Raw genomic sequence first — 144,179 nt, 5'->3', positions numbered from 1 at the left:
AACAGCCAAGATATGGAAGCAGCCCAAATGTCCACTGATTGATGAATGGATAAAAAAAGATGTGGTATGTATATACAATGAAATATTATTCAGACATAAAAAAGAATGAAATCCTGCCTTTTGCAATGACATAGATAGAGCTCCAGAGTATAATGCTAACTAAATAAGTCAAAGAAAGGCAAATACCATATGATTTTTCTCATATGTGGAATTTAAGAAACAAAACCAATAAGCAAAGGGAAAAATGAGAGAGACAAAACAAGAAATAAACTCTTAACTATCAAGAATATACTGATGGTTACCAGCGACAGATGGAGAAATGGGTTAAATAGGTGAAGAGAATTAAGGAGTGCACTTGTCAAAGTGATGAGCACTGGCTGATGTCTGGAATTATTGAGTCACTATATCATAAACCTGAAACTAATATAACACTATGTTAACTATACTGGAATTAAAATGAAAACTTTAAGAAAAAAAAAACTTTAAGAAAAGAATGATAGTCGTCTTGTGTATATATCTATTGTGTATATATCTATCTCAGCATTTAGTAGATTCATGCAAGGATTGGAGTGAACAGTGGAGGGGTTACTTGAGAACAGAACAGAATGTAAGGTCATTCTGAATGACCAGTCAGAATGTAAGGGCTGACTGTGGCATTAGAAGCAGGTATTTGGCCTCTGCCGAGGTGCTTTCATATATTGTAGAGGGGGCAAAAGTGTTATAAGATCTCATCACTCATATTGTCTGACTCTTTGTGAAAGATGTGTCAATCCTTAAGGAAACTGCCATGAAAACAAAACAAAAAGACTGTAAGTAAGAGTTATTGAAGGGGGAGACATATCACTGAGGCGGCAAGCTCAGTAAGGCTCCATCCTTTATCATACCTTTCTTTTTATCTCAGATATAGAATTTAGAAGTTAAATAGCTATCATAGGAATGCATTATAACATGCTTATTTGAATTGAAAAATAAGTCAGAGTCTTTCTGGCAGAAATTAGATATGACTTGGCTCATTAACTTGACCATGAGCACCGGCTTTGCCAATTTGGATATATGGCAGGCATTTCCCATAAACTGAATGAGCTTAATCTTCAGCTCTACAATTTTGATAAAAGATATTTAAATCACATGGTTAAGATAAAGGTATTTTTACCTTTAAAATGTATTAATAAATGTGTATTGAAATCAAGAATATTTTTTATACTCCTAAACCTTTCTGAATTATGAGGTTAAATATATTTTTTAAAGTGAAAGACAAATGCTATAATTAATGGCCATTTATAGGTTTTCATAAAGCTTTCTTGGTATATTTCCCAGAAATTGAGAAAGTGGATGAATCTGATGACTAGGCAACAATTCTCTTTAAAAATTAGGAGGTTTCCACTTTTTGTTTTAAAAAATTGAAGGAAGACCATTAGAATTTTTCAATGATCATTAAAATAATTTTAAGACCTATTTTGAGAAGTTCAAAGAATTGAATTGTTATGACAAAACTTTACATTCCCATTGACCTGTTGGTATGAACAAAGTTTTTCACTGCTTACGTATGTAAAAATGAAAAATAAGAGCAAACTTGATGTTGAAACTCTCACTCTAGTAAAAAATAACATTCATTTATGTGAATATAATTCAGATGGAAAAAACTAACTGCATCCATCTAATTGAGAGCAGTTTCTATTAGTATCTTACTTATATGTTAAATAATTACCTATTTAATGTGTAATACCTTTATGTTGTTTTGATTAGTTATATACTGCTCATAATTGTAATAGTTCATAAGGAAATTCCTAAACTTGAGGACTTCTATGACCACAGCACACACACAAAAAAATTAAAACTTCATTTTATAAACTTATTTTTTGGCAGAGAAGTGCATTAGGGCTAGCAATAAAAGATGTTTGAGCATAAAATACATCCTATTAAGATATAATTTATAGGAGATGTGAAACAGAAATACAACTTGAACCAAGAACGAAGAAAATGTAAATATTGTAAAATTTCTCCTAAGGAAGAGTGTGTACTTTTAAAAGTGGATAATTGAGGGTAATAAATCACCACAATAGCTAGATTTCACTGGAAATGTTTAACAGAGTGATGTAATTGTTAAATTTTGAAACCTTAATACAGTATTTATAATATGCTAGAAATTATATCCCTTTATTTTATTTATCCTATTCAAATTTATAACAAAAAATGTTTGGACGTCGACTGAAAAATGTGCACCTGGGTCCTCATTGTCTTCAGGTCCAACCAGGTCAGATGGTCAAACCCAGATTCCTACTGCCTTGAAAACGTTTTGCCTGTAGTCATTTCTGGTACTGATCTGGGTTTGGTTGCATGCAACAGCATTAATTTTAGTTGGTGTCACCAGAAAGGAATATGATCGAGGAAATTAGGTGCTTCCCAAATTTGTTGGAAAAACCAAGGGAAAAGGCTCTAGACTAAGCATCCAGGAGTTGCAACTGCAGAACCACTTAGGCCTATTGTGGCAACTGATAGATCAGGAAACATTCTTCCCATTACTCACTGAATGAACACACTGGGAAAGTTATCATCACTGCTGCAGGATCTCAAAATTATGCCACAGTCCCCACCAGAAAAAGACTCTCCAAGTTCTCTCTTCCCAAGTTCCAATTCAAAGTTTTGTACAAGTTTATCTGATTGATGGAGGCTGACCATAGCTGGACCTCTAAGATAGTGTAGAGATTATAGTTTCTGACTTTCTGGCCTTTGTATGATAGGAGGGGTTGTAACAGAGGCCAAGCAAGCCACTATAACATTTATCACACGGTCTTTCTTATGCATGGAAGGAAAGGAGGATGGTTCCCTACATGATGTTATTAAAGGATACCCTAATGCTACAGTATCTCTCTGGATCCTGCAGTGTAGCCTGTTAATAGAGCATCATTACTGATGTTTTCCCTGAGCTCTTTATTAAAATGTAAGGACCCCTATGAGATGAAACACAAGAAGCTGTAATCCATTATTAACACCAACACAGCTGTCACTTAACAATTAAGAGAGTACGACTAAGACCGGTGTTGGGAAGAGGGCAAGAGCTCCAGAAGGTAGTAGGATGTCAAAGCAGGAGGCAAAAGACCTTCAAAGGTAAACTGTACACCTATGCAAACGTGCTCCCAGGACACTCCTGCCTGATTTAAACAGAAAGGCCAATTGTGTTGTGATAGGGATATACATAACAAAAATGCACGAGAACAACCACAATTCAAGTGTCTCCTGTCTTCTGGCAAGTCCTAGCTCTCAACCTCTCTCCCAGAAAATAACTGCAAGGTGGCACTAAGAATACAAATTTCTTCTGATGCATCCTTCTCCAAGGGCAAGAGGACTGTAGAGATTCACATATTGATTAGGAGCATAGTAATGCAATGAAAAATTCGAAGACAAGCCAATTTCTCAGTGTTTGCAAGGACTGGCAAGTCTATCAAGGTTATTGATGAAGAAATTAAGCAGAATGCAATGCAGCCTCCTCCAGCCTCAGCTCCCTCATCAAAAATCTGGACCAGAAGCACTTCTCACATTACAACAGTGTGTTCTGGCAAAGACATATACTCCTGGTGCCTTTTGCTGGAAAGATGCTGATTGTATTCTAAGGGGTGCTGTGGTGACAGAGAATCAGGAAATCCAGGTTCTAGTTCTACTCTGACTCTAGATTACTGAGTGACCGAGGACAGGTCATTTGTCCACTGTGGTTTCCATTTCTTCACTGATAAGGCACAAATAATATTAATCTTGTCTGCCTCCTAGAGAAAATGGTCTTAATTCAAGTGGCTAGAAATCTTTTAGGCATTCTTAAAACCCCTTGAAATTCTATGCAAACTTATACATTTAGGAGCATATGCTTAGGGGTGTTTTTCCACATAACCCTAAATTGAATAATCATACTTAGAAGGAAAGGAATTCAGAGATTTTAAAAAATCAATAGCCAATAGCCAAGAGGACCAACTGAAATAAATTGATCAATAAGAACTGCTCCACAAATTCAGGGTAAAAACAAGAATATTATGTTTGATTTTACAAACTTAAGCCAAAATTCCACCTGCCTTATTAACACAGCATCCATTATCTCCCTCCTGGGTCTTTCTTCCCTTGTTTGTGAGCCAAATCTGCAATTCTAATTTGCTTTTTTCTTTTTAGCTCATATATGCAACCACCTCTCAGATCATCAGATGATTTCAGGAATCAAGACTAGGTTCCCCCACTTCATGGATCCCTCCCATCTCCACGGACCCATACCACTGGTCAGGCAAATTTCCTTCTAAAACTTAAAGTCTATTTTCATTTCCTTTCCTTAGATGTTGCAGTTAGACACCTAGCTCTCTATGGAAGACTAACCTTGGATACTACAGCAGGTCTTTGGAGATTACTCTTGATAATCCAATGGTGACTTTTCCTTTGCAGTAAGATCTGATGCCATTGAGAATTCCTCCCCATTCTGGCCATACCTCAGTATGATTCCTTTATTTATAAGGAAATGGAAATGTGGATACCAAGAAACAGAATAATCAAAAAACCTCACCTGTCTTTTTTTTTTTTAACATTTTATTTATTTATTCATGATAGACAGAGAGAGAGAGAGAGGCAGAGACACAGGCAGAGGGAGAAGCAGGCTCCATGCCGGGAACCCGACGTGGGACTCGATCCCAAGTCTCCAGGATCACGCCCTGGGCCAAAGGCAGGCGCTGAACCGCTGAGCCACCCAGGGATCTCCCCTCACCTGTCTTTGACTCTCAGTTACATGCTGTATCCAAGCAATTTTTAGATGCTGTCCATAATTCTTTCAGCCCTGTCTGTAGGTAGATGACTTAGTCAAGAGCTTGTATTTCCCCTTTGGTAATTATGTATGGGCACTGATGCCAGAGTGATGTAATTGTTAAATTTTGAAACCTTAATACAGTATTTATAGCCAAATCTCTGGGCTATTACGTAGAATATGCTTTTACCCTTTTGTATAACTATTTCTAGGGTAAGACTTTCAGGCTCATGGCAAAATTTACTCAACACCTACTCCTTTACCAAATCTCCATATATCTCTGTTCAGGCTAAGTCCCATAAAAACAGCCATGTAGGGATCCTTGGGTTGCTCAGTGGTTTAGCACCTGCCTTCCCCCCAGGGCGTGATCCTGGAGGCCTGGGATCGGGTCCCGCATCGGGCTCCCTGCGTGGAGCCTGCTTCTCCCTCTGCCTGTGTCTCTGCCTCACTCTGTGTGTGTGTGTGTGTGTGTGTGTGTGTGTCTCAGGAATAAATAAATAAAATCTTAAAAAAAAAAAAACAGCTATGTGATTTATTTGGGACACATAGACAAGTCTCTGCTTAAAAAAATTTTGGTTCCCTACCTCTCTACTAAAGACCCAGAAGTGTTCTTAAATAAAAGATATGTTCTTAAATATATTGGTATATATACACGACTGTAAATTTCCAGATGTGAGTGAGCTTGGTTAGCTTCTAAAGAGGAAGGACATAATTACCCAATAACATCCACCCCCTAACAGTAAGGAAAATAAGTACATGGAAAGTTCTAAGAAGTTTAGGACCTATGCAGAGATTCTTCCCAGAACCCTCCCTTAGTGCTTTTCTAAGAAACAATTCTAAATGATTCCATGTGAGAAGCCTTAGTGGCTCGGTCAGTTAAGCATCCAACTCTTGATTTCGACTCAGGTCATGATCTTAGGGTTGTGAGATAGAGCCCCACATTGGGCTCATGTTGGGTGTGGAGCCTGCTTAAGATTCTCTCTTCTCCTCTCCTTTGCCCCTCTTCCCACACCTCTCACAGGTGTGCACTATCTCTAAAAAAAAAAAAAAAAAAAAAAAAAGGATTCCATAGTGCCCACCCTCTAGGTTGGGGCCTTCTTCAATGATTTTAAGACTTCATGACACCCCTCTTGTTAAAGATTATAAGTATATAATATACATAAAAATTTTATGTGTGTGTTTAGATGTGTATACATCCCTAAACATAAAGAACAAACATTTTTCTTCTCTTCAGATACCCATAGGATGGTCATAAAATAACCCTAAATTAGACTGGTTGACTAAAAGTACTATTAGAGCAGATAACATTTTCTATGCTAATGTAAAGCATTCAGAATTTTAAATTTTTGAATAATTCTTACCTAAAAGAGAAAAATCAAACTGACATATATCTAGACAATGAAAATCACTATACATATGCTACACATAATAACACATGGAACATGACTAAAAGCAGTATTCAGAGGAAAATTTAGCCTTTAATATTTTAAGAGATCAAATAAAAATAAATGAATTAAGGATCCAGGTCAAGAAGAATGAAAACAAAATAAACCTAAAGATTTCAGAATGAAAGAAAAAAGTCAGTACAAAACAGAACCCAATGAGTTAAAAATATAAAAACAACAAATAGAACTAATAAACAAGGCCATTAATAATTGTTTTGGAAAAATACAAGATTAAATAGTTACCTATCTTAGTCCAAAAGGGGGAGGGAGGAATACAAATATAGGAAACATACATAGTATAGAGTGATCACTGTAAAGGGTCTGTTTGATGAACTACATTTCCCAGAAGCACCCCTTTGTATCTAGATGTGGCTAGTTCTAGCCAATGGAATATGAACATAAGTGATGAGTGTGTAAGAAGACTTGCATCAACAATTCACAGAAAAGGAAAGACAAATGGTTTTAAGCAATTGAAATGATGCTTAATCTTACAGTAAGATCAATGCTAATTAAAACTATTACAACAAAATATCATTTTCACCAACCAGATTAACAAATATCAAAAAGCTTGGTTGTGGGATCACTGGGTGGCGCAGTGGTTTAGCGCCTGCCTTTGGCCCAGGGCGCGATCCTGGAGACCCGGGATCGAATCCCACATCAGGCTCCCGGTGCATGGAGCCTGCTTCTCCCTCTGCCTGTGTCTCTGCCTCTCTCTCTCTCTCTCTCTCTCTCTCTCAGTGACTATCATAAAAAAATAAAAATTAAAAAAAAAAAAAAAGCTTGGTTGTGATAACAATAACCACTAATACTCATACACAGCATTAACTTCTCCTGGCACTGTTACAATCACTTTCCGTGTATTAATTCATTTGGGCCTCATGGTAACCCCATCAGGTGGGTCCCATTTTCCCCCCACTTTACAGATAAGAGAACTGAGACACAGAGAATTCAGTGATTTTCCCATGAGTCCACATTGTGTTGGTAAGTGTGTAGAAAACTGGCACTTTATGCAGTAAAGTGAGAATGCACACTGCAAACGGCAATTTGGCTGCATCTACTGAAATTACAAATGTGTTTTTCTTTGACCCAACAATTCCATTTTAGGGAATATACCTTACAGATATAGTTACTGGCTGGGCAATGATCAGTGTACATAATATTAACTGCAGTATTTTTTTAAAGGAAAAGACTCCGAGTAGTTTAGGGAAACTGATAAATCATACAGTGAGTGAACTTTTCAGATTGACTTTTTCACTGAGCATAATTCTCTGGAGATTCATTCAGGGTGTTATAGTGTCTCAATTGACATTATTTTTTATAACTGAATAATATTTCCATGTTATGAATGTACCACAGCTTTTCAAACTCTCACCCACTGAAAGACATCTGGGTAGTTTCCAATAAGGGTGTGACAAAGCTGCTATAAACATCCATGTATAGGTGTCCATGTGAATAAGAATTTCCATTTCTCTGGAATAAATGCTCAGGAATGCAATTACTGGGTTGTATGGTAGTTACATGTTTAGTGTTTAAGGAAATTGCTAACTTTTTTTTATATAGCAACTGTACAATTTCATATTCCCACCAGTAATGTATGAATGATCCAGTTTCTCTGCATCCTCAACTTGGGACAATTAGAGCAACAAAAATAAATACAGTCATAGTGGATTATAATTCACAGTATAAAATAAATATCACTTCATACTGGTAAAAAAAATGATTGAATAAATTAAGAAATGGGGAGAAAAGACAAATCTCCCAAGAAGAAGTACAAATATATTTGTACTTACATACATACTTTGCTCTTCAATGAGGTTAGAATGTAACTCCCTAACCACTTCAGTCTGGGTTGCACATAGTGACTTCCCTCCAAAGAGGACAGGTAGAAATGGGGGTAAAGAGTAACTTTATGGAGGAAATTGACAATTGATATGATTATGTGATCAAATGTGATCATGTGACTATAACCCGTGATAAATCATGTTGATAACCTGTACCCTTGATCTGAAGTGGTGAAAATGGCACTTCACTTCTGTGGTCCTCCTTTCCAAAACCTATAACCTCAGTCTTCTCATGAGGAAACATCACTCACTAACCCCCAACTAGGGAAACTGCAAAATACCTGACTACCCAGGTCATCAGAATCAAGGGAAGTCTGAGAAATTAACAAAAAGAGGAGCCTAAGGAGATATGACAAGTAAACATAACATGGTGTTTTGGATGGGATCCCGGAACAGAAAAGGGACCGTAGGTGAAAACTAAGGAAGTTTAAATAAACTGTGAACTCTAGTTCTTAATGTATCAATATTGTGTCATCATGTGCAACGAATGTATCATACTAATGGAAGATGTTAACAGTTGGAGGCACTGTGTGTGGGGTAAATAGAACTCTCTGTACTATGTTTGCAACTTCTCTATAAATATAAAGCATACTAAAATAAAAGGTTTATTTAAAAAAAGATACTAGAGTTAAAAAGAAATTGGTCTGGTCTGTAACCCATTTTGTTGGAATTACATGAATACTACATACAAGGCTCTTTTCTTTGCAGTGTGGGGGCTCCAGACTTTTCAGGATCTTACCACTATTGTTTATACTCCTTTTTTAGGTGGAGACAGTGAAGAGACTATTGAATTATATTCCCAAGAGTATAAAAGAAAACCACAGGGAAACAAGATGCACCTTGCAGAAACTGAGCCATTTTTACTGGAATTCACCTATCCTGTAAATGGAGTAACACTTACTTACTTGAGCACATTAGACATATGCCTTGCTCCAAATTCATTTTTTAATTTGTGCTTTAGAACGTCTTATTGCGATATATAACATCAGGCTTTTTTTTTTAATTTTTATTTATTTATGATAGTCACAGAGAGAGAGAGAGAGACGCAGAGACACAGGCAGAGGGAGAAGCAGGCTCCATGCACCGGGAGCCCGATGTGGGATTCGATCCCGGGTCTCCAGGATCGCGCCCTGGGCCAAAGGCAGGCGCCAAACCGCTGCGCCACCCAGGGATCCCTAACATCAGGCTTTTAAGGCAAAAGAGAAGATTGGTCACCTTCAACCAGTAGCTTCAAAGAAGCCTTTCTGATCAGATGTGGATAAGCTGTGGCACCCACAAGGAGACATTTATCCTGGAGAGGACTTGTTGTCTCAGTGCTTTGGTTTCTTAAAAGAAGGACCAGGAAGCATAGTCTAGGGACATTCATTTTGCTTTATTTACTTATGCTTACATTCCAAAAGTAACACATTGAGCTATGATTTTTTTTATTGGGCTCACATATTACTATTGTTACTTTTAATTATGTTCACATATTATCCAATTTCCTGGGAAACTCGGGGCTTAATCCCATACATTTTTTTTCCTTAAAAGGTTACAAGGTACTAGATTATATTGTGAAAAACTTATGTCCAAACAGCCAGTGATTTTGGTAAACAGAAGTCAAACAAATTGACATCCTAAAGAGTCACCAATTCTGGACTGAGTTTCTCAGTTTCTATGCTGCACTTTGATGCATGGCACACCTGGCTAAGTAATGGTTTTCCATGAATTCCAATAAAACACCAGAAGACTCTCCCCAGGCCAACCTTCTGTCTGTAAGCCAGGGGCCCATGGGCAGTGGTCCCTGACTCCTCCTCTTCCTCATCACCACAACTGTGCTCTGCTGCCACCAAGCCCTCTCACCACAGCCCTCTCCTCAAATCCCCATTGCTGACTTCTCCCTGGGCCTTGCTCTTTCTGCTTGGAATGCCCTCCTTTGTTGTTCTATCCAAATCCCAACCACTCCTTGAGGCCCTGGTCTGTTTTTGGATCATTCCAGCTAACAAAGTAATCACTCACTTCCCTTGCTTTGTATGGCATTTATCACTTTCAATCTTAATTGTGCACATCTGTACAGTGAACAAAATGTGGGAGGCCCTGAGCCGAAGACACCAGGGGCATAAATACGTGAGAAACAATCCTGGCCTCAAGTGGCCTGTAGTCTAACAGAAGGTTTCCAGTAAGGGAAGTGTAGGACAATACCATACAAATCCAGAGGATAATAAATGTTCAGATAAAAAAAGGCGAAGCTGTAGAAGAGAACACAGTATAGTCATTGGAGCCAGGGAGATAGACAGAATGAGATGTGGATTCAACTAGACCACCTACATGATCTCAGGTGAGTTACATAACCTTTCAGTACTGGAGATTTTCTGTTTGCTGCTCAGACCACTCACTCCCCTTCCCCATCTTGCTCGTTTAGAGGCCAACCAGTGAAGACTACCACAATGAGCTCTTTGACCCTCTGGCTTCCGTGTGGGTCCCGCCAAAAGGCATTAGCAAGAGATCAGAGGAAATGAGGAGAATGAGGTCAGACGTGTGCACCCCAGATTCCCCTCCGCTAGGTCTCTCTGAGTTTGATGTGTCTCTCTACTAAGGCAATAGTGCATCCTGGGTAGTCTCTCCCACAGCTACAGCAAACATCTCTTGTCCCTTCAGTCTAGGGCAGGTACAACACTCTAGTTAGCAATCCTTTTTTGGCTTCTTTGACCCCAGACTACTCCTTTGGAAACAAGTCAAATTCATATCAATTATCTCACTTGAGTGTGCCATCTGTTTTCCGCTGGGACCCTGATTCATAAACTCTCCAAACCTCAACTTTCTCAAAAATAAAAATAAAAGTGTGGGGAGAAATATTATCTGTGTTCATACAGAGTTAATGCTCCTCTGTCTCCCATTTCACAAGGGGCCAGGGCTGGACCTGCTGCTCTGGTTTGAGGATAGGTGATCAGGGGCTGAGGTTGACAAGAGCTACCTGAGACAGTGGCTAAGGCTGGAAACTGCCACGAACAAGAATTCAGGAGGGGATGAAGACAGATTCAAAACTCCAGTAAAAAGTGAAAGCCAACATTTTGACCTGCTTGAATTATCTGCCCCTCATTCTCTATTCTCAGAACTTTTTTTACCTCAATTCTGGAATGTCTCTCCACTGCTCATTTTGCCCCACTCACACCAGCCTCCTTGCTGATCCTCACATTCTCCAAATACACTTATACCTCTGGGCCTCTGCTGTAGCTGTTCCCTTTGCCCAGAGCCATATTCCCCCACATATTTACATGGCTCACTCTCTTACTCCTTTCAGGTGTCTGTTCAAATGCTATATGCTCAGTGAGACTTTTCTATGCCATCTTGTAGAAAATAGCCACTCAAGGGGCACCTGAGTGGCTCAGTCAGTTAGACGTCTGCCTTTGGCTCAGGTCATGATCTTGAGGTCCTGGGATTGAGTCCATTGGACTCCCTGCTCAGTAGAGAGTCTGCTTCTCCCTCTCCTTTGGCCTCTCCCCCTCATTCATGGTCTCTCTCTCTCTCTCTCAAATAAATAAATAAAATCTTTTTTAAATAAGAAAATAACCACTCCACATATCTTTTGATGTGCTAAGCTCCTGGCATACCGAGACATTTGTTATCAGTTTATTAGGTATCTCTCTGGCCAGAATATAAGCTCCATGAAGTCAGGGACTTTGTTGTTGCACTGTTGTATCTCAAATGCCTGATATAATGCCTGGCATGTAGTGAACACTATCAAATATTTGGTGAATGAATGAATTATTAATGAGTGAGTGAGTGAGTTCTAGCCAACTCAAAAGAATCAGAAATGAGCCCAGGGGTCATGCTTGGGTAGGTCAGACACTGCAAAAATGTCAGAAGCTGTTCTAGGTATACCAGGAATCCTCAGGAATGTGATGCCAAATGCAACTTTTGACCTTAAGAAGTTCACAATTTCACAGAAGAGATGAGACACAGGCATAAATATAATCATCTCTGAGGCAGAAAGGAGTCACAGCTACAAGAGAACCATGAGTTCAAAAGCGGGAAATTAGAAAGAAATCATGAAGGAGGCATCAGATGAATAAAACCTTAAATAATCACTAGTCTCTGTCTTGCTTGTGAAGAGGTAAACATGTTTACTTATGGTTTGCTTACAGTAATACTTCCTTAACTCTGCATTAGATTTATACTTGAAAACACTTTCATATACATATACTTTCATAGTCATATTTTATGTATCATTTCATGTAGATAAGGTGTATCAGTCAGGTATTGATGTATAACAAACCACCTACAATGCAATTTTTATCTCAACTCCCTGGAGTTAGGTCAGATTTCACAGATTAAGGGTACAGTTCTCCATAAGACTATATTCACTTTAGACACTAGCCACTAGCTAGTTTCAGGGTTCCTAGTTCACCCACACTTCTGACCAACTATCTATAAATTCAGGATTACCAGTCTTTCAGTTTCAATAATTTGCTAGAAAAATTCATAGAAACTGGGGAAACATTATAATAATAATAATTATTATTATTATTACAGTTTTATTATGAAAGATACAAATCAGACTAGCCAAAAGAAGATACCCACAGGGGTGAGGTCTCAGAGGGCCTAAATATGAAGCTTCTGTGTCTTTATGGTGTATTACCTTCCTGGCATATTGACGTGTATCACCAGACAGAGTAGCTCACAAGAAATTATTTCCAGAATTTCTATTAGAGTTTTGTTATATAGGCATGATTGATTGAATCATCAACCATGTGATTTAACTCAGTCTCTAGCCCCTGTTCCCTCCCAGAAGGTTGAGCTGATATCACAAGGCTCAAAGCTCCAAAATTCTAATCACATGGTTGGTCTTTCTGGCATGACTAGCCTCCATCCTGAGTTGTCTTATTAGCATAAGACAAGGTGGTTCAAGGGGCCCACCATGAATAACAGAGGTTCTCTTATCACTCAGGAAATTTCAAGGATTTAGAAGCTCCCCAGAAATGAAGGGGTGAGGAGGGAATCAGCCAAATTCTCTGTTATATAACACCACTCCAAAATTCAGTAGCTTAAAGTAGTAATTATTTACTCTCACACATCAGTAGCTCTGCTGATCTAGGATAAGATTGGTTGGGCCCAGCTACAAGCAGTGATAAGGTCTAGGTTAGTTAACTTCATGTGTCTCTCACCTTCCTTGGATCAGGGGATGAGCCAGGGCATATTCCTTACATGACTATAGCAGAAGCATCAAAGGGCAAGCCCAAACCTGAAAGCATCATGTTCATTATTTGCATCATTTCATTTGCATCATGTTCATTAGCAAGTTCTCTGGCCAAACTCAATGTCAATGAGGGGCAAGGAGGTATGCTCTTCCTGTAATTGGAGTTGGAAGGAGAGTAAACATTTCCTATTTAACAATATGAACTATCACATAGGAAAAGTATTATTTACTCCTTTTATGACCTTCTGGCCCCTTTGTGGCAGACCTGCCTACTGAAGATGATCCTGAATGTCCAGGACCATCCCATTCTTCTCCTAGCCACTGGTTGTTCATATCTTAAATTTCACCAAAGAATATTATTCTTTGGACCTCAGTCTTTGATTATGTTAAAATGGATCATATTTTAGTTTGTTACCAAATCTTCACAAGTAAGTGTTTACTAATTTAATTAGATTCTCAATTTACCAGCAAATACATAGGCACTGAGAGAAAGAGCTCTGATCCTGAATTCTTGATCCCTCTTTTTCTCCCTTCCTATCCTCACTCTCATTTTCATAGTTTGTCCTTAAAATCCTTCTGATCTTTTGATCTTCAGACATGAATCATGCTATGTAATTTGAATAATAATGAGTAATGGTAATAATTGAAAAGATGGAGAATCTGGATTCATTTCTTATCTAGAAAGATACTAAAACGGCTTCCAGGGAACATTCAGAGCCTTTACAGCCCATTCCATAAATTATGAATGCGTGAATGCTTCCCATGAACAGCCTGGTGAGTCAGACATTTTAATTGGGCTGCCTTAAAATTAGAACCAAAAGAGCTTCACTGCTACTCCTCTGGACAGTCTCATAAAGGGTATTCTAGACAGAGAGGAGCCAGAGTTGACCCTTCATACACATAAGTGGGCAGAATCAAGTACAGCTGTGGTAATATCTGTAAAATACAACATCCTGATTTTTCTCTTTGGTTTTGAGGTGGAGGAATTTTCAGAGAAACCTTATCAGGGAAGACTTCTCTTTGCTTTGAGTGGGAAAGTCAATTGGGATCCACCTTGCTAAGCATTTCTGGAAAGGGATCTTTAAGGTGGCACTCCATAAAAGAGATAAAAAGATTTGTTGAAAAATGACCAAATCCATGCTTGTAAAAGAAAATCTAGGCAGTTTATATACTCATTTCATGGCATAAGGTACAATAGGTTTGTTTACACTGATTCATTTAACAATATTTGTTGAGCATGGGGCATACCTGACACTGTCCTTGGTGCTGATGTTAGAGATGTGAGCAAGAGGAGCTTCTTCCTCATGGGCTACAGGCTTGTAGAGGAGACAGATGTTAATCAAATTAAGTATAACTGGGTATTAAATGAAAGTTCCAACTGAGGTATCACAATACATTCCAAAATGAATTTCCAGGACAACGTGAGTTTTTAAAGTTTCTGTCAAAACCCTTCCCTAAAAGGTTTTGGGAAAGAAAGAAAGAAGAAAGAAAGAAAGAAAGAAAGAAAGAAAGAAAGAAAGAAAGAAAGAAAGAAAGAAAGAAAGAAAGAAAGAAAGAAAGAAAGAAAGAAAGAAAGAAAGAAAGAAAGAAAGAAAGAAACAACAACAAATATATATATAGCACTGGATAATTGAAGAAAGGGGGAGGATTTTTTTGTAAATGAGCGTTTACATAAGCTTCTCCTGGAAGGGAAAAGATAAAGGTGCTTCTCTCTTCAACCAAGCCACATGAAGGGTTCTTCAATGCAATCATTTGGAAAACTGATTTTTATTGCTGTAATTATGAGGAACAGTAGTGTATTTACAGGCCTGTGGACTCTAGAGGTAGCTTAAGCTAGAAGAGAAAAGGAGGGAGAAGGAAAAAAGGGAGAGAGGGAGAGAATTGTTGCTATTTTTTGAATTAACTACTCTCCTTTCCAAGCTAGGTCAGAGGTGCAAGAATCCAAGAGACGAAATGTAAATCCCATGTGTATCAGTTTTCTACTGCACGATAATGCTGCATAACAAAAAACACACAAAACCTCCTTGGTATAGAGCAATTTGTATTTATTTAGCTCACAAGTTAATGGGTCACCTGGGGTGTTCTAGTCTGTGCTGGACTTGACTGATCTTGGGTCAGCTAGCTGGTGGGTTTGTTGTGAGCTGGCTAGTGTATAATGCCCTCAGTTAAACAACTCATGTCTTTAACATGGTCAAATTCTCTAGTAGACTTGCATGAGCTTGTTTATAGGATAAGCTTTCAATAAGGAGGATGGAAGTGTGTGGTAGAGAAATCTTAAACCAAGAGCAAATCAATAGTAGAAATCTTGACTTTAAGAATACTCATGATGAAGGCTGAAAAGGAAATGGAGAAGGTGTTATTGGATATGGGATAAGGGGAGATCCTTGTTAAGTAGCAGCAACATGCTTACCAAAAACTATGTCCTGCAGTCATGCAGAAGACATAACTTGTAAGCAATGAACTTGGATATTTAGTTAAGGAAATTCCCGAGTCAAGTGTTGGAGATGCTGCCTGACTTCTTGTTGCTTATAATAAAGTGCCAAAGGAGAGAGATAAATTGAGGAAAGAGCTGTTATACAAAAAGGAACCAGGATGATTTTGGAAATTCTCAGCCTCTCCAGATGTCAAAACATGTTAAACTCCAAAACGGCTGTTGAAAGCATGACACAGCGAAAAGTCTGAGTGTGTGACTATCCCACCCTTTGTTAAAACCTCAGATTTCATCTAATTCTCATTAGCTTAAAAGGATGAAATCAAAAGGTTGATGTACTCAACCACATACACACACACACACACACAAAAACTATTCCAAGACAGTAAGAGTGTTTTCATAGATCTTTTTTTTTTTTAAGATTTTATTTATTTATTCACAAAAGACACAGAGAGAGAGGGAGAGAGGCAGAGACACAGGCAGAGGGGGAAGCAGGCTCCATGCAGGGAGCCTAATGTGGGACTTGATCCTGGGACTCCAGGATCACACCCTGGGCCAAAGTCAGGCACTAAACCACTAAGCCACCCAGGGATCCCTCATAGATCTTTTCAATCAAACCAGAAGGCTTCTAGGAAACTTAAAACATTGTCCTCAGCCATCTTGATCTCCCATGGCCAGCAAGCCTCTCTCAGCAACTGAAGCAGGGCCATTCACCTCTATACATCCCTCCTGTGCCATAGTGGGAGAAATTTCATCCCTGTACTGGACAGATATAGTATTGGGATTAACCAGGTGCCATAAGATGTACATTACTTTAAGCAGAACAAAGGAGAGCTCACTGAGCCTGAAACAAGGAAAGATATCCCCACACAGGGTGATTTCCCTTGGTAAGGAGATGTTCCAGAGACAAAACCCATTCTTACACAGCTGACTAGGGGTCATGAGACTGCCTTTCACAACAAGTCAGCTTTGAGTTAATCAAAGGAAGATTATTTGTATGTGTCTTATCACATGAACACTCTAAAAGCAGAGCATTTTCTCAAGCTGGTAGCAGAAGAGAAAATCAGATTCAAAGTATCAGAGGACTTGACATGCTACTGCTGACTTGAAGATGGAAAAAGAATATAGGTGACCCCTCAGAGGAGAGAACAGTTCCTGGCTGATGGTCAACAAGGAAATAGGGACCTCAATTCTACAAGCACAAGGAACTGAATTTGGCCAACATCCTGCATGAGCTTGGAAAATAATTTTTTCCAGATGAGCCCAAGTTATTGACACCTTAATTTGAACTTTGCGAGTTCCATAGCAGAGGAACCAGCCAAGCCCACACTTCTGACCTACAGAAGTATGAGATAATGAATGGGTGAGTTTTAAAAAAGATTTTATTTACATATTTGGGAGAGAAAGATAGAGTTCGAGAGAGCGCAAGCAGGAGGAACAGCAGGCAGGGGAAGAAGCAGGCTCCTCACTGAGCAGGGAGCCCTATATGGGGCTCAGTCCCAGGACCCCAGGATCATGACCCAAGCCAAGAGCAGATGTTTAACTAACTGAGCCACCCAGGCACCCCCAAATGGGTATTTTTTTAAGCCACTAAGTGTGTGGTCATTTATTACACAGCAATAGAAGATTAGTCCAGCCCCTTAACGTCTAGGCATAGAATTGACATATCATCACATTCACTATATTTTATTGGCAAAATCAAGTCTCAAAGCCAAGATAGGTTCAAAGAGTATGGACATAGAAGCCACCCTGGGAGCATTGCAAAGGTCATGGATACAGGTAGGCATGAACAATCAAGACCGTTCTTGCCACAAACCTAGGATTATTGGTCTGGGTCATTTTGCAAAGGAACCTGCCTAATAAGAATGTTCCTTCCAGTAAGCAAGGAAACCAGTGGGGTGGAAAACCAGGAGTCAAGGGAGCAGTGGGAGTGACCAGGCAAAGGGTATTTTGAAAGGATAGCATTAGAGGGGCCATCCATGAGAGTCAGCTTCAAACATCTCCCAGACACAGAGAGGGCAAACCCATCATATACCAGTACCAGCACAAGAACTTTCTGACCTCACCCATGCTCCACGGTCATGCCGAAAGGATGAGACAAGTTTTAGGCAGGCCTGCTGGGCTCAGGCCTTCAATAGGTCCCTAATTCCTTGCTCCTTCTCAGACTGGTCATGATTACACAGGAACAGTATGACTGTGCCTGTTTGATTCTTGTCAATACTATATAACCTAGATGACTCCAGTGGCATAGTAAAACATTGTTATCTACCCAGTACTTGGAAATTATAATAAGGTGGTCCAGATTGCTAAACACAGTTTTTGCAACCATCTCAGATAATGAGATGATTATGCTCAAGTTTTGGAATAATGTGACTGAAGGATGAGAGGTTTTGTAAGCCCTACCCTCTTGACTTCAGCTTCTCCCATGACCTGTCAGTCCCCTAAATAGGAGGAGACTACAGTGCCAACCCAACTACATTTTGCAAAAGGAAAAATTCAGAAGCTGAATAAAGTGACCATCTCGCAATCAAATGTCTTTTGCTGATACTATAGCCATAGAGAAAACTGTTACTTTTATAGTATTTTTGTGTCAGAGTGCTGCATTTGTCAAACCTCTAAAACAGTCCTCTGAAGGACAGCCTCAAAAGACTAGAAACAGCATCTAGTTCAAGGGGAAGTGAGATGTTTCCCAAGCACATACCTTGAATCATGCTTATTTAACCCAGCAGTTAGGATAGAGGCATTTTTCTTTATTTCTCAAACTAGCTTAGAACCAGCTTCCCCAGATTGGTAGGAAGACCAGTATCTCACTCTTGGGCCTCCACTTTGACCCAGCTTACAAAAAACACCCAGGTGTACACAATCTAAAATGGTAGAACCACAGATTTCAACTTATAGGTTGGGAGAACTCTGTTGTCCATTGGACTAATGCTATCTTTTCTGCCATTGGTTTCTGCTGCCACCTACTATATCTCCACTATACATCTAGTGCTACTGCTCAGAACTATGGAAACCATTTTTTTTACTTTATTTTATTTTATTGAAGTTTGATTTGCTAACATATAGTATAACATGCAATGCTTATCCCATTAAGTGTCCTCCTCAGTGCCCGTCACCCAGTTACCCCATCCTTCCACCCACCTCCCCTTCCACTACCCCTTGTTTGTTTCCCAGAGTTAGGAGTCTCTCATGTTCTGTCTCCCTCTCTAATTTTTCCCACTCATTTTCCCTCCTTTCCCTTATAATACCTTCCACTATTTCTTATATTCCCCATATGAGTGAAACCATATGATGATTGTCCTTCTCCAATTGACTTACTTTACTCAGCATGATACCCTGCAGTTCCATCCATGTCAAAGCAAATGGTGGGTATTCATCCTTTCTAATGGCTGAGTAATATTCCATTGTATATATACACCACATCTTCTTTATCCATTCATCTGTTGAAGGACATTGAGGCTCCTTCCACAGTCTGGCTATTGTGGACATTGGTGCTATAAACATTTTTTTAAAGGGAAACTCTTTGGACAGCTATACCCATCAATAGTAAGCTCAGCCATAGGTGCTCTTCACTGAGACTCCCAGGCCACTGCTACCATTTCTCATCCTTCACAGACAGCCAGAGAACCATTTTCCAAAACTATGCCAGTACAGACATGTCAGCTGCACCATAGCGGGGCAACCATCTGCCCCTCAAGGAATTTGCCTCAAAGCCTTGATTTTAGTTCTATGCGTGTACACTTGTAGTTTGGGATGGTTTATTTTCTAACTCTAGTCAAGCTGTTGGCCAGGGCAGTAGTCATCTCAAGTCTCAATGGAGCTGTAGAATCTGCTTCCAAACTCACTCACCCAATTATTGCCAGGCCTCAGTAACTCATTAGCAGTTGGCTGGAGGCTTCATCATGTGGGCCTCTCCAAAAGGTTACTCACAGCATAGCACTTACTTCTCACAAAAGGAGAGATCCGAGAGAGAGGGAAAGCAACAGAGCACCCAAAACAGAATGTGTAGTCTTTTATAACCTAACCTTGGAAATGACATACCATCATTTCTACCATATGCTATTGATCACACACATCAACTCCACTACAACGGGGGAGGAAACTGTACACAGATATGAATACCAGAATGTGGGGAATCATTGGCAGTCATCTTGGAAGCTGCCACCAATCCTTTTCTTGATCCTACATCCCTGTCCAGTGGCCACCACATCTCTCTGCTCCCTCTGGAGAAAGAAATTCCTTAAAATTTTGCCTTTCTTAGATAATATGTTAAAATTGTTTTTTAGAAATCACAGTGTATGATTTTCCTTCCTCTGTTCTCATTTCTTTCATTCTGACTGCATTCCATCCAATCAAACCTTTGTCCCCACCAGTTTACTCTTGTTTGTCAAGGTTACCAGTGACTTCTACATTGCCAAATCATTGGTCAATTCTCAGTGTTCATCTCACTTGACCCACTACTAGCATGTAACACAACCAGTCACTCCCTTTTCCTTGAAACACCGTCTATACTTGGCCTCCAGAATATCATACTCTTCCAGTTCGTCTTCTGCCTCACTGGCTGCTTAATAGGCATTTCACAGATTTATGAAGACATGGAGGGGGAAATATTTGGCAGTCATTGTGAAAACTAAGCAAACTTTAAAATGAGGCAATTATTAATTTCAGTGAAAAAAGTTGCACAAGAGAGAAAACATTATTAAGAGTTCATTATTTGGTTGAACAGTGAACGATATCTGAATAGGCAGATTAATCTCTAAACACTTAGTCTAATCTTTTTTTGCATAATTATATTGAGAAGATTGAGAAAGGGAAATTGGAGGAGAAAGTTCTTAGTGACAGTAGATAATTTCTTAAAATGTTAAAAGCAATATAAATATTATTTGGAAACATGGAAGTTCATACTGGAAAAAACAACTAAATAGTTGCAGTGGTTACTTCAGCTATGTGCTAGGAAAACTGGACAAACCACCCCACTGAGAATAGTAAGAAAAACTGGACAAAAACCAACTGATGGAATGCATCTATGAACTAATGAGTTAATGAAGATAGACTTTCCCTCCCACCATGTCTCCCTCTTGCCAGGCTTCATCTCCTATTCCCTGGGATCCTTCCCCAAAACAAAGATCTAAGCCTCTGTTTTCTGGGGGACCACAGTCTACACTCAGTTACAACTAATAAGTTCTTTTAAGGAAAAACCTGAGATGTTAAGATAGCTTCTATGAGAGACCTGACCTCGTCTGGGTGATCAGTGAAGGCTTACTCAAGGAAATGACATTGAAACAGAGATTTGAATAATAAGTAAGATGCGATGCATAGGTGATTAAAGAATGGGAGGACGCTCCAGACAGGAAAAAAAAAAAAAAAAACAGTATTAGCAAAAACCTTGAGTTGGAAAGGATATTGGAGCATTTGAGATGGAAAGGAAGCCAGTGTCACATGTGCCCAGACATAAGGAGAAGGAAGGTGGGAGTGGATGTGGAGGGAAGCCAGATCCATGCAGACACTGGGACTGGAACATGAGTAAGGCTTTGTTCTAAGAATAATGAGAAAGCCCTGAAACCATTTAGGCTTGTGAATTGACATGGTTGGAATTGGTGTTTAAAGATTGCTTCTGCTGCTTTGTGAAAAATGGATTGGAGAGAAGAGAGGCTGGACATGGGAATTATGATTAAGGAGCTTGTGCAATGATCCAAGCAAAAGATGAAGGTAATTGAGCTAGAGTAGTGGTCTTAGAGATGGAAAAGAGTGGACATATTTGAGAGATGGGGAGAAGTGCATTGGAACTTGGTGATGGCTTGGCTCTTAGTACCTTGGAGAAAGAGGGGTCTATATTAATTAACTGAATGCCTCATCCAGAAACTAATTCCTCAGAGCTTCCTTGGGTTAAGCAGTGTGAAGAAAAAAAAAAAACAGGAAGTATAAGACACAACCACAACCCTCAAAAAATGATCCAGTTGGAAAGGTAAGACACATGAAACATATGAAAACTTGGTGCTGGCTTCACTAAAGATTGTTCTGGGTGAATAGAAGATGAAGTAAAAGATCCTCAGAGTCAGAGACATCACCTGGAAAGCTCATGTTCTGATGATGATCATGGTGATGATGATGTACAAAAGCTAGCATTCACCAAATGATTTCTATGTGCCAAGTGCAGTGCTAAAGAATGGAGACTTTATCCTTAGGGAAACAAGAAAGTTTTGTAATGTTTTAAGAAATAAGTAGTTTGATCACAATTGCATTTTAAGACACTCTGAGTTTCTACACAGAGAAGAGATCAGAGGGTCTGAGTGAAAGAACAAAGGGGAGTAGACCAGCTAGAAGGCTACTGCAATAATTCAGATGTGGGATGGAGGTATGTAACAGATGCTGTCAGTAACCTGCCCATAACCATCAGCTCTCATTATTCCTCAAATGCCCAGGATGGCTTATTGCCTAAGAGTTTCTCTTTCTTCATCTGTTGAGCTATGCTAGGCTCGTGTGTGGGACAGACCAGAAGTACTAAGGGGTTGATGTCCTCTAAAGTAGCCCTCAACAAGTGAGAGGCAGAAGATGGGAGACAAATACTCCAGGTCCGTTGTTTCTCAGGTGAGATAAATTTGAAGAGAGTGGCCACACAGTTACCCAGAGTCTCCAGCATGAATGAGTTTCAGCTGCCTACTGATCTATTTATTACCCATACTGTAGGGTTGCCTTCCTTTTCCTCCCTCCCAACCCCACACCACCACCAGAGCTTTCTAAGATCACCTACAAATAAATCACCTACACTCAAATTCTTGTCTCATAGTCTTGGGGGACTCCATCTTAAGACAAGTGTTGTGGGAGTAGGATTACAGAGAAGTTTTGATTTAAGATCAGAGGTTAGTCACTTTCCTTATGGGAAGCCATGAAACCGCTAGAACAAGGCTTCCTGTATCTTTGACTGGCAAAGGGACAACCCATGATCCATGAGGAAGATGTGGTGAGGGATATTCAAGGAAAATAAACCTTGTTTGTTATGACTGAGCTTTAATTCCAAACTCCAGGGTGAACTCTCCAACCCTTTTAAGCTGGGCTGGATCATAGGAGCCATAGGAATGCCTCTTGTTTCTTCACTCAAACACGCATGCTAAAGGCATAGCAGTTAATGTATTGGTTATCTATTTCTGAGTAAGATTACCCCAAACTTGATGGCTTAAAACAACAGTAAGCATGACTACCTTCACAGTTTCTATGGATCTGAATTTTGAAGCAACTTACCTGGACAGTTCTACCTTGAGATCATTAATGAGATTATGTCAAATTTCAGTGGGGGTTTCACTTATCTGAAGGTCTGACTGGGGCTGGAGGATCCATTTCCAGGGTGGCTCACCCCATGGCTAGTTGGTGCTGGCTCTTGGTGGAGATAATCCATTACTCTTTATGTGGGCCTCTCCTGGGGATACTTGAGTACCTTCACAACATGGCAGCTGTTTTCCCTCAGACTGAGTGATGAGAGAGAGAGAGAGAGAGAGAGAACACCAAGTGGAAGCTATCCCTTTGATGGCCTACCCTTGAAGTCACATAGCATCATTTCTATCACATTCCATTAGTCAAAGGCAACTTACTGTGTCTGGCCAACATTTGAAGGAGAAGAGTTAGGTCTCACCTTTTGAAGACAGGAGTGTCAAAGAATTTGTGGACATATTTTAGCACCACAGTTGCTTACCCTAACCTAGATCCCCTAGATCCTCACCCTAATCTTGGCCCTGATGGTCTTCCCAATTCTGCTACAAAAGGAGGTTAGAGGGGCGCCTGGCTGTCTCAGTCAGTAAAGTGTCTGACTTCAGCCCAGGCAGTGATCCCAGGGTCCTGGGATTGAGTCCTGCAACAGGTTCCCTGTTTAGCAGGGAGTCTGCTTCTCCCTTTGCCCCTACCCGCTGACTTGTGCTCTCTCTCTCAAAAATAAATAAATGAAAAAAAAAAAAAAAAAAAAGACAGAGGAGGAGGAGATTAGAAAAGGAAAACCCAAGGAAATGGGTATCAGAGTGAAGAAGCTCCTCTCTCGGCCTATAGCAGAGCTGTCCTCCTCAGCTTCCCCAAGCCCTTCTTACCACACCTCAGAGCCTAGAGAACATGTCATGAGTACTCCCTCCCCCTGGGGCAAGCAGCAGAATGAACCTGAACTTAGGTAATTCAGAAAGACAATGAGTTAGAAAGTTACAGGAGAGTTAATAAAATCAAAAAGAAAGATGCAGAACCAGGTTTAGGAAACAGTCATTACTTCTGAGTAGTGCAAACTGGGTGATTTTAGTTTTCTTTTTGCTTATTATATGTATTTTCAATAGTGAGCATGGATGCATATAACAAGGGGGAAAAACAATAAGGTTTTTAAAGAAGGGCTCTCAAATTATTAGGTTAAAATAGAAACTCTAATTATATGCTGCTTTCAAGAACAAACCTAAAACAAAATTACACTGAAAAGTTAAAAATAAATGTTAAAAAAAATAAGAAGAGCCAAAGTGTATCAGGAAAACACAAAGAGAGCAAGGATAGCAAAATTAATTTCAGACTACATAGAATTCAAGGCATTCAATGGAACAGACAGATTCATTTCACACTGAAGAAAAGTATAATCTACAATGAAGATATAACAGATAAAGCAGGTGGCCCCGATGGCTGCTAAACTTGTTTTGTCTCCACTCTAGGGAGACAGAGTGGTGTCGGACAATCACTGTGGTCCCCTTGAAAGGCTGACTCATCACCGAGTCACAGAAGGTGATGGGGGGAAATAAAACTATAACTACATCTCATAGTCTTTCAGTAAAAAAGCAGATACAAGTGAAAAGTCATGTGGGGAAAAAAAGAGACTGAAAAGTAGAAGCGAAACAAGATTGAAGAAAACAGAGAGGATTGGCCGTGCACTCTGTGGGCAGGAGACCTCCAGCTCCCATGGCATCATGGCCTGGAAATGGAAGGAACCAGAGTGCTATCCGAATAATGCCAGAGTAGACGACACCTAAGATGCCCCGAGGGAATGTCAGACTGTCTATGCCGGGACAGTAAGAAGGAATTGGGGATTGGGATGAATGTGTCCATCCAAATCTGTGTGTTCGAGAACTTCCAGGATTCTGCAGCAATCTGACACTTCTCTTGCTCTTTAGGGTCAGGCCAGGGACGGCATGAGTCACAGCATGGCCAGTCCGCATTGTGTCGTCTTCTCTATCCAGGGGTCACAGACAACTATTTGCACTGTTTCTCAGGGACTGGAAAACAAAAGCAAAAAGAGACTAAGTCGCCTGGTGTCCTGGAGGAGCCAGCATGGGAAACTGGGATCCTGGAGTCGCAAGAGCAAGAGGCGTTGAGTCTGGGGCCCCCAGGTAGAATTCTGAGAATATGTGAACTTGCACAGAAAAATCATTACTCTTGTTTTCATTATTCTCCACCTGAAATTGAGCATCTCCATCACTTGTGAATATTTCTGACAGGGGGGTGATAGCAGAATCCATGACTTTGTCAACCAAGAGAAAACAGGAGCTTTTCAAGTCACACGACAGCCGAGGCATATCCTTCAAAATGTCATTGACATTCAGACAGTCCTGCAAAATCGTAGACACTCGACCGTTGGATCTGGTTGTTTAATATGTTAATAAAGATGTACATGTCTTATTATGTCATCAACTGCGTCTTTGAAAAGTATTCTGATAACTGTGTTTCAACAGAATTGGTCTCCTTTGCAATTCTAAGTATTTTAATTTTTGAAAGATGGAATTCTGAAAAAACTCCATAAAGACTGCCAAGGCTGCCCATGGTCCAAACAAGAGCCCAAGACCCCTGATGCCTACACACCTCCCCCATCCCCGTTGCCCCTTTGGCCACTTGGAAAGGGAGACAGAGCAGGAAGTTGGGCCTGGAGCAGGCACCTCACCCCACCCCACCCCACACCACTCCACCCCACCCCAGGGGGAGTTTTTTCATGGGTCTGTGGAATTTGTTAATAGTGAGTTTTTTTCTCGTTTTTCTTTCCCTCCCCTTCCTGTCTCCCACACCCTGCTCCACTCACCCTGCTCCACTCACATCACAGCCCCCTCCAAAGTGACCCATGTTGAGACCACCCACTAGGTAACGGGCCACATTTGTCTCCATGCTCATATTTTCATATACAAACAAGAATAGGGGTTTTCCAGTCTTTTTCCAAGCATAAAGAAAGCATCATAAATAAATGGAGAAAAGTTGGATTTTCTGAGATACTAGTATTCAAGATATTTATCTTAATACATTGCCAAAAAACTGGGACACAAGATATGTAGTTCACTCTACTGTTTTCTTCTCATTGACATCATCCTGTGTTTTTCCATATTATTCAGTTCTATTTAGAACCATTTCTAATGATTGTATATGTTCCACATAAGACTACAACAAAACATATTTAATCCTCTCCCCCTTGGACATTACCTTTACTGGTTTTTCTTCATGAGAAAAATGCTATGATGAGCCTCATTTATACACGTCTTTGTGGAAAATTCTAGTTATTATGTAAGGATAAATTCCTGGAAGTGAAATTTAGGGATCATAGTATGAACATCTCCAGACTCTTTTTACATGGTGTCCACTTGCTTACTAGAAAGGTCATACCAATTCCTTGCCCACCAGCAGTGAGTGAAAGTGCCTCTCATTTCTCCCTCACTACCAACAAAAACGATTATTTAAAAGAGCTTTGCCAATTTTACAGACAAAATTGTCTCCATTTTGATTTATATTTCTCCGGTTGGTAATGTGGATGAGCTTTTGAAATATGTTTACTGGCCATGTATATTTCTCTTCTGTGATTTGTGTATTCCTGTACTTGCCACTATTTATACTGGAGGATTAATGCTTCATTCTTAGCATGTTAAGGACATTAACTATCTGTCAGATTGGCTTCAAATTATGTTTTCCTCACATCTTTCTGCAAGTTCTGATGGATCCTTGTCCCAGTGGACAACATAGTTCCTATTATTGAGGGACCTCAGTAGAAACTTCCATTTTAATATTTTGCCATTCTAGTTTATCCATTGCATTTAAACGTTGGTTTTGATGATTTTTGTTTGTTTGTTTGTTTTGATGATTCTTGATTGCACAGTTTTATCTTCATGCCTTTCCCTTTTGGTTATTTTATTTTCATGCTAAAGAAGTATTTTCTCACTTTAGCGCAATTTAGTATTCATCTATATTTTTTCCTAATGTTTTTAACACTTTGATATTTAAATTTTACTTTTAATCTAGTTATCATTTGTTTTTGTGGAGTTGTAAATAAGGATCTATCTTGATTGCTTTAATACACAGTAATTATTGGGATGCTGAGTAGCTCAGCGGTTGAGTGACTGCCTTCAGCTCAGGGCATGATCCTAGGGTCTCGGGATCAAGTCCCACATTGGACTCGATCGGACTCCCTGCATGGAGCCTGCTTCTCCCTCTGCCTGTGTCTCTGCCTCTCTCTCTCTCTCTGTGTCTCTCATGAATAAATAAATAAAATCTTTTTTAAAAATACACAGTAATTATTCCCACTGCCATTTTTAAATAGATCCTTTCTTTCCACCAATTCACATCACCTACTATTAGGTCAAGTGTTGAGTTGAGGAGCTCAGTAGAGACAAGCTGCCCAGGATCACCTGGCCCCACCATCCATGGGCTGTGTGATCACTGGAAGGTCATTAAACCTCTCTGTGTCTCAGTTTCCTCTTCTGTAAAATAAGGATATTATAGTACCTATTAAGAGATAGTCCTAGCATTATATATTAGGCTAAGCCCTATGAGATCAATGTTTTTATAGGTCAAGCCATTGAATATCATTACTTTATGTGAGTCAGCTTAATAAATGTTAACTTTATTCCCAGAGTTATATTTTTCCTACCACTGCTCCATAGATTTTTTTCTTAAGATTTTTATTTATTTATTTGACAGAAAGAGTGAGAGAGGACAAGCAGGGGAACAATAGAGGGAGAGAAACAGGCTCCCCACTGAGCAGGAAGCCCGATGTGGGGCTCTATCTCAGGACCCTGAAATCATGACCTGAGCTGAAGGCAAACGCTTAACCAACTGAGGCACATAGGCACCCTGCTCCATCAGTTCTAACACAGATTCATACTGTTCTGTTTACTATAGTTTTTTTAAATAAACAGACTTTATTTCTTTTGGTTGTTTCAGGTTTACAGAAAAAAAAATGAGTTGGAAATATAGATAGTTCCATTATTTATTATAGGATTTTTTTAAAGATTTATTTATTTATTTAGAGAGCAGGAGCAGGAGCGGGGGCGGTGGGGGTAGGGGTAGGGAGGCAGAGAGAGAGAGAGAGAGAAGCAGACTCCAGACTTGATCTCAGGACCCTAACATCACAACCCTGAGATCATGACCTGAGCTGAAATCAAGAGTCAGACATTTAACCGACTGAGCCACCCAGGTGCTCCAATTTATTATAGTTTTATAATATGTTTTAATCCGGTATAGCAAGTTTGTCCTCATTTTAAAGAAAATGTTCTTATCCATTTGTTCCTCCAAGTAACATAGAAGAAGTTTAAAATCATTAATTTCCCAAAGAACTCCCATTGAGACATTTCATTAGAACTATTTTTAAATTACAAATGATTTAGAAAAGAACCTACATTGTTAGATTTTTCAGGTCTTCCCCCCAGGACCATGATTTGATGCTACTTATTAAATTTTCTTCTTAAGTTTCTCAGTGAACTTTTAATTTATCTCCCATGGAGCGCTCACACATTTTCTGTTACTTTTATTTTTAGGCATTTCATACTTTGTTATTTTTGCAAATGGAATTTTTCCCTTTTACTTTCCAGCTCATAATTGTTGGCACACAGAGTAACATTTTTGTAATATATTTCTGTTGTATCCAACCACCTTATTTACTATCTCATTCTTAGCATAGTATTTGCAAGTGATTGTTTTTTTAATTTCTAGTATCAAATCATAACATTTTCAAATAATGACAATTAAAAAAAAACCTTTCCTTCTTTCCAAGTGTTAAAAAAATCTTGTTTCTGAGGCGCCTGGGTGGCGCAGTTGGTTGAGAGCCTGAAGGCCTTGATCTCAGGGTCGTGATCTCAGGGTCATGATCTCAGGGTCGTAGAATTGAGCCCCATGACTAACTCTGCTCAGTGCAGTCAGCTTAAGATTCTCTAAAAAAAAAAAAAAACCCACAAAAACAAAAACAGAGAAACAAACCTCTCCTGCCCCTCCTCCCAAAATAAATAAATCTTTAAAAAAAAATCTTATTCCTAATGTATTTCTTTATTAAAATGTCCAGAACTCCAGGGCACCTGGGTGGCTCAGTGCTTGAGTGTCTGCCTTTAGCTCAGGGTGTGATCTCAGAGTCCTGGGATCCAGTCCTGCATCAGGCTCCCCGCGGGGAGCCTGCATCTCCCTCTACCTATGTCTCTGTTTCTCTGTGTCTCTCATGAATATATAAATAAAATCTTTTTTTAAAAAAATGTCCAGAACTTCAGATTATTAAATTTTTTAAAAGACCCTGCATTCTGGTTTTTACTGATTTTAACGAGAATGCCTTAATTGTCAAAATGAAAAGAATGGTATTGACTTATATTTTTATAGTCTGGACTGTGAATTATTCTGCTCCTGATATACCTTGAATTTCCTTTCAGTAATGATGACTGAATTATAAATGACTGTTCAGAGTCTATTAAGGTAACCATATATTTCCTAAATTTTCCTGTAGATTTCGGCATATAAAACAGTCAAGTTTCTTGGGGCACCCAGTGGCTCAGGTGGTTGAGCATCTGACTCTTGGTTTCGCTCAGGTCATGATCTTGTGGTGATGGGATCAAGCCCCACGTGGGATTCTGTGTGGGGTCTGCCTCAAATTCTCTCTCTCCCCCTCCCTCCTGTTCACTATCTCTCTCTGTCTCAAATAAATAAATAAATAAATAAATAAATAAATAAATAAATCTTTAAAGAAAAAACAACAACAGGCTTCTTGATAGTCCAGGACATTTCCATTCTTGAGATAAATGCTGTTTGGTCCTAGGAATTGTTGCTGTTCCCTATCTGTGTGAGGAAACTGGTGCTTAAAATGACTGCCTGGGCAGAGGCAAAGGCAGAGGCAGGTCTGCAGGCTGTGCCACTGCCCTTTGCACCCCTCACCCTCAGCACCTTATACCACATACCACAGTAACTTGTTGCCATTTTACCAATGGAGAAATAGACGAGGTCGTAGTGTAAAAAAGTTGACCAAAGCAGCAAAGATGCCAGGACCGAAATCTTCGGTCTCTTGATCCAATCGATGGGTGTATATCTGAATTATGTTTGATTACACATGTGATCCTGGCTCTGATGTCTCCCTCTTCCTGAGAACTGGCCCCCTCCTGACCTTTTTTCTTTTCTGTAAACTCTCACTCCCAGGTTCCAGGAGAGTGCCTGCAAGGGACATGAATCCCTTTAGTCTTTTACCACTTCCCTCTTCACCAAATGGCCCAATCTGCTGCAAGCCCCCTACCCCAAAGGCATCCACCTATAGCCAACTCAGACCTGAAGGCTGAGACCAACGTGGCTCTAGGAATTCCAGGTCAGTGACTGGGCTCGCAGTGCTCCAAGCAGACTTCAACCTACATTTCCAAATGGAGGAAAGAAGAACTATCCTTTCTCTGGAAACAGTGAGCTTGAGGCACTAGTTACCTTGGGGAGCAGAGGGGCATGTGACGGTGCCCCCTGCGCTAGGATTTGGGGTTTGGCGCACAGACAGGCCCTGGCCCCTGCCAGTATATGCCCTGGGCATTGCCCTGGGGAAGAACTCGGCCCCATGAGCAGGCCACTGGGAGACCCTGACTGTGTGAACATTCAGAGGGTCCTCCTGCCCCTGGGGGCTTCCTGGAGGCGGTGGCCCTCAGGAGGAGCTCGCCTAGGCGGGCAAGTATTCGAAGCAGAGGGACTGGACTGATCTGTGCGTGAAGGCGGTGCGCCACAAAACTTGCTTTTAATGTATGCGTCTTTACTTCACCATCCCCCTCTTAAGAATAATTGTACTCAATCCAGAGCAAACAAGAGCACAGCCCAGATTTTAAATTTGAGAGACTGCCTCAGATGTTGTTTACTTGTCCCGATTTACATTCTTTCCCGGCCCCAACAAGACTACTTCCTTGCCCCGGCACTGTCAGGCTGCAGAGATAGGGGTTGGGGGTGCTGGGGAGGGAAGGTAAGGGGTGGCAGGGGAGTGGGGACGCCCCATATGCACATTTCCTGGCGGGGGGGAGGCTTTAACGTGAGGCGGAGCCAGCGGGCTCAGAGGAAGCGCCTCCCGGGGCGCCCCTTCTCCGCACCCAGCCCGGAGGGGTCCCCTGGCTCGCCCGGCTTCCCCGATACCGCGGGCTCCTCGGTGCCCGAGGCTGGCGCGCCCCCTGGCGGCCTTGCGGGGCACTGCGCCGGCCGAGCCTCGAGCGTCCTCGGGGGGCCGCGGGCTCCTGGGGACAGCGTCCCCCGCGGAATGTCTGCGGCCCCGAGGAAGACCACCCACCGGGACCCGGCAGAGATCGTCCCTCCCGCCACCCCCTGCAGCTCGCACTGGAGATCGCCCTGGCCAGCCCCGCCCTCCCTCTCCACGCATTTCTCCCGTCCTCTCCCTGCCTGTGTCCCGCTATGCACGTCCCACCCTGAGGACGTGTTAATGACTGGTTATTACTCCCTTTACCTGTAGCTTTACAGGCTATATCACCTCTTTCTTCCAGAGTCCAATTGCTTGGGTCTGAATGCTGGCTCTGAAGCTTCCAAGTCTGAGTTGGGGTCACTGATGACTTAATCCCCTTGTGCCTCGGCTTCCTCATCTGTGGAATGGGGATAATTGTAGCCCCTACGTGAGTTATTACATGTGTAGCAGACCTGTGCCCCCCCATATTCCCTGATGCCTCTCCTTTTCCCGGGTCTCCTGTCTCCACGTCCCCCAGGCGGCACCCGCTTTTCTGTGTTGCAGGGCTGGGCCAGTCTGCTGAAACCTGCCCAACCCACGTGCTGCAGCCTAGAAGTGCCAGCTAATCAGGGGATCTGTTTGCCTGAGTTAATCAAGGTTCTCCAGACAGAGCCAATAGTACGTACATTTATAATGTGTATATACATTATATCTACATATCCACACTAAGGAATTGGATCATATGGCTATGGAGGCTAAGTCCCAAGATCTACAAGTCAGCAAGCTGGGGGCTCAGAAGAGCTGCTGATGGTATAGTTCCAGCCCAGGTCGGCAGGTCTGCGCCCCAGGAAAGCTGCTGCTACAGTTCCAATCTAAAAGTAGGGGGAGAAGATGATGTCACACCTTGAAGGCAGTCTGGCAGGAGGAGCTCCCTCTCGCTCAAAGGCAGGTCAACACTTTTGTTCTACTCATGCCTTCAACTGATCAGATAAAGCCCACTCACATTGGGAGAGCAATCTGCTTTAGTCAGCCATTGATTTAAATATTAATCTCATCCAAAAACATCCCCACAGAAATGCCCAGAATAATGTTTAACCAAATTTCTGAGCACCCTGAGCACCACCCAGTGGACACATATGAACATTCACTGACCCCAAGGGGCAAGTAAGGTACTTAAAGGCCTTGTCCATGGGGTACCAGGGCTCCACTCTGACCCCTGTCTCCTTCTTGAGACCTGACCCTGAACTGGGAGCTCCTTACCACCTCTCTAGGCCTGACATCCATCCTTTGCATGAACTCACACAATTTCAGATCAGCTCATTCATCCTACCCACCCTTCACCCCAGCCCCAGTGCAAGAATTTGCTCTACAATATCCCTAATTCACATGTAGTTTTTCTACTTGGCTAAAACACCTCTTATTGCTGGAAGAGTCCATTCCTTCTCCAGGACTCTCAGAATAAACCATTATAGGGGGAAGAAAAAGGAAAAAAAAAAAAAAAAAGCTTGACAGGAGAGATGCCTTCAAACTCACAAACATAAATTGGAAAAAAAAAAAAAAAGAATTTTCCCAAAAAAAGAAGTCACATATTTTTCTGCTCATGTTCTGGGCACACAGGAACATGCAATGAACTTAGCTCACCACATAGCCTTCAACATAGCACTTCATAACATATCAGCCTGACTGATAACAGGATTGTGTGACCGTAATTAGATAATTATTTGTACATGGAAGTGTTTAGTGAATGGGGCTTGGTGAATAAGGGCTATAAATATATATATTAGGAGAGGATTCCATTAAAAATGAACTTAAGGTAACTGAAAAGCTTCTGATGGATTATTAGCCATTTAAAGAGATTTTATAGCTAAAGTGTTGTTGGCTAGTCCCACCTTTTACTGAAAGGCTTTAAAAATGAAATCAAAACACCTGAAATAATAATGTAAATCAATGGGGGAAAGGCATTACATTTATAAAGATTCAGTTTTTATGCAGCTTCTCCTGTACTCAGCTGTGACATGAATTGAAGTTTATTTTGTGTACATTGATATGAAATGAGGATCATTATAAAGAAGTATTTTAGTAAATTTGCAGTGCTATAGATGCATGTTGAATATAGCTGCCAGTTACTTGTACCATTGGAAAATGGGCTGAATTTTTCAGGAGAAAATCTGAAATGAACACAAGATACTAGTACTCTCCTACAACTAACCAGACACTCCTTCAATAAAAGTTTGCCGAGTTGAATATCATTACTTATTATTTTTTTCATATATCCACCCTGGTAAACCATCCACAAAAATGGAATATCCAAAATTTACTCTTTTTTTTTATGCAATGGACAACCATCAGTTGCATGAAATGGGCATCTGGTCCAAGAATTAGCCAAGAGCAAGACTCCTGAGCAGCTGTGAGTCTTTAAAATATAAGACTTTTTTTTTTTTAAAGACAAATGTGTTATGTACACATATATACATGTAATGTAGGTGTGCTTTACACTCAAGTGTGTCTTACACATTTTATACTATACATATACCGAATGTAACAGAGATGATTTCTGGTGTAATCTTTAAAATGTTAGTTTGTAAAAATAGTTTTAGTTTCACTGCATCAGTTTTGGTAAATAAAGTTGATGTTACTGATTAATTCTAAATATTTCAGATTTTTTCTAGTACATTTTCCTTGTTAACCCCTGAGTTGTTTCTCATTTTATCCCATCATGATCAGAAAAATGTAGTCTGTAAACAAGTTCCTTAGAATCTGTAAAAATTTCTTCTGTAGCCCAATATATGTTCAATTTCGGGAAGGGTTCTATGTGGGCTTGAAAAAAAAGTGTGTGCCCTCCGACACACTGTCTCTGGTATAAAAAGGCTCCCCCTCACCACTTTAGTGCAGATGTTCATTCACTTATTGCTCATCCTGATTCCATTTATTGTCCTTTCAATCTATTTAATCTATCCTTCTAATCTGTTCTGAGAGATAAGCCAAAACTCTGATTCTGTGCCTATTTCTCTTTGTAACTGTATAATTTCTTTATTTCTTTCTACACTTTGAAGCTATACTTCTAGGAACATACCAGTTGATATCTAGTATCTTCTTGGTGGACTCTTCCTCTGACCAGTGTAAAATATCCCTCTTGTCTTTTTTACTGCTTTTCTCATAAAATCCTATTTCATCTGATATACTGCTGCACCATCCTGTTTGTTATTATTAGTATTTGCCTAGCTTTTATTCTTTTCATTTTAACCTTCTAGTGCTCCTTGATTCATGTATATTTCACAAAAACAGCATAGAGCTACACGGTTTATATAATTGTTGCTTTTGCTCTCATCTGAAAATCTCTGTGCCGATAGATTAACTACTGGCTGACCATCACCTATACATTCTTATTACGATGACCATTATACTGGATTTATTCCTACCATTTTATTCCAAGTTTTGTATTTACCTGCTGCCTCTTTGCTTATTTTTTCACCTTCCCTGACTTCTGTAAGGTCGCACATGCTTTCTGGACTCCTTTCTTCATCCCAACTACTTGGAGAACACATATTTTCAATTCATTAAATAGTATCTTTATATTGGCTTCTCACTTTCACATATTTCTCACAAAAATCCATATATGGATCCTCTTCTTAAATGAAATACATAACTTTCAGTTCTTTACATTTCTTTATTAAGCTTCCTCTTACCTACCATGCCTAAATTTTCTTGTCTAAAATTTTAGTTCTGACTTCTCTTAGAACACAAGTAATTATTGGGCCCCCTGGGTGGCTCAGTTGATTGAGTAGCCGACTCTTGATTTGGGCTCAGGTCATGATCTCAGGTCGTGAGATGGAGCCCCACCTCGGGCTCCACACTCAGCATGGAGCCTGCTTGAGATTCTCTCTCTCCCTCTCCTTCTGCCCCTCCCCATCCCATGCATGCTCTTGCTCACTCTCTCTCCCTCACATAAATAAACAAATCTTTTTTAAAAAAGAACACAGATTATTGTCTTGTTCATACAAATCACCATTATGACTGCCTTTTATTATACCATGATAATTATTGTTATTTACAGTGAGTATTTACCATATTTCATCAATTATACATAAGACACATGGCCATAAGCACCCAGTCGGTTACGCAGAGAATCCTTGATGATGTGAGTTTTCCTATCTCAGAACATGGCCCGCCTTTCCATTGGTTGCAGTCTTCTCTGTACAATTCAGAAGCATCGTGAGGTCTTGTTTATAGAGTTCTCTCCTATTTAAATTAAGTCTATATCTTTCATCTTTTTATTGATGTGGTAAATGGGCCTCTTCTCCTGTATCTTCTAATTGCTATTGAGAAGCTATTTTATTTTACATGTTAATTTTCTGCCACTTTAGTGCTTCTATGATATTCTTTCATTTTATTTTCTTGGGTTTTCTGGGAATGCAATGGCATACTGTCTTGAAGATATGGATGGTTTTATCTTCTCCTTTCTGATTTTTAAATTTCTGAAATCATTCTTTTATCTATTGCATCAACCCCCAAAAGAACATTAAATATGATGCCAGGAGGCAGCTGGTCTCCTTTGTGACTTAAACAAGAATGCTTCCAGTATTTTCCCATGGAGCCTGATGCTCAGGTCTGGGTTGAGATGATGTGTGTCCAGCGATTTCTTTTTATTCAATATTAAGTAGCAGGTTGATTCTTGGATTAATATACATACTTTCTATCTGATGGGGAAAGAACTCATCATGCCTTTTTCATCAGAACTTTGGGTTTGAGGCTTGCTAAACCTTAGCTCAATATCCATCTACCAAGTATAAGATCTTCATAATCTCGTTGAATCTCAGGTAACTCTGTGTTAACATGGGGATAATACTTCGCTCAGAGAATACTGAGAAGTTTAATTGAGAATGAATGTATGGGATGCCTGGGTGGCTCAGAGGTTAAATGCCTTCTTTTGGCCCAGGGTGTGATCCTGGAGTCCCAGGATCGAGTCCCGCATCGGGCTCCCTGCATGGAGCCTGCTTCTCCCTCTGCCTGTGTCTGTGCCTCTCTCTGTGTGTCTCTCATGAATAATTTTATTTTTTTAAAGAGAGAGAATGAATGTAAAGCACTAACACAGTGCCTGACACACAGTAAATGCTTAGTAAGTTGTGATAGCTTCAATTCTCCTGAACAAGGCAGACTTCTCTGAGTTTTCTTCTTAATGTGATCGTGATAATTTTCCTTGTCTAAGACATATACTATATTTGGTTAAAACATATTACATAAATATTATTAATACATATAGTAATTATTAATAAAATAGAGTTTGACTTCTATGTTTGCAAATTGGAGTATTTTTTAGGTTATTCTCATCCAGGTTGGATTTGGAAATTTAAAACACATTTGCATCAACATTTACTGTATCGATTTCGGGGGTGACGGGATGACGTGTGGGGGGGCGGGGGGTAGCCGTGGGGTCTTGATGGATTCCAGACCACCTTCAAGTATGTTGACCCTGCACTGCTTTCACTCAGCACAAGGGGGCAGCATTGCAAAAGAAACCAGCCAAGGCTTCCCAGCTCAGGGAATGTTTGTCTGATTGGAGTCTGATCTACGCCACTTACTGCACAATTAGTCCCTACCATTTTTGTCGTTTTTAGAGGTCTGTTTATAAAATGGGTGGGTGTATAAAAAGCACATAGTAATCCCTCAGTAAATGGTAACCCCCCCTCACCTCCTCATGTCTTTACTCAAATCTGCTCCAGACCACCTTATCTGAAAATGCAACTTGCCTGCTCACCTCTGGCTCCCAATCCTCCTTAGCATGCTCTACTTCTTTCCTATACCATTTATCAAGTCCAACATATTATATAATCTTCTTATTTCTTGTGTTTGTTATTTACTCGATTCCTCCTGTTCCCCCCTCTAGAATGTAAACTCTACAGATATATTGTCTGTTTTGTTCAAAGATGTGTTTCAAGTGCCTAGAACAGTGTCTGGTCCAAAGTAGATGCCCAATGAATGTCTGTTGAATGATTGCGTGGTGGTGGTGGTGGTGGTGGTGGTGATGCTGGTGATGATGGGAAGTGATAGCTGCAGTGGTGCTGATGATAGGGGTGGTGGTGATCACGTTGAGAGTGGTGAGGGTGGTGGCAGGGGAGAAGGATTGAAAGTGGTGAGGGGATGTTGCTGGGGATGGCAATGACAGTGATGGCGGTGGCAGTGGTTGAGGTAGGGGCAGTGCAAGTGGGAGGAGAGGCAGGTGACTGTGGTCGAGATGGTGATGGTATAGCAATTGTCATGATGTTACTATGTTCTGATGGGTCAGGGTCTCCTGAGAAGTTAGAATCTAAGCCTGAAGCAGGATGAGGAATTCCAGAGTCCATCACATGAAAATACTTTGTCCCCTGGTGTTAACAAATATACCTTCATGAAGGCCTATAAAACTGGGTTGACCTTCCAGAACTCCACACCAGAACAGGAAGAAATCCCCAGGTGCCTCTCTTCCCTCATCCAACCTTGGAGGGGCCTCTCACACATGCTCCTGGACACCTCAATCCTCACATCTGACCTCTATCCACACCCTCCTCAAAAAGCTGCTCCATAACCCTCCCTCTGGCCCAGCCTATCAGAGGGGCAGTACAGCCCACCCTGGGAAGACAGGCCTGGAAGGCATCCTTAGGGCTTCTGGTTGGGAATATCTAGGGCCCGGTACCCAGAGCATGAGTAGAAGGAAGACCAGAAGCTCTGACAGACAGACACTCTGCCACATGGGCTCTTCCCACTCCGGGCAGGACATGGCTGGGAGAGCAGAGAAGAGCCTCCGAAGCCCACAGCCTGTGGTCAGGGACCCTTCTCCCCCAGCTGTAGGACCACTGGACTGTTGTTGTTCTGCTGGACTCACAAAATGTATCTCTGTTCAAAGAAAGTCAGAAGAATGAAGTCATAGTAGGAGCCAGTACAGTGTGGGGAACAGAGAAGGGCAGACCGTTGGCATGAGCTGACATCTGGGAAAGTCCTATGGATGCATCGGCACCGTCCCCCCCTCCTGCTTCCCTCCCCCACACTCACGCACACACGCACATACACACACACACACACACTATGTTTCTCCAGCTGGCACAAAGGGAAGCAATGCCTGGCCTCCAAGGAGACCTCCTCTGCCCTTGCCTCCTGCCCTGGCACATTTTCCCATAAATGTCAAGGACTCCGTGTGAGGTCCCCTCCTTCTCATGGGTGACTTTCCTTCAGCAATTCCTTCTCATGCAAACCTTAACTGTCCCTGGTCACCACACCTGCGTCTCTCCCCAGCTCCAGACTAAACTTCCCACCATGTCCAACAGATCATCCAAGATCTGCTTCTCACTCCCAATGAGCTCAACCTCTCTCTCTCTCTCTCTCTCTCTCTCTCTCTCTCTCTCTCTCTTCCCAAACACCAGGTGCTGCCCTTGCCCCTACCTCCTGCCCAGAGTGGCAGAGGCTGGGGGCTCTATCTGCCCCTTTACTTAGGTTCAAAACTTATCCTAAATAGAAGTGGTGGTTGCCCAATATTGCAGACGTACTAAGCACTGCTGAATTGTACAAATGGTTCTGTTGTATGAATTTCATTGCAAAAAAAAAAAAAACTTCAATTGTTTTAACTTCTGAGGCCTCCGTTCTGCCCAGCCGGTAGAGCCTCCCAAATCGCACCCCACACCAGGCTTTTCAGCCAGACCCTCCTTCTCATTCACCACATGGCCTCCCTGCTACAGGTCCCCACTGCTGACAGAAAGGCATGGAGGTGGATGTCTTGACCCCACGTTGGAGCTGGGGGGTGGGGGGGCGGAGCCGCGGCCCTGAGTGAACACTGTCTGTGAGCCACTCATGAAGCTTCCATGGCAAGCTCTTTTGACAGTAAGGACCCATCCCAAAGAGGGTGGGTCCTTGGCAAAATGCATTCTGGAATTTCTCCCAGGGACCCCCCTCCCAGCCCTGACGGCCCTACCGGGACAGTGTGGCCCTCTTCCACTGGCTAGAGATTTGTCTCTAAACTTTCCTAAGTGGGCTGTGTGCCCCTTGCTTTAAATGAGCAGGGCTCACGGCATCTGGAGTCTTGGGTCATGTCCCACGAAAACTCCCTCCGACTTTCTCAACATCTCCAGCCCCTGGAGACGGAGCGGCTGTAGCAGATTTATTCTCGACACGGAGGCGTGAACTCAATGTCTTTATTATCAGGTCTTCTCGTTCTTCCAGGTATATACCACTGAGCGAGGGAGGTCTTGAGGACGGGCGCTCCCTGAGAGCTCCTCCTAAAGGCAACATGCATCTTGATTACATCACCCCACTGGGCTGACCTTCCCAGGGCTGTGCCAGTGTTCATTGTTGTCCAGTTCTTTCTGTCCTTCTCAGCCCTGCAAGGAGACCATATCTCAGCTCTAACTCTCTAAGATAAAGGTAGAATGGACACCTTATCTCCGTCCCACTCCCTCCCTCACTGTCCTTCTGGGAACAGGCCCCCAGGGAGCACAATCCATTCACTTGACTGCTTGACAAATTGCAAAACCATCTCTGCTCATGCATTAATGCACAGTGTCAGGGTGCTAGCATGACGTATGGGGTCCCACTAGCCAGGCCTCTCTCTCACTGGGCTCAGAAGTCACCCATCACAGGGCCTGAAGAATTATGCTAAAACCAAGTCCGTGTCCAAGGACCACCTCCAAGGTCCGAAGGTACAACCCTCCTTCTGCCACCTTCTGGGTCTTTGAAGACTTGTCTAACTTAACCAGCTAATGCTGGTTTTTTACTTGTTTGTTTTGTTTGTGTTTAAAAACCACAACATCTGTGATGTCAACCCAGGGCTTCTTAAACCTCAACTAGGCAAAAGAATCTCCTGTGAGGCTTGTTTAAACATAGGTTTCTGGGCTCCATCCCTAGATATTCTGATACAGTTGGTCTAGAGAAGGATTTTGGAGTGTCCATTACTAAAGCTCCTGAGTGATAAGGCAGCCAGTCCTCCATTCACACTTTGAGCAACATGGCACTAGGCTATGCAGAGGCACTGGGCCTCACCATTCCCTGAGCCCTTTCTCACCTGACACCGAGCTAAGCACTGATCACTGATGACCCATTTCATACATGAGATGCAGAGAGGTTAAATGACCCGTCCAAGATTCCAAAGCTAGGAAATAGTAGAACTGGGTAGAAATCTTTTTCTCCTTACTCTAGCATCTGTCACTACCATCACTGATCTCACGTATGGCCAGGCCCCACCACACCACCGTGAGATGTTTGCAGCACCCCTTAGTGATCCCTTTGCCCTGAGCCTCCCCACTCCAATGAACCTGCAGTCAAGATAACATTCTCTCTTTCTTTTAATTGCAGTAAAATATATGTAAAATGTTTGTAATATAAAATGTGTTTCAAAAAAAAAATAAAATGTGTTTGTTTGTTTTTTAAAGATTTTATTTATTTATGAGAGACACAGAGAGAGAAGCAGAGACATAGGCAGAGGGAGAAGCAGGCTGCCTGCAAGGAGCCCGATAAGGGACTCGGTCTTGGATCCTGGGATCATGGCCTGAGCCAAAGGCAGAAACTCAACCACTGAGCCACCCAGGTGTCCCTGTAATATAAAATTTGTAATGTCAGATTTACCATCTTAACCATTTTTAAGTGTAGGTCCAGGAGCATAAAGGACATTGACGCTGTTGTGCAGCCACCACCGTTCATCTCCAGAACTCTTTCCATCTCGCAAAACTGAAAATGTACCCACTAAATGGTAACTTCCCATTCCCCGCTGCCCCCAGGCCCTGGCACCCACCATTCTATCTTCTATCTCTATGGATTTGACTACTCTAGGTCCCTCATCGAAGTGGAATCATATTGTATGTGTCCTTTGGTAACTGGTTTATTTCACTTAGCACTACGTCTTCAAGGTTCACTCATGTTGTAGCTCATGTCAGAATTGGATTCCTTTTTACAGATATGTTGTTGTTTATCCATTAGTCCATCAGCAGACATCTGGGTAGCTTCTACCCTCAGGTTATTGCGAATAATGCTTAATATGAACGTGAGTGTATGAATACCTCTTCCAGACCAACTTTCAATTATTTTGTGTGTTCAGAGCTGGAATTATTACCAGATCATATTGCAATTCCATTTTTAATTTTTTGAGAACCCACCCTACTGTTTTCCATAGCAGCTCTACCATTTCGTGTTCCTAGCAGCAGTTCCCTCCTCCTCAATAACACTTCTTATTTTGTTTGTTTGTTTTTAAATAACTGCCATATTAATTGGGTGCAAAGTCATCCAAGATAACATTCTTATAGCAAACTCTGGTCAGTCATTTGCTGCTTGGGCTCCAGGTGTGTGGACAGCCCAGGGCAGGTGCAGAAGGGCATGTGCAGATGACCTAGGTGAGCTCCCGTATCGCAGAACCTACTAGCAGAGTTCAAGCAGCAACATAAGCAACTGCGATGTGGAGGACGGGGTGTCTGGGGCCATAAGGACAGGGGTAGAGGTGGTGAGTTCAGAGGAGGGAAGGATGCTCTGCCTGCCTGGGAGGGAAATAGAGGAAGTCTTCCTGGAGGCAGTGACATCTGAGGCAGGCCTCAAAGGGTGAGCATGGTTTGGCTGTGACAATGGGGAGATGGGCATTCCAGGCACAGAGATGTTAACAAAAGCTAAAGGTGGGGAACTCTCAGTGAGGGATGTGGGGAGAAGCAAGGAGGCATTTTGGTCAAAGCACGAGAAACAGAAAAGGTGGTAGGAGAAGCTAATGCCAGATGGCTAGATTAAGACTGGCATGCAGGGCCCCCTCAAACAGTTTGGGGGGCACTTTATGGGCAGTAGGGAACCACTATGTGTTCTCAAGCAGGACAGTGTGGTGTAGTGACTATGAGTTCCATTGCCTGGATTCAAATTCCAGCCCTGCCCCCCACTAGCTGTGTAATCGAGGACAAGTTAGCGCACCTCTTGGAGCCTGCTTCCCTCTGCAAAGTGGGGATGATGACAGTCTGATTCCCTTGAGTTGCTGTGGGAACTAAATTGGTAAAGCCTCACCACAGACCTGGCATCAAGTGTCAAGTAAGAGGCAGCTTCCCTTGATTCAGTTTGAGCTCTGTCTTATGAAAAATAATTTGGCACCACTATGTGAGTTTAGATGGAGTTGGAAAAACAAGAGGCTTTAAACCCAGAAACCCAGGAGTGATGGAAACCAGTGGGGACAGTCCTGAGCCAACCACTTAGAACTGAGACCACAGGGAAGGAGGCTGAGGAAGGAGGCACAGACTCAGTCTGAGTTTAGGCTGGGCAGAAGTTTGGGTGGGGGCAAAGGGAAAGAGAGGCCTTGAGTCTAGTGACTAGAGGGCGAGTGGCACTGGCTGGGTAATTCGGAATGATGGCACTAGCAGGTTGGGCAGGCTGTGCACTCTTCCGGCACCCTGTAAGAAAGGGCCATCAGGAAGCTATAAATATGGGGATGCACTAATTGCTCAAGAAAGAGGTGGGGACTGTCAGTTGAACTTCGAGGAAATAATACTCAGGCAGGAGAGCCAAAGCTCCAAGGTCCAGGGCAGTTTTCAAAGGGGTGAGGACTGCAAATGTTTGAGAGAAGTGGGGAGGGGAGAGGAGATGGGAGAGAAGGCTGAGAACGGCTCCCAGGGTGGTAATGAACATCACTGGCTGTGGCATTAGCCCTGAGTTCAAGGCCTGCTCTGCCATGACTTTACTGAATCTCTCTATGCCTCCATTCCTTAATCTGTAAATAAGGGATGACAGTAGAACCTGTCGCACAGGGTTATTAAGAGAGTTAAATGGGAGAATGCCTGGAAGACCCTGACTGCGATGCCCAGCACCAGGGCAGAGCTCAAGCAATGGTAGCTACGAGCTAGCATCAAGACTTCTATGAAATCCAAGTTAAACGGGCAGGGGAAGGAGGAGGAGCTAGTGATTGGAGCCCAGCTGCTGCTAAAAAGCCAGGAGGCAGTGGTGGAGTGGGAAGTAAGGCAGGGAGTCGGTGGGGAAGCAGGGCCGGTGGGCACAGACCGGATGCCAAATAGTGCAGAGGCCTCTAAGAAGGCAGGAACATGGCCAGTTCTTCGGGATCTGGCAATGAACTCATCTCTAGTAACTTCAGAGAATGCAAGGTGATTTTAAAAAAAGAAATAAATAAATGGGAAAGACAGTTGGAAAGATAGTTTAGGGTCTCCTTTGGGGAGGAATGGGAGGGAGCAGGCGAGTTGGGATGCCTGGCTAGATGATCTGCATTTCATGTTTGGACAGTTGCACAGCCTGGAGGTGTCTGAGTAGGAGGCTTCTGGGGCTAGCTGGGGCTGATATACTGGGTGGGGCAGAGTCTAAATTCCCATGCTGAGATTTCAAAACTCAATGGCTTTAGAGACTAATTCCAGTTGACCTATGTCTCACAAAAAACAAACCCAGAACAAACAAACAGAAGCCCCCCCCCCCACAATAAACATAATAATACTATGCAAAGCCTTAAGATCTTACACTACAAACTGGAGTGGGGAGGCAGGGGAGAGGCAGGAGGGGGGGCGCTACCATAGTGGGGAGGTGGTAGGCCCAGGCAGGTGGAGGGTGCGGCTGTTGGGATTTTTCAGAAAGACACCACCCCTGCTACTCACCAGCCAGAACATTAGGGACCTATAAATAGTAGCTGTTATTTGAGAACAGAGCCTCTCTGGCTATGACAACCACTGGAGGGTGCTTGCTGAGCGTTTAATCTCAGAAGATGACCTCACCAGAGCCAGCTCACCACGTCTTATCATGATGCTTCAAATAATCCCACAATGACAATGAGAGCCAACCAAGGATGACACATGAGCAGTCTGGCTCATTAAAATCTCTGGACAAGAGATCAAGCCACCTGGCTGATAACACAACATTTGGGGGCTTGTTCAGAAACTGGGGTGTTGCTTAATCACAATCGAGGAACCAAAGACAGGCTTCCATTGTGATTGGTGGCGTGGTCTCAAGGCTTCTGCCCTGAATCAGACAGCTTCAGAAGATGCCCTTGCCGCCACTCCACCCCGCAAACCCGCCCCCCCCGCCCACCCCTCCCAAAATCGCTCCAACATCTTTCCAGCTCAAAGTTCTTTGGGAGTGGTCAGACTAGGCAGGGCTGGGGGTGGGGATGTTGTTCAAGATGCAGCTTGTAGGATTAATTTCTGGCAGGAAGACCATGTGTTGAATACAATGAAACTCTGTCCTCCAGGCTGGCAGGGCTTGAGAACTCATTACATGGGATGGAAGGTCTAAACAGAGCTTGGATTTTATTTCTGCTTACAAGACCTCTGGAGTCACCTTATTTCCAAAGAAAGGGCTAATTTGCTAAGACTTCAAGGAAGTGGGCTCCAGGTATCTAATAAGAGGAGGAAATATCATGTTCTTTTAAAATTGTGTTTGGATCATTGCAGTCTAACTAGATATTTTTCATTTGAAATGATTCCTTTTGCATCTTTCTGCCATAGGACTACAGGGTCAGAGCTGTGATTTCAGTGAAATGCACCAGCATGAAGCCTGGAACTCAGTAGGGGTTCATTAAACGCTTTCTTCCGTTTGCCCCAGGTAGCCCTGAAAATGTACAAATCAGATCCAAGTTGTAGGTAAATGTTTGCAGCAAACTAAGGGCTATGGTCTTGAATTCCTCCCTCTAAATTGGACCCCATAATGCCCTGGTTCTGTAGCAACTTTAAGAATATCTAGGATTCATCCAGCTAAATATTTTTAAATTAGGAAAAGTAATAAAATTGTTAGAGATCCCCACCTTTCAGCAGGGAGTGGCCATGAAAGGTCACTCACTTCTGGACATACTGGTTTTTAAAGTGAGGATTCCAAGTGAAAGTGTTTTTGGGGAAAAAAATTTAAGGATGGTATAAAGATATGTTCTCCTATTTTTGATGATGGTTAGGGGAGATTTTTTTTTTTTTCCCTATTTCTTCATTGGAGCCTATTTTCCAAAACAGGAAGGCCAAAATTGGTCCATGTGAATCATCTTTAACTAACGAGATAGCTGCCTTATGTCACAACCCCACACTGAGGTATAGATAATGCCATGTGGTAAACAATTTCCATCCCAACCATTTGGCAAGAGGGACCAAATGACATTGGGAGTTGTACAGGAATCTAAGGGGATGGGATGCCTGGGGGCTCAGTTGACAGAGTCTATGACACTCGATCTTGGGGTTGTGAGTTCAAGCCCTCATTGGATGTAGAGATTACTTAAAAAATAAAAATCTTTACTAAAAAAAAAAAAAAAAACCTACTGTTTAAGGGTGCCTGGGTGTCTCCGTTGGTTGAATGTGCAACTCCTGATTTCAGCTCAAGTCATGATCTCATGGTTGTGAGATCAAGCTCCAAGTCAGGCTCCGGTGATTAGCAGAGAGACTGCTTGAGATTCTCTGCCTTCCTATTCACTCCCTCCCACTGCCCACCCTGCTCACATGTGCTCCCTCTCTCTCTCTAAAAAAATTTAAAAAATTTTTTTTAAAGAATCAGTTTGCCTAGGAAAACAGAGGGACTGTCTGTTCTTAGTCTATCATAGTTATGGGGAGATGCTCATTGCCATGTGGTTCATTCAAAGGCAGGCAGTGGAGACTGGGCACTTAGGTACCTACAGTATAGCCTCCCTGGAGGGCCACAGACCAGCAACCACCACTTTCTTGTTCTCAATTCTCTGTTCCACTGTAAGAACATTTGCCTAGACTATGCGTTCTGATTTTGTGATGCACAGTGCCCACATTTGTGTCTCTCTAAAGAGACATCCCCAGTGTTTAAGCACACATGCTCACTAGTTCTCAACTGCCTTAATTTCCTAAGGCTGCTGTAGCAGAGAAACTGGGTAGCTTAAAACACCAGTAATTTGTTCTGTCACAGTTCCAAAAGCCAGACATTCACAATTAAGGTATCAGTAAAGTTAGTTCTTCTGAGGACTCTGAGGGAGCATCTGTCTCATGCCTCTGGTGATAGCCAGCAATCCTTGGTGTTCCATTGCTGGTAGATAAATCATTCCAACCTCTGCCTCCATATTTCTAACAACAGTTCTTTCACAGAGCTGTCTTCCCTCTGTGTCTGTGTCCAAATTTCCCTCTTTTTATAAGGACATCAGTCATTTTGGATTAGAGGCCCTCCCAACACCAGTAGGACCTCATCATAACTTAATTACGTCTTCAAAGACCCTATTTCCATGTAAGGTCATATTCTGAGGTACTGGGGTTAGGGCTGCAACATATCTTGGGGTTCATGGTGATTTGACCCATAACATCAACTTACTATTTCCCTCTTTGGGGCTCTATGTTTTAAAATATTGTATTTATCAAACAAAATACATTTAATGGTTATTCATTTTACCAGGTAAAATGGTCATCCAAAGGGGCTTCTGGTTCCAAAAGAAGATGGCACAGAATCACTTTTCCCTGCCTCTGCCCTCTACTTACAACTACATACCCTGGAAATTATTCAATTGGCAACAATAAAAGGGCTCTAGAAGCTGGAAGGAGGAAGTTAGTCTGGCTGGGATCCTCAAGATGAGAGGAAACATACGACTAAGCAGGAGCCCCAGCAACATTAGAAGAACAAAGCAGATAAAAATATCATTCAAAAGCCTCAGAAAACTAAACTGTCTTCAATCCAAGTGCCTACAAAAGTAGACCAGAACCTATACACCAAACCTACATGTGTCAATGACTCATGACTGCCCGCTCAAAAAGAAGATCTAGGATCTTCTCCTAAAAAGAATACAATGTCCAGGATATAATCAAAAACCTTACCCGTCACACCAAGGACCAGGAAAACCACAGTTTGAGTGAGAAAAGATAACAAATACTAACATTGAGATGAATCAGATAGGAGTTAGGTGATAAGGATTTTAAAGTCATCTCCACAAGGTGTCTGGTTGGCTCAGTAGGGTAAAGATCTGCCTTTGGCTCAGGTCATGATCCCAGAGTCCTGGGATTGAGCCCCGCATTGGGCTCCCTGCTGAGCAGGGAGTCTGCTTTTCCCTCTCTTTCTGCCACTACCCCTGTTTATGCTTATTCTCTCTTTCTTTCTCTCAAATAAATAAATAAAATCTTTTAAAAAATTGAAAAATAGTCTCTGCAGAAATACTTCAGCAATGAATTACACATTCTCTTGAAATAAGGGAAAGCATAGAAAATATCAGCAAAGAAATAGAAGGTATTTTAAAAAGCCAAATGGAAATGATAGAAATCAGAAACACAATAACCAAAATTTAAAAATAAATAAAATAAATAAGAAACACTTCACTTGATGGGCTAAATATTAGAATGGAAATGACAGGAATAGAATCAGTGAAACTGAGGGCAAATCAATAGAATCTACTCAATCTGAACAATGAAGGAAAAAAGCTAGAACCTCCAGGAGTTGTAGAATGATAACAAGATCCATCATGTATATTATTTAAGTCCCAGGAGAGGAGAAAGAAGATAAGAGTGAAAAAGTATTTGAAGAGAGAAAAATTTCCCAAGTTTAGCAACAAACATAAAATTGCAGATCCAGAAAGCTGAGCAAACTCCCAACAAGAGAAACCAAATAAAATTCATACCAAGACACATTATAATTAAGTTTCTGAAATCTAAATTCAAAGAAAGAAAAATCTTAGAAACAACAGGAAAGAAACAACATATTGCCTATAAAAGAACACAGATTTGAACAAAAGCAGGTTTCTCATCAGAAATTATGGAGTCCAGAAGTGGTGGCACATTTCTCCAGTGCTGAAAGAAAGACCTGTCAACCACAAATCCTATATATGGTGAAACTATTCTTTAGAAATAAAGGGGGGATAAAGACATTCTCAGGCCAAGAGAGAGAGAATCCGTTGCTAGCAGACCTACTCTTAAAGAATGGCTAATGGAAGTTCTTAAAGCAGAAAAAAAAGTTGTAATAGAAAGCTAGGACTTCCCAAGAGAAGAAAGAAGAGCAGAATGGATAAAGGTAGAAGTAAACATAACAGACTATCCTCATCTCATGAATTTCTTTAATCATATTTTAAAGTTGAAGCAACAGTAAGCAAAAGTTATAACACAATCTGATGTATACACAAAGGAAACATTTCAGATGATTAAAATTTTTAAGTGTGATGGGTAAAAGGATTAAAAGGAAATAAGGTTGGGGCGCCTGAGTGGCTCAGTGGTTGAGCATCTGTCTTTGGCTTAGGTCATGATCCTGGGGTCCTAAGATCGAGTCCCTCAGAAGGCTCCCTGTGGGAGCCTATGCCTATGTCTCTGTGTCTCTGCCTTTGTCTCTGTGTCTCTCATGAATAAACAAATACAAAATCTTTAAAAAAAAAAAAGGTAATAAAATTTCTACATGTCACATGAAACCATAAAACGCTGACACCGGTTGGCAGTGATGACTTACTTATGTCAGTGTCAGTAATAGTTACAGCAACGACTAAGAAAATTATATACTAAAATATATATGTAACTTATATATTATATATTATTTTTATAATTTTATATAAAAATTATATAATTTTATAACTTATAATTATTATATATATATTTATATACCAAATATATATATATAAATATATATATTGCAAAATCAAAGTGGAACTCTAAAAATGTTCAAATAATCCACAAGAAGGCAGGAGAAAGAAAATAGTGTAACAATAAATGGAAACAAGAAATAAACAAGTTAAACCCTAATGTCAATACTTAGCTTAATGTATCTGGCCTAAATACACCAACTAAAAAACAAATGGGGAGAGTGGATTAAAAAAAAAATAGAGACACAAATCTATGCTGTCTAAAAAAAAAAAATTCCCTTCAAACCTAATGATATAAGTAAGATAAAAGTAAAAGGATAGAAAAAAGATATGTTATGTAAGAATTAATTTTTTATAAAGAGTTATGGCTATAATCACATCAAAGAAGAGTTCAGAGCAAAGAAAATTACCAGGGAGAGAGAGAGACACTACAATATGATAAAGGATCAATTACACAAACAAGAGATAGTAATCCTAAGTGTGTAACACACACATATAGATATTCAAAATACATGAAGCCAAATCTGATAGAGCTAAAAGGAGAAATTGACAAATCTACTAATATTGTTGGAGACATCAACTCTCATCTCTCAGTGATAGAACTACTAGAGAGAAAAGACCTGAATAACACCCTCAACCAACAAGATCAAATTGACATGTGTAGAACATTCTACTCCCAAAATAGCAGACTACATATGCTTTTCAAGTGCCTATAGTACATTCAGCAAAACAGGCCACATCCTGGGTTATAAACTAACAAGTGCAAAAGAAATAAAATCAGACAGAGTATGTCTGATAAACTTTTTTTAAAAAGATAATATGATAAAACTAGAAATCAACAGTAGAAAGCCAAAATGAAAATTTCCAAATACCTGGGTATAAGCAACACATAAGTAATCCATGAGTCAGAAAGGAAATCTTAATGAAAAGATAAAATCTTCTCAAAGACTATATCTTTGGGATGCCTGGTTGGCTCATCGGTTGGGCGTCTGCCTTTGGCTCAGGTCGTGATCCTGGGGTCCTGGGATTGAGCCTCACATCGGGCTCCCTGCATGGAGCCTGCTTTTCCCTCTGCTTATGTCTTTGCCTCTCTCCCTGTGTCTCTCATGAATAAATAAATAAAATCTTTAAAAAAAAAAAAGACTATATCTTTAAAAAATCTTCAAGAAAAAAATGAGATTGTCTTTAATGAATACAAACTCACAACATACCAAAATGTGTGAGGTGCAGCTACAGTGCAGAGAGGGAAATTTACAGCACAAAATGCTTACATAAGAAAAAAGTAAAGATCTTAAATCAGTAATTGAAATATTTATCTCAAGACAATTAGAAAAAGAAGAGCAAAATAAGCAAGTGGGAGGAAGAAAAAATAAAGAACAGAAATTGATGCAACTGAAAACAAGAATAGAGAAAACAAATGGGGAAGGGAGGAGCTGACTCTTTGAAAAGATAAATCACTGATAATCATTAATGTCAGGAATGATACAAGGAATATCATAACAAAAAAAAGGAATATCATAACAGATTCTATAACCAGAATAGTATGAACAACTCTACACTCATAAATTTGACAACTTAAAAGGAATAGATCAAAATTCCCCACAAACCACACATTACCAAAGCTAGCCAAGATGAAACACTAGCCTTATAAGCTGACTAGCCTTATAACAATCAAAGAAGCTGAAACTATAATTTTTAATCTCTGAAAAAAGAAATCCCTAGGCCAAGATGGTTTCACTGGAGGGTTTTACCAAACATTCAGAGAAGAATTAATTCCATTTTTTACACAATATCTTCTGGAAAATAGAAGAAGATACTTCCCATCCATTTGATGAGGCCATTGTTACCTTGATACCAAAACTTAACCAAACACAATAAAAAAAGAAATAAAACTAGAAAACCAATAAAAGGAAAAATTAACACACTGGCTTAGAAAATTAAAAACTTCTGTTCTGCAAAAGACCCTAGGACATAGATAAGCAGAGAGAAAAATATTTGTAAACTACATAGCTGACAAAGAACTAGTATCTGGAATATTTTTTTTTAACTCTCAAAAATCAACAGTAAAAAAAGCAAACAATCAAATTAGAAAACAGGCAAATGACATGAACAAACATTTCACTTAAGAAGATATACAGCAAGTACATGACAAGATGTTCAACAGCATAAGGCATTAGAGAAATACAAATTAAAACCACAGTATGATATCACTATATATGTCCGTACCACCATATACTACATTAGATCGGCTAAAATGAAAAATAGTGATAACACCAAGCATGTAGAAAAAATGAATCAGGGCAGCCCGGGTGGCTCAGCGGTTTAGCGCCGCCCTCAGCCCAGGGCGATCCTGGAGACCGGGGTTCGAGTCCCACTTCAGGCTCCCTGCGTGGAGGCTGCTTCTCCCTCTATCTCTGTCTCTGCCTCTCTCTCTGTCTCTGTGTCTTTCATGAATAAATACATAAAATCTTAAAAAATAAAAATTTAAAAAAAAAGAAAAAACAAATCACTGAAACATTGCTGGTAAGACTATAAAAAGGACAGTCCCTCTGGAAAATAGTTTGAAACTTCCTTTTAAAACTGAAAAAAAGATTACCATAGGACCAGCAACTGTACTCTTAGACATATGTCCCAAAGAAATTAAAAAATTTATTTTCACACAGAAACTTGCATACAAATGTCTGTAGCAGTTTTATTCATAATATCCCCAAACTGGAAACTACTCAGATATTCTTCAAAGGATGAACGGTGTAATAAACGTTGGTACATTCATACCATGGAATACTACTCAGCAAGAAAAAAGAATGAACTATTGATATACACAAGATCTTGGATGAACCTCAAGGAAATTTTGCTGAACAAAGAAAGTATTAAAAGGATATATACTATGTGGTTCCATGTATATAGTATTTAAGAAATAATTGTAAAAGTGGAGAACAGATTAGAGATTGTGGCGGGATTCGAAATGAGGATTAGGAAAATGGCTACAGAGGGGTACCACGAAGGAGTCTTGTGGTGATGACACAGTTGAGTATCTTGAGTCTACATGTGATCAAATTGCATAGACCTATACACATACACACTCAAATGAGTGCACTGGTGAAGTCTGAATAAATTCTTTGGTTTGTACCAATGCCAATTTCCTAGTTTTGATATTTTACCATAATTATGTAAGCTGCTAATATTGGGGGAGGCTGGCAAAGAGTGCATGGGATCTCCCTGTAAGTTTCTTTGAACCTTAAATCTATAATCGTTTCAAAATAAAAAAGTTTTAAAAAAAAACTATATCATCAAATAGGACTTCTAGATCTAGCTCTTGAACAAACTGAAACAATTCTTATCAAAGTAAAAAACTCAGTAATTAAGGAAAATCTCATTGCATTTGGCTTTTCAGAAACTTAGATCTTAAAGACTCAATATACTGTTTCAGTGGTCCTCAAAATGTGCCTTTTAGGTACATCAGCATCACCTAGGAACTTAATAGAAATGCAAATTCTCATTCCCTACTGGATCTGAAACTCAACATTGGGGCTCAGCCATCCTAGTTCTTTTTTTTTTCATCCCAGTTTTTAAAGCCCTCTAGGGCATGCTAATGCATACGCAGGTTTGAAAATCACCCCATATCACTGGGTACTTCACAGATGTTGGCGACAGACTTTGTATCTGAATTACCTTTCTTGGAGGAGACTCTCTGGCAGGACCACAGCCCAGGCTAACTCCTCACTATCCTCTATTCCAGGCTGCTTGTGACTCCCCCACCGCCCCATACATTCTTCATATATAAACCTTCAGGAGGGGAGAGTGACGGAAATCTGTCAAAAACCATCCTAAGTCACTCAAGTACACAAGCTTCTACTAAAGACATAATTTCCCATAAAAGCCAAGCTGCAAAAGAGATACACGTTCCCATCGGGCCCGGCTTAATGAGCACTCTAACTGGGAGAAAGGTGATGATTTCCAGAATTGCCTAAAGCCTTTCTCCTCTGCCCAGAAGTGATGCTATGAGAAAGGAAATTACATATAAATTAAACACTTTACAAAAGAGGCACCAAATGTAAGTTACCCTAAGTATAAATAATAACATAATAACATAAATAATAACATCTCACTCATCTTGTCTTTATCTCTGGGCCTGGGAGTATCAAAGGCATCTGATAAATACAGCTTCAAAAGCCTCTCCAGCCCCAGGTCTGGGAATGGGTGTGGTCCAACAGGCCTCCCATCCTCTGTTCCCACATTTCGAAGCCCTTAGAGGCTCCAAATCACCTTCTGCTGGTTGTTAAAGCCTTTCTGCCTAAGATACCTCTTTTATAAAACTAATGGTACCAATTCCAATAGTGGCTTCAGCAGGGGAAAAAGAGAAAAACCCCAGCACAGTGCAATGTGTCTCATTGTTGTGTGGTTTCCCTCTATCCCTAGAAATGCCCTAATGGAACACTTTTATAAACATAATTGACTTCCAACAAATTTTGCTTTGAGTATCTTCTACATACCAAGACAACACTAGAAATAATTGGAGGCTATGAGAGAGATCGTAAGGCAAGGATTGGGAATCAGGGAGCTGGTGGGAAAGCCGAGTCGGTAGCCCCATCTCAGGATTTGGTGGTACCTGTTATGCAATGACAGGAGCGGGGAGAGTCTGCGGTCTGAGGGCAGGGTCCTTCTCGTGGACTAGATAGGCTCTGGAGTCGCAGACCAGGACAGGGGCCAGACAACTGCAAGAGTGGTTTGGCAGGCAGGCCAGAGGTGAGATGCACCCCTGAGGGAGCATCTGGCTAAGTCGAAGTCTGGGCCACTGCGCGTCAACATCACGAGGGTTGGTCCAGCTGCTCAGGGAGAGGACTCTTGGCCCAAGAGGAAGGCAGGAAAAGTTAGATGCCCGCCCCCCCCGCCCCGGCTCTAAGTTTAGGCAGCAGGGAGGGAGTGAAAAGCAGAGTCCAAGAGGTACTGCAACCCAAAGAGGAAATGGTGAGGCAGGGTTCAGGGTCTCCACCCTCCAACCCTCTATCGAGATGGGACATCATGCTCAAGAAAAGCTCAAGGAAAGCTTTAGTACCTTGTCCCAGTCCAGACAGATGGAAAGAGATTCACAGATGAACCCTTCTGGAAAGAAGGAGGAGTGAAGGATGATTGAGGGATACACAAAGATGGTTTAGGAACTTCCTACTTCCACAGATAGTTCTAGAACCTGGAATGGGGCAACCAGAGGGCTCAATTTGGAACAAAGAGACAGTAGCAAAGAAATTAAGACATGGAATAATGTTCACACTGATGTGGTTTGGGGTGGGGGTGGGGTTTGCTACCGACAGGCAAGAAAGAATTCTTGAGAGGTCTTTGGTGCAAAAAGATGGTTTTGTTAAAGGACCTGTGGGCAGAAAGAGCTGCCCTGGGGTTGTGAGGACTGACTGATCCTATAGAATTTCCCATCCTATGGAGGGGAGGGTGATGTTAGGGCTCCAGAAAATTGAGTCTATAGGTTTCTGGAGAGTGCTTTCTTCTTAAAAATCATTAAGACAGTTGCAAACTGATGGAGACCCCTGTCCTGCAAGACTGTGCTATCAAGTTAACCATTTGGGTTTTTTCCTCTTTCCTTTGCTCTAGGGCAGCCAGGAGGGCCCGAGGAATGTCACATACATCCCAACTGGGAAAGGCGGAAGGTTGCTAGTGTTAGTTCTGCTTCCACCCCAAGCTGGACCTTGCCCTCTCCTCCCTCATCACACACCATTAAAAAGCACCGCATCCTACCATTTTAGATCCAGCTGCACACCAGAACCACCTTTGGAACATTTAAAATTCCCGGTGCCCAGGCCTCACACTGCACAATTACTTCAGAATCTCTAGAGCTGGGGCTGAGGCATCCGTCATTTTTAAAACTCTCCTGGTGATTCTGTTGTGGAGCTACTGGTCTGTTCTAGACCCTTGCCACTTAAAGTGTGACCCCCCAGACCCCACAGCACTCCCTCCTACCCCCAGAACTTGATAGAAATACAGAACCCCAGGCCCTACCCCGGACCTGCTTAAGAGAATCTGCATTTGGATGAGATCCCTTACACACTTTCCAGTTGGAGAAGCCCTGATCTTAGAGCAGTGGTGCGAACCCCTGGGCACTCACTGGAACTGCCTGGGGAAGCTCGCTGATCTTTTCAAAGAACCTGCTTTGGCTTCATTGATTTTTTCTCTGTGGATTGCTTGCTCCTAATGTATTGATTTCTGCCCTACTTATTTCTTTTCTCCCTTCTTCTGCTTACCTTCAATTTCATTAGCAATCCTTTTTTTTGTTTCATAAGGTGAAAACTTAGGTTATTGATTTCGGATCTTTCTTTTCTCATATACACATCCAAGGCTACAAATTTCCTTCGAAGCACTGCTTTTGCTGCATTCCAAAAATTTGGTTTTGCATTTTCTTTTTCATTTCAAAATATTTTAAAATGTATTGAGATTTATTCTTTGACCCATGTGTTGTTCAGAAGTGTGTGGGTTTTTTGTTTTTGTTTTTTTCTTTTTTTAGAGAGAGAGAGAGAAAGAGCTTGAGAGAGGAGCGGAGGGAGAGAGTAGACTCTGCCCCCAGGACCAAGTGACTCGGGGCACCATCTCATGATCCTGGGATCATGACCAGAACCAAAATCAAAAGTCAGATGCCTAACCAACTGAGCCACCCAGCTGCCCCCACCCGGAAGTGTGTTGTTTAGTTTCCATGTACTTGGGGATTTTCCAGTTATCTTTCTGTTATTGATTTCTAGTTTAATTTTATTGTGGGTCTGAGAGCAGACACTGCATGATTTCTATTCTTTTTAACAATTTGTTATGGTGCATATTATGGCCCAAGATGTAGCATATCTGAAAGAAGTTTCACATGAGCTTGGGGGAAAAAGGTGTATTCTGCTGCTGTTCGATGAAGTCGACTATAGGTGTTCATCAAATCCTGTGTGGTTGAGTTCAGCCATGTCCTTCCTGGCTTTCTGTCTGCTGAATCTGTCCATTTCTGAGAGCGGGGGGTCACAACCACATCAGGATGTGATGCCCTTCTTCGTCCCAGGTGACTTTCCTTACTTTGAAGTCAGCGCTACCTGAAATTAATATAGCTCCCCCCACTGTCTTTGTCTAGTGTTAACACGGTATGTTTTTCTCCATCCACTTACTTTTAAATCTGTATGTGTCTTTATCTTTAAAGTGGTCCTAGGGAGCTTTAAAAGACACTGATGCCTGGGTCCTGGTCTGATGCAGTTGATCTGGGGCATGGCTTTGGCACTGGGCATTGGACATTGTAAATGCCCCCCAGGTGAGACAGTGTGTAGTCAAGACCGAGAAGTATCAGTTTACGGGCAGGCTACCAACTCCAGCCCTCAGTGCAGGCAGCTGTGATGGGGGTGGGGGGAGGCTCAGGGCACTGGAGGGGGGGCACTCTGAGAGCCTCACCCTGCTAAACCGTAACCTAAGTAGGAGCAGGAAGGGGAGGAGAAGATAGTCCAGCCCTGACAGCCAGGCTGAGGTGGGGAGAGAGATCACCTGAGGACCAGGTCACCTGGGCAACCAACCTCTTGCCTTAAGTGGAGCAGGGCTGGAGGATGGCAGAGGCCTGCAGAAAGTGCATGAAGGACATAAGGAGGAGGTACATATTGATAGTCACCCTGCAAACCACCCTGCAAAGCTCACAGCTGACTTGGAAGCTGGACCTTTCCAACAAACCCTAAGGAGATGCCTCTGCTCCTCAGACTCATACAGTGAAGGAAAGACTAAGCAAATCACAGGGAGCAGCCCCACACCCCTGAGAGGCTGCCAGTGGAGAAATAGATTTCCTAACATCTAGCACAATTTTGCTGTCTCAGTGATGGGGAAGGCATAGATTAGTGATGGATTTTCCCTGAGCCCAGTGCTCCTGGGAAAGAGCAATGGTTAAGAAGTCCTCCTCCTGTTTTGTGCTCCTGAAAAGGGCTTACTGCAAAGAACCACGTTTCCCCACTAGATGTAGACAAGACTCACAGATGCCCCTGCTCCTTGATTACCTAAGGGCCAGGCACAGACCCTCCAGATCCCCATTCTTTGCTTCACCAATGATTGGTTGAACTGTTGTCTCCACTGATCAATAGGAACAAAATGCTTGTTAAGCACACTTTGGTTCAGCTTCTCTCCCTCGCCCACATCCCTGAACTTTGGGCCACCCTCAGCCTGAGCCAGCACACAGCCCAGCTTCAACAGTCCTCTCCTGAAATTGGGCTGGCCCCAGGGTACGATATTCTCTGATCTACTGTCCAATCAAGCCACACCCCTCCATCCTGTGTTCCCACACCCCGTTCTTTGTAGCATACTCTCTATAAAAGATAAACTCTTCTCCTAACTCTTGCAACACACAGACTTTATGAGCAGAGCACTTTCCTTGTTGCCAGAATCCCATCTGCCCCACCCCACTTCCCTGGTAATAGCAACTTCCTCTTCCTTTAATAACCATTGCAAGTGAAATCTTTCCTTACAGAGTGCAAATTTGTTTATTTTGATTGGAGAAAGGGAGAAGTTAGCAGGGAGCCATTTTGGAAAAATCATCCTGAGGGCAGCATGAAGAAACTGTGTCTGGGAGAGAGGGTACAGAATGGGAGGAGGGGGTCCTGAGGACCAGCTGGGATGACGACCTTTTATCAAGGTCAGCAGGAGAAAGAGGATCCAGGAGGATGTGAAAGGCAAGGTCTCTGACCCACACTCAGGCCCGGACGCTCTGTTAAATGTTCGCACCCCTTCCTCCCTGCTCTTCACACCCCTAGAGTGGGACCCTGACGCCGATGGCCCCATGCTGGCCAAATAATGGAGACTATGGCCTGCCTCCTATCTGCTCCTACCTCTGGTGACTTCCTCTAGCAGTTAACACCTCTCTTCCCCACACCCTCAACCTCTCCAGAAACCAGCTCCTTACCCACATTCAAAAACATGTCCCTCCACTCCTTGATTCCCAGTCCAGAGACTACCTTTTCTTTCCACAAGCTTAGAACCAAGGTTATTCAGATGAGTGGCCTGCATCACTGCATCCCTTCATCTCCCAGCGGGCTTCACCCCTGGAGAGCTGCCCTTGGCCCTCAGCACCCCCCCCCCCCCCCAGTGCTCCCTGTGGCTGCATCCTCAGGCCTGTCTGATGGTCACCTGACAGCCTCCCCCCAGCCCAACCACTCTCCTCCCTTGAAGCAATTCTAGGGTTCATGGCTACCACCATTTTGTGCTACTCCTCCCTCTCTGGTTTCTCCTTCAGAATCTGCTGGTTGCTACTCCTCTACCTGGGCCTTGACCCTGGTCTCATTCTTCTCTTCCTCCCTAGCTATACCTTCTCCTTGGGTTACCAGTATCACCTGCATGCTGATCACCACAAGACTTAACTTTCCCACATAGCCCAATCCCTAGCTCTAAACACACCCTCCCAGCTGCCTGCCCCACATCTGCCCCTCAGAAAATATCACCTCAGTCCACATGGGAAGGGGAGCTTCAGACCTGTTTTCCCTTCACCAGCACCCACCCACCTACACACACACACACACACACACACACACACATCCAATTGCCACCAAGACTCATGGCTAATCTGAAACCTACTGCTCTGATGCTTCTCCATGTCCACTGCCACCCTCTAGTTCAGGCCATGGGCATCTCTCCCCAGACTTCCTTACAAGCCTCCGAGCTGCCATTCCTGCCTACTTGCTCAGCAAGTAGAGCCTGAACCCAGCAGAAGAGAAAAGGGGCACCTGGGTAGCTCAGTGGTTGAGTGCCTGCCTTTGGCTCAGGTTGTGATCCCAGGGTCCTCCTTCAGACCGCTCATCAACCCTCAGCCACCATAAGGATCACAGCCCTTCCCTGTTTGATTGAGCTTTGTGGATTTCCACTGAGCTTCTGTGATAATCCTCAGTCCCAATCACGACCTAGGAGACCCAGCACCCTGTGCTGTGTCCCCTTCTCCCTGTGGTTCACTGTACTCTGGCCACACTGACCTTCTTTCCATTCCCCAAACCCACAGAGCTCGTTTCTACCTCTGCTTGGAGCACCTGCCCTCCATGTTTTGCTCAATAGCGCTGAATCAGCTCTGGCCATAAATACCTGTCTTCCACCTGGCATGAATCTGGCTTTCCACTGAGATGTCACACCTGAGCTTCTCCTCCTCGCACTTCTCACATTTAGATTTCTGTTGTCCATTTATATGAGTAGTTGTTTAGTATCTATTTCCTCCCCCAAAGTGCAAACTGAGGGGAGCAATCTGGTCTGTGTTTCCATCACAACTCTACCCTCTTAGCTCTTAGAATAGCCCTAGATAGAGAGTAGAGGTTCAGTAAATGTTGTCTGAATGAGCACTGATCATTTTGCAATAGTAACTATACACACATATGGACATATCAAATACATTAGATATCAAATACATCATATCAAATACATACATACACACATATCAAATACATCAGAGTAGTGGTCTCTTGGAGCTGTTAGCATCCCATCCAGCTCTTCCACCTTCCCAGGATCCCCAGCCCCTGAACTAGTATGAGTATTAGCTGCTATGTTGCACAGCTGCCTCATTTCTTCGGAGATCTCCCCTCAGCTAAGGAGAGCCACCTCCGGGGCAGCCCTCAACCCAGCAGACTGCTGGCCTGCTCCCTTGCCTCAAGGTAAGGAAAGCAGAAGGACAAGAGGAGAGCCACATTTTGTGCCGCCATTCCTACTCTAGAGCTCCCGTGGGATCCAGCTGAAGCTAGCTAGCCATCACTGGAACCCTTGTCTTTCCTTTTCCCTGCCCTGCTCATCTAGTCACTATTTCCTAAGAGCTCCCAGGTGATAAATCACTGAACAAGAATTTCTGTCTTCGGTTCTGCTTCTCGGAAACCCAATCTAATGCATCTATAATGGGAAGAGAAATGGGTGTGGAGTGAGGGATAAGAGAGAAAAGTAAAACAAAAGAGAGGCCTTGAATGGACTTGTGCATGTCCCCAGGCATTGAGGTGGATGAGTCAATTCTCTGCATCTTTGGTCCCTCCCCAAAGGGTCAAATGAATGAATGGAAGGGGTGTGTAGGGGAGCAGCAGGGAGGAGAGGAGAATCCTGCTTGTTCCCCCAGTTCTGCCTTATATTCACTCATCTCAGCCTCCCTGTCTTTCCACCCTGACACCACGTATGCCCCCCACTATGCTGGAGATGCAAGTACACACTCTCCAATTCCCTTGGGTTTCTCTTTTGGTGCCCCTGGGAGGTTATAAAATGTCCTCTGAATCTGGACGGGATCTGCTGGTCCTCAATTCTTTAATTAATCTCAGTCCCTTGTAAAGGATGAGAAATGGACATTAGGTCCCTGAGCCTTCTTTGCCCTGGAACCAACCAGCCTGCCCTGTGTGTTCTACAACATAATCCTTTGTTAATCACTAGCTAGGGCACTAGGTAAAGCAGTTTTTCAAATCCTGCCCCCTAGGCTCATAGCACTTAAGAGACATAAATATGTTGCCATGGTGACACAGTGACAGATTAATTTACAAATCCTCCTGGAGCAAAGCTGCTTTAAGAGGGGGACGAGGGGGAAAGTCCATATCTCTCTCGGGACAAAATTGGAACCAGTAGATCCAAGAGGTGTTGGGGAGTTAGAGCAGCCACCACTCCTGTCTCAGGCTGACATCTTCTGGGGCTCTGGGCTTCCTGAGTCATTCCTGCCTCTAGAAAAGCGATGTCTAATCCCAAGGCTGATCTGAAAGATACCTTGTATCATTCTCTTATCAGGGGCATCGCCACTTATCATGCAGCCTGCAGCTGTCTGCATAATTAATGAGCTAATCCTCACAGCCACACCTCCACCCCAAGAAGCACTACCACCAAACTGTTAGCGGGAAAGATCCTCCAAAGCCACAGGTTAGCAGCACTCTGCCCCCAAAAGATTTACGGTGATTAACATGTGATTCCTCAAAGAGAGAGAGTAGGAACATACTTAGGACAAATGCTACTGATGCAAATCCAAGCAAGGAACCTGAAATGGCATCTAGCTCTGAGTTTTAAGTAGACAAGATTGGAAGGCTATCTGGTTCTCACCAATAAGCCTGTCCCTTCTAATCCAGAGCAGACTTGTACAAATCCAAGTGGGCTCTCCCGATTAACCTTGGTGGCTGTCACTTCTCCCAGATGATTATGGCCAATCAGCTGAGATGAAGGCACATTTAAGAAATCCAGAGGGACTGGGTGTGTTGTCCTGCAGGCAACCCCTGGTGACCTGTGTCCTCACTGCTCAAAGTATGGCCCACAGACCAGTGGCATCAGCATCACCTGTGAGCTTGTTAGAAATAGACTCTCGGGCTCCACTCAGACCTACCAGACCAGAATTTGTAAGGGAGGGAAAAAAATGTATTTTTCCCCATCCCTTTAAGTTCTCTTTGGGGCCCTGGAAATTAAGCTGACAAAAGACAGGTTAAGAGAGAGACAGTGTTTTATTAACACAGGCAGCACGCATACGCAGGAGAAACGTAGTAATGAGTGATTCAAAGGGCTGGTTAGAACATGGAGCTTATATAGCACCCTAACAAATAACACTAAGTTTCTAGAGAAGTGACAAGACAAAGGACAAGCAATATGGGCTTTCAGAGGTGGCAAAACTGTGCGAAGGTAAATATATGGAGGGAACTAGTGGAAGACAAGATTTTATTTACTTATGATAGTCACAGAGAGAGAGAGAGAGAGAGAGAGGCAGAGACACAGGCAGAGGGAGAAGCAGGCTCCATGCACCGGGAGCCTGACGTGGGATTCGATCCCGCGTCTCCAGGATCGCGCCCTGGGCCAAAGGCAGGCGCCAAACCGCTGCGCCACCCAGGGATCCCTGTTATGTAGATTTCTGTCAGTTTTTTTCCCCCCCCCCAAGGCTGGTGAGTCTAGAGTTGTCTTCCTCTTCCTGCTAGGAGCTAAGACACACCTGGACAAATGGAAATTTACATCCTGCTCCTAGGCAAATACAGAAGGAGGGCACAGAGCTTGTTTGGCATCTGCTCATTCTCCACTGTCTTCAGCTCAGGATAATCCTAGTGCCAAAGTCGTATATTTGAGGGTGACTATTCTGATTTCCTACACATTTTTACCAGATTCCCAGGCAATTCAGATGCATTGGCAAAGCCTGAAAGGTGCTTGGCCTTCAGCCTTTAGGGTTTCTGGAGTGGATGTGTTCACGTGTCCAGATGCTGGTGCACCCCAAGTGGCAAGGCAGACCAGGTTTCTGCCTCCCAGCCCACCACTGAATCCTCTCAGTGCTGTAGCAGGAATGATCTTATTTCCAATGACTATGTGGATACTAATCTCCCAATATGGCTCAAAATGAAATTGGGACCAAAAATTGGATTAGTTACTACCAATCAAAATATACACTGAGCTTTCTTGAGGCTCGTCCTTTCCTTGACACAGGCAGTGCTTTGGAGCCTATTAAATAATGTATCTATATGCTAAGATTTCTCTAGATAATATTTAAGTCATCCTGACATGGTACATAAAACAAGATGGGCTGTCAAAAGTAGGAGTCAAGAGTCTGTACTTTCTAAGTTCTTCTTTCCAGCTTATCTCCTAACTCAGGCAAAAGACCCTCAGGGCAAAGCATCCTGTAATGGGGAACCAAGAAACTACTCCCTCAAGCATAAGAACTGTCCTGAGTCAGCAAGACCCCATGCGATTAACCCCAAGACAATGATTGACCTGACCTTTATTGCCCATCTGCCCATACCCACCAACCTTTGTCCCACATTCTTCTTATACAAAAACTAGAAGTGTTGGAACACCTGGGTGGCTCAGCCTTTGGCCCAGGGTGTGATCTGGGGTCATGGGATCGAGTCCTGTATCGGGCTCCCCACGGGGAGCCTGCTTCTCCCTCTGCCTATATCTCTGCCTTTCTCTGTGTCTCTCAGGAATAAATAAAATCTTAAAAAAAAAAAAAAAAAAAAAAAACTAGAAGTGTTTTCAGCACTTTGAAGACAGTCTTTGAAATGCTAGTCCAAAAAAAAAAAAAAAAAAAAAGAAATGCTAGTCCACTGTCTTCCTCACGTTAGCCTCACTAAAATAAATTCCTTTCTGTTCCATCAAAAAAAAAAAAAAAAAAAAAGGAGTCGTAAAAGAATGAAAAATGAGTGTAGGGACATAAAATAGAGCTAGGGTTGAAAATTTGTAGGCCACAAATTGAGTGCTGGGTTCTAGTAACCAAACATGAAAACAAAGCCCAGTTGGTTACAGCAACTCATCATTTTCACATGCCTAAAAGAGGCTGATTGCTAGGAAGGAACCCATTATTCTCTTCCTCTTCATGATAGAAATGCTTGGAGGTTCATTTACACACACTATCCCCACTTCTTCACTTCTCATTCTCTCTTTGACCCACTCCTTTCTGGCTTCTTCCCTCACCGGCGCAGAGAAGGCACTCTTGACAAGCACACTGTGGTCTCCATGCTACCAAGTATAATTGTTAATGGTCATTTTTCCCTGTCTCCATCTCATCTGGCTTCTCAGCACCTCTTCTCCTGGCTGACCAGGACATCACCCTCTCTGGTGTCTCCAATGCCATGCAGTTTTCCTCCTGGCTTGCTGGCTGCTCCTTGCCTCCACATGCTGTGGTTTCTTCAGGCCACCATATCCTGAGACCTGGGACCTCTTCCCTTCTGTGTCCCCACTTTTCCTAAATGATCTCATACCCCCCATGGCTTTAAATGCCATCTGTGCTTAAGCCTCTTGTGGATTCATCTTGTGGGCCACCCCCTCCTCTGGGCTCTAGAATCAGATACAACTGCCTCTGTAACACTTCCACTGAGATATCCCAAATGGCATTCAAAATGGTGTTCAAACTGGATTCTTTATTTTATCCTCAACTACCAGGTCTTTCCTTAATCGTTTCAAGAAATAGCATCACCATCTAGCCAAGTGACTAAGGCCAGAAGCTGAAGGAGGGCCTTCTGGCACCTTCTTTTCCCTAACCCCCCACATCTAACCCAACCCTAAGTCTTATCAATTCTGCCTCCAAAATCTCACAAATCCACCCCATATCAATTGCCACTACCTTCGCTGGAGGACTGCCAGAGCTCCCCCAATTTCCACTCTTGCTACTGTCCCTCACCCACCAAACCTCTCTGCACAGAGCAGTCAAAAGGAGCTTTAAAATTCATGCATCAACATGGATGGAACTGGAGGGTATTATGCTGAGTGAAATAAGTCAATCAGAGAAAGACAATCATCATATGGTTTCACTCATATACAGAATATAAGAAGTAGTGAAAGGGACTATAAGGGAAAGGAGGGAAACTGGGGAAAAATTAGAGAGGAAGACAAACTATAAGAGATTCCTAACTCTGGGAAATGAATAAAGTGCTACAGAAGGGGAGGTGGGTGGGGAGATGGGGTGACTGGGTGACAGGCATTAAGGAGGGCACTTGATGAGGTGAGCACTGGGTGTTATACCATATGTTGGTAAATTGAATTAAATTTTAAAAATAATAATAATAAAATAAAATTAATGCATCAATCCAGACAGTGGTCATCAAAAAAAAAAAAAAAAGACAAGAAAAAGAGAGACAACTAGAATTATGGTCCTCCTAATGAAAATACATACAACCACCCCTGAGACTGTTTCCAAAAAGATAAAACTTCTATTTATCAGGTCTCTATATCTAGATACCAATTCATAGGACAAACCAGAGAAGATTTCTTGGACACTTTTTGAAGACATCATTGGAGTCACATGAAGAGAGGTTTACCAACAACCCTCCCGGAGGCCTGTGACAGAATGACCTCGACACAACAGCCCTTGGTCCTAATCAGAGAGGAAGTGGAGGAACAACTAGCCCAGCAGCCTCTGGCCAGCCCTTCCTCAACTCTCTTCCCAGCCAGGCTATTTTTGATCAGTTCTGGTGAGCACTGCCTGAGTAACATGTCTCTTACCCGAAGCAGCTAAGCCCAGCACTCAGGGTCCTCAAAGGACCATTAGGGGTAAAAGAATCAAGATACTGGTGAGAACGTGTTGAGGAAGGAAAGGCTTCTAAAGAACAAGAATCCCTGACACTGTGGCCTATGTGTGACCCTGGTGGCTTCTCTACATTCTTACTGAGTTCACTTATAAACAGATCTGATGCTGAGCTGACACCTCTTCTCTGCCCAGCATTGTCAGAAGCCATCCATCTGCTCCACTTGTTGGGGAAATTAAATGTGGTGCAATGTGGTATTTGTCACATTCGAAGGTGAAACTATCTTCTACAAAACTCAACAAAATTGGGATTTTTCTTCAGCCCATAACAATGGGGTAAATAAACAGTACAGGATTTCTGATCAGACTAGAAAACCAGCCTCGAATGGGTAAGGTGGTGGCTAAGCCTACAGCTCCCTCTTCTCTCTAGATACATAGGACAGCTGCTCCCTGGGGGAAGACAGTGGAGTCACTGACACCAGCATATGCCCAAGTGAATGGAAAGAAAACACTATCAGCCTGTCGCTCTCATAGGACAAGTTTCTAGAAGGTGCTCACAAATAATTGGAATTGACACCCTGGAAGGTAGCAACGCCCTACTTCCCCTGACTTAGACTGAATGACCGTAGGCAAGTAGCTAAAAGATTTTGATATTTGATTTTGCTTTCTTTCACAGGAGGATAATGGAACTGACCTCAATGCATTTGATATGAATTTAAATTTAAGAGAGTATCTGAAGTAATTATAAAAGTGTCTGCCCACAGAAGGTACCCAGTAGATATGGAGCCTCCTTCCCCTAATAAATTAGTCTAACTTGGAGTTCACACCATTAACAGTTCAGGTCCCCACCATGAACAAATAGCTTTTCTGACCCTTGCTGCTAGCAAATAAGTCACTAAAACATCAGGAATTTCTCCACAGTGACTGCCTGCTCCCAGGTTCTCTCTTTTCTTCTTCCCCAAACCTCAAATCCACTCCAGTTTTGTATCTACCTACTCTCTCCAAGAAGAGTGGTACAGCTGAGCACACAAAATTGTAAACAGGTATTCGACCTCTGAGTTCTAGGCCCAACATCTGTCTGATGCCCACTCTTCCCAAGATCTCCCACACAGAGGGGGACCCTTGACATCTTGGCGCCAATAGGTCCACTTACAAATTGGGATGTGTAGTGGCAGAAGAAAAATAATGCATAGTAAGAGTGAAGAGTAAATGAATAGAAAATTTTAAATCAAGACATGAAAGAGAAGCACCTGGGTGGCTCAGTGGTGAGCATCTGCCTTTGACTCAGGTCGTGATCCCGGAGTCCCGGGATTGAGTCCCATATTGGGCTCCCTGGGGGGAACCTGCTTCTCCCCCTTCCTGTGTCTCTGCCTCTCTCTGTGTGTCTTTCATGAATAAGTTAATAAAATCTTTTTTAAAAATGACAGAGAAGAAAGAAAATATTACGTTAGAGGTATCTTAGGATTCCCATTTTATTGGAGACATCAACAATTAACCAAGAAACAAATAAATGAGCAAGATACTAATAGGACACCTGGGTGGCTCAGTGGTTGAGCATCGGCCTTCCACTCAGGGTGTGATCCGGGTATCCAGGATCAAGTCCCACCTCGGGGTCCTTGCAGGGAGCCTGCTTCTCCCTCTGCCTGTGTCTCTGCCTCTTTCTCTCTTTCTCATAAATAAATAAAATCTTTTTTTTTTAATGAGCAAGATACTTAAGGACAATATTAGCTGAGACCTTATAATATTGAAAAGCCTCACCTGCCCCTCAATTTCTCCCCTCCACCATCATGTCCACTACTCATGTACATGCACCCGCACACCTCTAGTTACAAACAACTATCCTAAGAATCTCAAGGGCATGGACATGTGGTTTGAAACACCTAGCTTAGCACCTAGCTCCAACACTTAATAGCTGTGTGTCTTAGGGCAAGCCATGAACCCCCCCAAGGGCTCAGATTTTTATCTGTAACAGATAATTTGAGACTGTAAGAATGAAATGAGATCATGAATATAAAGTGCTAAGCACAGTGCCTGACCCACACAAAGCGTTTAATAAAGAAAGTGTGGATACCATTAAAACAAGTACCAAGTTATTTATTTGATCAGTTTTCAGAAACACTTCTCTCAGTGGCCCAATTTCTCCCGACTTTGCTCATCCATAGGAAGAACAGCCTGCACAGGCAGTGGCGGAGTTCAGATATTCATAGCGGATGACAATAAACAGAAGCAACCCTAATCACACTTGAGTGAAAACAGTCCTCAGTTTCCCCCAAGAGCCATAATCTGCAGATGAACTGGACTCAAAGAGGGGAGGGAAAAAAGAAATGAAAGGAAATATTTATGAGCCCTGGAAAGATATTCAAAAAGCTTTTGAGTCCAGCCAACAACCATCTCTGTGTTTTGTCTCCTTGCTGTAATATTTAAATATAATTTTGATGTCTGCCAGACCAAATTACCTGCTTGACCAATTTATGCCCTTCAGATTAAGTGCTATAATTATCCTTAATAAGCATAACTATCGGCTTAATGGTTATAAAGTTTTATGCCTTTTAATAATCCTCCTACGGATGGAACATAAGTTTTTTCAGAGAGCTGACATCCTGCTCTGCATAAAGTGTCAAACCAAATCAGAGTCTTGCTTTTGTTCACCAGAACAACATGAGCTTGAAAATGTGGGTTTGGAAGAAAAAACACACGCACAAAAATGTTCTTTCGAGAAAACTGACAGATCAAGGAAATCCTACAAAGATTTTGTAACAATAAAGCTCATCTCCTAGAACACTCTGTCTCTTACATATATAGTTCAAGTGTAATAGACAAAAATTATTTTTTCTAGGTTTAAGCTTCTGAGAATGGACCCTCTTCTTATTCTGTGTGCTTTATAATCTTTCCTGGGGATAATTAGAGTCTGGCTTTTGGAGACGACGCTGTGTTCTCTTTAGCTTACAACACGGCATTTTTCATACCACATTCCCACATCTCTCCACCTTGCTGTGTTCTGGTTAGTTCCATCCATGGAGGTCCCTTATTTTCAACCAAACATTGGTTCAGGAATTTCTTTATGTGGATGAGTGTTCATACTGACTCCCATCCTTTGATACCTGAGGAGGAGAATTGAAACATTTTGCTTTTGTTTTGTTTTCTTTTGTATTCATATGATGTCAAGTAAAAGATCTGTACTTAGTAAGAAGAGACTTCATTCAACAGGATTATTGCAAAGGAAGGGAAATGGGCTGTTGCCACAGGGATTACTTTTGACCACAAGATCTGCCGAGTTTCTCAAGGCTGAAGCAATGAGGAATTTCCTTTTACAGAAAGGATTGAAGATGGTAGAAAAAACCTGGTGTGGGGACGTGGGATGAAGGGGAGTGACTTGATTGGAGAGTAGATCAGAGAATACTGTACCCTGGCGCTAGCCTGTTTTCAGGAGGGGGCTGTTGAGGCTGGGCTGTGTGCTGGCTCAGGCTGAGGGTGGCCCAAAGTTAAGGGGCCTGGGCAAAGGAGAGAAGCTTAAGGGAAGCTTGGTCATTAAGTTTAGAACACAATGATCTCCCTTGGGGACTTCAACTCTCTCCTGTTAGTCACTGCTTTCAGAAATGACACTTTACCTGGCTGTAAAAAATGCCATATGTTCATCATCATTGAAAGTATGGAGAATGTGTAAACATTTTTTTAAGTCACTCAACATTCTGCAAACTGGAAGGTAACCATAGCTAATGTTTAGCAGTATTTCCTTCTAGAACTAAAAATGTAGAAATCTGTGTGTGTGCCTTTTTCCACTGTACTTTCTCTACTGGTTGTCAGTGGCTATGGGAAGTTATATTGTTGTTGCGGCTGTTACTATTGTATGCATGATTTCTAAGAGTCTCCTGTCAATGCCCCCCAGCCAAAGACCTCCAGAAATATGCTTGTAGCTAAACAGATTCAGCAATCTCTCGTAGAAGTGAGAGACAACCCCTGGGTGTCTCAGCAAGCAGGTGTTATAAAGGATGTCTTGGATTGGGCCTCTTGTGAGGTGATTTGGGGGATGGCCCAAGGAAGCAGGTTTTGCTCTAGATTATATGCCATCAGGAAAGGTAGTTCTGTGATCCGGTACATGACACCTTCCTTTCTAGAGAGTGATAGGAATGGAATGAGGTAAAGAAGCAGAGAGTCATGGCTCTCAGCCCAGACAGGGGCTGTCAGGTCATTTTTGTGTTTTAGACCATCTTCATGCTTCTGGCTGGATTCACACATGATGATGGAGAGATACAAGATTTTGTCTTTTTTTTTTAAAGATTTTATTTATTTATTTATGATAGACACACAGAGAGAGAGGCAGAGGGAGAAGCGGACTCCCTGAGGAGCAAGGAGCCTAATGCAGGACTTGATCCCAGGACCCCAGGATCATGACCTGAGCCGAAGGGAGACCATTAGTAGCTTAGCCACCCAGGCACCAGTGGGTTTTGTCTTGATCCATCAGGGTCCCAGAATATTGTCTGATGTCAGTGTTCCCTGCTCACATGTTTTTGTTCAACAGGAGAATATCACAGCCTGGCTGTGATGCGAGTCCTCAGCTGCCAGGGCTTTGGTTACCTTTCTTACACTTTACTGGTGTATTATTCAGAATTCTCCAGAGACACAGAACTAATAGGATACATAAAGAATATAGAAGAGATTTATTATAGGACTTGGCTCATGCAGCTACAGAGGCCACAAAGGCCCTGATCTACTCTCTATAAGCTAGAGAATCAGGTACTCTGATGTCCAAGAACAGGAGAGGATGGATGTCCCAGTTCAAGAACAGAGGAAGAATTTGCCCTTTCTTCTTTTTTTTGCATTTGGGCCCATCCACATTGATGAAGGTGGTCTCTTAGTCTACAGAACTTAAAACTAAATCTCTTCTGGGGGCACCTGGGTGGCTCATTCTGTTAAGGGTCTGACTTGATTTTGGCTCAGGTTGTGATCGTAGGGTCCTGCAGTCAGGCTCCATGCACAGCTTCAGAATCTCTCTCCCTCTGCCCCTCCCCTCGATCCCCTCCTTCCACCAAGAAAGAAAGAAAGAAAGAAAGAAAGAAAGAAAGAAAGAAAGAAAGAAAGAAAGAAAGAAAGAAAGAAAGAAAGAAAAGCGAGAGAGAAAGAAAGAAAAGCGAGAGAGAAAGAGAGAGAAAGAAAGAAAGAGAGAGAGAAAGAAAGAAAGAAAGAAAGAAAGAAAGAAAGAAAGAAAGAAAATAAAAGAAAACAACTAATCTCTTCCAGAAATACCCACACAGTCACACCCAAAAATCTTGTTTTACCAGCTATCACAAGGCATCCCTTAGCTGGGTTAGTTGACAAAATTAACCATCACACTGAACTCTCTTATTAGTTTGTAATTGATTATCTTGGACTTTTCTAGGTAAACATTCACACTGTCCTTAAAAATTATGATAAAATCCTCTTTCTTATTTATACTTCTTAATCTTACTCTTTTATTATATATTGAAATTTTCTAGAGCAATATTGCATTATAATGATAATAAGCTTGGTCTTATCTTGTTCTTCAAGTTAATTGAAATGTCTGGATTATTTTATCTTTAAATATGAGTTGGGCTGTTTGCATGAGGCTTGGGATGATGTTAATATCTAAGAAGGTTATTCTTTAGCATAGTGAATAAACTTCCATCTTGTCTCAAATTATTCAGGACTGACTTTAATTTGACCAAACACTTGTTTGGCATCTATGAAGACACCTATGTTTTTCTCCGGTGATGTGTTAAATTATATTAATGGATTTTCTATTATTAAAATATACTTGCACTTCCAGAATGCCAACACTGGATTAGTTCTGAATGAGTGTCTAGATTAGAAGTACCAGAGGTTTATTCAGAATGCTTGCATCTATTCATATACAAGATTGGTTTCTAACTTTTATGATGTCATCTTGGCTGTGTTTTAACATCAAAGTTGTTATAGTTTCACATGATAAATTGGGAGACTTATAGCATTTTTACATGCCTGGAAACAAGTTATACTAGATAAAAATTATCTACTCCTTTAGAGAAATACTGGACCATAAAACTTTTTGTAATGATGTAAATGTTCTATATCAATGTTGTCCAATATGGCAATCACTAGCCACAAATGGCTGTTGAGCACTTGAAAAGTGGCTAGTGCCACTAAGAAGCTGAGTTTTAAATTTTATTTAGTTTTAATTCACTTAAAGGTAAATGGCTACACATGAGTTGTCACTTCTCATATTGGACAACAGAACTTTAGAGTTTGAACAAAAATAGCCTATGAAACCATATGTACCCAATACCTATCTTTTTTTTTCTTTCTTTCTTCCTTGCTTTCTTTCTTTCTTTGTTTCTTTCAGTAGAGGGGAGCAAAGGGAAAGGGAGAGAGAATGTTAGGCAGGCTCCACACTGCTGCAATGCCTGATGCAGGGCTCCATCTCACAACCCCAAGATCAGGACCTGAGCCTAAACCAAGAATCAGAAGCCTAATTCACTGAGCGACTCAGGCACCTCAATCTTTCTTAATGTATTACTCTGGAAGCTGTTTCCATTTGTCCCATGGTTATAATCCTGACTTTTTTATTCTGTAAAACAGTTCTGGCAATGATAATTTTCAATTGTTTTAGAAAAGTTCCCATCTGAAATGTCAAATTCATCACTTAAGAGTTGAATATCATTTTCCTTACAGTGGTTTTAATCTCATCTGTATCTTCTGTAATACATCCATTCTTGTTATTGTTATATATTTGCATTTTCTCAATTAAACTTGTCAGAGTTTTCCTCTCTCATGGGATCTCAAACTCAGATGCCTGAGTGTTAGCCAAATAAGTGCCCTTTCTCCTACTGGTGGCTAATTCCTCCCCTGTCCCCTGCAACCCAACCCACCCCCCTTCTCAGGAATCTCATGCTATCACACATCCTCTTCTCCATCCCTAACCTTTCTTCTTTTCTACTGAATTCTTCCGCTAACATTTAAACATGTTCTAATCTCTTGGGTTTTCTCTCTTTCCAGCTATCACTTGATCTTGCTTCCATCAACCACTTAGTGGCCGTATTAGTTATCTATTGCCCCATAACAAATTACCCTCAAATTCAGCAGCTTACAACAACCATTTATTATCTATCCAGGAATCTAGAAAGAGCTTAGTTGGATGGGTCTGGTTTAGAGTTTCTCATGAGAATACAGTCCAGATGTTGGCTGGGGCTGTTGTCACTGAAGGTTTGCTGGAGAAGAACAATCCTCACATGGCCATTGGTACAAGGGCCTCAGTTTCTCCCCTCATGGGCCTCTGCATAGGGTTGGTTATGACATGGCAGCTTGACTACTCCAGAGAGAGTGACCTGAGAGAGAGAAAGAACATCCTAGACAGAGTTATAGCATCTTTATAAACTAACCTCGGAAGTGACAATCACTTCTACCATATTCCATTGGGTACACAGATCCACCCTGATACAATGTGAATACCAGCAGGCAGGGATCTTTAGGGCCATCTTGGAGGGTGGACCCATTTTTTTTCTAATTACTCTCTCTTGATGCTATGTTTTTTTCACCCAGATCAAGAAAGCTTTCTTCTATTTTGTGTTCTGATATCTCATTATTGCATCCAACCTTCTTCATGATCACCAAGCATCTGATTCGGGACTTCTTTCCTCCCTCCTCAGTATCCATTACTTTATTTTTTTTGTCATCCTTTTTATCCTACACCTTTTCCTCTACATTCTGGGAAACTTTCTCAAGTTTTCTCCCCACATCACTGACTTGATTTTATGCAGGTTAGATTCTGTTTTACTAATTTTTTGAAGATTTAAATTCTGTAACTAAACTCTTCCTTATTTTTAAATCTCTATTTATGACTGCTCATCACCCACTACCTTACTGTCTTGGCTACATTAACTCCCACAATTCATCTTTTACTTAAAGTCCATACATTAATTATATTGAAAACACACTGCAGGTGCTCTCTAGAACTTGCTCCTCCTCTCTAGAACTCTCTCCTCTGAATCTTGACTCTCCATCTCCTAGCTATAAAGTATTCTTAGCTGCCATATGATTTTTTTGGAGTTTGTTTTATTTTGCTTTACTAATGTTTGAATGAATAAAAGGTAGTCTAATTCTGGTGCTTGGACTCTAGATAAGGAAAATATTTTTCCTCCTATGAGCTCTTAGTATCTTTCTCTCAGTTCTTAAGGTAGAGAGCCAGTTGATATAAACTTGCATTTCCATTTTTACAATCCAGCCACCTGGCAAGAGAGAGAAGGAAAGCAGACCCATGTTCTCTAACCAAGGGAATTTAATCTGTGTCTTCTCAGTGGGGGCAAAACTACTATCCCATAAGCTAACTCTTTGTTTCTATTTTGCATTAAATGTGACTGTGCAGTAAAGAATTTGATCTTGCATGAAATGAGGTCTGGCCTTTGCCTCAGCTTCTTCAAATCTGTGCCATATTTAATAGAAGTATCTTTGTTTAAGGTAGGGACTGGTTGCACTGTATCTTAAAATGGGCCTTGGCACATTCAACAGTCTTAAGGTAGGGGCTGGCCATGACAGAAAAACCAACCACATAATTTAGGGTGAGTGCTTTAGGGCATGTGATATCAGTTCACCTGGAGACTGAATTCAACCACATTGGCAATCAATGCATTAATCCTGCCTATGTGATGAAGTCCCAGTAAAAACTGGACACTGATGCTCTGGTATGCTTCCCTGAGTAACAATGCTCTGTGAGCATGGTCACACATCAACACTGGGTAGGTAACTTGACTTCATGGGAAGAGGACAACAGAAGCTTCCCATTTGGAACCCTCTCAGATCTGCACTGTCTGCTTCCTCTCTTCACTGATTTTTTAAAATATTTTATTTATTTATTCATGAGAGAGAGAGAGGCAGAGACACAGGCAGAGGGAGAAGCAGGCTCCATGCAGGGACCCCGATGTGGGACTCGATCCCGGATCTCCAGGATCAGGTCCTGGGCCGAAGGCGGCGCTAAACCACTAAGCCACCTGGGCTGCCCCTCTTCACTGATTTTAATCTGTGTCCTTTCCCTGTAATAAGCCATAACCATGAGTATAATAGCTTTCAGTGAGTTCCAAAAGTCTTTCTAATTAGTTACCAAGACTGAGGGTGGTCTGGAGGAACCCTCAAACTTACAGTTGGTGTCAGAAACCATAGTGGTCTTGTGGAGAGACTGTCTTCAAACTTTGTAGTTTGGCTAATTCCAGGTAGTGGACTATGCCAGGTTCCAGCTAGGGCTGTACCCTACTCTTTCCTGAGGCCCCTGCTTTATGTTGGCTGAAGTCAACTCTACAAGTGCTGAGCAAAAGTCAGCTCAGGTGTTGAAAGCGTCTCATTTGTCCCTGACATCCTTGCTTATAAGCTTTATCATTTGAGTTAGAGGGTTCCATCTGGGTCTCATCCACGTACCAGAAGTGAGATAGTCTACTCTTGGTCTCTTCAATGTTGCCCTATATGTACCACATGTAGCACATATTCCTTGAATTCTCTGGCATGGGATTCTCTCCTCTTATTGCTGAGATTATCTATCCCCACTGCCAACTTTTCATACTCAATTGGTCACTTTAGACACACAATGGATTGTTGGGTGGTAAGAAAGGAGTCATATAGTGAAAGGAATTATACTGCAGTCTCAACAGGAACCAATTGAATAGATATAAAAAAAACTTAACCTAACTTAAAATGTAATTTTTGTTGGAGATGGAGGCCATTGGAAAGCCATACATTTATTTTTAGCCTTATTTAGTCTTATTTTAGACTGAATTTCCCCATCTATCTATCCTCCCCATTCCTGCCCTCCTCCTTCACTGAAAAATGAAGTGGGCCACATCCAATCACCTTTCTTGCCTTTGTAAGGTTCTAGCTCTAAGTGTGAGCTCACCATAGAGACCAGAGTTACCAACAATAGAAAATACTGTGTCCATGACAACCAGAAAATCCAGAGCAGTGGCTGATTTTAACCATCTGGTTCTATCCTTATTCTTTAAATTTCTCTTTTCCTCAAGGGTTATACTAACTGCTTTATGATAAAGGACAGACACACTACTACACAGACAGGCTGATAGGAAAGTATCCACGCTGTCTACTGGAAGAGGTGAGACAAGTGTCGGTGTGTGATAGATCCCATGTGAACAGTTGAGAGGAAAGGGGACAACTTCCTATTAAAGAAATCAGGAAGGCTTTGAACCTTCCTTCTATCTTCAGGATAAAGAGGGAGTTTTGTTGGAGGAGGTCACGTGGGTAGGCATTACAAGGAGATTATCACCAGAAAGCAAAGGTGCAGAGGGGAGAGAAAGGGAAAGCACAGTCATAGAATGACAATGGGCTCACACTGGATTTGTTTAGGGGAGTGGGGGAGATAAGACCAAAAAATGGCTTAGCAACTTATTATGGAGGCTTTTGAACACTCAACTGAAGAGTCTAGACTAATTTCAAAATCAATTGAGGTACTTTATCTCCTTGAGCTACATGCCTGCTTCCCCTGGATAGCACAAATGGTCTTTTTTGTGCCACATCATCTAACACAGTGCCTTGCCTAGTAATGGTCCTCAAATAGTTGTTGATTCCTATTGAAAGCATTAAATAAATAATGAGAAGGCATTAATGGATTCTGAGCAGAATAATAACTGCATAAGGGAAACCAGAACCTACAACAGATTCTATTGCCTTTCATCATTCTTCACTCCTCTACTTACCAAGCTTGGATTTTTATGATTCACCATTATAATCACTCTCTTGCATATACCGTCAACCCTCTGCTGCTCTCTCACTTGGCAAAACCCCAGCCATGGTTTAATCCAACTCTCATCTGCTGATTAACATTTCAATACTTACATGAGAGAAGGAAGAAGAGTTAGTGGCTGAACACACTGGAGTTGGGGCCTGCGTACTAACTCACCCTGCACCGGGGTTTAGCCTGAGGAGCATATCCACAAAGTTTTGCAGTCTTATAATGAACAATTAATCATCTATTCAAGCAACTTTGAGAGAAAACAAACACCAAGCTCCATCATGTAAAGAGCTCAGAAGTCATCATATCCATCTACACAAGAGAAAGCTAGACAAATAGAATATAATCGACTCTTCTTGGGACCATCCGGAAACTGAGGTCACAAGGCAAACCACTATGTTGAACTTTAGAGGGACAGATGCATCCAGAACTATAGCTCCTGAGATTCATTTACCTAGAATAGAAGTCATTGGAATCAATGAGCTGGAAGGAGCACTTAAATCATTATTTTGATAAGTGCAGGAATCTGAGTGCAGACTTGTATGAGAGTGAGACATTGGTGGATACCAGCAGTCATGGGGAAGGGGAGGAAACACTATGCCTACATGGGCTCTTATTCCAGGAACCCCATCAGGTTCCCACTGGAATAATTGGAGAAACACCCCCTCCTAGTCTGGATGGGAGAAGGGAAGAGTAAACATCTTCAACCCCCACACCCCCAACAACACTTATCTCAAAGAAGGTCCCAGTCCTAGAGGAAAGAATGCTTTGCCAATAAAAAAAACAAAGATGACAGCAGATTTCTCATCAGAAACCATATGAGCAAAAAAGAATGTAGAGTGAAACCATTAAGGTGTTGAAAGAAATTGCCAATCTAGAATTTTATATCCAGAGAAATTACAAAGGTGAAGGAGAAGTAAGTTTCCTCAGACAAACAAAAACTGGGCAATTCATTGCAACAAGAAATATTAAGTTCTTGAGGCAGAAAATAATTTAAGTCAGAAACTTGAATCTACATAAAAAAAATTAAAAACAAAAAAGAGCATCAGAGAAAGAATAAAAATAAGATAAAATATTTTATGTTTTCATTTTTAATTGCCCTAAAAGACAACTGTTTAAAACAATAACAGTAACAATGTATTCTGTGCTTATAAAGAAGTGAAATGGATGATAGTATCATAGGAATGGGAGAATGTTATGAGATGCCTGAACTATAGGGAGCCCTGGAAGGAGAAGCAGAGGTGGTTGTATTCTGGGGAAACAGCCCTTTCAGTTTTATTAGCATTTCTGTAACATGGCTGATCCCAGCAGATGTGTCCTCTGAATCACTTTTCCAGATGGCCCCTGACCCAGGAGGCAGATGGGGCCCCCAGAAAGCTCCTGGGTCCTTGCAAAAGAACATTTGTGTTGGCCTGTCCCTCCATGCTACACTGACAGGTCAGACTCATTATTTGAGCTCACACAGCAGACCCCTAAACATAACACACTACCAGAATTCTGGAGTATCTTTGAAACCCCTCATGTATGTTACATCCTGCAGTTAGGCTGTGTTCCAAGTCTGTTTCTCATTTCCCTTCTAATCAGGTGCGATGTTTTCATCATCTCATTTTCCAGATGGCAGTTGCTCTCCTTTGGGTACTGGCACAGAGGATAAATTTGCAAAGCTCTCCCAGAATAAAGAGAAAAACAACAAAGAGATGAGGGGCACCCGAGTGGCTTAGCCGGTTAAGCATCTGCCTTCTGCTCAGGTCACGATCCCAGGGTCCTGGGATCGAGCCCCACATCAGGCTCTCTGCCCCTCCCCCTACTCGTGCTCTCTCTCTCTCTGAAATAAATAAATAAAATCTTTAAAAAACAACAACAAAGAGATTTAAAAGGGAGAAAAGATGACATATAAAAATACAGTGACCTGAGATCAAAACCTGAGACTAGAAAATATTCCGCAGTGAGAAGTGAGAACAATTAGACTGGGACTAGTGATCAGAGGCATAGTTGAGGGAAACTGTCCTGAGATGGAATAAAATAAATCTGAATATTCTGATTAAAAGAACTAGTCTATTATTGCAGGAACCATCAGTGAGCTCCATACCTAGGACACCCTGGCAGAATTATATTTACCTTATAAAAAAACAACTAACTTTTCATTATGGAAAGTATAAAGAATATTCAAATATATCCTTGGAAAATGCAGATTAGCAAAGGGAAGAGAGTAAAAATCATCTATTGTACCACTACCCAGAGAAAAACTTTCTGGTACATTTCTTCACAGTTCTAATTAATGTGCATATCATTTTTTACTTAGTTGTGATTTATATGTTATACACGGATTTGTATTTTCTATTCTTTTAAGACACTTTTTTAAATTAACAAATTAATACATATTAATGACAAAGATTGAAAACTGGGGGGGAAATATGTAGAAGGAAAAAGTAACCCAGACTCTACCCAGATTTAACCACAATTAATGTTGGGATGCCTGTCCTTGCAGCCTTGCAGCCTTTTTATCTATACCTTCTTACATAGTTATATTTACACTGTGAGCTGGAAGTGTAATCTAATTCTTAAACACAGTTAACATAAAGCATTTCAGAGATTCCAGATGGTAAATGAGACGAAGGGCTTACTGATGGGATAAAAGATTTGCCACAAGATGATTTAGTCATCTTTCCTAATCAAAAAACCCCCAAATACTCAGATCATTCGGGGTGAGTTTGAAAAAGGCAAAAGCCCTTTGGGAAAAATGTAGTGACTCATATTCATCTGTGAGGCTTAAATAGTTTGGCCACTACAAGCAACTCTGGATTATAAAAGCACACTATTGTTTTGAGTTCCATAGAATAACAGAGCTTGGGTACATTTTCTGGTTCTGGGAAGCCACAGAAGTAAAAAGAAAGAAGAAGAAGAAGAGGAAGAAGAGGAAGAAGAAGAAGAAGAAGAAGAAGAAGAAGAAGAAGAAGAAGAAGAAGAAGAAGAAAGAGGAGGAGGAGGAGGAGGAGGAGGAGATTTAGAAGAAGAAGAATCAGGAAGGACTAGGCTTTATGACTAAAACAGACCCCACATCATCCAACAAGAATTCAGACTGGAGTCCAGGCTGAAGAAGTTCTTGTGTCCTGCAACATCCTTGGCAGGGGGTGAGGTACAGAATGGAGACATGCTCCAGGGCAAAGTCATAACCTTCAACACTCCCACTGTGAAAATGAGAGCAATGGAGAGATTACCTATGCACTCAGCTCAACAACATCATAAAGTGAATTGAAATGACAGGTGACTAAATATTTAAAAAGTAACTCATTGATACAATGAAAAATCTGTGAACTGATAGATCCACCCAAGAAATGGTTTCCCAACTCTGAATCATCTTTATTTCCATCAGTGAACAAACATGCTGATGAATTAATCTTCCCTAGACCCCACATCTATCCCCTTCCCCAGCTACTGCCCCCTCCTCTGCTCTCCTCTACAAGGAAACGCCTCGGAAGACATTCACCCTGCATCTCTAGCTCATCCCCTCCTCTCTAATGAGCCTGCTCCCATAGTTTGGTCCTTACCTGTCTTCCCAACAGCTGTTATCAGGGTTTATCCAGGTATCCTCGGTCAAGGCCATGTTGTCAAAGCAAACAGCCATTTCTCAGACCTCATTCACTCTACTTCTCAGTGGCATTTGGCACAGCTGACCCCTTCCTGTTTCCTGAAACACTATTTTCCCTTGGCTTTGAGAGATCTCCCTTTGGTTTTTCCTTCTCCTCATCTCCTTGAACCCAATCTTCTCCAAGACTCAATTCCCAGACACTCACTCCTTTGGTGGCCTCATCCAGTCTTATATCTATAAATATCATCTATCTACATGCTGACAACTTCTGCATTTACATATCCAGACTGGATCTCTCTTTTGAACTCCAGATGTGGACCTCCACCTGCTCACTGGACATCTCTGTCTGCTTGTCTAATGAGCATTTTTTTTAAGATTATTTATTTTAGAGAGAGAGGGAGAAAGCATGAGTGTGAGGGGAGTAGCAGAGGGAGAGAGAGAGACTCACAAGCAGACTCCGCTCTGGGCACAGAGCCCAACTTGGGGCTCGATCTCAAAACCCTGAGATCATGACGAGTCAAAATCACAAGTCAGATGTTTAACTGACTGAACCACTCAAGTGCCTCTCCAATGGGCATTTCAAGTGTAACACGTCCAAACCTGAACTCCCAAATCATCACCCTGATGGCCCCCAAGCCTGCTTCTCCCTCAGTGTCTCCATATTAGAAAATGGCAGCAATGTTCTTCCCCAAGTGTCAGGACAAAACTCCTGCGGTCATCCTTGACTCACTTTTTTCTTTAACACTAAATCTACTGCCTCTGTGACTCCTATTGGTTCTACTTTAAAGTTATACCCACAATTCTACAACTTCTGTCTTCCTCTACCACCTTCACCTCAGTTTTGGTTGCCATCTTTTCTCACCTTACCCCTCCAGCCTGTTCACCACACAGCAGTCATAAAACACAAGTCATATCATGTGTCTCCTCTGCTCAAAATCCTCAATAGTTTCCTGTCTCCTTCAGAGTGAAAGCCAAAATCCTTATAGTAGTTCTGCATGCTCTGGTTCCTGTAACCCTTCCCAACCCTCTCCCTTACCCTTTATCTTTGACCTCATCTTTGACTCCACCTTGACTCAGTGGTATCTATGTTATTCTTCAGAAATATAAGGCAGGCTGCTACCTCAGGGTCTTTGTACTTGCTGTTCTCTCTGCTGGAATACTCTTCTTTCACGTCCTTCAAATTAATTTCTCCCATGAATGCCTCCCAATCAACACCTATAAAGTAGCACCCCTCTGTGGTTCCTTTCCCCCTCTCTCCCCATCTCCTAACACTCCCTGTGGATCCTGCACTTCAGCCATATAGACATCTTGCTTCCCCTCCAGCCTAGAACCTTCCTGTTCAGGGCTCTTCCTCTTTCCTAGGCCCTGTGCAATCTTCCCCTAGATTACCACATGGCCCATCTCTCTCACATTTTTCAGGTCACCACTCAAATGTCATCCTAGAGAGAAGAATTTCCCCACCGTTTTAATTCTAGACTGCAATCCCCAAAGGATAGGAACTTTATCTGTTTTGTTCACTGTTGTATCCTTAGAATTAAGAATAGTGATCAATAAATATTGTTGAATTCGTATGATCTAATGAATACAGAAAAAATAGAATATATTTCTACTCATCAGATATACTTTAAAAAACATATGTCTCTTAGAACAAGATTTTAGTAAATAGATATTTAGTCAGCTTAGGCCACTGTAACAAAATACTATAAACTGAGTGGCTTAACAGAAATTCATTTTTTCACAGTTCTGGAAGCTGGAAGTCAGAGATCAGGGTGCCATTATGGCTGGGTTCTAGTGAGAGCTCTCTTTGTGGGTTGCAGATGGCTGCTTTCTTGCTGTATGGTCACATGGCCTTTTCTTGGTGGCTGCTCTTGAAGAGAGAGATCTTCTCTTCTCTTCTCTTCTCTTCTCTTCTCTTCTCTTCTCTTCTCTTCTCTTCTCTTATCTCTTCTTAAAGGGCTGAGCTACCATGAGGTCCCACTCTCAAGACAGCATCTAAACTATCTCCCAAAGGCCCTGCCTCTACCATCACATTGGAGGTTAAGGCTTCAACATATATGAATTTGGCGGACATGAACATTCCATCCATAGCAGAAATGTTTTTAAAAGACTGAATTTATCATTTGATGAAATGATCCTTCAGTAAATGAACTGGCTTTCAGTAAATTCGCTGTTCCCTGTTCTTGGGGGTGGGAAACACAAAGGCAAATCTTAGGCTCTCCCACTCAAGTAAAATCATGAAAAGAAATAAATATATGAAATCAGAAATTTTTTAAAGGGATATAATGATGGCAATTGAAAAAATAGAAAAAAACTTCCAGAAAGATGGCTGTCAGAATGTACACCTATATCCTCTCTGAAATTCAAGAAAATTCACAAAGAGAATAAAAAATGGAGAAGAAAACTCCATCTAAGGAGAAACCAAGGCATAGTCATAACCCCACCCCAAAGGTCTCTCCAATGTATGCAGAGTGTTTTGCAGAGTGTGTTTGCAGAGTGAAGACCTGTAGGCCCCTCTCTCCAGTCTGCCCAATGCGTGAGCACATTCCAGAGGGGGAGAAAAGGCAGACAGTATATTCATCTGAGAGATGACCACTACATGTTCCTATAAGGCTTTTCATGGGAGAGAAGGTCACTGACATGGGGGCTCATTTAGAGAGAGTAGCTAGTGGACAGGTGGCTTTCCTGCTTGCTTCTTTTTTTCTAACATGTTATTGCATACACCATTGATAAGGAACCAGTGGGAATTGTGCTAGCCCCAGTGGCCAACTTTCTCCCTCTCCTTATCAGTGTTACTTTTGGTGCAACTTTCTGGGGGCTCTGGCCCCAAAATGATTAAGGTCCTATTTTCAGAGATTTGAAGGAGTAAGATATGACCAAGAATACCACACCCAGCTACAGATTCTGTTTGCAAGTAAAAGCAGCAGAATGGCATCCTTAATTACAGAAGAATTAAAGGTGCTATCACCCCAAAAACTTCCCAGAAAACTTAAAGATATAATAATGATGAACCAAATAACTCACCAAAGGAAAAAGTCTGGAGTTATACATAAAAGTCTCTTAAAATCTCTTCTGTGGGACACCTGGGTGTCTCAGTGGTTGAGCATCTGCCTTTGGCTCAGGTCGTGATCCCAGGGACCTGGGATCAAGCCCCTCATCGGACTCCCCGTGGGAATCTGCTTCTCCCTCTGCCTACGTCTCTGCCTCTCTCTCTCTCTCTCTCTCTCTCTCTGTGTCTCTCATGAATAAATGAAATCTTTAAAAAATATCTCTTCTGTGTTTCTCCTCTGGAAACAATTTAACTGCTACAATTCCCCAAAATGTCAAAATAAGTAATCAATAATAATAGTTCAGTGCCAAAGTTAAGTTCAATAATATGGCAGCAAGGAAAGTCATATTGGGGTGCCTAGGTGGTTCAGTCGGTTGAGTGTCCAACTCTTGATTTAGGCTCAGGTCATGATCTCAGCATCCTGGGAATCGAGCCCTTCGAGCCTTTGTCATCTCTGCACTCAACAGGAGTCTCCTAAATAATAATAATAAAAATAAAATAAAATAAAATAAAAAATAAAAAAAGCAAGGAGTCTCCTTAAGGATTATCTCTCCTCCTCTCCTTCTGCCCCTTGCGTGTTCTCTCTCTCTCAAAATAAATAAATAATAAATAAATAAATAAATCTCAAAAAAAAAGTAAAATTGAAGGGTCAAGGGGAATGTGGATGATAAGATTGCTCATGTCATTGTCACAGAGGGCAACAACACATTCTTCTGTTGTTTTTTTTAAGATTTTATTTATTTATTCATGAGAGACACAGAAAGGCAGAGACACAGGCAGAGGGAGAAGCAAGCTCCATGCAGGAAGCCCGATGTGGGACTCGATCCCGGGTCTCCAGGATCACGCCCCGGCCCGAAGGTGGAGCAAACCACTGGGACACCCAGGCTGCCCCTGTTTTAAAATATCTTAAATCTCTCTCTTTCTGTGTGTGTCTCTCAAAGTAAATGAATAAAATCTTTAAAAAAAAAAATTTAAAACAAAGATATTTAAAAGTATATAAACAACCACCAGTGGAAGTAAAATCAGACTTTCGTTTTTCAAAATAATGAAGAGGGAGAGGACAAAAGGTAAAACAAAGAAAGTACAACAACAGAGTAAAGTGTAGGGAAAAAATTTAGTGTGCTGTTGTCCAGGAACTACCTGTCTTCCCCCCAATACCCACTTCAAAGCTAGACTCAGTACTTTGTTGATTCACCAAGAACCAAATGCTCTCTGCAGAGCTTTGGCAAGTAATAGATCATAGTGAAGACTTTGGGGGAAGACGGAAGGGAGCTTGCACCACACCCTACACAGCAAAGAACCTAATGCAATTTTTGTTAAGTAAGACACTTCTTTTCACAGCCAAAATCTCTCTTGGGAGAGATGCCTGGGTGGCTCAGTGGTGGAGCATCTGCCTTCAGCTCATGTGTGTAGCTCAGGGCATGATCCCAGGGTCCTGGGACTGAGTCCTGCCCCGGGGTCCCCTCCAGGGAGCCTGCTTCTCCCTCTGCCTATGTCTCTGCCTCTCTTTGTGTATCTCTCATGAATAAATAAAATCTTTTAAAAAACAAAAACAGAAACCTCTTGGGCTCCCAACTCCCAGATTTTATACATTCTCAGCACTGTGTAGCATAAAGGAATGAAATATCAACATAGCTACATGGATAAATCTCAGAAACAGTGTGGTAAGTGAAAGAAGTAAAAAAAAAAAAAAAAAAAAAAAGTAGCTGCTACATGATTTCAACCATGTAGGAAAATCAAAACTGTAGTGATAGATCAGTGGTCACCTGGGGTTCAGAAAAGGAAGAGAATCCAGTGCAAAGTGCCCAGGAAAATTTCTTAGAGTTATGGTCTCCTCTAAATCTTGGTGGTGGCATTTACAGGATCACATACAAAGTTCACTGAAACTACACAAAATCAGTGAATTATAAAGTATGTGAGTAATACCTCAGGAAAGAAAAGAACTTTTCTTTCTCAGATTACCTAGAAAATAAAACTGTTACATACCAAAATTTGCAGACTATACATAATGCTTTCATTTCTAACAGAAAGCATAAAAATAAGTTAGGCATCAATGTAAGAGTCTGACAAAAAAAAAAATCAAGAGAAAGTAATTAAAATGGTAAAAGCTTGAAATTCATTTGAAAAAAGAACCAAAAGTAAGTCCAGTTAGTTACCAAACACACACACACACACAAATCTCCTAGTTAACAGAATCATCCAAAACGAGAGAGAGGAAGCACAAAAATACAAAATAAGAACTAAGATTGAAGAAGAACCAATGATTGAAAGCAGACCAAGAACCAAGAAAGTGTGGAAAGTTGTCCAAGATTTACCAACAAAGAAATGCCAACCCTGTCACCTCCAAGAGTGAATTCATTCCTTTCTCTTGCTAATTAGTTTCTTGCAGCAAAATCCCTACTCTGAAACTTGCCAAGACCAGAACAAAAAAAGAAATCTGCACCCCAGGCACTCATAGGAATATTGAAACACACTTCCAACAGTTAAATATTAGCAAATGAAATCCAGCAGTCATTCAAACAATAGCATGTTATTTGTTCAATGGTTTTGTGTTTGGAAATTTATTTTAAGTCATATGTTGATAAATAAAACAAACAACAAAATAGTATTTGATGAAATCCAATATTCATTCATGTTTTTTTAATCTTTAGTAAAATGGTAGAAGATGGGTATTTTCCACCAAATGACCCATAGCACCAAGCTTAATGATACCATCCTGGAAGCTGCCCCAGTTAGATATGGGAAAAAGCAAGGATAGCTATTGTTCTTTATTCACCATGGTTCTAAAAGCCTGACTCAATCCAATTAAAGAAGAGAATGAAAAGCACAGTCCACAGAGAAGGAGCCCCTAGTGTCATAATTTGTGGATGCTAAGATTGTATTCTTGAAATTTGAAAGCATCAACTGAAACATTTTTTAGAAACAATCGGAAAACTTAGTAAAGTGACAGTTTATGAAATTAACATACAAAAAACAAAGGCTTAGTGCACCTGGGTGGCTCAGTCAGTTAAGCTTCTGCCTTCCGCTGAGGTCATGACCTCAGGGTTCTGGGATGGAGCTCCACATCGGGCTCCCTGCTCAGCGAGGAGTCTGCTTCTCTCTCGCCCACTGCTCCTCCTCCCTCTCTGCCCATGCCCCCTCCCGAATAAATAAATAAAATCTTAAAAAAAAACCCAAGGCTTTTCTATAATTAAACAGAAACCAGTTAAAAAGAAAATGAAGAAATATTGCAATCATGATAGTTATAAAAACAAATATAATTTATAAGAACATACTTTTTTTTTGAAGTATAGTTGACATACAATGTTATATTACTTTTAAATGTACAGCATAGTGACTTGACAATTCTATACATTACATACACAATAACTCCATGATAGGTGTAAATACCATAAGCCTGTGGTTATATAGTCAAACTAAGACAAAGGACACAAGCATATACAATGGGGAAAAGACAGTCTGTTCAATAAGTGGTGTTGGGAAAACTGGACAGCTACATGCAAAAGAATAAAACTGGACCACTTTCTTCTACCATACACAAGAATAGACTCAAAAGGGAGTAAGGACTTAAATATGAGACCTGAAACCATAAAACTCCTAAAAGAAAACCTAGGCACTCATCTCTTGGACATGGGCCTTGGCAATATTTTTTGGATTTGTCTCCTGAGGCAAGAGAAACAAAAGCAAGAAGGAACTCTTGGGACTACATCAAACTAAAAACCTTTTGCACAGTGAAAGAAACCAACAAAACAAAAAAGCAACCTATTGAATGAGAGAAGGTATTTGCAAATGATATATATGGACATATTCTTGATTAGAAATGTACATGATCAGGGAATCTGGATGGCTCAGTTGGTTAAGCAACTGCCTTCCACTTAGGTCATGATCCTAGGGTTCTGGGATCAAGCTCCACAGTGGGGCTCCCTGCTCAGCAGGGAGTCTACTTCTACTTCTCCCTCTGCCCCTCTCCCTTGCTCATGCTCTCATTCTCTCAAATAAATAAAAAAAATATTTTTAAAAAAGAAATGTACATGATCCATATAAAAGTAACTATAAAAAAATCAAAGAAGCATAAATGATTTGAATAAATAATAGCATCAATAATAATAATAATAACCAACATTTTGTAATTATAGTGTAGGTCCCTATAAGGCTCTACTGGGAGTTGTCGCTGGTAATCCTCCCAGTAACCTGATAAAGCAGGTGTTATAGTTACAAAACTTGGTAACCCCTTAGTGCCCAGGTTCTTGGTCACACCACTTCAAAGAATTAAGAGGTAGATCAGATGAAGAGTGGCAGGCAGCAAAGCAAAGTTTATTGAGCAAGAGTATGAAGTTCCCGGAGAGGAAGTCCTGAGTGAGTTGCCCCCAGAGTGTCTTAGAGGTTTTTATTAGGTCTTTGCAGAACCTTCTTAAGCAATTGGGGTGTTGAGTCCTGCAATCAGGACTTTAGTCACATATCTGTCTACGTGCTGATGTTCTTTTTTTGCTAACATCTGGGGGCTTATGTCTTAACTGCTTCTTGCCCATGATATTGACAAATGCTTTTGTAGTTAATTTGCCTTATTTTAGGACATTTTGCAGAAGTCACTTCTGCAAAGGCTGCAAAGCAGAATGTCAGTGTAGTCCTTTCTAAACTGAAAAACAGGATGTCAGTGCTGTTTTTACTTTAGCTGTCCTGACTCCATATTTCCTTGTTGGGGACCCTAGCCCAAACTACCTAACTGTCCAGCTAACTCCTAACATTATTATTATCTCTGCTTATTGCGGGAAAATGTAACATGGTGAAAAAAAAAGTTGATCCTTCCAATACAAACTGTCTAAAATGCAATCCCAATCAAAACAGCAAGATAATGATTCTGAGTTCCACTGTGAAAATGTAGGCAAGTTACTCATTAGCTCTATGCCTGTTTCTTCACATGCAAAATGGAAAAGTTCTTATAATAAAACATTAAATTAATTAACACATACAAAGTATAACAGCACCTGGCACAGAGTAGGTATGTAACTGTCAGCTCTATTATTATTATTGCCTAGAAGAATATACATGAGAAGAGCCAAGGAAATCCTTGGGGAAGAAATGAGAAGAAGGGCCATATAGGTGGGCCAGCCCTCCTGATATTAAAATATGCTGCAAAGCTACAATATTAATTGTTTAGAAGAAAACAGCATGGAATTGGCAGACTGATGAATACAAAGTACAGAAATAAACTCAAGTTTATTGAGTTAATGAGGATTCAGTACATTATTTAAAGGTGGCACTTCAAAGCAATGAGGAAAATCTGTTATATGAGAAAACCTGTAAGGATGATCTGTTAACCATTTGGAGAAAACAGAGTGAATTCTTAACTCTTTTTCTTTTAATCCAAATTTATTTTACATGAAGCAAAGATTTCAATTTTTAAAGTGTGGACAAAAGCACTATTTTCATCGGTGTACATTTTCTACAAACAAGGAACAGAGAAAGCTTTCCTAAACACCCACATGAATCCTAGAAGTCACAAAGGACATGATAAATAAGTATGACTACATAACAATTTTACATTTCTAAACACTCTACAGATATGTCTGTATTTCCTTAAATGAAATCTTAACAAGATATCTGCAATACAGAGAAGAGGCCAAAAATAACTTGTTAATATACAAAATGTAGGAACAAATCAATTATGAGGAAAATAACTCATTAAAAAATTAGGAAAGTATATGAACAGATTAATTATGGGGGAAAAATACAAATGACCACTAAACATGAAAAGAAGTTCAACCCTCCAAGAATGTAAATTTAAATTACTAATTATACTTTTTGTGTGTTTCCAGATGCCAGAATTTAAGATTGATAAGTAATATTGGCAAGAAGGTAGAAAACCTGTATTCTCCACACCGTTAGTAAGAACACAAATGGATAAATGGATGAACTTTTTTGTTGCGAAATTTGACAATATCTTAAATGTGCCCACTTAGAAGAATTTGTCCAAGAGAAACACTAGCACAAATAGACATGAACAAGGAGGGTTATAGTATAGAAGCATAAGATCAGTTACTATAGTAATTATTTATTACGCTGGAGCAGAAACTGAGGAGTGTCTGGTCCAAACTCTGAGGTCTGTCCCAATACAGGTTGCCAGCACCACATCCTGAACTCTCTGCTCGAGTGTCCCTTAGATCTCCATGGTCAGCTATTGTTTAATGTAGTAACATACAGACTCTTCCAAATTAAGTCCTTCGGGAACTTATGGAGATTGGCCCGGGCTCCCTTCTGAGTACTCCACAACACTTCATTTGGAACACTTAAGACACTTGAGAAACTTCAATGTGCAGACAAGCCATCTGGGGATCTGGCTAAAATGCACATGTTGATATGGCCTGAATGGGCCTGTGATTCCACATTTCTAACCAGCAACGGGGTGATGCTGATTTTGCTGGTCTACGGTCCACAGTTTGAGTAGCAAGGCCATAAAATACACTCCTTTAGTCCGGTTCTTTGCAGACTGAACCTGGTAGGCATCACTCTCTTGACTCCCATTTCCTCTAGCCTGGCTTTGTCATGCCCATTGCATTGAGTTCATAGATCCTTCCCTGGCACCAGATTTCATTGTTTTCACCATCTGTGCTCCTGTAGCACGGGCCAGTAGGAGGTGGCTGCTACTGCTGCAGGTTCCCCTCGAACTTCTCAGCCCAAACTCTGGAAACTTGGAGCTTTGGTGGTGAAAAGAGTTTCCGATTCCAATTTAAGTTTGACTAATTCGTCATTTTTCATCTAGAGAACTGATTCTCTGACCCTGCCTAATCGTGCTCTGTAAAAAAATCCCAAAGCATTTCCTCTTTCATTTTCTTCTCCCTCCCACTTCTTTTTTTTTTAAGATTTATTTATTTATTTATTCATAATAGACGGAGAGAGAGAGAGAGAGAGGGAGAGAGAGAGAGAGGAGAGAGAGACAGACAGGCAGAGACACAGGCAGAGGGAGAAGCAGGCTCCATGCCGGGAGCCCAAGGCGGGACTCGATCCCAGGACTCCAGGATGGTGCCCTGGGCCAAAGGCAGGCACCAAACTGCTGAGCCACCCAGGGATCCCTCTCTCCCACTTCTTGACTTCACTCACCATCACCCCCTGGGCCACTCACAAGAAATCTGTGCCTTAAAGGCTTCTCTGCTGGGTTTGAATTTCAAATATGAAACCCAAGTTCTTTTTTTTTTTTTTTTTTTTTTTTTAAAGATTTTATTTATTTATTCATGATAGTCACACAGAGAGAGAGAGACAGAGAGGCAGAGACACAGGCAGAGGGAGAAGCAGGCTCCATGCAGGGAGCCCGACGTAGGATTCGATCCCGGGTCTCCAGGATCGTGCCCTGGGCCAAAGGCAGGCGCCAAACCGCTGCGCCACCCAGGGATCCCGAAACCCAAGTTCTTAATGATTTCCTTTCTGGCAGATGGTGTTGCTCCAAGACTACTAAGGGACCAAGCAGAAAAGATGGGAGGGATTGTGTGAGAGAGCTGGGGAGCCCCCATATGAAGAGGAAAATCCCACACCTCCTCAGAATTCACAGGTGGGAGCCAGAATGCAGGGGACCTCCTGGAACTCAGAAGAAGCCAGGGTCCAGAGTTGTTCTTTGGGCAGTTTACCTCAAAACTGGGCATTATTTATGTGACAGGAAACCAGGGCCAGAGATTCTATAGCACCCCAGCTGGGGCTTCCCCAGCAATGGCAGTCCAAAGATCTTGTCTACAGCTTGAGTTATAAACCACGTGGAAGATGGAGAAAGGAGCCTCAGGCAATGAGGAGCTTCTCAAAGCCTCTCTTCCTGCACAATAATTTTATGAGAACTTACACGTCAGGGAGAAAGATATCACTTTCAGGCCACCTCCTGTGCCCCATCTGTGCCTCCTTGGAAAATGGCCACAGGTGAAGGCTCCCCTCTGCAGCAAGGCTGCGAACAGATCTGCAGCATCTAGAGAGGAAAAGTATCCCTGTATAAAGGAGCAGCTCTTTGAAGAAAGGAGAAAGAGCCACAGCTGCTCTTCCCCCTCCACAGAGCCCCTACGCTGCTCATCCCAGCCCCTCATCCCTGCCAGAAGGATCACTTCATTATATCAAAAGACATCTCCCATCACCATAGAAGTGAAACTTTCCAGACACATACTTCAGATCTACACCCAATTTTATGACATAACTTCATCTCTCCAACAGTTTTTTTTTTAAGATTTTATATATTTATTCATTAGAGACACAGAGAGAGGCTGAGACATAGAGGGAGAAGCAGGGTCCCCGCATGGGGCTCCATCCCAAGATGGGATCACACCCTGAGCTGAAAGCAGACCCTCAACCACTGAGCTACTCAGGTGCCCCAACTATGGGTTGTATAAATGTCTCTCTTATCACAAAGGATTTCAAAGAAATTCTGCCTTACAAGCTGTATTGTAGTGTCACTGTGTCAGATATATGGCATATTCTCTGCAATTGGGAAATTTAGGAGGTTCAAGGCTCATGTAATCCCATAGTTTATGGGATTTTAGTTTATACTTTCTGACTATAAACATCTGGACTTATGTTTGCTTCTTCTTTTTTTTTTTTTTAAAGATTTTACTTATTTATTCATGAGAGACACAAAGAGAGAGAGAGAGAGGCAGAAACACAGACAAAGGGAGAAGCAGGCTCTATGCATGTAGCCCCATGTGGGACTCGATCCCAGGACTCCAGAATCACACACTGAGCCGAAAGCAGATACCCAACCGCTGAGCCACCCAGGCGTCCCTTATGTTTGCTTCCTTAATGCATTCTCCACTCAGCAGCTATGGTGTCACCCAGAGGCATACACCACACTATACGTCCTCCCTGCCAAAGGCCGCTCTGGCTGCTGCTCAGTACATGAAACAAACCTCACCTCCAGCACCGGCACCTGCTGCTCCTGTGCCGGCAACACAGATTTCCCAGGTGCCTGGGGGGCTTGCCTCTCGTTTCCTTCTAGTATCTACTCAGACAGGAAGAAGCCATCACTAGAGATGTGAATTTGGGTGTCACCAGCAAAGGGATATTGTTTAAAACCATGGGTCTAGATGAGATGACTGGAAGCAAACAGAGACTTCAGCTGTAGTCCTGGGGCACTCGTCCCCATACCCCAACAGTAGGGAAGCAGAGGCAGCAAGAGAGGGAGAGGAGAGACTAGGAATGTGGGACTCCAGAATCCAAGGGAAGAGCTTTTCTTGAGGAGGACAGAGTGATCATTGTGTCCAGGTAACAACAGCAGCTTGGAAGCACAGATGGGCAAACACAGGCAGAATGAGAGAGAAGACCCCAAAATGACATTTTTGCTAGTTTCCAAAGCAGGTGGGTGAGAAATAAATAATACAAATAACAACCCAAGGAAGCCAAGTCCCAAGCTTGCAATGGGGTAAGTGGTAAGCCTACCCAAATGGCACCTATGAATGCTCAAAAGTCTGAGAAATTGGTGACACCTGGTCTCTCTGGAAGCGGTGATGCAGAAAAAGCCTAAGGCAAAAAAGATTGGTCGAAATTCTAACAAGTGATCAGATCCTCAGATCACCCCAATTCTGTTCAGCCAGGTCACTAGACTTCTACCCTCCCCTACAGATGACCGGACCCTTAATTCCTGAAGAGACTGACTAGAGGTCGGGTGAGGAGATTCCAAACCCCATAGAAAGCAGGGTTGCCACACTGAAAACAAAGGAATCATATGAAGGTGGGCATTCTGGATGCTGACACAGCCTTCACTCAGCCTTGCTGCCCATGCAGTTCTCAGGATGCCAGCTCCCATCCGAACAGGAAGCAGAAAGGTGTCCAGAGCAAAGACTCAGACATCTGAAGCCAACAAGCCCCACTTTCCCATTCAGAGCTTCCAGTCAGCTGCTAAGTGTTCACTCTTAAATGTGTGCAGACAGCAAGATGTCTTAGGAAGGCATCTACCATGAAAGGCAAATCCAACACAGACACAAAACAATCAGTGGGAGAGAAACTATGTTAAACTAATATTATCATTCATATCCTTAGGGGATAAGAGAAGAAATATTACCTGTGAAATGATAACAGGATACCATGAACAACATTGGTCCAGAGAACAAAAAGAATACTTAGGAAGTAAAATCATGGCAACAAGACCTCATGAGTCACGAAATTGAAGCAGTGAAAGATAAAAGTTGAGGAAGCCTCCAGAAAGAAGAGTGAAAAACACAAAGAAATGGAAAGCATAGGAGAAAAATAAGAAAAAACCAGCTTAGCAGACCCAGTGTCTGATGAATAGTACTCTATAAAAAAGGACAGAGAAACGAGGGGAAGAAATCATCAAATAAACAATTTAAGCAGATTTTCCAGAACTAAATAATGTGAATTTCCAGACCATGAATACTCAGCACAAAAAAAAAAAAAAAAAAAAAACTGACTCACCCCAAAGCACATCATTGTGGAATTTAAGAACACTGGAGACAAAGAGAATGAATATCCTACAAGTGTCCGGAGAGGAGAACAGGGCACCCACAGGAGGCCAGGAATCAGAATGGATTCAGACTTCTCAAAAGCAACACTGGAAGCCAGAAACAAGGAAGTAATGCCTACCAAAAGTCTAAAGGAAAAATATAGTCAACCTAAAATTCTATATCCAATGAAACTAAGAATCAAATTTGAGGTTGGAATACAGACATTTTCAGAAATACAATAACTCAAAACATTTACCTCCAAGATCCTCTATGTTAGGAAACCACTAGTGAATGCAGTTGGGGAAATATAATTAAAAACAGAATCTTGGGCAGCCCCGGTGGCGCAGCAGTTTGGCGCTGCCTGCAGCCCAGGGCATGATCCTGGAGTCCTGGGATGGAGTCCCACAGTCAGGCTCTCTGCATGGAGCTTGCTTCTCCCTCTGCCTGTGTCTCTGCCTCTCTCTCTCTCTCTCTCTGCATCTCTATGAATAAATAAATAAATAAAATCTTTAAAAAAATTTTTTAATCTTAAAAAATAATAATGAAAATAAAAAAATAAAAAACAAAAATCTTCTAAAAAAAACAAAAACAAAAACAAAAATCTTCTAGGAAACCCTCTCCACAAAAGTAATACTGAATAAACTTTAAACAGAATGTGATGCACATCACAGTCAATCTGCTGAGAGACTACAAAAACAGAAAAAAAACTTGCCCTTTTATTTAGCCAAAGAGATGGGAGCCATTATATGCATGGTTTCAAGATAAACAATAATTAGTCCTCAAGGAAGAGGACTAATTTGTCACACATAGTTTTTCCTAAATTCACCCGGTAATTGGACTGGTTGTTTATGTTTGCTAATTATAATTAGCTTTATCCAAAGGAAAAACAAACTTGTTCTATCTTTGTGACAGGAAGTCTTTTTACAACTTGGAATGAGGGTCGTCCCCTCCCACAGAAACTGGGAGATAGGAATGTTCTCTCCCTTGATAGTTTCATTTCAAAGAGATGGCTCCTAGATCCTTGATAAGAGACATTCCTGGGTCAGAAAGCTGGCAAGAGGTTTTTTTTCCTTCTGATAAGGTTTACATACATATCCTAGAAAGAACTAAAGTTTTCTAAGGTAAATGCTCCAAGAAAAGTGAAAGGAGGAATTCTTTTACTTTCAACAAGGAGAATTAAGCCTTTATTTTTAATTTATTTTTTATTCAAGTATAGTTAACATACAGTGCTATGTCAGTTTCAGGTGTATAATACTCAACAATTGTATACATTTCTCAGTGCTCTTCAAGATAAGTGTATTCTTGGGGCACCTGGGTGACTCAGTCATTTAAGGGTCCAACTGTTGATTTCCATTCTGGTCATGATTTCAAGGTCATGAGATCAAGTCCCACATCTTCAGGGCAGGAGCCCACTTAAGGTAAGATTTTCTCTCTCCCTCTCCCTCTGGCCCTCCCTTCACTGCTCACAGGCTCTCATTCTCTCTCAAAAAAAAAAAAAAAATGTATTCTTAATCCTCTTTATCTATTTCACCTTTTAAGTCTTTATCTTTTTTTTTTTAGATTTTATTTATTTATTTATTTATTTATTTATTTATTTATTTATTTATTTATTCATGACAGAGAGAGAGAGGCAGAGACACAGACAGAGGGAGAAGCAGGCTCCATGCAGGGAGCCTGATATGGAACTTGATCCCAGGACCCCGGGATCACACCCTGGGCTGAAGGCAGCACTAAACCACTGAGCCACCAGGGCTGTTCTAAGCCTTTATCTTCTAAATAAAGCTTTTAAACCTCTATTTTTAATTTTTATTTGTCTTTATAGTGTATTCCACCACAATGAGAAAGTAAATCAAGGAAGAGAAAGACAAGGGTCACCCAAAAGAGGAGATCAACCATGGGAGAGGCTAAGGTAATCCTCAGGATGGTGGAAGAGGAAGATTCAGGATGACGGCTGTGCAGACAGAAGCCATGAGAAAACTTTGGGAGAGTCTTTTTCAGGAAAAAGGAAATTATGCGTTCCAGATGCATCTGAATGCACTGAGAGATTTAAAGAACTGGAGAAGAGTTTGGGGCTGGATTCATGGTAATACAAGAAATATTTAGCAAATAATGCATAATTATTAACTCTAGGAAGACAAATAGTTGGATAGGAAAGGAAAAATAATCATAGTTTAGTACATGGCTCCTTTGTGAGTAAAATTTTCAGATCACGGCACTTCAAAAAATTGATCTATGTAAAATTACAATATATCTCTCCTGGAATGATGGGGTGAGGACAGGAAGAGTAAGGCTGAATGTGGGAGATTGGAAAGGCAAGGAGACATAAATTTTCATTTTCTATAATAGGATGTCAGAGGTAATATTTACAATTGAAAAATCAAGGAGTGGCAATGGAAGCATGTTATTGGGAATACAGAGATAATACCAAACATAATATCTAAAGGAGATGAAAGTATTTGCTTCTAAAAAAAAAAAGAAGCTGGAGATCTGCTCATCTCCTCAAAAATACTGCGCAATTATTTGATTGCATAAACTAGTATGCATATTTTGGTCAAAATGGGAAGTCAAATTATAAGCAAAATAATTCAGAATTTATTAAGTTGGCCACTGCATTCCCAAGGATTGGAGAGGAATAAATATGATCCTTATCTTTGTGGAGTACAGAATGAAAAAGAAAAAACTTATAACACGGTATGATAAAAATGCTGTACTAAAAGTATTTTTTTTTTTAAGTTTACTAGGTATTTGAAGACACTGGCGACATTTTGTTTGCATCTCCATTATCCTGTGTAGTGCCTGGCAGGCGGGGGTATGTTGGGGACAGGTGAACAAATGAAGATATATACACATGCATGTTGCACTAGAAACAGAAAACAGAATATTTTCCTATATTTATATGGAGGAGGAAAACAAATCCAGGAAGACTTTATGGCAGATGTGATATTTGAATATGGAACTGGAAGTATACTAAGAATTTCTCCAGGTGGGCAAAGATGGGGAGAATATGCAAAGCAGGGAGAACGATTTATATAAAAAAGATGAGCGAGTAGCATGATATCAGTTAGTGTATCAACAATAATGCTGCATAACAAACCACCCAAAGCTCAGTGGCACCCAACACTATATATATTTTTACTCATAGAGTTGCACATCAGCTGAGATTGGACTGGCAGGCTGAGTTTTTAACAGGTTCAGATCTTACCTGCAGTAAAGTCCAAAAGTGTTTCATCCCCTTTGGACCAAGAACTGTGATATATGAGGCAGGCTCTTCTTGCGACAGAGACGGGAGAGCAAGAAGACAAGCACATTTCAAGTCTCTAGACATACCGTATCCACTAATAGAAACATTGGCTAGAATAATTTACATGAACAAGCCCAGCATCAATGGGTTGGAGAATTATATTCCTCCTCCACTGGAGGTTGCTGAAAGTGATTCCTGAATAAAAGTCTAGATTTACAAGTGTTGGGCAATAGCCATAAATGCATATAACTTTTGGAGACTTTCTATTTGCATTTCCCTCAAGAGTAAAAGTTACTCAACCAGAATGAGCCACATGGAGCTACTGAACATTTACAATGTGTGGCAGGTGTGATGGAGGAACTGAATTTTAGTTTTATTTAATTTGTACTCATTTAAATGTCATGTGGCTTATAGCTACCAGATGGAACATGCAGCTGTAAACACCACAGTTAAAGCTGATATTTTGATCTGAGGATTTGTTTTACGAAGTCATGTCCGAAATTGTCATCTTCTGCACATATATTTTTTGTTCTGTCATGAATTTTAGGATTCACTTTTACTATGTACTTGTTCTTTGTGAAGATTGGAAAAGACCTTGAGGGCTACGTGGGCCAAATTAATTCAATTCCTGAGCAAAAACTGCCTCCCTGACCACCTCCAGACCTTCTTGCCAATGTGTGTCTCTGGGAGAAGAAAAGCTAGGAGAGGATGTGGACCAATCAAAATAAATCCAGCAACATCATTAGAAAAATAACACAAAAAATATAAGAATAAAAGAAAAAATTCCAAGTGGATCCCTCTTATGATGGTCATCAGAGGGTCACACAGGAAAATTATTTCTTATCTGAATAATCTTGTGTTTTTGCCACATACAATTTACATTTACAAATTCCACAAATATTATCATTTCTGGGAAGGAATAGAACAATGCTGGCCAATAAACGGAAAGGCAGCATGCGTAAGAATCCTTCCATACCACTGTTTCAGGACCAAAGTCTAAGAAAGGAGAAAAATACTAATAAGAATGTAGATTTCCTTCTCTTTCTAATTTCTTAGTCTCTATTCTTTAAAGGAAAAAGAGATGGAGCAGAAATTGAGAAAATTGTGCAACAGAATTTCCATACCGGATACACACCGAGTTTCTTACAAATAAAGACCACATTGAAGAAGGAAACATTACACGGGCAAAGTGTATTTCACAAAAAGGAAAAGGAATTTCAAAGAGAAAGAAGACAGTCTCTAACAGAGTTCTGATCAGAAAAATAACTCTGGAATTTCTATAGTTTCCATTCTGCTTTCTATCATAATTCCATATAACTCTCCGGCTCATTTAGAAGGGAAAATATCTAGACTATTCCAGGCTGAATACAATATTCACAAGGATTACCAGAAACACAGGATGTAAAATCAGTAATAGCAGTAGCTGGGTTCCTCATACAAATAAGAAAAAGAGACCAAGAAACCAATAGGCAATAATTTAGAAGTTTGTTAGGAAATGTGTCCTCTTTACTTTGTCCCTTGAGGCTCTTTGCAAAAGCCAAGATTCCACATCTTAATGTTGCAGCAATCAACAAGCTTTCATCCTTAATTAAAACAATTAAATGCCATTTTCACTTATCAAATTGGCAATCATTGGGGGAAAAATGTAATACCATGCTGGGGAATTTAGAACCCCCTTTTCTACGAGTGTAAAGTGGTACAACTACTCTGGCTGCATGCTTCAGAAGCTTAAAAATGTGCTTATCCTTTCCGCAGGATCTATCCCTGGCAACTTACTTAGCTGCAAGGATGTTCTTCCCAGCAATATAATAGAGTGCTATGCAAAAATGGTACTGCATCCTATATTGGGTTTCTTTGTTTTTCAGGATTGTATTTATTTATTGGAGATAGAAAGAACACATGAGCTGGAGGGAGGGGGAGAGAGAATCTGAAGCAGACATCATGCTGAGTTACAGAGCCCAATGCAAGGCTTTATCTCACCACCTGGAGATCATGAGGTCATGATGGGAAACCAAGAGCTGGTTGCTTAACTGATTGAGTCACCCAGGCGCCCCGCATAATGGGGTGAGAAGGGAAAGGTGGGTTACCAGTAAAAATTATGATTGTATTTGTGTAAGTAAAAATTATATGTACACTAAAAGTAATATGAAAGGGGTAGAATTATTAACAGTTTTATTTTCTGTATACCTACATTTTCTATACAAAATTCTAGTTTTTGTACATATGATATTTTGAGAACATTGCTTTCGCAAGAAAATTTTAATACATATTTATGATCATAAAAAAGGAAAAGGGGGGAACTGATTGATTTAGAAGATCTAATTATCTTTACTAAAGGATCCAGGAACGGAACAGCATCCCACCTAGTAAGCAGAGGGGAGCTCCCGGGGCTTGCTAGATGTTTTAAATGCTGCTGCCTGAGGCCCAGGTACCTCCTGTGTGGCTGTTCTCATCTACTGTTTCATTATAACAAACCACCTTTGCTGGAGCCATGCTGAGTGGGCTGCTTTCCTTGTTCTCTAAGACTGTATCACCCAGAGGTACTGGCCACAGAGTAAACCATGTGTCGTAGTATTCCAGCATCATCACCTCCATCCACAAAGTCTTTAAGACTTGTGGAAATAAACATAAATTCTCAACATCTGGAATGGTCGCGAGCATCTTATATTCTTTGCACGAGAGGGTTAAGCGAGGCCTCCTGTCATCTCAGACAGACCATTGCCAAGAAGACGGATGTTTAGAATTGGATTTGAGCCACAGGGATGACAACATTCCCCTGCACTCATTTCTACCTCCCCAAGATATAATTTAAGTAGGTCTGGAGACCTGACTGCCTTTAATGCACATGAGGGTTGCTGACTCCCCCTTTAACTTTGGACCTCTGAGCCCTCCCGGGCTCACTCCACATTTTTCCACTCAAGATTCTTCTCCCCTAGCAGAAAACTCAGAAACAAAAAAGGAACAAGTATAAATCAGACTGGTCAGAGTAGTTCTTCAGATCGCTTCAAATGGCAGCATTTCCAATCCTGGTTGGTCCTTTTTACTTTATTCAATGGAAAAAAAGAACAAACCCTCTTGAGTATGAGTTTTGACAAAACCTCCAAGCATTTTTACAATCAGATTATTTATTTTGCACTTCAATTTTGCTTCCACATCATGCCATGATCTGTTTACGTGTGTGTGTGTGTTTCAAATGTCACTGCTTAAGAATTTTCTGGCATTTTCCAGGGTTGCCCCAAGCAAGCAATTGTGTTAGCAAGAGTGAGATGGAAAAGGAAAGAATTACAGGACAGCAAAACAGAAGTGAAGTGAGCCAAGTTTTCCCGAAGTACACTCCAAAAGAGAAGTGGGCCAGTCAAGAGATACAAAGGCCACAAAAACTCCAGGGCGAGGGCTTATATCAATTTTTTCTTTTAGGTGGGTCCTAGGGTTGCAATATCTGAGTGTGTTTGGCCTGGATTATGGAATAATTAGCCAACTACCCATATCCTTTCCCAAGATGCCTTCAAGATATCTCAAGATTATTTCTATTCTAGAGACACAGTTCAGATGAGGACAAGGGACTGCTTTCTGCAAAAGTGCAGCAAACACAAGAAATTTAACTCTTCCTCTGCCTGGATGTTGTGACCACAGACTGACTGCTAAATGGGTGGGGTTGGGTGGTCCCTCAGTTGAGGCTCCTTGTCAGGACGTCTAAGGTCCATCCGCCTATCACTCATGCCTAGCTCCCTGCCTGAAAATTACAACTGACATAAAGCCAACCCTGGTCTCAGTTCTGTCTTAGCATAAAGCACCATTCAAAGAAATAACAGTCCATCAGAAAACTAAAACAGTTAAAATCTGTATATGCCTCTCAAAAAAATAGCACAGGACAAGTACACGAAGTTTCTGAAACCAAGAGAGAGAATATAATCTGGGCTAGGGTCTGATGGTGCAGACTTAGAATATTAATGAACAAGGCACCACTGGAAATCATGCCATGGGCTTTCAGGAAAAGCACATGTGGTCAGTGCAGCAGGCCTGGAAGCTGAATCTGGCTGGAAATACTCAAAGGAAAAAGAGAAGATTCCAGCTAAGGGAGAAGGCACAAAGGCAGGGCTGCTGAAGACTGGTCTAGCTGCGGGGACCACTATGACGTGAATGGTGCTTGCAGATGTGCTGTGCAAACCAACATCTGAGAATATGGATCTCCAAATGCATGAGGGAGTGACTTGCCTTACAAAATGAGTGTTTGAAAAGTTCATATCTTTTTGACGTGTTTTTACACTTTTGTTCCCCAAATCAAATTACAGGCAAATTTTCAGGAACCTATCAAAAGCAAGGTCCATTCACAATGTACTTGAGAATAACCTCAAGGGTAATTATAGCATAAACAAATCATGTTTGTGTTAGCAGAGATAGGAGAAGAGAACTCAAGGGGAAATTTGCTTTCTTTATAAATGCTGCTGGGTTTTTTTGTTTTTTTTTTCATCTTTTCACCCATCTTCCCACCCACCTCCCCTCTGGGGACTATCAATCTGTTCTCTGAAGTTAAGAGTCTGTTTCTTGGTTTGTCTCTATTTCCCCCTTTGCTCATTTGTTTCTTAAATTCCACATATGAGCGAAATCATATGATACTTGTCTTTCTCTGACTTATTTTACTTGACATTCTACTCTCTAGCACCATCCATGTTGTTGCAAATGGCAAGATACATTCTTTTTTTTACAGCTGAACAATATTTTATTGTATAAAAAATGTTTTATATATTTAATTATATATATTATATATATATATATATAAATACACATACATACCACATCTTCCTTATCCATTCATCAATCAATGGACACTTAGTCTGCTTCCCTATCTTAGCTATTGTAAACAATGCTGCTATAAACACAGGGGTGCGTGTGTCCCCTTCAGTTTCTGTTTTTGTATCTTTTGGGTAAATAAATACCCAGTGGTGTGACTAGTGGATCTTATGACAGTTTTATTTTTAACTTTTTGAGGAACCTCCAGACTGTTTCCACATTGGTTGCACTAGTTTGCATTCCCACCAACAGTGCAGGAGGGTCCCTTTTTCTCCACATTCTCACCAACATATGATCATATAGTTCCTATTCTTTCTCTTACTGATGTGATGTATCATGTTGGCTGATTTGTGAATATTGAACCACACTTGCAACTCAGGAATAAATCCCATTTGATCACGTGAATGATTTTTTTTTAATGTGTTGTTGGATTCTGTTTGCTAGTGCTTGGTAGAGGATTTTTGCATCTATGTTCATCAGAGATATTGGCCTGTAGTTCTGGTTTTTTGTTGTTGTTGTTGTTGTTTTTCTGTTTTTATGTTTTTTTGTTTTTGTTTTTGTTTTTTGTAGTTCTGGTTTTTACGGTGTCTTTATCTGGTTTTGGTGTCAGGGTAATTCTGGCCTCATAAAATGAATTTGGAGGTTTTCTTTCCTTTTCTATTTTTTTGGAATAGTTTAAGAATAGGTATTAACTCTTCCCTAAATGTTTGGTAAAACTCACCTGTGAAGTCATCTTGCCCCAGATTTTGTTTGTTGGCATTTTTTTTTATTATAGATTCAATTTCTTTGCTGATAGTCAGTCTGTTTAAATTTCTTATTTATTCCTGTTTCAGTTTTGGTAGCTTATATGTTTCTAGAAATTTATCCATTTCTTCTAGGCTGTCCAATTTGTTGGCATATAGTTTTTCATAATATTCTCTTCTAATTGTTTGTATATTTGTGGTGTTGGCTGTTATTCCTCTTCTCTCATTTGTGATTTTATTTATTTGGGTCCTTTCTCTTTTTTTCTTGATAAGTCTGGTTTGTCAAAATGATTGATTTTCTTCAAAGAACCAGATCCTAGTTTCATTGATCTATTCTACTGTTGTTGTTTTTTTGTTGTTGTTGTTTTTTAGTTTCTTTATTATTTATTTCTGCTCTAATATTTATTATTTCCTTCCTTCTGCTGGTTTTAGGTTTTGTTTGTTGTTCTTTTTCTAGATCCTTCAGGTGTAAGGTCAGGTTTATTTGATATTTTTCTTGCTTCTTGAAGTAGCTCTGTCTTGCTTGCTATAAACTTCCCTCTTTAGAACAGTTGTTGCTGTATCCCAAAGACTTTGTACCGTTGTGTTTTCATTTTCATTTGTTTTCATGTATTTTTTAATTTCCTCTTTGATTTCTTAGTTAACCCATTCATTGTTTCACAGCATATTACTTAACCTCCAGGTATGTGTAGTCTTTCCAGATTTTTTTCTTGTGATTGACTTCAAGTTTCATAGCGTTGTGGTCAGAAAAGATGCATGGTATGATTTTGATCTTTCCGAATTTGTTGAGGCCAGTTTTGTGGTTTAACAGGTGATCTATTCTGGAGAATGTCCTATGTGCATTTGAAAAGAATGTATTCTGCTGTTTTAGGATGGGATATTCTGAATATATCTGTTAAATCCATCTTGTCCAGTATGTCATTCAAAGCCATTATTTCCTTGTTGGTTATCTGTATGGACTATATGTTCATTGATGTAGGTGGGCATTAAAGTCCCCTACTATTATTGCATTATTATTAGTTCCTTTATATTTGTTATTAACTATTTTATGTATTTGGGTGGTCCCATGTTGGGTGCATAAATATTTACAATTGTTATATCTTATTATCGGTTTGTCCCCTTTATTATTATACAGTCTCTTGTGACAGTCTTTGTTTGTTTTTTAAGATTTTATTTACTTATGAGAGACACATTGAGAGAGAGAAAGAGAGAGAGCCAGAGGGAGAAGCAGGCTCCATGCAGGGAGCCTGATGTGGGACTCGATCCCAGGTCTCCAGGATCACGCCCTGACTGAAGGCAGCGCCAAACCGCTGAGCCACCCGGGCTGCCCAACAGTCTTTGTTTTAAAGTCTATTTTGGGGATCCCTGGGTGGCGCAGCGGTTTGGCGCCTGCCTTTGGCCCGGGGCGCGATCCTGGAGACCCGGGATCGAATCCCACGTCCGGCTCCCTGCATGGAGCCTGCTCCTCCCTCTACCTGTGTTTCTGCCTCTCTGTCTCTCTCTGTGTGACTATCATGAATAAATAAATAAAATCTTTTAAAAAAAATAAATAAATAAATAAAATAAAGTCTATTTTGTCTGGTGTAAGTATTGCCACTCCGGCTTTCTTTTGACATCCATTTGCACGATAAATGTTTCTCTATCCTCTCCCTTTCAGTCTGCCAGTGTCTTTAGGTCTTGAAATGAGTCTCTTGTGGACAGCAGATTGATGAGTCGTGTTCTTTAACCACTTTGCCACCCTATGTCTTTTGATTGTGGCATTTAGTCCATTTGCCCTCAAATAATTATTGATAGAAATGTATTTTTTTGCCATTTTGTTGCTTGTTTTGTGATTGTTTTAGTAGCTTTTCTCTGATCCTTTCTTCTCTTTTTCTTTATCATCATTTGCTGGTTTTCTTTATTGATATACTTGGATTCCTTTCTCTTTATTCCTTGCATATCTATTAGTGGTTTTTTTATTTGTGGCTACCATTAGGCTTGTATATAACATCTTCTGCACATAGCAATCTATAGTAAGTGGATGGTCACTTAACTTTGGACCCATTCTTTACTCCTCCCCCACTCCATGTATTAGGTATATGGTGTCATATTCTATGTCCTTTTGTTTTGTGAGTCCCTTAATTAATTTATTACAGAAATACTTTTACTGCTTCTGTGTCTCCTACTTTTCATATTCTCACTTATGGTCTTTCCTTTCCACTCAAAGAGTCCCCTTTAATATTTCTTGTTGAGCTATTTTAGTGCTCATGAGATCCTTTAGTTTCTGTTTATCTGAAAAATTCTTGATCTCTCTATTTTCAATGATAGCCTCGTTAGGAAGTGTATTTGTGGCTGCAAATTTTTCCCTTTTAGCACTTTGAATATATTATGCTATTCTCTTCTGGCCTGCAAAGTTTCTGCTGAAAGATCAGCTGATAGCCTTATGGGGTTTCCCTTGTATGTAACTGTCTTCTTTTCTCTTGCAACCTTTAAAAGTCTTTCTTTATCACTATTTTTGTTTTTGTTTTGTTTTGCTATTTACTTACTATGTGTCTTGGTATGGTCCTCTTTGAGTTGAACTTGTTAGGGGATCTCCTGACTCTGGATCTCTGCCCCCGCCCCACCACCACCACCACTTCAGTTTTGGGAAGTATTCAGCTATTATTTCTTCAAACACAATTTCTGCTTCCCTTTCTCTCTCTTCTCCTTCTTGGATCCTTGTAATGCAAATGTTATTATGCTTGCTGGAGTCACTGAATTCCCTAAGTCTATTCTTATTCTACAATATTTGTTTGTCATTCTATTGCTTTCTATTACTCTATCCTCCAGGTCACGAATACAATCCTCAGCTTCCTGTAATCTACCATTTATTCCACCTAGTGTATTTTTAATTTTATTTATTGAGTTCTTCATTTCTGATATGTTATTTTTTATCTCTTTGTTAAGGGTCTTACTGATGTCCTCCACTCTTTTCTCAAGTCCAGTGAGTATCCTTATGATCATTACATTAAATTCTCTATCAGCCATATTACTCATATCCATTTTATCTCAATCTCTTGCTGTGATTTTATCTTGTTCTTTCATCTGGGACATATTTTTCTGTCTCCTCATTTTGTTTGCCTCTCTGTGTCTGTTTCTGTATTTCAGGAAAGTCAGGTATGCCTTATGTGACTCTATAAAGAAGAGGTCTTATGGTGCCCTGCAATACTGTGTTCCCTGTTTACCAGAACCTGGCACTTCAGGAGAGTATCCTATGAGTGTTGCGTCTCAGTCACTTTTTCTTTCAGTGCCATTGTCTACACTGACTTTGCACGTTATGGGCTGTAGCTGCTCTCTGATGTTAGTGGGATCCAAGCAGGCCAGCTTTGAGAAGGTGTACTGGCAGGGAAATTTGGGGGTGGGGTGGCGGTGTTAGCAAAATTTGTGCTGGACCACTAGTCCTAGGCAGGATTCCCTGAAGGGTGGCACAGCTGGGGGCTGGTCGCTGAGGTGTCTGGGGACCACACCTAAACATAACATGCACAGCATGGCGGTGGCTATGCACTTAGTAGTGGGGCAGGGTGCATGTGGCTTTAACATAGTTTGCCCTGAGCCCAGAGCCAGCAACTAGCACACTTGGAGTGAGCAAATCCTCAGGAGAATCTTTGGGCAATGCACATTGCTAGCAGGTTAGGTAACAAGTATCTGTAGAGCCCCACCTCCTACAGGTGTGTCTGTGCTTATGCTGGGAGAGGTGGGAAGAAAAATGGTGCCTGCTGGCTCCCTTGTTTTCAGAGAAGGGATTTGAAACTAAACTGGGAAATCCGTATGAACAGATCTGTCTCATGTTTGCCCCTGGCATTGTGTTAACTGCTATTTGTAAGTTGCCTTTCTATGCAGGCTGCTGTCTCTTTAAGGGTAGCAACCAAGTTATCCCTTGCCCTCCCTGGTCGCCCAGTGCTGAGTCAGATGACCTTTAAAGCTCCAGGTCTGAAGTCCCACTGGTTATACAAACTCACAGAATTCAGCCCCTCTGGTTTTCAGAACCAAATATTATGGAGATTAGTCTTCCTTACATGGGCTTCCCAGCGTGAGGGCCCATTCCTTTGGCCTCTATAGAGAGCTCCCTCTATCCCTCTGCCTTTCTGCCCCCCTCACCTTTCAGATGCAGCTTCCTCTCTATATTTGGTTGTGGAGTTTGTTCTGCCAGTGTTCAGACCACTCTCCAGTTTATTGACTTGGATGTGGATGATACCTAGTTATAAGGGTGGGATGGATGAGCTTAGGGCTCTCCTACTCTGCCATCTTCCCAAACTTCTACCACACCGTCTTTATCCATTCATCTCTCAGTGGGCACTTGGCCTGCTTCCAAAGTTTAACTTTTGTAAATAATGCCGCAATACACATAGGGCTGCATGTATCCCTTTGCATTAGTGTTTTTGTGTCTTGGGGGTAAATATCCTGCAATGCATGTAAATGCTTCTTTATTCTCAGTGCTCCCACTTAGACAAGTAAAGAGCTGAAGGTCTTGAATATAAGTAAAAATGTAGAGCGCTCAGCATATGTTTGGAAACCACCTGGTTCCTTGCCTAATGTAAGACCTCATTCCCTGCTGTCACCTTCTGTCAGCCCAAGGATTTCAGGAATGCTAGAGGTGTACTCATGCATACTTGTGATGATCAGGTTCCTTTCTCAGGCTTGGGGATTGCAGAGGCCAGGCCCTCCTCTATGGATGGCCAGTCACCACTGCTGAAGTTCTGGAAGTCTCGTGATGCCAGAGGGCCTTCTTAGCCCACAGCCACAAAGTGCCCCAAGCATAATGGAGAACACTCCCTCTTCCTCCTCCTCTGTTTCACTGGAATCCCAGAGATGTCCAAGTTTCATGTGGTAAAACTCTTTCCTTTTTTACCATCCATGCCACCCTTGGCATGAAACTCAGAACTTTATCCACCGGGGCTAAACCAGGACAGACGAAAATAAAGGATAATTTTCTTTGCACTGGGCCAAAGTCTTCCAGTCAAGTTTCTCACCTCTCAGACAAACGTCTCCATAAGGGGCTCCTGACAGGCATGGCCCACCAGAGAATCAGACCGCTGACTTGACTGTGCTCCAGGGATGAATGCAGCTCAGACATAAGCTGAGACCCCTCTACCCAGTGCTTACCTCCCACACTTGCCCATCCCCCAGCATGATAGCCACACAGAAATTAAAGCTACAGTAATGAGGACCCATTGAGCCCCAAAAGAAGCAGGCATTGCTCAAAGGTCTAGCTCCCAGAGTAGCACCTTACCTTAAGAAGACAATGTTGCTCTCAGACTAAAAGAGTGATGTCAGCATGAGAATATGTTTTAAAAACAAGGCAAAGAGAGTACCCAAAGAAGCAGATTTGAAACAGAAAATGCCAGACTCCGTGCTTTGTACCATTTCCCAGAATAGCCTCAGGAAAGGAGAAAGACATTTAAACCCTCTTCCCCTTGTAATAGGGCCACCAGCCTCATTTGGATCTACAGGCACTTTCCACTGGAGTGATTTGAGCCACCAGCACCAGAAGCCCTCCCAAAACCCACAGGGCCTCTTCAGGAACAACTGACACCCACCTCACTGACCTACTAGAGACCCTCACCCTAGGGCAGGCCCTGAACCATGCCATTGATCCAAGCACCACTCCACTCCCTTCCTTAAAAACATTTAGCACAGATTATCTTGCAGCTCCAAAGCCCATTTTGAGGACTATGCAAATGCATCGAAAAGCCTTTCAGAGGCTCTTGTAGTCTTAGAAATAGATCCTTCCGTCCTGCATCCAGATCGCAGTTCTGGGGGCCAGACACTCCTATTTATCACGGCCTTCCACTTACACACTGTATCATGGACATACACAATATCATTTCTTTCTACGACTACATGCTACAGTTACCTTTCTCCTTTAATTACTATTGGAGTATTTCCTGGAAAATGCTCAAATGACTTTCTCCCTTAATAGTGCTCACTTTCATATTATTCAAAGTTAAAACCATTCTTCCTTTTCTCTACAAGTGTCAAGACACTTGTGAGGCAGACATAAAGACAAATATATATATATATATATATATATATATATATATATATATATATGAAGAAAAAAGCAGTTCAATGTTTTCTCATGCTTCTCATTTTAGTTGTGCAATGTTTGGGGGGTTTTGCAGTGTTTTATTTCTATAAGTAAACTATTACTCAAATTTTAACTGCATCCTTTCCAGAAATACAACAGAATCCAGTTAGAGACTCTGGGTAGTCTAACTTCCCATTGTATATACCCTGTGGAAGCAAGACAGGCATTCAAAATAGCAGCTCTTAATAAGGGATGTGGGAAAACTACAAAGCTTTTATCTTAGTTTGAGGTCCACCAAAACTCAACGCTGAGACTCAGGTGGGTTTTTTGGGGAAGTGACTCCAGGAAGCAAAATAAAGTAGTGGGCAACATGAGACAGACAAGGCACAAAAGCCAGGAAAAGAAGGTAATTACCACTGTGGGCCGTGGGGCTTCATCCCATGGGGGGCCATTTGGATGATGATGGGAACACATGCCTCAGTTCATCCACCTGCAGGTTGGGGAAGCTGGAGCATTAATCTACCAAATCGTGTCTGCCATTTGTGAGGATTGCTCGAAGCCCTGACTGCACACACTGGAGGGTGCCCTATGGCGGGCAGAGAAGGCAGCCAGATGACCACAATTTGGTTTATGTTAATGAGGTGACTTTTGGAAAGTACCCAAGGATAGGAGGGGAAGCAACCAGGAAACCAGCCTGATTTCTGAAAAGAGGAGAAGGCTGGGAGGTTGAATCAGAGGTTGTGCCAGAGAAGACCTTCGGCAGAGAAGAGTGAGGCAGGCCTTATGGTGGGAAAGTAGTTGCATTCTGGAAGCCTGGTCTAGATGAACTCAGGTGGGCCAGAGGGACATAGGATGATGCCTAAAGAGCACTACCACGACTCTTTAGGGAGGTACAAAAAGCCACCTGAGAATCACATTCATATTATTTTCCTGGATATGGGAGTAAGTATTTTACATAATATCCTAGTCAGCTTGAGCTGCTGTATGCCATAAACTGAGTGGCTTAAACAACAGAGAATTTATTTCTCACAGTTCTGGAGGCCAGGCAGTCCCAGATCAGAGTGCCAGCCAATCTAGTTCCTGGTGAGGACTCTCTTCCTGATTTGTAGATGACTGCCTGCTGACTGTGTCCTCACTTGGCTGAGAGAGTGATCCTCTCCCTCATTTCTTTTAAGAGCACTAAATCCATTCACAAGGGCTCCATTCTCATGACCTGATCACCTCCTAATACTAGCACACTGGGGATTAGGGTTTCCATATATTAATTCTGCAGGGACCCAAACATTCAGTATATAGCACATTAAGATGTCAATCCTTCATACATTTATTCATAAATGCAATGTCATTCCAATAAAAAAAAACCCTAAGCACAAGTTTCTTGGAATTCAACAAAATTATAAAATTAATCTGAAAGGAGAAGTGAGTAATATCAGAGACATTCTGAAGCAAAGAGGACTGTGGGCGATATTAGTCCTACCAGGTGTTGAGGCATAGTATAAAGCTTTTTTACTTGCCTCAAGTATTAGTATCCTCTAGTTTTGATCCTGAGAGGAAAAGCCTCTCCCCAGGTAGCTCCCCCTCCTCTAGTTGTTATCAATTTGCTATGATAATGCTCTGTGCAGATTCTAGGTAAAAAACAAGGTAGCTACACACACGGAGTGGAGTCTGGGGGTGGCAGCTGACTCTCCACCAGTGCAACTTTGTAATTTACAAGAAATATATATTTGGTCTTCATTCACAGTTCTAGGCTCACAGCTCCCCCAAACCCTTAAAATTTTCTGAGAGATAAGAGCAATGGGAACATCTTTTGTTATAATATTTGATGTCCTCAGTTCCTTGTCCTCAGTTCCTGAGATCACTTTAGAGTCATAAAAGTGAAGTGGGTGTCTCATTATTCAGAACCAGCCAGCTGACTACAATTTGGTTTATGTTAATGAGGTGACTTTTGGAAAGTACTTGAGGATGGGAGGGGAAGCAACCATGAAACCAACCTGATTTCTGGGAAGAGAAGAAGACTGGGAGGTTGAATCAATTACCAACAGCCAATGATTTAATCAGTCATTCTTACATAATGAAGCCTCCATAAAAACCCAGGAGGACTGGGTTAGAGTTGAATGAATTGGTGAGTTGGTGAATTTATGGAGATTTGGAGAGAGTGGGGCATAAGAAGCATGGAATCTCCACAACTTTAATGTGGAGATTAATTATTAATTTTTAATTACGTAAATGAAGACCATATATATATTTCTTGTAAATCATAAAGTTGCACTGGTGGAGAGTCAGCTGCCACCCCAGACCTCACTCTGTGTGTGTAGTTACCTTCTTTTTACGTAGAATCTGCACAAAGCATTATCACAGTTTTAATTAATCTATGCATCTGTTCATTTTTTAAAGATTTTGTTTATTTATTTGAGAGAGAGAGAGAGATAGAGGCATGCATAAGCCTGTGATGAGGTAGAGGGAGAGGGAGAAGCAGATTCCCCTCTGAGCAGGGAACCCGTTGAGGGGACTCCATCCCAGGACCCCAGGGTCTCGACCTGAGCCAAAGGCAGATGCTTGACCCACTGAGCCATCCAGGTTCCGCCTATGCATCTCATCCACTCAGCAGTTTCTGAGTTATATCCTTTTATAATAAACTGCAATTTCATAAGTAAAATGTTACTCCTGTAAGTTCCATGAACCACTCTAGCAAATTAACAGAACCCAAGGAAGGGTTATTGGGACCTGTGGTCTATAGTGGTCAGTCGGAACCTGAGGGAACAACTAGACTTGCACCTGGCATCTGAAAGGGGAGGGGGTCGTTCCTGCAGAACTGAGCCATTAACCTGTGGGGTCCAATGTGATCTCCAGGAAGACTGTGCCAAAATGAAGTTGAACTATAGGATACTCCAGTGGTGTTGGACAATTGCTTGGGGGTGGAAGGAAACCTGCCTCCCCTGCCACACACACACACACACACACACACACACACACACACCCCACACTGGAATTAATATTAGAATCATTTTAACCAGTGACGAGAAAGATTACCAATGGGGAAGGAACTGCCAGTAGAAACACAGGAAGGCTCCAGTTTCCAGAACAATAGAACCAGTCAAAAGCCAGGCCTGGGGTGGAAGACAAAGAAAGGCTGACAAAATCAGGCAGTTAGTTCTGTCAAATCAGTGATGCAGAAAAAAGCAAGTGAAGGACCCAAGTGTGGCACAGATTCTAGGTGACACTAAACATTCATTTGGGGAGCTGGGATGGCTAGAGAAGAAGAAGCTAAAATTTTGTTGGAGCCAAAGGGAAATGGGAACCAGAGCGATCAGAGCAAATGGGAGAGGATAACACTCAGGATAATGTTTAACTGATTTTCCTTCTGCGAGGTCCTGGGCTTCTCCTCCCAAGAAATTTACAATCTTGCTAAAAACCAACAGATGAATACAAGGACAGATCAAAACGGGGCTGGATGGTACAAGCTAGTCACTGCTGGATCAGGAGGCAGGCAGTTGAGTTTGGTGGGGAAGATGTAGGAAGGTGTCACAGGGGAGGACCTATCTGAGCTAGAACACCACAGCAGAGGGTGGTGGAGGAATTTGGAGCTGAGTGAACTGCCTGAGCAGAGTTACAGCAGGGCAGTTAAAGATGGGGCAGTGTCCCTGTAAGACCACAGCCCTGGAGGATGCATGTGCCATCAGATTGCAGGCAAGGCCTTTCACAAAGCCTTAACCTCTAGACTCTAGCCTTCAAGGAAACATTAAATGTGTTGAAAGAGGAGCACCTGGTGGTTCAGTGGTTGAACATCTGCCTTTAGCTCAGGTCATTGATCCTGGGGTCCTAGGATCAAGTCCCTCGTCAGGTTCCCTGCAGGCGGCCTGCTTCTCCCTCTGCCTATGTCCTCTGCCTCTCTCTGTGTGTCTCTTATAAATACATAAATAACATATTTAAAAAAAAGTGTTGAAAGAGTGGAGAAACATGAGCCACCCTGTACCATGGCAGAAGCATGATGTTGCTTCTTCAAATTCAGGATCAATCATCTTTAGAGAAAATGCTCCTAGCTCCTAAGAGAAGAAAAGACCCCAGAGGCAGCCTGTCTTCTTCCTCTGCCTTTGGTGACTTCTCATGCAATGCCTCAGATTCTGCAGCTGCCTACCTTATTGGCCATCACTTCCCATTCTATCTTGCCTGCTGCTCTTTTTCCAGTTCAAAGTGTGGCTCAGCAGCAGCATCTGGGAACCCATGAGATATGCAGATCTTTGGCCCCACCCTGTCACAGACCTACTGACCAGAATCTCTAGGGTGGGGCTCAGGGATCCGTATTTTATCCAGTCCTCCAGGTAACTCTTGCTAGCCACTGAGAATGGCTGATGGAAAGCCATAGGCATTCTTCACCATTCAGAGCAGATCCCTCTTCTTTTCTCTGGCTACGCTTTCTCCCTGGATGTTATCATCCAACCCCCTGACTTTGAAAATAGCCTATATACTGATAACTTTTAAATGCACATCATCAGCATCATCCTATCCAAGCCCCAGAATCCTCAAGTTTACCCATCTGGGAGCAACAGAGGCATCTCAGATTCAACACGTCCAAAATGGAAGGAACTTCTCTAAAATCTGTCCCCTCTAACACTTGCTCTTCCTCCATTTTTTTTTTTAACCATTTCAGATAGAAGTACCTCCTCTGCTACCACATTAGACCACCTACCAGGCTGTGTTTCCACTTTTGCCCCCTCAAGCCCCATGCAACATCCAGAGTGATCTTCTCAGAACTTAAATCAAGCCATGTCATTTCTCTCCAAGGGCTTCCTATCACATTTAATTAAAATCTAAACACCTTGCCATAGGCTCTTAGGCCCTATGTGATTTGATCACTTTCTATGTGGCTTCCTATATTCCCTTTGATGTCTGAGGCCAGAGACTGTAACTATATAATTCACACTAAGTGCTCTATAAATTATTTGTTGAATGAAATACTTCTTTTGCATATAAATAAACTTTGACTTCCTTAACTTCTCTATATTTGCTAAGAAGGATCTATGTGACATTGACAAATACCTTCTAGCCAGGACACAGGAGATGGGTGCAAAGGGAGATTCTCAAAGAGTAACTTGACAGTGCTGTGAACTTCAGAATAGCAGGTGCCTAGGAGGCCACAAGAGGACGAACCTTAAACTCCACTCTCCACCATTCCCCACCCTTGTTCACAATGGGGTATGGTAGTTGTCATGATGGGGGAGGCAGTTGTGAATGAGATTGGAATAAGGAATGATGTAGGGCCATTTGCAAATATTCTTCCTGTGGGCTGCCTACCCCTGGTGCCGTTCAGGAGGTCAGTGAAGGCCTCCAAGAATCTATAGGCCAGACCACCAACCCCATGATGGCAGTTTAAAAAAAATGGCCACAAATTCTTTGATACTCCTCTCATTGAGAAGTGGGGTATCCCCTACTCTTGAATCTGGATGGACATATGACTACTTTGGTCAATAGCATACAGTGGAAGTGATGTTATGTGATTTCCAAGATTAGGTGGGAAGCAGCTAGGCAGCTTCCATGTTGTTGCTAGAACTCTCATGTCCTAAGAAGCCATGTAAGAAGTCCTTCTAACTTGAGTCCAGCATGCTGGGAGGAAGCCAGGCCACATGGAGAAGCCACCTGTAGGCATTCCAATAAGCACACCTGATCTTCAAGTCTTCCTTACTCAAGTGCCAGTCATGCAAGTGAAAGAGCCTTCCAGGGATTCCAACCTCCCTCAGACTTAGAGTCTTCCCATCTGAGGCCCCAGACATCATGAGAGAAGTCAAGTCCCCACTGTGCCTGTCTATGTCCCTGGCCTACACATCTATGGGCAAGAAAATGGTGGTGGTTATAAACCACTAAGTTTTATGGGTAGTTGCTACATAGCAATAATAGCCAGATTACACATAAAGCAATCACTTTTGGCTCCCTAATCCCCCCAAGAAATCCTCTGCCTTTGAGCCCTCTTCCTCCAGAGAGAACATTTGGCCAATAGACACGGGATCTTTTTGAGAAAGAAAGAAAAAAAAAAAAAAAAAAAAGCTAAGTTTTAGGATCTTCTAACCAAGCTTTATAGAGTCCCTCCTCAGGAGGAAGCCAGCCCTTTCCCCCATCTGATCTGGTCAACTACTCTTGGCTCCAGCCCAGCTTAAGACTCAGAGATGCCTCACTACCCCCTCCCCCCACCCAGTACACCTGGCAATAAGCCATCTCCAAGGAAAGAAATTAAGGCTCTCAAAGTACTGTCAACCTAATCATTATGTAAGATTGAATGGATAGAAAACAGCCACAGTACTGTTGCCTAACGTTCCTTCCTAACTGGCCAAAATCCAGTTGTCTGTTACTGAATCACCCCATGGGATAGCGTTTTCCAGACCTATCATTTCCCCTTCCCAGCTGACCTTTCAAGGGCCCACCCACATTCACATAAACATCACCCTGTACTGTTTCACATCCCTCTTCTCCCCTTCCTGCCCACTGGTCCCCTCCCACTTGAGTGATCCAGCCTGGAATACAGGTATGTCATCCAGATCCCGTTTCCAATGGGTCTCTTGGTATTTATAAACCTCTTTTCTGGGGCACCTGACTGGTTCAGTGGTTACGCCTAGGCCTTTGGCCCAGGTCGATCCCCAGGGTGCTGGGATCCAGTTCCCCAAAGCGCTCCCCACAGGAGCTTCTCCTGCTTCTATCTCTATCTATGTCTTTGCCTCTCTCTTTCTGTGTCGCTCATGAATAAATAAAATCTTTTTTAAAAAATTTTAATAAATAAATAAAAGTGCCCCAATTGAAGGTAATAATTTAGATAGTTCCCCAAACCCTATTCTCATCCTTCTAACACTTCATCTTTGGCTATCCTTCACATAAGACAAAACTCTACCTAATTCTTAGCAAGAATAATGAGTAAGAATACAGCATTCTGTTTTATACAAGGTACCTCAAGTAACAGGAGTGGACTTGTTAAATGTAGAACATTTCCCCAATCTGTATCAAAATCTAAATCATCTCTCTTGCATAAAATAAGAAATAGAAACTGAATCAGTGAAAGAACAGGTGATGGCCAATGTCCCTCCTAGGCCTCAAATGCTAAGAATTTACGTGAAAATTCATTAATTATGGGCTCAATCCGACATAGCAAGTCTTTTCCTCCTTAGAAATTTCTGGTTACCAAAGTTCCAGAAATTGCCTTCTCATTCCCTAACGTCTCATTTTCTCCATTATGTAACGAGGGAGTTGGGGCTCCGGGCCGAATTTCTTTTTTAAAGATGATTCTACAGTCCATGAGCAACGTCAGGGAGTGATGACTCGCAGAGGCGGTCTCGGCCGGCGCTAGGTTTAAGCGACTGGGACGCCGGGGCGCGCTCCGCAGGTCCGCACCTTTTCCCGGAACCGCCCGAGCCCGGGAGCGCGCGCCAGGCCGCGTGGTCTCGGGTCCCCGCGCCGACCTCGGCCGGCGAGCGCCGCCGCCTCCCTTCCCCGCCCCCGGCCCTCCTCCTGGGCGGCGCTTGTCGCCAGCCTCCGCGCCAGTCGCTGACAGCTCCAGCCCAGCGAGCTTCTCCTCTCCCAAGAAGGCAGGTAAACAGCCTGGGGGCCTTTCCTGCGCCCGGCGCGGGGCGGGGGGCGGGAGCACCGCGGAGCCCGAGGGCGCGAAGCGGGGGCCTTGGGGCCGGGGCGGACCTTGGCCGCGGGGAGGGGAGGGGGCTTCCCCGAGGGCGCGTGGCGCAGCCGGCCCGCCCCAGGGTGCGCGTTGGTTTCGGGTGACGCGGCGTGGTTTTGCTTTTCTGGTTGGGATCGGGGGCGAGGGGCGCGGCCCTCCCGGGGAGGGATGGCGTGTGTCGCGCTGTCTGGGCCTCCCCCACGCGGGTCCGCGGCCGGAGGAGCCAGAGGTGCGCGGACGTGGGGGCGATCGCCCCCCTGGGAAGCCCGGGAGGGCCGCGAACGGCTCCAGGGGGAGGCGCCGGGGGGCCGCCCTCCCGCCGGCGGGCCGAGGTCCGGGCTGCCCCGAGGGTGCGCGGAGGACACCGAGGCCTCGGCGAGAGGGGAGTCCCGGGCGCCCGGGGCCTCCTCCGCGGGCGAGGTCCTCCCGACAGGCGGCCCCGCGGGTCTAGCCGTCTGCGGGGCGGCCCTGGAGCGGGCGGGCGGCCGTGGGCGGCGCCTCGGGCCTCTGCCGGGTGGGGCCGCTCGGGCCCGGAGTGCCGGCCGCGGGGGACTCGTCGCCTGCCCCAACATTATTATCTTCATGGCTGCGTATTTTTCTTTCACGTGGAGCATCACGGTTTAATAAGCAGTTCCCCACGTGCTGAGCATTTTGAGATGCTTCTCTTTTTCTTGGTAAAACTCCAGGTGGAATAGGATTAGATTTTTACGAATCAAATTAGCAGAAAAAAATAGGAACAGAAAATTGAGGGACACTTGGATGGTTCAGTGGTTGAGCATCTGCCTTTGGCTCAGGTCGTGATCCGGGTCCTGGGATGGAACCCCGCGTGGGGCCCCCTGCAGGGAGCCTGCCTCTCCCTCTGCCTATGTCTCCGCTTCTCTCTCTCTCTCTCTCTCTCTCTCTCTCTCTCGGATAAATAAATAAAATATTTTTTAAAAGAAAATGAATAAAAAAGATCAGACCTCTGGAAAAATGAACATCCCTCTCAGATGTTAAAAAGAAAGAGAAAAATCACCGGTGGAATGAACAATTTAACATACACAACCACCGAGGAGCTCTTAAAATGAAAAAGAATTAGCTGGAAAGGGAAAGAGAGCAGAGAGCTAGGATGTGATTTTTATCTTAGTTGTATCTGACACATTTTTTTCATACTTGTGAAAGGAAAATGTCAAGATTTTAATAGATAAGTGGTGAAATGATGGACCATTCACAGAACAAAATGTAGATGAAAGGAAGCCTGAGTTACTTCGCATCTACTAAATGAACAAAAACAGTCACAGTAATAGTAACAGCAACCCCTATGAGAAGTCTGCAATGAAACTTACATATTCAGTTATTTGAGGATGTGGCTAGGTGTTGGGGCTAGAAAGATGGCTCTGCTACTGATTTTGTGACTTTGGACAGGTCACCTTAATTTCCTAATCCTGCTCTTGTACATTTATAAAATAGAGGAAGTGAAATCTGCTTCCAAGTTCGTTGCCAATATTAATTTTACATGAAACTGACCCTTGGTATGTCTACCTTTATTCTTTTCCTATTTACACCCCAACTGGGGATGTCATGAATTATTACACATTTTTTTTGTAAAACAATCTGGCAATGTATTAAGTTAAAAGTGGTGACCCAGAAAACCCTACTCCTGGGGATTTACCTGCAATGGAAGAAACAAGCAAACAAAGAAAATAAAAGCCATATGCCAGCACATATTGGTGCAGAATGATCTAAAATTAGAACCAGTTGGGAAACAACCAAAATGTATAACAGGGCAGTAGCTCAGAAAATCGTGGCATAATAACTGGAAGGAGCATTATGTAACCATCAAAAGTCATGATTTTGGAGTCTCTGGTATATGGGAAAAACTGACAAATCAAAGTTCAGGTTTCTAAACTATTTACTCAAGCGTGAATGCATATGTGAAAAATCTGAAAGAAAAAGCATTAAAAAATGGACATTTTAACAGAAGTTAGAGGTGATTTTAATCTCCCTTTTTTTGGTATACTACTTTTACCAAATAATGCAATTTTTAAAATAGGTCACATATCTCAATTTTTAAAACGATACGGAACCAGTTTCCTCTGTGTCCTGTTTGCTGGTTGGTTTTTTTTCACATGACCTCGTTTTTTTTTTTTTCAAATATTGTCTCTTTTTTTTTTGGAATAGACTTATTAATGGTTTAGTAATTTATATATTAGGTTTTTCTTTTAAGGAATCAGTTCTAAGATTTATTTACCAATTCTAGTTTTTTCTTTGTTGTTGTTTTTAAGGATTCCTGAATATATTTGAAAACTGAATAATTTCAGCCACGCCGAAGCAGTCTGTCTTCTCAGAGACAGAAATCCAGCTCAGCTGAGCCACGACAGATGTATGTACCCTGTGGAATCTCTTTGGTCTTCTGATGGCTGAAAGTCTCCAACTGTCATAGAAAATAAGGGTCTGGAAAGGCTGTGATCACAGGCCCCTGCTCGGGAGGCCACTCAGGTCTATATATGTAACTCCTAGCCATTGCATCATCCTTGGAAAATCAGCTTGATTTTGTAGAGAAAGGGTCACAGCTTTCTCTACAATTATGCTGAATTATGGAAGGAAGCAGCCATTTAAAAAAAATACAGTAAAACAACAATCACATAACAAACATTTCTGCACCAAATTAACACCAAAGGTGACTATCAACCAGCTGACAAAAGGATTTATGAGGTGAAAGGTTTTCCAAGCTGTAGTTTTATCTTACCTATTCTATTCTGCCTTTGGGATCTTATTTCTTCTCCTAAGCCAACTGTATCAGCTGTGAACTACTTGTATTAAACATTCACGTTGTCCAGGCATCTAACCCAGTGATGGTGCTGCATTGTAAAATAATCCTTGAATGAATACCGTGCTTGGCAGTACTTACTTAGAGCATTATTTTTTTCTTCAATTTGTTAATCCCTTATTTGGGCTGCATTCTACTTATTACTGCTAACCTATCATGTGATCACTGTGCTGTTTCTTGAAAAGCATTATAAATGTGGTTAAGTGTTGTGTTCCTGAGGACCTAGTTCTGAAGCCTGTTTAGGATTTAGGACTGCAATCCCCTGGGAAGCTTTTAATCGATCCCCAAGTCCCATCACTAGATACTCGCAGGCTGTCGGCCTGCAATAGGCTCCAGCAACGTTGTTTTTTAAAGGCTCTTCAGGGATCCCTGGGTGGCTCAGCAGTTTGGCGCCTGCCTTTGGTCCAGGGCATGATCCTGAAGTCCTGGGATCGAGTCCCATGTCAGGTACCCTGCATGGACCCTGCTTCTCCCTCTGCCTGGGTCTCTGCCTCTCTCTCTCTCTCTCTCTCTCTGTGTGTGTGTGTGTGTGTGTGTGTGTGTGTGTGTGTATCTCTGATGAATAAATAAAATCTTAAAAATAAAATAAAATAAAATAAAATAAAATAAAATAAAATAAAATAAAAATAAAATAAAGGCTCTTCAGATAATTCTGATGACAGACCAGGCTGGGGTTCCTTTGCCTTATTCAATCCAGGCCTGGATCTCAGGGTACCAATGCAGCCCTACATCTCAAAATGTTTTTGCAAAATTTTGTATCGCTTGCATCAGATTCTTTAAGGAGCAGTGTCCCAAAAAGATTTAAATAAATAAATGAAGGTTCTACTTAGCCCTAGAAAGAGAAAGGATTTTCCTGGGGACTATGGAGAGTGGGAGAAGCCATTTGGTGCCACTTCCCAATTTAACCAATTAGGTTTCAAGTTTTAACATGTTCTAAGTACTAGAAGTTTGGCCCATGGCACATGACCATTAGGCTAGTTCCTACCAGCTCTGACTCTCTTATCTCCATCCATAAATGAGAATAGGATGAATTGGGGTACTCTATGGATCTTCTTTCAGGTTACATTTCTCTGTCATTTGTTCATGCACCAGTGCCACATGATCTTTACAATGCCACATGGAGCTTTACAATATATCCTAATACCTGGCAGGCCAGGCATGCCCTAGGATTTCTTCCTGTTCAGTGATTTTTTTTTTTTTCTGACTTCTTAATTTTGAGTATCACATTATCATGTTCTTTAAAATCCCCTTTGAATTCTGACTGAAATTGTGTTGACTTGATGGATTATTTGAAGATAAATTGGCATCTTTCAATATTGGTTTTCCCAACCAAAAACATTGTATGGCTTGGGTTTTCTGGGATTTGTTTTTCCCCCTAGTCTTCCTTTACATCTCCAGTAAATTTTTTTAGCTTTCCTCATACAAGTCTTATTTAACCTAAAGTTAAATCTTACATACTGTAAAAATGTGTTACTGTCATTATGGATGGAATGGCAATATAGAACATTATAGATGGAATGTTTCATCTGTGCTAAATCTTCTCACTAATTACAATTAATTTGGGTACTCGCTGGTTTTTTGCATATTGATTTCAAAAACTGCCACCCAAATGAGCTCACTTCTTTATTTTAAGACATTTTGGGCTGATTTTCCAAATACAAGACTGTACCTGGCTAGCACTTCCATAACAATGTAAAATAACAGTGCCTACTTGCATTTTTGTCTTGTTCACTACACTAATGAGATGTCTTTCGTTTTTCCTTTAAGGTGAGGTATAGGCTGAGTATTTGTGGTGGGTGGCAATTCTTGATGGAAAGGGACTGTCTTCTAGTTCTATAGAAACTTTAACAGCTTAAGCTTAAGAAATCAAGAATGAAGGTTGATGTTAATTGAAAACTTTTCAGTATCTGCAGAGAATCCTATGGCTTTGTCTTCTTCACCTATTAATAGATTTCCTAATTTTGAGCCATCCTCACATTCCTAAAATAACCCTTACTGGTCACAGTGTATTCTTCTTTTGATAAATTGTTAAAATCAGTTTGGCAGTATTTTCTTTTGGGTTTTGGCATCCATAGTGGCAGAGGCTGGGTGAACTAGGGGCGCGAACCCTGCACTTGAACTGCTGAGGTTTCAATCTCGTCCCTTTGCCCCTTGGCTGTAGACAGTGCTTCTCAGCTCAAGATGCCCTAACACTTATCTCTGCAGAGTTCCAGATTCTTCAAACAATTGCTTAAATTGATACTTCTATTTGAACATCTCATAGATGTAGCCAAGTTACTGTGTCTATACCACAGCTCCCAGTTTTCTCTCCAAGCAGAGCTCTTTACCTGTCTTCCCGGTTTCAGGAGATGGCATCACCCACCCAAGCTAAATATCTTTTAGTCACTGTCATGTCCCCAGCCACTACCACAATGCTAGAACCTTAGAGGACACTTAAATATTTGTTGAATGAATCACTAAGTTATGGTACTATAAGTATTACATTGTAATATGTAATTTAGGACAATTTTTTCCTCCATTTCTTTTATGGTTGTTGGTCAACTCAAATTTTCTATGTATTTAAAAATTGGGACATACTAGTTGTTCCATAGATATTTGTTGACTTAATTAATTCTGGTCAATATTTATTATTTATGTTTTAACAGAAAAGCAGCCCACCCCACATCGATATTTTAATTCATAAAATACATTTGCATTTGGAAGGTTGTTGCTCTTTTAAAGCCTTCTCTTTCTAAGGTTATTTGGCCTCTCCCATTCCCCATGTGGAGCTATGTAGTGGGGTGTGTTTGTATGTGTATTGCATTTTCAGGTCACTCGATTTCATTTAGAAATTCCTCATTTTTCTGGGTTTTATTTATTAAGTTCTGCTTTCATGTCTGTTCTTTATAACTACGATGCTTTATCCGGAAATTCTCTCTTTCTGTTTTCTTTCTTTTTGAGTTGAATAATCATTTATCTTCATTCTTTCTGTTCAGTTACACCACCCACACTCCTTGGATGTTTACATGGGTTCCTTTATCCCCACACCCTTGCCTTCTTGGCATCATCCAACTCTCCTGTGCATTAGGTTTGGTTTGGCTATTTTTTTCTTTCTGGCTAAACTGATAATTATAAGTGATATATCATTTGGCCAGGGTCCCATTTTATCTGATTCTTTTTTTTTTTTTTAATTTTTATTTATTTATGATAGTCACAGGGGGGGGGGGGGCAGAGAGAGAAGCAGGCTCCATGCACTGGGAGCCTGATGTGGGATTCGATCCCGGGTCTCCAGGATCACGCCCTGGGCCAAAGGCAGGCGCCAAACCGCTGCGCCACCCAGGGATCCCCATTTTATCTGATTCTTAATGATTTTGAATATCTTTTCAAGCCTTTTGGCTTTCCTCTTCTGCAAATTACCAGTTTTTGTATCTTTTGGCCCTTTTGTCTATTGGAATTACTGCTCTTACTGCTTTGCAAGAATTCCTTGTAGGTTCTAGAAATGAATCCTCTGTTGGTCATAAATACTACAAATATTTTTTTACCATTATGCACTCCTCTTAACTTTGTCCATAGTGTTCTTCAAAGCATTAAACAAGAATCCTTAACTTTCACGTCATAAAATTCTTATTTGCCATTTGATTTGTGCTTTCTGTTTAAAAAGTCCTCCCTCCAGACCTCCCCCAGGTCACACAGACATTCACCTGTAGTTTCTTCTTACAACGTGCTTTTACCTTTCTCAGGTCTGTATTCTATCCAGAGTCTGCTTTTGGTGGTCTTGCATGTGGTGTTAGGGATCTAGTTTTATTTTTCTTCAGTTTCCAGAAGCATCTGCTAAACAGCGTTCCTTTCTCCATCGATTTGTGATGCCTGCTTTATTGTATATCAAGTCCTTGCTAAAGTATATATACAAAGGCTTATCTCTGAATGTACCCTTCTGCTCTCATTGGCCTGTTGGTCTGTTCCTAGTTCCTAGGCTTTCACTATGTAGTCTTTATTGCTCTGGCTTTGTAGTCAGATTTAATGTCTGATACAATAGATTCCTTCTTTTCTGTTCCTTTTTAAAGTTGAGTTTGCTATTCATGGACATTTCTTTCACCTTGTAGGTTATTGAACTCCTCCTCAAAAAAACCCAGGTGGACTTTGCATTGGCATTTTATTGAAATAATAGGTTTATTTGGGGGTAATTGACAGACATCTCTCTAAGTCATCCCAGTCAAAGCCATGGAATACCTTTCCATTTTTACAGATCATCTTCAATGTTCTTTATTGGAATTTAAAAACTTTTGCCCCAGTCTTATTTTTTCTCAGTTAAGTCAGTTCCTGGATACTTTACAGTTTGGTTTGCTATTGTCATTATCTTATTTCTTAAATTTTTCTTCTAGTTGATTATTGCTGGTGTAGAGAAACGCTGTTTATGTAGGCCAGTCTTGTATCCCATAGCCTTGCTGAATCTCTAGTACTGGGTCTCATGTCATCGCTGATGAGCCTGTTGGATTTTCTGTTTATGATCACTTTAATTGCAAATAATGATGGCTAGCTCTTTTCTTGAAGTTCTTGCCCTGGTTACTTCTTTGTCTCTGCCTATGGCATTGGACAGGACCTCCAGTCCTGTGACGATGGACATCCTTGCCTTATTTCTGATCTTAGAAACCTCTAAGAAACATCTTAGAAACATCCACCAAGTATGTTTGCTGATTTTGTTATATAACCTTTATCAAATTAGGGGAGTTTTCTCCTATTCCTAGTCTGCTAAGAGTATTTTTCATTTTCTTTTTTTTTTTCCAAGTATTAGGTATTGACCTTTGTCAAATACTTTGTATCTTTTTTGTTCTGTTTTTCACTATTTGTTTTTTATTTTTGTCATGCTGGATGTGGGAGCTTGAAATCTAGAGGTGATGGGTATTCCTCATCTTACCCCCTTGACAAACACAGCTGAGATGAGCCCAGGAAACCTCTGAACAGGGGACATTCAGACAAGGGCAGAGCCTGTATGCCTGCCTTCCGCCAGCTGGGCCTTCCTCACAGGCAGAGAGGGAGGGCTCCCAGGGACACCCACTCAGGGCCTGATTCAAGTACTGTAGTTTGCACTGGACCACCCATGCCCCTCACTGGTCCCAAAGCCCCTACCCTTCTGAGATCTGGGGGCGGAAGGGGGAACTGTGGCCACTGTGGGCTAATAAAGCCATTTAACTTGGCTGTGGCTGGGCTCAGCATTTTTTTTTTAAAGATTTCATTTATTTAGCCATGAGACACAGAGAAAGAGGCAGAGAGAGAAGCAGACTCCCTGCGGGTAGCCTGATGTGGGACTTGATCCCAGGGCCTCAGGATCATGACCTGAGCCAAAGACATTTGCTCAATCACTGAGCCACCCAGGTGTTCCTGAGCCCAGCATTTGAGGGATGGGGTCCAAGGTGTGTCAAGGTAAGATGCTGGGGGAAGCTTATTAGGTAGTTGTTGGCTTCCACATCTGTGCGACAGGAAGACTTCTTTGCCCACAAGTAGACACAGGGTCTATAACAGTGCATGAGGGAGATGCATCCTGGGGCTTGACTGGAGGGAAGGAACCCCAGGGCCCCTGCTCAGAGGGCAGGCACTCTTGGGACCCTGGTGCCTCCTCCATTGCCTGCCCAGCTGGCAGAAGTGCAGCCACTTGGGGTTGAGACCCAAGGCCTAAAGTCTCTGGAGACTAAACTCAAGGCCACCAGGTGTCACCTTGCCTCCAAGATATGCCTTTTGCCCCTCCTCCACCCCTGAGAGACTGACTTCTGGTTGGGTGACACCAGGCCCAACTCTTCCTGTGCTGGGGGACTCCCAGGCTGGGGCTGCTTCCTGCAGGCCGCATCAGGTGCCAGCAGCTGGGCCTGTGGGCCGCTTTGTCTCACTGTGGCTTCTGTGAGTGTCACCGTCTCCTCTGGGCAAAGTGACTTGAAGATATGCCTCTTTTACCATGAGTTCTGGGCCTTCCGGCTGTACAGCCTCTGATCTTGTGCTCCTCAGGCTCAGACCTGCACCTGCAGGTTTTCCTCAGGGAGCACCTCTGGTTCGGTTCATTGACTTGTCAGAAGAAATCATAGGGAACCGCGGTGTGGTTCTTAAAGCGACAGGGCAGGTCATCAGTGGTGTCCTCGTCGTCCAGCCAGTAAGAACTCAGACTCCTCCAGGTACTCCTCCAAGATCTTGTCTCTAGAGGCGAATCCGGGCTTTCCCTGCCCCTCGGCCCCAGCAAAGGGCCACTCGCCGGGGCCACTCGTGCTTCCTCCAGCCGGTGCTTCCCCACCCCCCCACCCCGCAGCTGGCTGGGTCGCAGTCGGGGTCCTGGGGTGTAGCTGCTACTGGCTCCAAGCTCCACCCTGCTCAGGCCCAGCCCTGTGTCCCGGATTCGGTCATCTTCAAGCCCTTTGTCGTCCTCAGATTGTGTCTCCTCCTCCTCCGTGGGGCCACAGCTGGTCTCCAAAACCTGTGTGCATGAGCTGGTCATGCCCCGTGGGCTCCAAGTCGTCCTCAAGGTCCTGCTCCTCAGAGCCCAGCGTCTCGTGCCTGTGACCCGCCGCAGCCTCTCCAGCTTGGCCAGAATCTCCCTCCCTTCTGGTCCTTCAGCTGCTTGAGCTCCCCCTGCTCCATGGTCTTCTCCCTCCTCCTTCGCCCCCGCCTCTCCTCCGCCTCCCCGCCGCTTGCCGCGCTCATTCTCTGGGGGCAGCGAGGACGCCATACTTGGAGGGTGGGGCTCGACCGAAGCCCCGCCCCTTCCGGCTCCTCCAAGCGGAAGTGGTTCTTGTGCTGTGCGCGGTCCTCCGGCTCCTTCGGAAACAGCCTCGCTGAGGGGTCGTCCAGGGCGGTCTGGAGAGCGTGGGGGCCCCGCTTCTACCTCTTCCTCTTCCTCCTCTTGGGCGCCGTCCCCCTCCTCGTAGTGTTCGCTGAGGCTGTAACCCCGCAGGAAGCGCTCCCCTTCTCCAGCCTGGACTGTTCTGATATCCCTTGAGGTGAGCCGGTGCTTTCGGGGTGCCAGGGCTGTGGCTGCCCTCCTGCCCCTCCTGCCCCTCCTGCCCCTCCGGCGCTCCACGTAGGCAGCCTCCCGCACCCCGGGCTTTGGCACAGTTCGCCCCCGCCCGGCAGTGCCCTGGCTGCCCTCCGCCAGTGCCAGGAAGCTTTCCTTGAGCCGCTGGAATCTTCTCGAAGGTCTCCACGTCTGAGTTTTCCTCCTCAGAGTATTTGCCTTCTCTCCGCGAGATCGCCTTCCTTCCAGAGCCCTTCGGGCGCGCAGGCTGCGTCTTCATTCGCTTCTCTTGGGCCGCCGGCGCTTCCTCGCCCTCGCCCTCCGAGGACAGTGCTGCTCTCTGATGCGAGGTGGCGTCTCTCATAAATGCGGGGTCCTTCAGCAAGGGGAGAGGGCTGTAGAAGCCCCGCTCTCGCTGGGCGTCAGATGCCACACGCCCCGCTGCCCCCAGAGCCATCGTTAGGCCGCTGGAGCCCTTGGTGGCTGGGGTCGCCGTCGCACTGAGTGGGGTGCAGCCGGGCGGCTCTGCCCTCCGTGTCTTGCAGTGGACCAGAGGTGCAGGCCACAGCCTGACCGTTCAGAGTGTCTTCTGGGAATGGTGGCCCCGCCAGGCACTCAGAAAGCCCGTCTCCATCGCCGTCAGTTTCCCTCACCAGCACTGCGATCCTAGGTGTGTCGCATGATGTCTCTGACTCTTGGTAGCCTGATTGGCAGCGTGAGGGGAGAGAGTCCGAGTCTGCATTCAATAATGGAAGATCTTCCTCATTTTGTCACAAAGGGAAAGAGATTCTCTCCAAGGTCTTGTGTAAGCGTTGAGTCCCTCTTAGGTTTAGAAATGACACTCTACTTCAAAATGTAGTTGTTATTTTTAAGACTTTTCATAAGTAAATGTTGCTGTTGTTCCCAACTGATTCTAAAAGGATCTTGTCCTCATATAAACTGTGCTTAAGCAACTTTATCCAACATTTGGCTTTAGTAAAGTGCCGAACAGCAACATGTGTCCGTGGCCTCCTGCCTCCTGGTCTTTCTTGTCCCACATACATAGCTTGGTAAGAGTGAGGAGGGAGAGCCAAGCCCTTCATTTGGCTCCCTCCAGACCTGCTCCACCTTTCTGTGTTCTGTCCATGCAATTGCCTCATTCAGAAATCTGGGTGCTACTTTGACTCTGGTTCCAGTTTCTCACCCTTCACATCAAACACCGAGCCCTCCAGAAGCTTCCTTCTAATCAGACCATCCATGACTCTCCTTACCTGGCAAGGCCAGCTTCTCTACCTTAATCACTGCAGTAGCCTTGAAATTAGTTTCCCTGTATACACACATACACACACACACACACACACACACACACACAGAGACAAGCCCCAGTCCAGCCTCCACAATATTCTTTCTCAAAGGGAACCCAGAACTCTTCACTGGCTCCCTGGAACCTTCAGGATCAAGTTCTGACTACTTAATGTGCCTTATAATTAGGTTGCCTCTATTAACCTACTGAGACACTCTGAAGTATTCATAAAAGGGGCACTGTTAACGTTAGCACCAGGAACAACAGGTGTGAATTGTCCCAGGGAAGCCAGGATGTCCATTCGCCTTGCCGGTGAAGCCCTTCACTGCCGGAGCCCACCTGCCTCTCCACCACACATGGAAGCTCCGCTCCCATGAAGCCCCCTGCAGCCCCTAGGCCTGCCAGGATTCTCTCTCATGCCTGTCTCCACTCTGAATGCCCAGTGGCCTCTCCCACCTCCTGCACCTGGCTTCCCCAGGACCAGGTCCTTCTCTGAGCCTCCTTTACTATGTGGTGTCACCATCAGCTCACAGGTCTACATGAGCTTATGGAGCTGTGACTCTTACAGCCTCAGATAAGGCATGTTCAAAGTTAGTCTCGGTGTTACTCCCCGTGCACCATGGTCTTCCTCCTGCCCCAGCTGTTTCAGGTCTCCTCAACAGCCAGCCAGTGTCCCGTGGTGGATGGCACATGAAATCAACATTTTATATAACTGGACCATAGATGTTAGGCAGCTGGTCAGGACAGAAAAGAGTGTTTTGAAAATTCATAAATATGGCTCACTTTTGTAACAATTTAATTTTTAGTTTGGTTAGTGTGCTTTATTACAGATGTTTCCACACTCGTCCATTCGTTTAGCATTTATTGTGTAGGGCTGTGAGCCATGCACCCCCACTTAAGTACTAGAGGCACTGCTGTGGGCAAAGCAAAACTCCCACTCTGGGGGAGCCCGCACCCCCATGGAGAAGGTGAACAGCAAGCAGATAATAAATCATAGATGTCAGGTAGGCAGCCCTACTCTGGAGAAAAATGAAGCAGGATAAGGGGAAAAGATGTGGGGTGCTGAGTTAGGTAGAGTGATATGAGCAGCCCCGTGGAGGTGACATTAGAGCAGACTTGAGCCATAAGAGTAACTGGAGGGAGATCCTTTCAGGCCCCAGGAGCAGCAAGTGCAAAGGCCCTGAGATGGGAAAGTGCTTATCAAATGTGAGGAGCAGGGGGAGACCAGAGAGAGGCAGGCAGCTGGAGACAGGTCATGTGGGACCCAGCCAACATGGTCAGGACTTGGGGTCTCACCCTGAACACAATGGAGTGCCACTTGTGGGGAAGGGAAGAGGCATGGTGTGACCTACATATTAAAAGGTTGTCTGAGCCTCTGGGCTGCTGAGTAGAGAACAACAATGGAGGTCAGGAGGAAAAGCAGGGAGGCTGGTTGGAGACTGTTGAAAGACCCTCATGAGAAGCAACAGAGGCTTTACCCAGGATAGTGAGGTGTGTTGGGAAATATGAGTAGTTTCAGGATTTAGGATTTATTTTCAAGGTAGAGCTGATAACATTTGCTGGTAGATTCATTGTGTGCTGTGAGAAAGGAAACTCAAGAATAACTCCAAGGTGAGTGTGGGGGTGACACCTGGCTGGCTCAGTCTGTGGAGCACGCAACTCTTGATCTTGGGGTTGTAAATTCGAGCCCCACATTGTGCATGGAGTTTACTTTAAATAAATAAATAAATAAAATCTTTAAAAAAAAAAAAGAACTCTAGGGTGTCGACTTGGTTTGGCTCATTGGGGTGAAACGAGTAGTTGACCTAAAACCCCATCAGATCAGAAGCTATTGACTGGGGTGGCACACCCCCAGTTCAGTTCCCTGCAGTGTAAGCAGAAGCATGGATAGCACAGAGCCTGAGAGCTGGAGCCCATGAGCAAGTGGAGAGTACACCAGGGAGAGGCCTGTAAAAGCCTAGAGGCAGGGCCTAGAGATGCAAGAAGGCCAGCTGGCATGTCTCAGGACCCTGCTCCTCTGACCCTCCCCAGAAGAGCCTCCAAAAATCTCGATTGATTGGCATGATTGCAGCAGTTGAACCTGGCTCATAACTTTCAAATATATTTTTATTTACCTATGGCCAAGATTTTTCAATAAGGACAGTTAGAAGCGTAAATGGGATGTGAATCATTTACTTATTTCATTATTCTCCTTCCCCTGAAGGTCTGTGTGTCTTTGATCTCTGCCCTTAGAACTGAGCACCCAGGGTAAATGAGGTGGTTAATCTGAAAGGAGATTTTCATTTGATGAGTGTACATTCTGCAAAGGGTCCTAAATTATTATCCAGGACAACTTGTTTGACAATTCCTAAACTGTGCCGGCCCTTTTCAGTAAGACATGTTTCTTTAGTACCAAAAATTAGGAGAAAATAAGTCCCTCCTAAGCCATTAAATGCTGAACTGAAACTCATCCAGGGACTTGTGAATACAGCCATTTTTACCCTGCTCTGCGCAGCTCTTTTTATGGAAAATGAATTTATAAGCAGGCATGCAAAATCCTGCACGTTTCCTGTTTTCAAAAAATATCGTATTGAGAATTACTCTGAGGAAATTCTCATTGGCATTTATATGTTTAGAGGGCATTAATCCCTTCCCTTAACAAATAACTATTGTGTGCTGCTCTGCCAGGCACGGCCCCAGCCCCTGAGGAGGAAGCAGCAGACAAGACTCCCTCCCCACTGGCACTCATTCCCACAGATGAAAGAAGACAAGAGCCTCTGATTTTCAAAGTTAATTACTGCAAAGCTCAATCAGGGGGCTTCCTAACTACCAAGACTTCCATAGGGGCCACACCAAGGTCTCAGAAGATTCCAGAAGAGGCTACAACCAGGGTCCTCAGAACAGTTCACACAGCAGCTAGGGACTCATCTCCACTCCCAGCCCCCAGGAGTGGCTGCTCAAGTGAATGACCCCATATTGGTGAATAAAGGATTCCCCTTGGTGTAGAGGCCCCAGACCCCACAAGAGCCAGTGTCCCTTATGACAGTCCAGTGGCCATAGCTTCCAGGGTCCCCACAAGGACATAGCTGGTTACAATAATCACTGCCCTAAAGATACTCGAAACTATGGCAGACCCAGCCCAGATGCAGTTTATCAATCAGGTTATTTTTACCATAAGCAACGTGCTGACATTCCATCTTTATCAGGTTTCCAGGAAATAGAGCCAGAAATTATCTTAAGGTCAAATTTGTCCTTAAGAAGGAGAGAGAGTTGTGTTAACACTTTATTTGAAATTTTGTCGTAAGTGCCGCAAAGGAGAAACGAGAGTGGGAAGCCTTGATGACCGATGTGCAGATGTTCTCGCTGTGCATTCATTCATTATGCAGCACACGTAGGATGCTGACACCCTTCTTGTTTTGCAGATAAGTCATCATGGTGAAAAGCCACATAGGCGGCTGGATCCTGCTTCTCTTTGTGGCCACATGGAGTGACGTGGGCCTCTGCAAGAAGCGGCCGAAGCCTGGAGGATGGAACACAGGGGGTGGGAGCCGATACCCAGGCCAGGGTAGCCCTGGAGGCAACCGCTACCCACCCCAGGGCGGTGGTGGCTGGGGTCAGCCCCATGGTGGTGGCTGGGGTCAGCCTCATGGTGGCGGCTGGGGTCAGCCCCACGGTGGTGGCTGGGGACAGCCACATGGTGGTGGTGGTTGGGGTCAAGGTGGTGGCAGCCACAGTCAGTGGGGCAAGCCCAATAAGCCCAAAACCAACATGAAGCACGTGGCAGGAGCCGCAGCAGCCGGGGCGGTAGTAGGGGGCCTTGGTGGCTACATGCTGGGGAGTGCCATGAGCAGGCCACTCATTCATTTTGGCAATGACTATGAGGACCGTTACTATCGTGAGAACATGTACCGCTACCCCGACCAAGTATACTACCGGCCAGTGGATCAGTACAGCAACCAGAACAACTTTGTGCGTGACTGCGTCAACATCACTGTCAAGCAGCACACAGTGACCACCACCACCAAGGGGGAGAACTTCACAGAGACCGACATGAAGATCATGGAGCGTGTGGTGGAGCAGATGTGTGTCACCCAGTACCAGAAGGAGTCCGAGGCTTACTACCAAAGAGGGGCAAGCGCCATCCTCTTCTCCCCGCCGCCTGTGATCCTCCTCATCTCGCTGCTCATTCTCTTGATAGTGGGATGAGGAGGGCCTTCCCATTCCCTGCACCATCTTAATCTTTTACAGGTTGGGGGAGGGGGTGTCTACCTACAGCCCTTTAGTGGTGGTGTCTCATTCCCGCTTCTCTCTTTAGCACCCATAGGCTAATACCTTGGCATTGATGGTGCTGGGAAACATAGAGCAGACCCAGGATGCTATTTATTCAAGCCCCTCTGTGATTAAATCCTACAGGGGCCAGTAGTAGTGTTGGGCTGAGAATAATAGCAAATAATCATTGGTTGGTCTAGGCTGAATTTTTTTTTTTTTTTCGTCTAGTGCACCAGATTGGGGCTTAAACAATTCTCAAAACAGTCTTCAAATACCTTTATCTAAAAACCTCTGGCTCCTTCCCCAGCTAGAGCTCAGGACGCTAATGCCCCATTATAGCAGTAATTTCATAGCAACTTGGGGGAATGCCTCTCTTCCGTTAAAAAAAACAAAAACAACAACAAAAAAAACACCTGATTGCATTTCCCTGTTCAAAGAGCATTTCTGCCAAATTTGAAAGAAGGCCATGTGCTACTCATTCAAAAAACAAAACCAGAAATCCTTCGCTCTTGGATTCAGGCTCAGCCCGCCGGAGAGCATGTGCCCTGCGTCTGCACAGAACTGGGATGATGTTTTGCATTTTGCAGTGTGGGCTCCCAGCAGCCATAGCATCAAGTGTAAATATTTATGCAACACTGGACCCCGGCAGAGGATATTTTCATAGGGAATGAACGTAACCAACAGAATGAAAATGATAAAATATTCCCACACTTGGGAGTGGTGCCCTTGGAGGCAAGCTCCCATTTTGGACATTTAAAGCACCTACAGGTGGCATTCCTTTCTTTCACAACATAAACTATAGATAATTAAGGCAGTAAAAAAAATTTGAACTGCCTTCTAGGCACTGAGAGCAAATCTTTACTCATTTACCTGCAAACCAGAATGATTCTGGCCTAGAGTAAGGTGCAGGTGTTAAAATAACCATTATCCTAGAGGATTGCATAACAGAGAAAATGATTCGTAGACAAAAATGATCTCACTTCATCTTTGCTGTCTCATAATTGTCAAAAATCAGAATTATGTTAAGTCCTAGTTTCTATAATCAGTTTTTGAATCAAAGGATGGAAGGCCATCCACAAAAATATCTTAGGTCAGAGATGACAGAAATATCCACTCAGAGTGGAAAAAAAGGAATTCTGTTCATTGTTATTTAAGTAAGGTGAAATTATTGTCTAGATCGTTCAATATCATCACCTAGCAGATAAATTTAGCATTCTGCAATGTTCCTGGCTTGCACTGGGCATTTAATGTAAAAAAAAAAAAAAAAGAGTTATTATATATATACATATATTGTGTATGACAAACTTAGAAATTTCAGTTAGAGGGGTTAACATCTGATACATCTAATGCACACCTGGTTTTGTAAGGTACTAAATACTTAATATGTAGAAAACCCTTTGCGTGGTCCTCAGGCTTACGTGTTCATTGAATAGTTTTGTATGATAGATCCAACATGGTCTTCAAAATATGCATGTACTTTATATTTTCTATATTTGTAACTTTGCATGCACTTGTATAAAAAAAAGTATAAATGTTCAAAATCTTGAATTAAACAGGAGCTAAGTGAACGTGTTCCACGGCGTCCGCAGCGACATTTATCACTGTGCCCTGCATTGGCAGGGCCATTGGGGTGAATTAGAGCAAGCCAAGGCCAGTGTCCCGTGCACCTCCCCTGGTCCTGCCCTCAGCTGTACTCCCAGTCCCACGCCAGGTGCTCCCTACTGCCTTTTCATTTTTTCCCACAAATATCTTAAATGTGCTTGGCACTGAGTAAATGGTAGAGGCACTATTGCAACAGAACAAGATAGTCCTTGCATCCTGGAAGCTTTTTTTCTATTCTAGATTTTGAAATAGAGGATTTTCTTAACTAAATTGCAGCTTAACAAGTTCTCAAGGAATCACTTGATTGCCCCTCTGCTCTCCCCCCAATCTCAGGTTATAAGATCTCCGAGATGGTGGGAGCCCCAGTGGCAGTCACTCCCTTTGGACTGAAATTCAACACTTCAGGTCTAAAAGGCCTCTCATTTGTCACAGTCCTTCAAGAACTTCGCTTGTTTCCTGCCTTCTTTGCAAGTGTAAGGCACCAGCCCCAGGGTACTCTTGATTCTCTTTGGTGAGTTTTCTTCTCCAGCTGAAGTTTACCAACAGCAGGAGGTAATCACAGAAGGTACAGTGGTTAAAATCACAATTATTTAATACCTTAGGAAATGCCAATATCCTGCAGCAATCAGAGCATCAACTTTTACTAAAAATGGAAAGATAATAAATCAACACATTGAAACCCCATCATTCACAAAACCACTAGAACAACATCTACTAAGTCTCCAAAGCATTATTCATCCATAAGTGAACTCAGATTTAATCCTTAACATAAACATTTCAAGCATTATTTTCATTTTTGGCCATTTTTCTAATTATTTAAAAATAAGCTTCATTATCTGACCATCATAATTTCTGAAAAGTAGCCCACTGGGAAGACTTCAAATCTTCAAAGCACAGGTGAAGGCCAAAGTGAATAATACCATCTGTGCCTCAGGTCCCATAGTTTCTTCCTGTTACTTCCAACTCCTAGGAGTTGTCCTAAAAGAATTTTCTCTTTAAAAAAAAAAAAAAAAGGAAAAACCAGTTTTAAAAGGACTGACATAAAGTAACTGAAGAGGGTTCTTCCAGAGAAGTGTTAGGTGTAAACTTCTGTTTCTCCAAGCTCCGTCTCTAGGCCTGAAAGCGAGTAAGTGTTCTTTGCCTTTGGAGGGAAATGTAGGTTTGTGTTGCTTTCCACCCTAGTGGGAGCCTCCATCTCAGCCAGTACCTGAGTTTCCCCAGACTCAGGCCTTGACAAACGGGACAGGGAGCTAGGCCTCTGAGGACCCATCACTGTCCCACACACTCCCAGGCCACCTGGGACACTGGCTTCTCATAGTCCTCAGGCTGGAGGTCTGGGGCCTCTGTCCTCACCTGTACTTTAAAGGGTCCCTTTCTAGGCTTGGCTCACACTTTGCTTCCTAAACTAGGTTCTGAGTACTGAGGGTATTGGAACTGTCTGCCAAATGGCCCCAAGCCAACATCAAGGCTCATATGGCCACTTAACTGCTCGACCTTCCATAGGTGGATCACCACTGTGCATACCTCAGTGTCAGAGAGGTAGCCGAGCTGGGGGAGGGAGCTCAGAAAGAACTTGAACACATGGACCAGGGACCTGAGGCTCCCACAGGTGCTGGCTGGGTCCAGATGGCAAGAGAAGAGGGCAGCCACGTGCTGAAGTCTCTCCTTTGTGGATTCTTTCTCCTCCAGGGCCTGCAAATGGTAGAGGCAGTCCCTGCCCTCAAGCTTCTAGACGAAAGTAGTGGATTTTGTAATAAAGTCATTAGTTTTTACAAATGTTCCCAAGCCATGCAAGTGTTTTCAAATTCTGACAGGCCAGGACTGGTCATGTGAAGTTTTGTCTCACCTCTTCCGAGGTCCCTCCAGAAGGATAGCCAGTACACTTTATTACTGGTGCTTCCAGCCAAGTTACCCACCCTGAGCAACTGCTCCTCACCTTCTTCATAGGTCCCCACATATAACTGGTCCAAATACACCCACCCATGCTCCCACGCCCCTTTCTGATAAGCCTCTAGAAAGTAGCAGGTGCCACATGTGCCCATATGTATAGAACCCCACCATGCAAATGACAACAGTATTTTTGCTTCTACCAGGGAATTTGCTAACAGTTGCCTCTAAGATCTGACCCTTAGAATCAATGATGGTTCATCAATTCCATTAAAAAATAATAGCCGGAATTAATGTGTTGGTTTTTGTTTTTTTTTTTTTTTTTTTTTTTTTACATTGAGTGCTTCTACACAGTACAATGCTATACCACAACTATTCATGCTTCAAAAAAAACTGTTCAGGGACGCCTGGGTGGCCCAGAGGTTTAGCACCTGCCTTCAGCTCAGGGAGTGATCCTGGAGTCCCAGGATCGAGTCCCACATCAGGCTCCCTGCATGGAACCTGTTTCTCCCTCTGCCTATGTCTCTGTCTCTCTCTCTCTGTCTCTCTCTCTCTCTCTGTGTCTCTCATGAATAAATAAATAAAACCTTAAAAAAAAAAAACCTATTCATTACATGAGCGTGTGTAATAAAATTTTAGGTGAAAAATCAGAGTACAAACATCTAAGGGCAGTGTCTCTGTTTTTTATAAAACAAAGAAAATATAGAAATACACAGAAAAAATACCAGAAATATATAATCCCTAATGTTAAAGTAATTATGGCTGGGTGGGTAGATTTTCCAGAAAATTTACAGTGACCAACTACTGCTTTTATAATAAGAAAAAAATCCACAGCTATTATTTTTAATTCCTCTCTTGGCACGTACCAGCCTGGCACATACATCCTCGAGGATCTTGTCTGTAGCGTTTTCTCAAACTTCAGTACAGCTTTGGAGGGTGTACCACGTGCCAGGCTCCATTCATGGCACTTGGCATCTAAGGCCTTGCTCTGACCTTCATAAGCTCCCCTTTTAGAAACCTGATATCCAGAGACATTCTGGCACTTGTCCAAAGTCACACAAATGGTATGTTCCTCAGAGTATACTGTGGAAACTGTTTGCCTTTGGTTTGCGATGATACTTGAGTTAGACCTCAGAGGTACCAGGCCTGAGGCACAGCTTATGGCTTCTGTGAATGGTACCCCCCTGGTACACTGTGGGGCTCCAATTTCAGGGCAGTTAGCTGACTGACCCCAAGGAGAACCTGGAAGTGTCAGCAATCTGAAAAGCAAACCAGGTCTAAAATGCCTCTTCCCCCAGACAGACCCTCTATTGCTCACTGTCCCATACAGGCCCCCACCCTTGCACTATTTCAGAGAAGCCAGGCCCAAGGGTTGTGCACAGATGGTGGCCACCTCCAATTAAGCCATGATCCTCTAGAGCCCTAAAGCATGGGTCACTGCCTGTGGAGGCCCCAAGCTAGAGGCCACCAGGGTAGTTATGGGCTAGGAGCCTTTTTCTCCCGGACTGTTCTAGCACATCTGCCCCTTTGCCCCCTAAAAACAAACAAGCCCATAAACAAAACCAAGATCATTATCTGGGACACCTGGGTGGCTCATGAATAAATAAATAAAATCTTAGAAAAAAAAAGAAAAAGGAAATACAGTCTCCTTCCTCACTGGTTCTCTGGTCTGTGAGTCAAGACAATGCAAGGCCACCTGGCACACAACTGGGAGGGCCTGGAATCCATGGCCTTCTCCTGTGCTTTGGTGTTAGGGCCTTGAGAGGGTGAGCTTGGGCCTTAAAGAAACTTGAATGGACACATTCCATATGTGGGCGGCCATTGTGAGTAGAGTGATGGGCACGCTTAGCATTCAGAATTTGGTTGCATGGGAGAATAGGATCCTACCAGCTTTCTGTGGCACCCACTGAATTGCAGCTAACACTCAGACTTAGTTAATTAACTCAAAATCAGCATAACCCCGAGCCAGGTGTGTTTGCAGTGTATTGTTGTGTGGGAGGAACATTATCGGGCTTAGAGTTTTAGATCTTCATAAGTAGGAGCCAAACTAAACAACTTTGGGTGACCGTGAAACTCTTCATTCTGTGCCAGCCATGGGGGCGTAGTGGCTGGATTTCAGGGGCTGTCTCCAGCATGGAAGCGTTTCTACTTGTTCTACAATGGGTGCCATGAAGTAGGCCCCTTGGCAATCCTGAGTGGAGTGGAGGGCAGTGGCCCAGTCTGTTGAGGGCACACAGATGATGATGATATTTCCATTATGAGAAGTGAGTATGTGAATGTGGGGCCCTCATAAGACTACCACAGTCCTGGAAATGCCTTGGAACCATGTTGATAGTGATGTGGATACACTGCTATATTTCTAGAAAGATGAGATTATGGGCTGAATTATGTTCCCACAAAATTTATATGTCAAAGTCCTACCGCCCCAAACCTCAAAATGACTATATTTGGAGGTAGGGCCTTTAAAGAGTTCATTTAAAGTTAAAAAGAGGCCATTAGGGTGGGCTCTCATTCACTGTGACTGGGGTCCTTATGGAAAGAGATTCAGACATGGACACGCAGAGGGAAGACTATGTGAAGACACAAGGAGAAGATGGCCATGTACAAGCCAGGGAGAGAGACCTCAGGAGAAACCAACCCTGCTGACACCTAGATCTCAGACTTTTGGCCTCCAGAATTGTGAGAAAATTCGTTTCTGTTTTTTTGGATTTTTTTAAGCCACCCAGTCTGTAGTAATTTGTTAGGGCAGCTCTAACAAACTAATAGTGATGGTATAATCAGAGAATGGGGTCTTAGAGAAATTGGGTCATTTAAGAGTGCTAAGGGATGGAAGTATTGAAAGTTGACATCTTTGCCCAGTACAAAACAGATAATGATCTTGTGGGATTTTTTAAAGATTTTATTTATTTATGAGAGACGCAGAGACATAGGCAGAGGGAGAAGCAGGCTCCCTGCAGGGAGCCCAAAGTGGGACACAAGCCCAGGACCCCAGGATCATAACCTGAGCCAAAGGCAGATGCTCAACCACGGAGCCACCCAGGTACCCCTGTATTTCCCTTTTCTACCAATGCCACATTTGTCCCATTCCCCTGCATGTCTCTGAATCTCCTTTTACTCCAACCTTCTGAGGAGGACTTTATTCTCCAGGCAATCTGAAGACCCTTTTCTCTACATTGCCTTCCAGGAGGCAGCTGATAGACATGCACATTTGGTTTGTTATTTCCAGAGTGTCACAGAGACATTAAGGCTGTGGTGGAATGGCCCAGAAGGAGGGTTCCTGCTTCCAGTGAGGGCCATTAGGCAGGGCTAATGTTTCCTCAAGAAACATCCTCAGAGCTTTGAAGAATGAAGAAATGAATGAATGAATGAATGAATGAATGAATATATGTTCAATCAAGCCCAGATTTTCCCCCACAAAGTCTGCGAGAGACCATTTTTTAGCTTTGAGAATTTTAGGAGCAATATTTTGCACTGCCAACTATGGAAGAAGTTCACTGTGGTTCTGCTAAACACCTAATTTCCACCAGCTTGGGCAGCCACGTTCGCCACAATTTGCCAGGAGATGAACTCATTGCATAAACCAGGCTGGGCTGTTGGCTCTGTCCAGACAACTTACGGAAAATGCGAAGTGAAAGCCACCATCTTGTTTTTGACATACTCACCTGCAGAGTAACTGAACAACAGAAACAGTATTTTGTTCCACATCTCCCAGTCTGCCATAGTAAAACAAGAGTATCAAGTGGAAGAGCATTTGTACCCTACAGGGTGAAGGGTGTAGACCATAAATAATTTCTCATACGTTAAAAGGCTGAATGAAGTTCTGATCCATGCTACAATGTGGATGAACTATGAAAACATGATGTCAAGTAAAAGATAATGATTCCACTTATGTCTCTTTATTGTAAGATTCTGGAATAGGCAAATGTATAGAGACAGAAAGAAGATTATGGGTTTCAGGGGTTGGAGAGAGGTGGGGAAATGAGAAGGAAGTGTTAATGGGTATGGGATTTCTCTCTGGTTTGATAAAAATATTCTAAAAGTAGATTGTGGTACATAATGAACAAGTCTGTGCTGAATATCACTGAATTTACACCATGAAATGATTAATCTTATGGTATGTGAATTATATCTCCATTAAGCTGTTTTTGTTTTTTTGTTTTGTTTTGTTTAAGCATCAAATTACCTACCTAAAAAGAAGTGGTGAGGGCAATCCTCTCGGGTCCTTTCCCTCTTCAGGAGCTTGGTACTATCACTCAATAAACCTTACTAACACACACACATACACGCACAGAAAGAAGTGGTGAGAGGGTAGGGGGCGGTATAGGCATTTATTTGAGACTTAATCTAATTAAGTACATTTCAGCCTACTTGTTTTTCTCACCGGTGTTCCAGAAAACAGTCTGTACAGAAGCACTAATAGCCTTTGGTCCACTGTGCTTATAAACACTTGGCGCAAAGCCTTTTCTGGCCACAAAATCAAAGCCTTACTCAACAAAAGCTGAAAAATGTAATATGATATTCTTGGCCTTGAGAAGGTGAGCACAGAGGCCTGTACTCTGCATATGGCTTCATTACCAGTGGGCTGAAAACAACCTCGGGTTGGGTAGTTTTGTTTGGGAGTTCTTTGGCCAGGACCTGTTGAACAGTAGTGTCCCAATGACCTTAGCAGGGAGTATTTGAATAAGAATGAGCTTTTTAAATAATAATAAATAAATAAATACTCTTTCAGAAATTTTTTTTAGATTTTGTTTATTTATTAGACAGAGAGAGCAAGCACAAGCAGGAGTAAGGGCAGACTGAGAAGCAGATTCCTCGTTGAGCAGGGAGATTGATGCAGGGCTCAATCCCAGGACTCTGGGATCATGACCTGAGATGAAGTCAGCCACTTTACCAACTGAGCCACCCACGCATCCTCTTCCAGAAATTTCTAACTACTTTATAACTACTTAACCTGGTTAAGCAGTTATCAAAAATCCAACCTTTAAAAAAAAATGAAGTCTGCCTTTAAAAAAAAAAAGTGGGCACAGTAATATTTAGCCACAGAGTGTTTGAGTTTAAAACCTGCTTGCCCCTCCTGTGATACATTATCCTAAAAGACCTGCTGGTATCGTGTGCTAACAAAATCATTAGCAGGTTCTGCCGTATGTAGCTGAAACTCAAACCCTTTAATTAGTGTTAAATACCAGATTTCTCCAGGAAAAGCTGTGTGTGTTTGATGAATGAATGAATGAATGAATGAATGATTGAATCAATCAATCAATCAATCGATGAGTAAAGGACCCGTGGACTTGTTTCATGCGCCAGTTTTTGTAATGAGTCTAGTGATTGCCTTTTCTACTAGATTACAAATTATACCTCATACAGACACTTCCAAAACCTTGCTTCTACCTAATGGAAACTTTACCCTTTTCCCCAAAGTTGACATTTCTCCTGACTTGTCCATCTGCCCAGTGGAGGTAGCCCCAGCTGCTCCTTCTCCACTTCATAGGAAAGTCATGCAGATGAGTAAGGACATGCCCTTTCATCCTATGTGCTAACTCTTTGGCAAGACTGGGTGGTGTGAATACCAGGTTTTGAGAAACGGAAGCCCTTGTTTGAACCTTAGCTTCTGAACTCCCCACATTACATCCCTCTTACTCACCTTGACCTGCTTGCCTTCTTCGGAGGCCTTGCTGGAGCCTTTATGAGCCATACGGCCCATCTGAATCACACATGTGATGTTTTGGTTTTCCCTCCACTGGCTCTCCTATTTGTCTTTCCCTTCTGCATTTATTTTTTTTTAAGATTTTATTTATTTATTTGAGAGAGAGAGAGAGAAAGAGAACAAGAGAACATAAACAGGGGTAGTGGCAGAGGTGGAAGGAGAAGCAGTCTCCCCACTGAGCAGGGAGCCCGATATGGGGCTCGATCCCAGGACCCTGGGATCACGACCTGAGCAGAAGGCAGAAGCTTGACTGACTGAGCCACCCAGGCACTCCTCCTTTTTGCATTTATACCTGTTTCTTCCTTTCTGTGTGTCATTGTGCACCTCTGTATCACTTCCACTTGGGGTCAGGAGATAAGCAAAGATGGAAGAGGGGCATTGGTTTGTGTCCAGCTGGAAAATCTGAAATGTTTCCCTATGGCAGCTAAAATGAAGGGGCAAGAGGACTCAGTCATCACTTGAAGTCAAGGACATCTGTGCATTGTTCAGGAAATAGTAGTCCTTCCTCCATACCACAGAGCTGAGTCAAATGGGAAAACTTGCAGGGCAGAAAGGGTTATGAAAGAAATCCAACCGAATACAAGAGAAGTCAACTGTCCCCATCTCTCCCTTGCCCCTTGCAGCCCTCTTGGTGGCAATCCAATCTTCCATTTGTGCACCTGTAATAGGATGCTACCCCCAGCCATCTTCACATCCCTTCAAACACTGGCTTCATGCTCTTCCTCCCAGGCAGTCAACTCTACAGACTTCCACCTCAAGATCACTATTTCCTCTATACTCTGATCATCTCTGCCTGGTACATACCATCACAAATACTGAGCCAATGGGCTGTTGCATGGATCACAAATACTGGCAATCACAATTTATGCCCATTGTTTTCCCAAGCCTAATTTTACAAGGTATATTCAAACGCAACACAAAACCTTGCCTTAGTGTCCTCTTTTCTCATGCTTTTCCCTCCACCTAGAATATCTTCCCTGCCCTCTCTCCACTATTCATACAAACTTCTCTTTATATATTAATACCCAGCTGAAATATCTATCGCTACTGTGGATCATTTTGTGAGTCGGGGGAAGCCTATGAACCCTATGCAGAATAATGCTTTTAAATGCACAGAATAAAAATACAGAGATCACAGAGGAAACCAATTATACTAAAATATAATTATCAAAAGGTTTTGCACTGAACAAATTAAATTTTTTTTCAAACTCCCTAATAAGATCTACTGGTGGACCTAATAACTAACATAATTTCACAATGGTAAATTTAAGGGATATTTCAAGATCTGCTACACCTACACATCTGAAGGACCTTGTCCTGGCTTGGCCCATACTTTCCCTGTTAGCACTGAAAAATCCCATGTCCTGGGAGCCAATCTCAATCCCAAGGGACAGTTGGTCACTCAATTGTTGTCATTGTTTATTTAAAAATGAAATCTCCGGGCAGCCCCAATGGCATGGCGGTTTAGCGCCGCTTGCCTCCCGGACGTGATCCTGGAGACCCCGGATCAAGTCCCACGTCGGGCTCCTTGCATGGAGCCAGCTTCTCCCTCTGCCTGTGTCTCTGCCTCTCTCTCTGTGCCTCTATGAATAAATAAATAAAATCTTAAAAAAATAAATAAAAACAAAAATAAAAATGAAATCTCCAATACAGAGAGGCCACAAAGCAGGAGGTGCGTGGGGAACCCCAGAGCCCTCTTCCACAGCTGACTCTAAGTTGTTTGAACAACTTTGAGAAAGTGCCAGTTTCTACTAAAGCTGAACAGACACCTATTAATTGACACAGCATTTCTATTCCTGAGCATTTGCCCAACAGAAATGAGAGCTTATGTTCACCACGAGATGTATGTAAGAATTTTCATAGCAACTGCATTAATAAATAGTCTCAAACAAGGAACACTTACATGTTCATCAAGAGGTAAGTAGATAGGTGGGTGGCTCAGTGGTTGAGCGTCTGCCTTCAGCTCAGGTCATGATCCTGAGGTCCCAGGACCCCAAGATCGCATGGGGCTCCCTGTGAGGAGCCTGCTTCTCCCTCTGCCTATGTCTCTGCCTCTCTCTGTGTCTCTCATGAATAAAATTTTTTAAAAAAGAAATAAGTAGGGGGATCCCTGGGTGGCGCAGCGGTTTAGCGCCTGCCTTTGGCCCAGGGCGCGATCCTGGAGACCCAGGATCAAATCCCACGTCGGGCACCCGGTGCATGGAGCCTGCTTCTCCCTCTGCCTGTGTCTCTGCCTCTCTCTCTCTCACTGTGTGCCTATCATAAATAAAATAAAATAAATTTTAAAAAATTGAAAAAAAAAAAGAATCTTTCTGTGGTGAGCAAAAAGAGAATTAAAAAAAAAAAAAAAAAAGAAATAAGTAGATAGGGTGCCTGAGTGGCTCAGTCAGTTAAGCATCTGCCTTCAGCTCAGGTCATGATTCAGAGTCCTGGTATGGAGCCCTGCCTTGGGCTTCCTGCTCAGTGGGGAATCTGCTTCTCCTTCTCCCTCTGCCCTTCCCCCCTGCTCCTTGTCTCTCTCTCTTTCTCCCTCTTTCTCTCTCTCTTTTGTGCATTCTCTCTCTCTCTCTCTCTCTCTCAAATAAATGAAATCTTTAAAAAAGAGATAAATAAATAGGTAAATTATGGTCTATTTATACAACCGTATACCATACAGGAATGAGAAGTGAAAAATAACACCTCCAGGCAGCAATACTGATGAATGTCACAAACATAATGGGGCTTAATAAAACCCAGACACAAACGAGCACTTACTGCATCTTTTCATCTTTATAAAATACAAAAGAAGGTGAAACCAGCCTGGGCATTAGAAATCACGACTGTGGATGCTCTTTGGGTGGGTGGGGGGACAGCCATGAGGGTCTGGAACATCCTGCTAGTTACACAAGATGGTTCAGTTTGTGAAAATTTATTGAATTGTGCACTTTTCTGCATGTATGTTATGCTCCATTAATAGCATTATTTTATTGTTTGAGATTTTATTTATTTATTCATGAGAGACACAGAGAGAGAGTCAGAGACACAGGCAGAGGGAGAAGCAGGCTCCATGCAGGGAGCCCAATGTGGGACTTGATCCCGGGACTCCAGGATCACACCCTGAGCCGAAAGCAGACACTTAACCACTGAGCCACCCAGGTGTCCCCAATAATAGCATTATTTTTAAAAATTTGGATCCTCCATCCCTATTTCCTGCCAGATCTTGTCCCTACAGCCATCAGTACCAAGAAGTGACCTCGGCTTGCATTTTCCAGTTTAGATGGCTCTGTGTCTCGGATGCTACTCTTGTCTACCCTTGACAGTGCTCCAATCTTTTCCCCTTTCTCTATCACAGACCCAGCCTCTGGCACGAACCTCCATCAGCCTCACCTAGTTGCCTTCACAATAGTAAATGCTGCATTGGTATTTCTGGCAGGCCAGTAATTAACATGTTAATGCATGCCCAGGTATTAACAAGCTCTTAGATCTTAGCTGATCACACTTCATACTGCTTCGGTGGGAAGGATTTGTATTGGATTCTGTGACTGCAACATTGTCAAGCAATGTTTGACGTAAACAGTGGTGGTGGAGGCAAGGGGCATGATGCCTCTTACACAAACATGGAGACCCATTCCCACCGGAACTTCGGCCTCTCCCAAAGATGTCTGGTAAATACACCATTTATTCTCTGAGACAGAGGACAGCTTACTAATGAAGAAGGCTAAGCTCTCTCTTACAGATGAGAACTGAACTGACTCGAGGCAGAGGATGACAAGGTGAGGATTAGAACCTGGGTCTCTGGGTGACTCAGTCCATCAAGCTTCCAACTCTTGATTTCAGCTCAGGTCGTGATCTCATGAGTCATGAGATTGAGCCCCACGTTGGGCTACATGCTTGGCAGAGAGTCTGCTTGAGGATTCTCTCCCTCTGCCCCTCCCAAATTCTCTTTTTCTCTTCATCTCTCTCAAATAAATAAATAAATCTTTTTTAAAAAATGATAAAGAACCTAGGCCTTGGTTCCCACTCCTTCTCCTTGCAGTATCTCCAGGGCTTCCCCTGAGAATGAAAGCCACCCCGGGTAACAAAAGGGCCCCTACTCTGAAAATAGCTACTCCTTTCCTCTTCCCTTCTTTCTATTTTATCTTATTTTATTTTATTTTATTTTATTTTATATTTGTTTCTTCCTTTCTCTGATCTTTCTATCCATCTTAAAGAGAGAGAGTGAGTAGAGGAAAGTGGAGTCAGTCCCTAAGCAGACTCCATGCTGAGCATAGAGCCGGACTCAGGGCTCAATCCTACAACCCTGGGATCATGACCTGAGCTGAAACTAAGAGGCAGATGCCCAACTACTGTGCCACCCAAGGTGCCCCCACAATATAGCTAGCACCTTTCACCTGTTTCAGGTAAACCTCACCCCGGGGCAGGCCTCTCTCCTTTTGAACATTTTCCAGCATATCAGAGAGGACAAATTGCACATCAAATCATCCGGTTAATTATTCTTCTAAAAAAACATCAGGGATCCCTGGGTGGCGCAGCGGTTTGGTGCCTGCCTTTGGCCCAGAGCGCGATCCTGGAGACCCAGGATCGAATCCCGCGTCGGGCTCCCGGTGCATGGAGCCTGCTTCTCCCTCTGCCTGTGTCTCTGCCTCTCTCTCTCCCTCTCTCTCTGTGACTATCATAAATAAATAAAAATTTAAAAAAATAAAAAAACATCAGAAAGAAGTGAGAAAAGTGGTGGGTGGCCAAGTGAGGAACTTCCACATGGTGGCTGAGGCTGGTGCTCTGGGCCCTTCTTGGGGTCTCCAGGCTGGAGTTTCTTCCCTTTCCTAGGGCACCCCTTTCTGGGCCACCTTAAAACACAGTCTTCACCCCATTACCTGTGCTCTAGAGCTTTGATGGCTCTCTTCTCATTTACAAACATCCTATTCCACAAACATCTGGGGACACAAGATGAGTAACTTCCCTCAGTGGTCACAGATATGCCACAAGATTCCCCATCCTCATGTACTACCTCCCAACCCTGACGCACCACTTCCCATCAC

General features: G+C 42.5%; 2 protein-coding genes and 3 long non-coding RNA genes across 12 annotated transcripts in view; 3 read left to right on the top strand and 2 right to left on the bottom strand.

The window, feature by feature from the left end:
• Positions 1-71,474: 71,474 nt before the first annotated feature.
• Positions 71,475-74,550, bottom strand: LOC140618153 (uncharacterized). Its single transcript, XR_012018356.1, has 2 exons — positions 73,532-74,550; positions 71,475-71,724 (listed from the first exon to the last, which is right to left on the bottom strand). It is a non-coding gene; the product is annotated as an uncharacterized lncRNA (long non-coding RNA).
• On the top strand, positions 74,301-102,169 carry LOC140618154 (uncharacterized). 4 transcript variants are annotated; one of them, XR_012018360.1, is made up of 4 exons: positions 74,301-74,489; positions 94,007-94,267; positions 97,291-97,503; positions 98,962-102,169. It is a non-coding gene; the product is annotated as an uncharacterized lncRNA (long non-coding RNA). The 4 variants fall into 4 exon arrangements; XR_012018357.1 differs by having other exon boundaries at positions 98,654-102,169; XR_012018359.1 differs by lacking the exons at positions 97,291-97,503; positions 98,962-102,169 and adding an exon at positions 94,926-96,599.
• A 12,244-nt stretch (positions 102,170-114,413) lies between these two features.
• On the top strand, positions 114,414-131,540 carry PRNP (prion protein (Kanno blood group)). 4 transcript variants are annotated; one of them, XM_072800173.1, is made up of 3 exons: positions 114,423-114,574; positions 116,921-117,018; positions 129,122-131,540. In XM_072800173.1, exon 3 carries the CDS (start codon positions 129,132-129,134, stop codon positions 129,903-129,905), a length of 774 nt encoding a protein of 257 aa, XP_072656274.1. In that variant the 5' UTR covers positions 114,423-114,574; positions 116,921-117,018; positions 129,122-129,131; the 3' UTR covers positions 129,906-131,540. The 4 variants fall into 4 exon arrangements, with proteins under 4 accessions (XP_072656276.1, XP_072656274.1, XP_072656275.1 ...); XM_072800174.1 differs by having other exon boundaries at positions 114,520-114,570; XM_072800175.1 differs by lacking the exon at positions 116,921-117,018 and having other exon boundaries at positions 114,414-114,574.
• LOC140618866 (protein KRI1 homolog) lies at positions 120,666-124,895 on the bottom strand. Its single transcript, XM_072801864.1, has 2 exons — positions 124,523-124,895; positions 120,666-124,404 (listed from the first exon to the last, which is right to left on the bottom strand). Exons 1-2 carry the CDS (start codon positions 124,893-124,895, stop codon positions 123,503-123,505), a joined length of 1,275 nt encoding a protein of 424 aa, XP_072657965.1. The 3' UTR covers positions 120,666-123,502.
• Positions 131,541-143,950: 12,410 nt separating the features above from the next.
• Positions 143,951-144,179, top strand: part of LOC140617856 (uncharacterized) — a 2,729-nt gene continuing 2,500 nt past the window's right edge. For both annotated transcript variants that reach the window (XR_012018012.1, XR_012018011.1), the window contains exon 1: positions 143,951-144,179. This exon is cut by the window's right edge. This is a non-coding gene — a long non-coding RNA (uncharacterized lncRNA).

The sequence above is a fragment of the Canis lupus genome, chromosome 26 (genome assembly GCF_048164855.1).
Source record: "Canis lupus baileyi chromosome 26, mCanLup2.hap1, whole genome shotgun sequence".
Lineage (NCBI taxonomy): Eukaryota > Metazoa > Chordata > Mammalia > Carnivora > Canidae > Canis > Canis lupus.
The sequence above is the reverse complement of the archived record's forward strand: the minus strand, read 5'-3'. Positions and strand labels throughout refer to the sequence as shown.

Excerpts from the sequence above, each read along its gene's own strand:
- LOC140618866 (XM_072801864.1), bottom strand. The coding sequence starts at position 124,895 with ATGGCTCTGGGGGCAGCGGGGCGTGTGGCATCTGACGCCCAGCGAGAG. Across the intron at positions 124,405-124,522 it reads GAACTGTGCCAAAGCCCGGG|TCCAGGCTGGAGAAGGGGAG; the intron begins GTGCGGGAGGCT and ends ATATCAGAACAG.
- PRNP (XM_072800175.1), top strand. The coding sequence starts at position 129,132 with ATGGTGAAAAGCCACATAGGCGGCTGGATCCTGCTTCTCTTTGTGGCC.